This window comes from Carettochelys insculpta, chromosome 1, assembly GCF_033958435.1.
Source record: "Carettochelys insculpta isolate YL-2023 chromosome 1, ASM3395843v1, whole genome shotgun sequence".
Classification (NCBI taxonomy): Eukaryota; Metazoa; Chordata; order Testudines; family Carettochelyidae; genus Carettochelys; species Carettochelys insculpta.
Window position 1 is genome coordinate 366,501,182 of NC_134137.1, and position 118,085 is coordinate 366,619,266.

At 44.9% G+C, this 118,085-nt stretch overlaps 1 protein-coding gene and 2 pseudogenes across 1 annotated transcript; 1 reads left to right on the forward strand and 2 right to left on the reverse strand.

Annotated features, from left to right (window-relative positions):
* The first annotated feature begins 45,393 nt into the window (after positions 1-45,393).
* CCDC3 (coiled-coil domain containing 3) lies at positions 45,394-116,993 on the forward strand. Its single transcript, XM_074984181.1, has 3 exons — positions 45,394-45,798; positions 48,160-48,334; positions 114,962-116,993. Exons 1-3 carry the CDS (start codon positions 45,422-45,424, stop codon positions 115,235-115,237), a joined length of 828 nt encoding a protein of 275 aa, XP_074840282.1. The 5' UTR covers positions 45,394-45,421; the 3' UTR covers positions 115,238-116,993.
* LOC142007511 (NADH-ubiquinone oxidoreductase chain 5-like) lies at positions 103,108-104,886 on the reverse strand (annotated as a pseudogene).
* LOC142007512 (NADH-ubiquinone oxidoreductase chain 4-like) lies at positions 105,102-107,183 on the reverse strand (annotated as a pseudogene).
* Positions 116,994-118,085: the final 1,092 nt, after the last annotated feature.

A 118,085-nucleotide genomic window follows, 5' to 3' on the forward strand; every position in this document is an offset into this window, starting at 1 on the left:
CCACATCCCACCTGTTCCCACCGACTCAACCGGTATGTTTACTGCACCCAGGGGCACCCACAGCCCGCCTGTACCAGCTGACTTGGCAGGTGGGTCTGCACAGCACCTAGGAGCACCCACATCCTTCCCATTCTCGCTGACTTGACTGCAGGGCTGTCTCACTGCTGTGTGGCCAAGAGGTGAAATTGGTAAGAACCAGCTGGTGGTACGCAGTGGACACTAAAATACTGCAGACCCTACTTGCAGGGCCACCTATGGGGAGGGTGGCCAGAGGGGCCGCTGTCCCAGGGCCTGGTGACTTAAAAGGGCCCAAGTTCCCAGCTACTACAGCCGCTGCTGGGAGCCCCAGTCCTCTTATATGACCACCAGAGCATGGGGCTGGCACCCATAAAGCCCTGAGACTCCTGGCTGATGCCCTGACAGTAGCCATGAAGGGCTGGCTGGGGGATTCTGGCCCCTCCCACCACATACAAGTTTTGCTCAAGGCCCTGCCCCTTCCTGGGCCCAGAGCCACCCCATAGCCATCTTGCCAAGGACCCTGGCACACTGGTAAATCCTGGCAATTACTTTCAGCCTGAGGCTGAGTCTACATTAGCGAGTTCTTTTGAAATATTTTTCAAAAGGAGCTCTTTTGAAATACCCAGCAGAGCGTCTACACACCAAAAGCATTCTTTCGAAATTAAATAAGAACGCAGCACTCCTTTTGAAAGTGCTCTTCCACTCCCGTTTCAGGAAGAGCACCTTCTTTCAAAAGCTTTTTTTGAAAGAAAAATTGTGTAGATGCTCCCCAGGCCCTTTTTTTCGAACGAGCAGTCCTCCAGGTGCCTGAGTTTTCGATCCCTGGCCCATTCTTTCAGAAGAGCAGGGGCTGTGCGGACACTGTCTTTTGAAAGAGCAGATCACTCTTTTGATCTGCTTTTTTGTGTGTGGCCGCACTCTTTCAAAAGAAGTTCTTTCAGAAGAGATCTTCCTGAAGGACTTGGTCTGAAAGATCTCTGTAGTGTAGACATAGCCCAAGTTTAGACCTACTGGCTCTTCCTGGACTCTGTGAGGTGGGAAGGTTCCACAGATCAAGTCTGCACAGTATTCCTGGGGGAATTCTGCACCACTACGCCTATAGAATTGGACAGAACTTAATGTGTGCGCAGAATATCCTTCACCCATCCACACAACCTGAAATGGGCTGCAGAGCTTCTGGCCAGGTTACAAACAGAAGACACTGCCCAGAAGAAGGAAGGTGAGAGGAGAGTTCTCAATATACCCTGGAGGAAGGAGGCAGCATGCAGAAATTGTTCCGCCACACCAGAGTCGGCATCAGGCTGCTTCTCCCTCTGGACCCTTGAGCTCTCAGGAGTAGGGAGTGTGAGAGTCTGGGCAAGGGGTCTGCAACTGTGGTGGGAGAGGGACAGGTGCCTGGACCAAGAGCTGGGCTCTGGGGTGGGGAGAGAGTGTGGGTGTCTGGACTGAAGAGGGGTCTGTGGTTGTGTGGGCTCTGAGAAAGCAGAGGGCAGAGAAGCACCAACTGCGTGGCTGTAATACAGAGTTTTCTTTAACTCGACTTCTGGGGGAATTATTTTGTGTGTCTATTGCTATAGACATATTTGCTGACTGGTATTTTGAAATAAAATTGTAAAGATAATTGAAACTGGCTTGATCTAATAGTGTTATTTGGATAAATAAAATATGCAGAATTTTCAAATATTGTGTGCAGAGTTTTTAGTTTTTTGGCACAAAATTGCCCCAGGAGTAACACAACAATGAACCAGCCTCACAGCCTGAGTCTGCATCAGCTGCCACAGGCCAGCTACAGGTTTCTAGTTGCTACATAGAGATCCAGAGTCATTCTCACATTCCCCTCTCTCTGATGTAATGACTACTCTCTCCACGTCCAGTCCCACGTAAGGAGAAAGATTATATAAAAAGAAATCACACCATTGCCCTAACCACGCTCAGGGAAGCATCTCTGATTCCTTTCACAAGAGCCTGCAGGATTAATCTGCATTCCTCCCCCCAACAGAGGTGATTGATACATCCCCATACTAGGAGGAAAGGGCAATCTAAAAGGGAGGAAACGTAATTGCCCCTTTTCTCCCTGCACCTGCTCCCTACACATTCTGCTTCTCTCCCTGGAAGCCAGGCAGGCAGCAGGGGACAGCCACTTCTTCCTGAGAGGGCCTGAGTAGGGGACAGTGGTGGTGAGCTCTGCCCAGGCTTCGCTGCCAGGCACAAGGGCAAAGCATGCTGTGGTGAAGAGGAGAGTTCCAGCTCACTTGACCCTTATGTCTAGCAGCAAGGTCTAGGCGGAGGGACAGCCACTGCTACCCCTGCTGCTGTGGACAAGGGTGAAGTGAGCTGCAGCTTGTGACTCAGCATGTTTCCAGCTTGCTTTGCCCCTGTGCCCAGTGGCTGCACCCAGGCATAGAAGTGGCCACCAGTCTCTCAGACAAGTGATCTCTTGTGGAAGCATCTCTGCCTTGCTCCCTGCCTGGCTGCCTATTCCCTATATATATATTTGCTTTCAATTCCATAAGATATCCTGTAGCCTTGAGTAATACCCAGGTCTCGTGTCAAGATAAAATGCAAGTTTGCCATGGCTTCCTTTATATTTGCTGATTTAAATTTAATTTTCAAGTGACAGGTAATTTTAAAAGGCTAAAAGATGTGTTTCTTTCAGACTTTTGGAAGATTCATTTGGGGCACTTTTATGAAAAGCTTCCTACTATTATAGTCAGCAGTATTATGTGATGAACACCATTATAATCTGCAGTGAAGAAAGAATGAAATTCGCTCATTTCAAATAACAACTAACTGCTACCTTTGCCTGCTAGTAAAATATGGAATAAGAAGTAGTGGGTCATGATTTGGCATCACCATCTGCAGCAGAACCACTAAGTAGCACAAGTGGGAAAGTTGGATTTGTGGTCTGTGTGTTGATCTGGTGTTATGTCCACTCTCAAGATCAGCATACATTTTGATCATCAATCTAATATTCCACCTGTTTATATCAGAGGGTGGTTTGCCTTTGCTTGAGGGCCGAGGCTGTGGCAGAGCAGGGTTGGGTGACATCCACTCCCTACTCCTCAGGGGGGCTGTCCTGGCCCTGCCCTGCCATCCTGAATGTCACGTCATGTCCCCGTTCTGAGTCTGGGAACCAGTGCACTGGATAAACTCCTGTCAATATCCACCAGGTTTAAAATTTCTTTGGATTGGTGGAAAGATCCAGCCAACGTTTGCAAAGGGACATTGGCACTGTTGCATCTCCAGGACATCACACTCTGACTAGCTATCTCGTGGGCACACAAAATTCCAAAGCGAGCTGCCTGTCACAGATTCCCACACAGCCACAAGTGGGAGCTAGACCACTATTCAAGCTAGCTCTATTAAGCAGTGGGTGACACTGACCACAGAACTGTAACAGAGAGATAGCTGTGCTAGTCTATAGTAGCACTTTAAAGACTAACAAAATAATTTATTAGGTGATGAGCTTTCATGGGCCAAACCCACTTCTTCAGATCATAGCCATACCAGAACAGACTCAATATTTAAGGCACAGAGAACAAAAAGTAGTAATCAAGGTTGACAAATGAGAAAAATCATCATCAAGGTGAGCAAATCAGAGAGCAGAGGTGCAGAAGGAGGGAGGGAAGGAAGGAGGGAAGGGAAGGAAGGAGGGAGGGAAGTCAAGAATTAGGTAAATCAAAGTATGTGAAAGAGCCCCTATAATGAGCTAGAAAATTGTCATCCTGGTTCAAATCATGTGTTAATGTGTCAAATTTGAATATAAAAGAGAGTTCAGCAGCCTCTCTTTCCAAACGGCTGTGAAAATTCCTTTTCAGTAAAACATAGACTTTCAGGTCATTAAGAGATATAGGTAATTTTTGAGCTTTACGGAACATCTGATCTTTTTTCGTTCATTGATATTCTTTGGCAAATGTTCAGTTCATTAATACTTGTAAAGCACTTTGGGGTCCTCAGATAATGCTATAGAGATGCAAGCTATTAACAATCTTACTTATCTTTGTACAATTGCCACCAGTTCCCATATAAGCAACAAAGTTAAATTATATTTATTTCTTTTCAACTATGGCAAAACCATTACACTTTTAAAAGATCTACCTAGCTGGGCATTTCTTCCTGTGTCCTCAGGAAGAAGAATTAATTTAATTGTAATGGAAATGATTTCTAATTTAATTGTAATGGAAATGATTTCTTGTTTCATCACCCAGAGGCAGCTTAGCTTAGAAGGTAAAGTAACAGGATGGTGGAGCCATTCATTGTTATTAAGTTTCTGTTTCTAATATAGGCTGGCTCAATTGGGACAGTGGGCTTAATTTTCCAACACTGTCTAGTTCCTATTTGGAATTCAGATGATCACATAGGCATTCATTTATCTCTTTTAGGGACTTGTGTACCAATTTGAGTGCCCTAATGCAGAACCAACCACCTTAATTTAGGGGTGAAGTTTGAAAACTGGGCTCTGAAAGTCATTTCTGTCTGGAAGTTGTTAAAAGCTGCATGTAAAGAGCAGCATATATGAAGCCATTCATAGCGCACAACAACAAAAAATTTTATTAGGTCTACAAAACCCAGGAACTATGTTACATTTTCTCAAGCAAAAATCGCTTGGCACTTTACCTAACAATTTACATATACACAGAATGGAACACTCCTGGGCATTATATGCTTAGAGAAATTTAGCCTTCAGGGCCCTTAATCATTACATTTCATTGCATTAATTACCCAGCATTACTGTGCATTAATTTAAGACAAAAAGGTTTAACAGTTTTTAATGACTTGGGGTTTCAGTGGGTATATTAGGGACCATGACAAACATTGTAGGATCTTTTGTCCTCTTTATATAGGGCACATAATTAAATTACTTACAAGTGACCATGACTCAATCATATATATAATGAGGAAGCATGCTAAAAGCCAAACAAGTAATATGTAAACATAGTGCTCTAAAGGGGTCAGTTTCACAAAGCCAAAAACATTTATGAGTCAAATCATCTGGAAGGATAAATTTAATTTTAAAAATGTGAATAATACTTGTAAATTGTTTAAGTAGGCTTTACTAGTTACCCAAAACGCCACAATTCCACAATCAGGGAAGGAGGCTGTATTGGATTAAAAACTGATTTAGAGGGGAAGAGAAGGCAAATATAAAAATAATGTAGGTATAAAATACACACACATATATATCAGAGGAGTAACCGTGTTAGTCTGGATCTGTAACAGCAACGAAGGGTCCTGTGGCACCTTATAGACTAACAGAAAAGTTTTGAGCATGAGCTTTCATGAGCAAAGATTCACTTCATCAGATGCTGGTCATGGAAATTTTCAGGGCCAGATATAAATAAGACAGAGCAGGGCTGGGGATAACAAGGTTAGCTCAGTCAGGAAGGATGAGGCTTACTACCAGCAGTTGATCTGGAGGGGAAGCTGCTTTTGTATTTAGCCATGGCTGACTCAATACAGATGCTCCAGCATCTGATGAAGTGAGTCTGTGCTCACGAAAGCTCCTGCTCAAAACTTTTCTGTTAGTCTATAAGGTTCCACAGGACCCTTTGTTGCTGTTACAGATCCAGACTAACACGGTTACCCCTCCGATACTAGATGAAATAGTAGAACTATCAATAATAATATGGAAAAGGCAGAAGTGTTCAATAAATAGATCCATTCTGTGATTTGGAAAAGTTGATGTAATCATTCTGTGATTGATGATGATGAAACTTTTTCCATTCCAACAGTATCTTAGGAGGGTATTCAACTGTAATCACTAAAGACAGGCGTTTTTAAACAGGAGGTCCAGATAACTTGCATCTAAGAGTTTTAAAAAAGCTGTAGGAAGAACTTGCTGGACTGTTGATGTTGATTTTCAATATGCTGAAGCACTGGAGAAGTTCCAGGAAACTAGAAGAAAGGTAAAAAGCTAAAGTTATGCTAATATTTTAACAAGATAAACTGGATGACCTGGACAAATATTGTTCTGTTGTCTGACATCGATCCTGATCAGTATAATGGAGTGACTATTATGGGCCCTGTTTAATAAAGAATTAAAGGACAGTAATGCCAATCAACATGAGTTATGTCCAATAGATCCTGGCAAACTAACTTGATTTTTTTTATGAGATTACATGCTTGGTTGATAAATGTAATAGAGTTAATGTAATATACTTAGACTTCAGTAAGGCATTTAATTTGGTATCATATGAAATTTTGATTCAGGTTAGAATGATATAAAATCAATATGGCTCCCATTAAAAGCTAAAAGGTAAAAATGTGTTTTGTGACCTTTTTTGAGTGTGTACATGCTTCTCAGTTAACGTCTGCTTTTTTTTTTCTTCTCGTGTGTGTGTCCTCAGTCTCCTACCAGAGTCCCTGCAGCTCAACCATTCTACCTTGCTGGGGCCAGGAGCAGGGCCATGTCTTGCTCCTACCCCTGCAACCCTAAACACAAGCAGCCTCCCACCCCCTGAAGCAGCTGCTCCTATTTCTCTCCCCAGAGGACACCATATATTTTAAGGACTCTCCCTTCCCATCCCTTTGCCTGGCAGGGGATGGGGGGGCTCTGTCTTGGGCAGTGTCTCCCTCTCTCCCAGGCAGTGTGACTGGAGGCTTCCCGGGAAAGAGCAGCAGCATGGCAGTCCCCAAGGGGTGTGTGTGTGTGTGTGTGTGTGTGTGTGGCACGCTCTGAGAGCATATGACCCTTTGTGCCCCCCACATATGACCAGGGCTGTGCTGCTGCATGGCTTGGAAGGATCTTAGGCTGAGAGACCTCTCCCCATTTGGAAGGGTCCACCGCCCTGGGACAGAAACCTAAATACAGTGGTTCCCAACCTGGGTCCACAAGGGTATTGCAGGGGCACTATGAAAAAATAAAAGATAGATAAAAATGATCATAGAAAATAGAATGGGCTTTAATGGGGGTCTGCAAACAATATGTGGGGGGTGACTAGAGGTCCTCACTAGTGAACAGGTTGGGAACCACTGACTTAATATAAAGAGTAACCATTAGCTTTAGACACAATTTGCTAGTTCCTCCTTTTCATTTCCCCACTCCCTTGTTCTCTGCTTCTGACTCCTTTGCTTTATGCAGCTTATTGGGGGATATTATACAGGGGCCCCGATCCTGTAGTCATTCTTCCTATGAAACCCTTCTGCAGGTAGAGGAGCTGCACAGAAGTGCCCAAGAACAGCACCAGTGGATTCAATCTCTGTTTAACCTGCTTTCCCATCATTCATATTCTGCTCACAATTCTCTTTATCACCTTCTCTTTCTATCCTTTTTCCTCTCCCCCTGGGTACTTAAATCTCCCACCACAGGAAGCATGACATGTCCTTTGAAGTCCAGGAGCAGAAGATAAAAAGGGGAGGAGATAAGTGGCTTCAATGGAAGTCACTCAAACCTATCAGGGAGAGAACAGGCTTCACAGGGTGATGTAGGTATTATGTAATTATATTACATTGTGAAATACTGTCTTGCTACAGGGCTGAAAAACAAGTTGAGAAATGTTGAGTTTCTGTTTATATGAGGTATTTATTAGAACCAGAGGTGGTGAGTATAACAGGCCAGGGGAGGCTTAGCTCCCCTGCTGTAGCACCACTGCTGGATGCTGGGTTGTGGGGGTTTGCTGTTTGAGAGGGCTGGGAGTGAGCTTTGCTTCTGTAGGAGGAAGTTTTTGCTAATTATTACGCATCATGCAGGTCCCAAGGTGGCAGAGGAGGTGTTATCTGCTTCTCAGCTTCGCGGGATCACCAGCCATCTCTCTGGACCTCCTCAGCCATCTAAAAAATTGTTACTGAAGAGAAATTATCGCTCCATTTTAGAGAGAGAAGTGGACGAGCTGACTTTTATATTCAAATTCGGCACATTAACACATGGTTTAAATAGTGATGGGAACTTTCTGAGTCACTATAGGGGCTCGTCTGCATACTTGGCTCAATCTAATTCTTGATCTTCCCCCCCACGCCTCCACTCTCTGATTTGCTCACCTTGATTATCTTTTTCTGATTTGTCCTCCTTGCTTACTGTTTTTGGTTCTCTGTGTCTTAAATAGTGAGTCTGTTCTGGTCTGGCTATGGTCTGAAGAAGTGGGTCTGTCCCATGAAAGCTCACCTAATCAACTATTTTGCTAGTCTTTAAAGGGCTACTTGACTGCTTTTTGGTCTAAAAAATTCCGTGTTCTTTGGAAAAAAATCTTCTACTTTTCCCTGCCAAGCAGCTTGAGGTCTCAGATGGGGAGGCACATCACATAGCGTTTCCCATTTGGGGGCTCCTGGCTAGTTGCAGAAGTGGTTTGGGCTGAGCCAGGGCTTCTCTAGCTGTGGGAAAGGGACACCTGAAGCTCCAGGGAGGAAGCTCTGGTGGGTGGGGCCTGAGGTGGAAGAGCTAGAACTGGGCAAGGCTGGCCTCCCTGGTGTCCATGATTAGAACTTTTCATTCTAGAGACAGGGCTCAAATCAAAGTTCCAAACCAGGTATGAACTTCCCAAGCACCAGGGGAGGTTTGGGTCTGCTATTGTGATTTGACAGATTATACAAAGGGGCCTCAGTGGTGCAGTTCAAATCCACACCCAGATTGGAACTTGACCAATGGCTGGCACTGTTCAGAGCGGGGGTTTGGATTTATGGATTTCTTTTCTTTTATAAGCATGTTATAAGACTAACTGACTGATATACAAGTGCCTTTTATGACACCGTCAAAGTTATGGTACTTGTAGGGTTAAAAAAATCACTTTTGACAATGTGACTTAGGCTGCTAAGTCACACATCTGCTTTTAAAATTTTTACCCAGAGGGCTGATCAGGGGACATCTGAGTGCTGTAGCTTTATAGAATTACAGACTTTACACATAAAGCCTTCTCTTAACCCTTCAGCCATAATCACAGGGCACTGTAACCCTACATATTTACGGGACAGGAAGCAAAGAAGAATAATGTATCATTAGAGAAACACAGGAAGTTGAACTGATGTATGTAGAGTGAATACAATTTTATAGATTAATAAGGTAAAGTAATTCAGTGTCAGCTTTGACTGTAAAATGAATCACTGATACCACACATTACTTCTCCTTTGCATAGCTGTTCAGTTTTTCATTACCAGGCACAGAGAACAGAAATCAATAGACTCTTGCATTTATTATTGATAGTAGCAGCACACCAAATGAATACAGAACTCTAATTCAGAATCAGATGCATCAGTGTCACTGTTTGAGCTAACATATCAGAAAAATAAATGTAGTGAGCGGCCTAGGTTTAAGGTTTAGTAAAGCAAACTAACCTCTCCAGAAGCCCTGCAAAGCAGTCAGAGCATGCTGGGTGTTGTGTCTCTCACAAAAAAAGCTGCAGAATTCAATCAATCATCTATATAGCTCCTTTCTTTTAAAATGATCCCATGGAATTTTAAGCTGCGGGAAAAAAATTCCCACTAGATTTAAGAAAAACAGAAAAGCAGTCCAGTAGCAGTTTAAAGACTAACAAAATAATTTATTAGGTGATGAGCTTTTGTGGTAAATTATTTTGTTAAAGTGCTACTGGACTGCTTTTTTGTTTTGATAGTATATAGACTAGCATGGCTATCTTTCTGTTACTAGCTATAAGAACCACCTCAAACATCAACATGTTCTGTATCATGTGCCACGAACTCTTCTTTTGATCGCTTCTTAAGAACAAATCTAGTTAGCAGAGCTTATATATCATAAATTAAAAAAAAACCCAACCCTTGCATAATTTTTGACTGGGAGAGAAATGGGGAAAAGAAGAAAAAGTCACATTGCTTAATAAGTCACTTCTGGGGCCATGATCAGTATAGTAACAGAGAGGTAGTCGTGTTAGTCTGAATTCTAACAAAACAAACTGGCAGTCATGTAGCACTTTAAAGACTAAAAAAATAATTAGTTAAGTGATGAGCTTTTGTGGGACAGACCCACTTCTTCTGGTCTGTCCCACGAAAGCTCAACACTTAATCAGTGGAGTTTAACAACCTGAAAATATGTTGTGGGGGAGTCACTTCACACACTGAAAGGCAGCCAGCTCTAGAATGAAATGCAGCAACCCTTTAATACCTCTCTGTAAAGCTGCAAAAACAGTCTGAGAACAGGCTATCCCTCTCCAAAAGAAACCAAGGAATGGGCGTGCAGTGAGGAGGGAGTGTTAGGTAATTTTAATCATGAGAGCCTTTGCAACTTAACTCTAGATACTCTACATTTGGCTTTTGCGTGTGTGGAGATGCTAAACCTGAAAGTTTATGCCGTGCCTTTTTTGTGAAAAAAAGAGCCAGTACTCAGCCAGCTTCCATTCCACCACCAAATCCATGGCTGGGGCAGCCGAGGGGTTGGGGGTTTTGCATTAGAGAGAAAAAAATTTCATTATTTAAACTAATACTAAGTTTAAATAAATGTTGCAGACAGGGGATTCAATGAACTGCTTTTTTAATGAAGTATTTATATGAAAATATGGATTTTTCTCCATTGAGACAGCTGCCAGCAAAGCAGTTAATATTATTGAAAGCTTCCAGGAATTATATGAAAAGAAATCCAGTTGGAGTTAATGCCAAGATGGCTGCGATATGTATGAAGCAGAATCAAAGGACAAGACGTACTACAGTATATCGATTTTCTTTCTTCTGCAGGACTCCAAGGAGGATGTCTGCACAGCTTAGGTGCAGTGCTTAGAATGCTAAGTAGTGTTGTTGAAGGGGTAACAGCACCAGGGGAAGAAGTGGCTGAGAGACCCAAAAGTCCATTATGGCACCAGTTGACAGGGACAGCAGAACTAATGAACAGCAAATAGATGGTTACTGAGCTCCACAGATGGTGATTAGCGTGCAAGGCACATAGCCTCATTTGCACCACTAGGGACCAGGAAAATAGAGGTGCCCAAGAGAGATGGGATGCTCACGGAAGAATGAACAGAATCATCAGGCATGCTAGAGCAAAACTAAGGCCTTGATTGTGAGAGATGTTAGTGAAGCAAGCATTTTGGGGTAAGTTATGTGATGTACAGTTGCCCTGTTCTGTGAGTTCAACTGGAATGCAGTCAATGTAGTCTATAGAGTCACATGTCATTTAGATAAGGAAGAAAAAGGAGAAAGCTTTTTGCATTTCAGTGTGCAGATTTTCCATTGCCTGAGCGTCTAAAACTGAATGAAGTAAATGCAGTTTACAATATGTGAAGCCAATAGGTACAATTTGAGTGAGTTTCATGGGGTCTATGCAAATTATCAGTGCAGCCCTCCTGTTGGGTGAAGATCACATCCTCCTGTTTAAAACAACAGAATCAGATCTGAATCTATAAATTTTCTTTTTTATCATCTTTATTTGCTGTCTGCAAAGAGACAAGAATATCTTGAAGTACTGTGATTTTAAAGAAACAAAAATCTCGTTAGACACAACCCCGCAGCCCCTCCTGTCACAGAGCATTCTCTTAGATCTTTTTTTCCCCCCTCACACAGCAGATGGCAACACAAAAAGCAGTCAAGTAGTACTTTAAAGACTAGCAAAATAGTTTAGTAGGTGAGCTTTCGTGGGACAGACCCACTTCTTCAGACCATAGCCAGACAGCAGATGGCAGTGTGTACAAGCCCAGTTAAACTGCCTGTAACCTATTGTCCAGCAGTTCCCAACTTTTTCAGGTAACAATTCCACAAACAATTCCACGGCACACCCACTTTTTTCAGCTGAATCGATTGCTCATAAGCATCACATTTACTGCGGTCTTGCTAGAGAGGTTTGCAGCACAGCAGTCCATACAACAAGCTAGACAAGTAGCAAATGCATTAATGTTTCAAATGTGCCACAGAACACATACATTTTCAAAATCTGCTCAACTCAACCATTTCTAACTATTCATAGCCCTAAATCTGTTCCACATGCAGCATCCAGTTCAGAAGTCTGAATTTCACTTTTTCGCATTATGAATTTCATATTCGTAACAATATTTTTAAAATTGTCATTATATAATTGAACCGATAGATAATTGAAATTCAATGGATCAGAGCAAGATACAAGGTAGAGTAAATAGCAGCTTACTGGGTTAGTGGGTAATCTGGGCTCACTGGTGTACAAAAATGTGGGCAAGTCAGGGAAGAGGGGGAGTGGCTTCAGAAAGCAAGCTCCCCTCCCCTCCATTCCACTGGAGATGGGACACGGCATTTATACCACTTCCCAGCTCCAACAGGCTCCTACCCGTCCTCCTTCCTACTTTGCCCCAGCAGAGAGTGGAGGTGGGCTCCCAGCCAGCACTTTTGGGCTTGGAAGCAGTATTTTAACTGCCTCCCAGTGTGAACGAGCCCCTGCCAGGTTGGCATTTCCCTTCATGCTGGCTCTGCAAAGAGCTACCATTGGGGGAAATTGACCAACCCTGCACCAGCTGGGACTCAGGCAGCCTTGCTGTTTGAGCCCTGGCCTCGGGTCATCAATTTCCTTCTCCATCCCCCATGCAAAGAGCCTTGGTGAGGGGCAATTGACAACATCTCATGGCATACTTGGACAGTTTTCATGGCACACCAGTGGGTCATGGCACATTGGTTGAAAACCACTAGTCTACTCTTTAATAAAACACAGTTGCTGGCCCTTGTCCTCTGACTCCAGCTGGGGGGGCTTGGCCTGCAGGGCTATAAAATGACAGTGTAGCTTTTCAGCCTCAGACTGCAGCCCAGGCTCTCGTGAATGGGCAGTGTGCCACAACCTGGGCTTCAGCCTGAACAAATACACTCTGATTTTATAACCCTACAGCCTGTGCCAGCTGACATAGACCAGTCATGAGTATTTTGCAAGGTAGAGGTACCCTGCGTTATTTCTATGGCCCTCCATTATCATAGTAACTGAGCATTTCACAGGCTTTAACATATTTATCTTCACAACGCTCCTGTGAGGTAGGGAATGCTACCATTCCCATTTTACAGAAGGGTAATAAAGGCACAGAGGGACTAAGTGACTTCTCCAAGGCCATACAGCATGCTTGTGGCAGAGCTGGAAATCAGACCCATGTGCCCTAAGTCCCAGGCAAACACCTCAGCCATAATATCCAGCCCCTATATGATGAATTTCCAAACTTCTCAGGCACCTGCCAAGAAAGAGGTGCTGAAGGGAAGCAAATTTAATCATCAAGTACCTGTCAGAGAGAATGGTCAGCCAGCAGTTCCCTCCATTATTCACACAGGGTCTCTTGTACAAAGTGCCTTTTCTGACCTCATTTGTGGTTGTATGGCCCAGAGAGGTGATCCAACGCACTGTTAAGTCATGGGAGTCTTGAGGAATGAAGCTCTGGCAGATTATTCAGATTATAAACTCCATTCAAAAGACAGTACAACTTGCCAAATACTGAATACATCCTGTGTATTGCATTAGTAATCAAACAGAGGACAGACTTCTGCATTAGCTTTAACTTCTGAGTGGTAGGCCCATCTAATTCTACTACTGTAATGCATTCCTGCTATTTCTGTTGCTATAAACGAATTTCTTAGTTAGACTGCAATAACATCTCTTTAATAATGACATTTTAAATATTATAAATGAATCCCATTCCATTCTACCTGTAATATCACAAGCCAAAAAAACCAGAGAGAAGACTATCGGTAGGCAAAATTAAATTAAATGAAACTGAAGTACTGATTGTTAACTGAAGTGGGACCAGAAAAACACAATAAAAAGGGGAAAAAAAATCTCATTTTTAAAAGACTGGCATTTGGTCATATATAATCAGTTTCAACCTATGAAAAACTTGACCAAGATCCTGTTACTAATTTTGATTTAACAAAAACTGATGTGCAGTTTTTGAAAACAAACTTACAAGGTGAACAAAGCAGTCTCTAGATACTGAGAGTCAGATTATGCCACCGAATCACATAGGCAACTCATATTAACTGATTTGTCCTCCTTGCTTACTGTTTTTGGTTCTCTGTGCCTTAAATATTGAGTCTGTTCTGGTCTGGCTATGGTCTGAAGAAGTGGGTCTGTCCCACAAAAGCTCATCACCTAATCAACTATTTTGCTAGTCTTTAAAGTGCTACTTGACTGCTTTTTGTTTTCATATTAACTTGAGTTTACAGAGAAGCTGACAAAACAAAACAGCTGTAATGTAGCACTTCAAAGACTAACAAAATGATTTATTCACTGATGAGCTTTCGTGGGACAGACCCCCTTCATCAGATCAATCTCATTTCCAATACAGACTGACATTTATAAGTACAGAGGTCCAAAAAATAATTGTAATAAAAACTGACAAATCAAGTATGTAGGACTGAAGGAGAAGGGTGAAGATGGGGGATGACTGTCTTGCTGGAGATAATTACAAGCATCAAAGGGAAGGGAACCAGTCCTTGTAATGGTATGAACAAAAACAACAATTACCTCATGCAAGTGTTAATGTGTCAGATTTGATTATGAACACCAATTCACAAATTTCTCTATGTAATTGTTTTTACTAACTGACTAACGAAGCTACCTCTCTGTTACTAGACAAGAACCTGGAAAAGCTTGTCCTTTTCATCAATAAAAGTTGGTCAAATAAAATATATTACCTCACTCAGCTTGTTCCTCATAAAGCTTTGAATATATACAACTAAGATGTCACTACAAACAACAATAAAACAACCACATCTCTCTAAGAATTTAGTTTCCTTTGTTACCAAACAAATACTAGCTCATGCCTGCTTTTAGCCTGAACCTTCTAAAAATTACTTTACCTTATGTCACTTGACCCACAGGTGTGAGTCAGCATGTGTCTCAATTAGCACACAGTTATTTCAGTATCTTAAAGCCTAACAGATATAATGACATTAACAGGTGCAGGATGTTAGATATTGTAGCAGCAAAACGTAACATCTGCCTTCATGATGGAGATTTTAAAGCAAAGGGCCATCTGTTTAAAGAGCCCACTGCCTAACGGTAAAGGTTTACTCGGGCCACTCCCATCCCCTCCTGTGTAATGGGCTGAGTATGCTGGTTGATTTTCGCCCTCCACCCCAGAAGTGGCTGCGTTTAAGTTATGTGTAAATGATCTGACAAAGCAGTTCTTTACCCACCAAACCTTAAGCTCCAAAATATCTGTTAGTCTATAAGGTGCCACAGGACTTCTTGTTCTCATGCAAATGATCTTGCATTATCCCCAGCTTTTGCTGCCTTCTACTGGCATGACCCAGCTCAGCAGCATGAAGTCAGCATGGGAAGACTGTAGTGGCACCCAGAGCCTGCTGCAGTTGGAAAACCACAGTGACTAGGTGGGTGATGCTAGCTGTTATGGGGGCTTGGTATGGGTGAGCCAGGTCAGTGAATCACCACAAAGTCCCTGCCTGCTGGACTTCACTGCTGTCTGAGCCAGGCTTCGTTGTGGAGAGCAGGCCGGGCAAAACTACTGGCCTTTCTCCAAGGAGTAGATCCCACCCTGGAGGGTAGCAATCCCTGGGGTCTCAAAGGGGTGTGAATGGCCATTGGAAAGGCTGTATCGCCCAGTGTGAATGGAGCCTCTCAGCAAGATTTTCAAATGTGCTCAGCTCCCCAGCAGCCCCAGTTCCTGGGAGGTGGGCACATTTGAAAATCTGGCCCGTTGTTTCCAAAGCACTTTGAGGTGAAAGTGTCTATAGTCACAAGGAACATGCTTCAGTCAAATGTGTCTTTGTTTCATTGCAAAGGAACCAGTAGTAAAAGAGAATACAAAGCTGACCCCAAGGATCAAAGGTCCAACGAACCCCATTTTATTAGAAACCCACACTAAATTTTTGATGCCTTTTTTAAGGATACTCTTGCATATCTCTCTGACGAGGGTATGAAACATGGGAAAGGGTAAAGGGTGGCTACTATGGATCACATAGCAGGTATCAAGACTGCACAATTTATCTGTTACACTTTCCTCTCTTGTGTATAAATAAGACTTTTATCAGCACAGTGATAGTCAGAGAAAAGCTAATGAAGCTTAAAGTAGATTGAAGGAAATTGTGACTCTACAGTCATTCACAGAAACCTTTTAAAAAAGAAGTTAACACCTGTGCCTGGCTCAACATGTCATTTTTCAAGTTTGCCTTTGTTCTCCTGGGAATCAAAGTGACAGATTTATGCCAGTTGCTTAGGTTGCATCTCTTTGTGCCCTTGAGCAACACTTTTATCTGGTCTTTTTTTTTCCCACCATTAGTAAATTTTTTAAGATGATGCAGACGAAAAATATATCAGAGCCGAGAAAGGCAATGAAAAAACAATTATGCACAGCTGTTCCTAGCAACTGGCAAAAATTCAATCTGAATTGGAAATTAACACACATCACAGCCAGCAAGAGAGTCTTCTCTTTTCTCTCTGTAGTAATGTTATCACACATACAGTGAGGTGAGATTCTGTGCAGCACAAAACTTGAAGGTCTGGTGGTGGGGTTGTTTGAGGTGGCATTAAGTCACCTTTACCTCATCCAGCTATCAGGTTCTTCCAGGGACTAGAGTGGCTCCCAGTGTGACCTGGACAATGTTTCAGGGCTGTCTAAATTATGGTAGCCTCACCTGAGTGGCAGGAGGTTCAAAGCCCCTTTCATGCTCCATAGTAAGACTGTGTACTTTTGCTTCAGCTGTACCTCTGACACGCCCTCATGCCAGGTCTTACAAAGAGACCCTTGAAAGGCAGGTTCATGACAATATGCAAGATTTTTAGAGCTTCACAATGCTGTTCTGGCCCTTCTACCTAGCTTACCAAACTTTTGAGAGTTTGACTTTGCAACCATAATAATGGTCTTTTAAATAATTTGCAGCAAACAGAAAGCTGTTCTAGTCTATATACTATCAAAACAAAAAAGCAGTCCAGTAGCACTTTAAAGACTAACAAAATAATTTATTAGGTGATGAGCTTTCATGGGGCAGACCCACTTCTTCAGACCATAGCCATACCAGAACAGACTCAATATTTAAGGCACAGAGAACCAAAAATAGTAATCAAGGTTGACAAATCAGAAAAATATTATCAAGGTGAGTAAATCAGAGAGCAGAGGGGCAGAAGGGTTGAGGGGAGGGTCAAGAATTAGATAAAGCCAGGTATGCAAAAGAGCCCCAATAATAACCTAAAAAAATCCCATCTCAGTTCAAATTATAGCAGGGGAGGGGTAGCTCAGTGGTTTGAGTATTGGTCTGCTAAACCTGGGGTTGTGAGCTCAATCCTTGAGAAGACCAATTAGGGCAAATAGATGCCAGGAATGGTGCTTGGCCCTGCTAAGAGGGCAGGGGACTGAACTAGATGACCTCCCAAGGTCCCATCCAGTTCTAAGAGATATATACCTTAAAATTTATTTAAACCACATGTTAATGTGTCAAATTTGAATATAAAAGAGAGTTCAGCAGCCTCTCTTTCCAAAGTAGTGTGAAAATTCTTCCTCAGTAAGACGCAAACTCTTAAGTCATTAACAGAATGGCCCACTCCATTAAAGTTGTGACTGACCAGTTTGTGAATGAGTGTTTTTATGTCTGTTTTATGCCCATTAATTCTTTGTCTAAAGCCGCGTCTACATGTGCCGGCTACGTCAAAGTAGCCACGTCAACTTCAAAATAGCGCCCGTCGCGGCTACACGTGGCGGGCGCTATTTCGAAGTTGACATCGACGTAAGGCGGCGAGACGTTGAAGTCACTGTCCCCATCAGGAGATGGGAATAGCGCCCTACTTCGACATTGAATGTCTAAGTAGGGCATGTGTAGCTGTTGCATGTCCCGCAACATCGAAATAGCGGGGGTCCGCCATGGCAGCCATCAGCGGCGAGGTTGAGAGATGCTCTCTCCAGCCCCTGAGCTCGATGGTCGCCGCGTGCAGCAGCCCCTTAAAGGTCCCTGCCCCCTGCCTTCCTGTGCAGGAAGCTGAGAGAGAGTGCAGGTGGCAGCCCAGCCACGCGGCCAGCCTGCACGCCCCTCTGCAGCCAATCCCCCCTCCCCCGCTGCAATGGCCGCCCGCCAGCCCCCCAAGCGCCCCCAGGGCACCCCCCCCCAGGGGAGCCAGGGCTCCCAGACCAGCAGCCACGCTGGAAAGCGGCAGCGGGGCCCCTCCTGGATGGAGGCCAAGCTTCGGGACCTGCTGGGGCTCTGGAGTGAGGAGGAGGTGCTCCAGGTAAAGGGGAGCAAGAGGTGGAACGCGGATGCGTTCGCTCAGCTGGCAGAGGGCCTGACTGCCCGGGGTCACCCTGCCCGCACTCCTGACCACGTCAGGAGTAAGGTGAAGGAGCTGCAGCAGGGTTACGCCCGGGCCCGGGATGCGGCCGGCCGATCTGGGGCCGCCCCCATCACTTGCCCCTTTTACAGGGAGCTCAGGGCCATCCTGGGCCCCCGGCACACCTCCTCCCCTCCGGCCACTCTTGATACCTTGGCCAACTAGCCCCAGCAGGTCCCAGAGGTGGAGTCCGCCCCGGAGGTAAGCCCCGCACCCCAGGGGCCCCCCCAGGAGCCCACCCCTGGGGCACCAGAGGAGGAGGAGGAAGAGGGGGGATCCTCTTCCAGCGATGGGGGACTCCGGATAGACATCCCGTCCCGGAGCTCCAGCAGGGCGTCCGCCCACCGGGTGTCCCCCGACCATGAGAGCGGACCATCAGGTATGTACCCCCCTGGTGCACACCCCCTGGGTTGAGGGGCGGGGGTAACAGACATGACCAGGGCCCTCCACATGCCCAGATGACCATGGCCCCAAGGACAGCAGTGGCATGTCCCTCACAGGAGTGCATCAGCCCCTGCCCCCCCAGCACGACAGTGCCATGCCCCATCCCTGGGGATGGGGGGAGCGGAACCTAGGGTCCCCCGGGGGGAGGGGGTGGGACACCCATCATCATCAGCAGTATCTACCGGGGATGGGGATGGGGAACCAGCAGCAGAGGGGTGGGGGGACAAGGGCTACGGCTCTCTCCACTCCTTTTCCCCCCCGTGTTCCGCAGCTGCACCATCAGAAGGACCAGAGAGCGCCGGCGAGGTGTCAGTGGTCCCGGAGAGCCCACCAGGGCCATCAGTCCAGGCCAGCCCCTCAGTGGAGCACTGACCGGCCCCAGGGCGGGGACGATGGCGGAGCCAGCACTCCAGGATGGCGATGGACCCCCAGCTGCTGGCGATCCTCCGTCGGCAGCTGGAGGTCTCTGAGCAGCGCCTGCAGGTGGAGGAGCGGTGCCTCGACCTTCAGGAGCGGGCGCTGTACTGGCACCAGGAGGCATAGGGGGCCTTTATGCGCATGTTCGAGCGTGTCACGGACTACCTGGCCCCCCCATGCCGCGCTGGCTGCCGCTGTGCCCGCCCTGCCTGCTCCACCCGCTGCTCCACCCGCTGTCGCACCGCCATCCGCCACAGAGGGCCCTTCCGCCGAGGGGGACCTGGGGTCAGCTGACACCCGCCGGCCATATCTACCGGTCTGCCCGGCCCCCAGCCAGCCCCGGCCAGAAGGCGCGGGTCGCGGCCGCCCACCTCCAGCGCTGGACATTAGGGGGTGTGGGGCCCAGGACATGGCCCCCCCCTTTGTATATATCCCCTTCACTTATCTTTTGTAAATAATTTGTATTAGACCCCTGTTATGTTGTTATGATGATACCTGCCCCCCCATGTAAATAGTTCTCCCCTTCCTTGTCTTCCCCTTTTTTTTCCTGTCATCTTATCTTATGCTACTAATGCTAGGAGTCTGTCTAATAAGATGGGTGAACTGGAGTACCTCATATCAAAGGAGGAAGTTGACATAATAGGCATCTCAGAAACATGGTGGAATGAGGACAATCAGTGGGACACTATCATACCGGGATATAAATTATATCGGAAAGACAGAACAGGTCGTGCGGGTGGCGGAGTGGTACTATATGTGAAGGATAATATAGAATCAAATGAAGTAAAAATCCTAAAGGAATCAAAATGTTCCATAGAATCATTATGGATAACAATTCATTTCTCTAATATGAATATGGCATTAGGAATATATTACCGACCACCTAACCAGGACAGTGATAGTGATGCTGAAATGTTAAGGGAGATTAGAGAGGCTATCAAAATAAAAAACACAGTAATAATAGGAGATTTCAATTATCCCCATATTGATTGGGTGCATGTCACCTCAGGACGGGATTCAGAGATTAAATTTCTTGATGCCTTAAATGACTGCTTCTTGGAGCAGCTAGTACAGGAACCCACAAGGGGAGAGTCGGTTCTCGATCTAGTCTTGACTGGAACGCGGGATCTGGTCCAAGAGGTAACTGTTACTGGACCGCTTGGAAATAGTGACCACAATATAATAACTTTTAATATTCCTGTGTTGGGAAGAACACCGCAGCGGTCAAACACTCTGGCATTTAATTTCAAAAAGGGGAATTACACTAAAATGAGGAAGCTAGTTAAACAGAAACTAAAAGGTAGAGTAATTAAACTAAAATCCCTGGAAGCTGCATGGAAACTGTTTAAAGACACCATACTAGAGGCCCAACTTAAATGTATACCCCAAATAAAAAAACACAGTAAGAGACCTAACAAAGAACCACCATGGCTAAACAGCCATGTTAAAAAGGCAGTGAGAGAGAAAAGGGCAGCTTTTAAAAAGTGGAAGTCAAATCCTAGTGAGGAAAATAGAAAGGAACATAAACACTCCCAAATTAACTGTCATAATGTAGTAAGAAAAGCCAAAAAAGAGTTTGAGGAACAGCTAGCCAAAAATTCAAAAAACAATAGTAAAATGTTTTTTAAATACATTAGAAGCAGGAAGCCTGCTAAAAAAGCAGTGGGGCCCTTGGATGATAAAGATATAAAAGGAGCGATCAAGGAAGACAGTGCCATTGCGGAGCGATTAAATGATTTCTTTGCTTCAGTCTTCACGGCTGAAGATGTTACAGAGGTTCCTAAATCTGAGCCAGCCTTTTTAGGCGACAAATCTGAGGAACTCACTCAGATTGAAGTGACATTAGAGGAGGTTTTGGAATTAATTGATAAGCTGAATAGTAACAAGTCTCCAGGACCAGATGGCATTCACCCAAGGGTTCTGAAAGAACTCAAATGTGAAATTGCGGAGTTATTAACAGTGGTTTGTAACCTATCCTTTAAATCCACTTTGGTACCAAATGACTGGAAGACGGCCAATATAACACCAATATTTAAAAAAGGCTCTAGAGGAGATCCTGGCAATTATAGACCGATAAGTTTAACATCAGTACCAGGTAAATTAGTAGAAACACTAGTAAAGAGTAAAATTGCAAGGCACATAGAAGAGCACGAATTGTTGGGCAAAAGTCAGCATGGTTTCTGCAGAGGGAAGTCGTGTCTGTCTAATCTATTAGAATTCTTTGAAGGGGTTAATAAACATGCGGACAAGGGGCACCCAGTGGACATAATATACCTAGATTTCCAGAAAGCCTTTGACACGGTCCCACACCAAAGGCTTTTATGTAAATTAGGTGGTCATGGGATAGGAGGAAAGGTCCTTTCATGGATCGGAAATTGGTTAAAAGACAGAAAACAAAGGGTTGGAATAAATGGTAAATTTTCACAATGGAGGGGGGTAACTAGTGGTGTTCCCCAGGGCTCAGTCCTGGGACCGATCCTGTTCAACTTGTTCATCAATGATCTAGAAAATGAGGTAAGCAGTGAGGTGGCAAAGTTTGCAGATGACACCAAGTTGTTCAGGACAGTCAAAAGCAAAAGGGATTGTGAAGAACTACAAAAAGATCTCAGCAAACTGAGTGATTGGGCAGCAAAATGGCAAATGAAATTTAATGTGGGTAAGTGTAAGGTAATGCATGTTGGAAAAAATAACCCAAATTACACGTACTACATGATGGGGTCAAATTTAGCTACGACAGATCAGGAAAGGGATCTTGGAGTTATAGTGGATAGTTCTCTGAAGACATCCACGCAGTGTGCAGCGGCAGTTAGTAAGGCAAATAGGATGTTAGGAATTATTAAAAAAGGGATCGATAATAAGACAAAAGATATCATACTTCCCCTATATAAAACTATGGTACGCCCACATCTCGAGTACTGCGTGCAGATGTGGTCTCCTCACCTCAAAAAAGATATATTGGCATTAGAAAAGGTTCAGAAAAGGGCGACTAAGATGATTAGGGGCTTGGAAAGGGTCCCATATGGGGAGAGGCTAGAGAGACTGGGACTTTTCAGTTTGGAAAAGAGGCGATTGAGGGGCGATATGATAGAGGTATATAAAATCATGAATGGTGTGGAGAAAGTGAATATAGAAAAATTATTTACCTTTTCCCATAATACAAGAACTAGGGGACACCAAATGAAATTGATGGGTAGTAGGTTCAAAACTAATAAAAGGAAATTTTTCTTCACACAGCGCACAGTCAACCTGTGGAACTCCTTGCCCGAGGAGGCTGTGAAGGCCAGGACTCTATTAGGGTTTAAAAAAGAGCTTGATAAATTTTTGCAGGTCAGGTCCATAAATGGCTATTAGCCAGGGATAAAGTATGGTGCCCTAGCCTTCATAACAAGGGCAGGAGATGGATGGCAGGAGATAAATCACTTGTCTTCTGTTCTCCTTCTCTGGGGCACCTGGCATTGGCCACCGTCGGCAGATGGGATGCTGGGCTTGATGGACCTTTGGTCTGACCCAGTATGGCCATTCTTATGTTCTTATGTTCTTATGTTCTTATAATACATATATATATAATATTTATTTTGCCTGTAAATAGTTATGATAATAATAATAAGAGTTCAACATATATTCTGGTTTGACGAACAACATGTCTGTTTTTATTTACAAGAAAAGTGGAGGGGTGTGCTCTTGGGTGCTCTGTGGTGTGGGCGTAGGGGCAGGGAGTGTTGTGGAGGATGGGGGGTGCAGTGGGGGACCTGCCAGCATTCACCCCGCGGCCTCATCGAACTGGGCCCGCAGGGCCTCCCGGACCCAGGTCCCTTCGGGGTCCACCTGGCGACTGGGGACAGCGGGTGGCTGCACATCGGCCCTGCCGGCCTCCACAGCCCAGCCCTGAAAGAATGCCTCCCCCTTGCTCTCGACAAGGTTGTGGAGGGCGCTGCACACGCCCACAATCTGGGGCATATTGGTGGGGCCCGCATCAAGGCGGGTGAGGAGACACCTCCAGCGCCCTTTGAGGCGGCCAAATGTGCGTTCCACCACCTGGTGCGCGTGGTTCAGGCGCAGGTTGAAGCGCTCCTGGCTGGCTGACAGGTGGCCCATGTAAGGGTGCATGAGCCAGGGCCGGAGGGGGTATGCCGCGTCTGCGATGACGCAGAGGGGCATGGTGGTGTTCCCCACAGGGATCTCCTGCTGGGGGATGTAGGTCCCCGCCTCCAGCCGATGGCACAGGCCCGAATTCTGGAATACCTGGGCGTCGTGGGTGCTGCCAGGCAGCCCACATATATGTCCAGGAAGCAGCCCCGGCTGTCCACCAAGCCCTGGAGGACCACTGAGTGGTAGCCCTTCCTGTTTAAGTAGCGTCCTCCACTGTGCGCCGGGGCACGGATGGGGATGTGGGTCCCATCCAGAGCCCTGAAGCAATTGGGGAAGCCCACGGTGGCAAACCCCGCGATGGCAGCATCCGGGTCCCCAAGCCGCACGAGCCTGTGGAGGAGCAGGGCGTTGATGGTGCGGATGACCTGCAGGGGAAGCACATGGGAGACCACCAATGAGGGGTGTGCAGGGTGTGTGTGGCCTTCTCCTGCCAGGGCTCCCCTCCCCACCCCGCCAGGGCTGCCTCCCCCTCCCCCCATGGGTCCTCTTACCTCCATGAGGACAGCCCCGACGGTGGCCTTGCCAACGCCAAACTGCTGGCCCATGGATCGGTAGCTGTCTGGAGTGGCCAGCTTCCAGACAGCGATGCCGACCCATTTCTCCACGCTGAGGGCACGCCACATGGCGGTGCCCTGGTGCCTCAGTGCGGGGGTGAGCCACTGGCATAGCTCCAGAAATGTCTGCTGGCTCATGCGAAAGTTCTGGAGCCAGCGGTCATCATCCCACTCGCCGAGCACCAGCCGCTCCCACCAGTTGGTGCTCATGGGGTAGCTCCACAGCCAGCAGCATGTGCGGCGGGCGGGGGCGGGGGGCTGCAGGGTTTGGGGTTGCTTCCTCCTCCCCTGCGGGCAGCTCCTCCTCTGTGGCTAGGATGTGATCAGCTGCTTCCTGCATGGCATCGAGCAGGGCAAGCACTGCTCCTACAGGGGCAGCTGGGTGGACCTCTGGCTGCTGCTGCTGCTGCTGGGGGTCCATGCCTGCGTCGCTCGAGGTGTGCGTGCCTGTGGCTCTGCAGACCGCGTGCTGTGCAGGCTGAGTGTGTCTGGGAGGGGCCCTTTAAGGGAGCGGGTAGCTGTTACCCTGGAAGTGCTAGTCCGCCCTGTGACCCTGTCTGCAGCTGTTCCTGGCACCCTTATTTCAATGTGTGCTACTTTGGCGTGTAGACGTTCCCCTGCAGCGCCTACTTCGATGTGGTGCTGCCCAACTTCAACATTGAACATCGACGGCACCAGCCCTGGAGGACATGTAGACGCTATTCATCGAAATAGCTTATTTCGATGTAGCGACATCGAAATAAGCTATTTCGTTGTAGCGTTCACGTGTAGATGTAGCCTAAGAGAGTTTGAAGTCTGTCCAACATACAAAGCATCTGGGCATTGTTGGCACATGATGGCATATATGATGTTGGTTGAGGAACATGAGAATCTGCCCGTGATTCTGTGAATAACCTGGTTAGGTCCAGTGATGGTATCTCCAGAATAGGTATGTGGACAAAGTCGGCAACGGGCTTTCTTGCAAGGAAAAGTTCCAGGACTGGTGTTCCTGCAGTATAAACTGTGACTGTAGGTGAGAATCCTCACAAGGTTGGGCAGTTGTCTATAGGAGAGAACAGGCTTGTCACTTAGGGCCTTCCGGAGTGTGTAATCCTGATTAAGGATAGGTTGTGGATGTCAATCAGGATCTAATCAGGATTTAATCAGGATGCCACACTCCAGAAGGCCCTAGGTGACAGGCCTGTTCTCTCCTACAGACAACCTCCCAACCTTATGAGGATTCTCACCTACAGTCACAGTTAATACCGCAGGAACACCAGTCCTGGAACTTTTCCTTGCAAGAAAGCCCATTGCCAATTTGGTTCACTTGTCTATTCTGGAGATACCATCACTGGACCTAACCAGGTTATTCACAGAATCACGGGCATATTCTCATGTTCCTCAACCAGCATCATATATGCCATCATGTACCAACAATGCCCAGATGCTTTGCATATTGTACAGACTTCAAACTCTCTTAGACAAAGAATTAATGGGCATAAAACAGACATAAAAACACTCCTTATTCACAAACTGGTCAGTCACCACTTTAATGGAGTGGGCCATTCTGTTAATGACCTGAAAGTTTGTGTCTTACTGAAGAATTTTCACAACACTTTGGAAAGAGAGGCTGCTGAACTCTCTTTTATATTCAAATTTGACACATTAACACATGGTTTGAACCGAGATGGGAATTTTTTAGATCACTATCGGGGCTCTTTTGCATATTTGGCTTAATCTAATTCTTGACTCCCCCCCACTTTCTGCCCGTGTACTCTCTGATTTGCTCACCTTGATAATATTTTTTGATTTGTCAACCTTGATTACTATTTTTGGTTCTCTGTGCCTTAAATATTGAGTCTGTTCTGGTATGGCTATGGTGTGAAGAAGGGGGTCTGTCCCATGAAAGCTCATCACCTAATAAATTATTCTGTTAGTCTTTAAAGCACTACTGGACTGCATTTTTGCTAAAATAATTTGTGTGTGTGTGTGTTATTTCCATCCTTAAAAAACCCTCAAAAATCCTGAAATTCCATGAGATACCTTTATATTGGTACCCATGTGGATCAACAGTAGGGGCAGGTCTACATTAAACCTTAAAGTCAATCTTAGCTACATAATTCTCCTAGCTGGAATTGTAGGATCTATGATTGACCTATCTGGACATCCTCAGCGAGGGACGTGGACCTCCCTTACACCTTATTTGGACATCCTTAGTAAAGGAAACTCTCCTGTCGACCTCCCAGACTCCTCATGAGAAAGAGGAGTACAGGGGTTGACTGTTGACCCCTGATAGTTCAATTTTGCACATCTCCACAAGGCGCGCAAAATCAAACCTCAAAAAATCAACCTGACCAGGTTGAACTCCTGGGTAGCGTAGCTGTATCCTAGGACAGAAACCTCTAGATCTACCACCCAGACCTTTTCCACTTGAGCTAATGAAGCAATTGACAACAATAGCAGGCTGCCATCCTCTGTGTGGATGGTGTTGAGAGCGAGGGATGAGATATGCTTCACAAGTGGACATCGCAGGTATTGGCTAAAAGAGGAAAGGTGAATTTCAGGAATCTTGGGTAACAAATCCATGAGTGATGGCCAGTGAGGACACATGACCAGCAAGAGAGAAAGAATGATGGATCATCTGATTCAACCACCCAGCCACCCACTGCTTGAGCCAAAGGAGAATCTTTGTTAGGGAGCAGTAGCATGAGGGCACATACTCTTTGCCTCCAGCTTCAGCTCTGCAAATCCGTAGATATGTGATTTATATCTGTATCCATGGATATGGATGTGGATAGCCAGAGTTCATTTTTGTGGATACAGATAAAAATTTTGTATCTAGAACCATGCAAATTTGTAGATATCTACAGGTATCAGCATCCACAGATGTCAATGCAAATATCTGCAGCTCAATTTTGTATCCACACAGGCCACTAACAAAGAAATTATCATACATTTGGGGCAAGTCTACACTAGACCTTAAAGGCAATCCTAGATATGCAATTCCAGCTACAGCAATTGAGTAGCTGGAATCAGTGTATCTATGATCGACTTATCTGGCTGTCCTCACTAAGGGAGGTTAACAGGAGAGTTTCTCCCATTGCCCCTCCCTTTCTCCTTGCAAGAATGAGAAGCACAGGGGTTGACTGTCCACTCCTGAGAGTTTAATTTCATGCGTCCCCACTAGGCACACAAAATCGAGCACCAGAAGATCAACCCTGATCTCCTGTGAAGTGTAGATGTACCTTCAGAGGGTTTCAAGTATCGGAGGGGTAGCCGTGTTAGTCTGGATCTGTAACAGCAACGAAGGGTCCTGTGGCACCTTACAGACTAACAGAGAAGTTTTGAGCATGAGCTGTTGTGAGCACAGACTCACTTCATCAGATGCTGGTCATGGAAATCTGCAGGGCCAGGTATAAAGACAGGTATGTCTTTAGAGAGTTTGACATTCCATCCAGCAGAGGGCAGTGGTGCCCAGCGCATTAGCCTGGAGATTTCAAAACAAAGGACCAAGAATTCATATGAGAACAACAAGAAGTCCTGTGGCACCTTATAGACTAACAGATATTTTGAGCATAAGCTTTCGTGGGCAAAGACCCGCTTCATCAGATGCACGAATTCATATGTGGACCAGCAGTGGCCCTGGTTTGCAATGTTTGGTTCTGGTACATCGCACATAGTGTCTACCACATTCCATTTCCTCTGCTCAGATTTGTGCTGCAGCACTACAAGAGTGCCACATTTTCAGTTCTGATTCTCAACCCAGCCTGCTAGCCACAGTTCATTGACTATTCCACAGAGCAGCATAGTGACACAACTACGAGTAACCCCGCTACATGTAACGCCAAGGTGAGAGTATTGATAAAACGAGTGCATGGATATTGTATCGCCCTTTGTTTTTTAACTGTTTTCTTTGTAATGAAGCTGGTGAGCCTTTTTTAAAGGTGCTCTACAAAACAGTGGCACGTACACTTTGCACACAAAATAATAATAATACCCAGCTCTGCTACATAGAACTTTTCACCCAGTGGTTTTATATCATTTTAGAGATATTAAGGTCCTACGCCTTGCATTGTTTAGTTTGGTGCATTTCTTCATGCAAGAGATATTGACAGACTGGAGGAAGTCTTGAGAAGTGGCAATGATGCGAAGTCTGGAGGGATGTTATGAGGAATGATTAAAAGAACTAAAAATGGCTGAGTAACTGCACAGGTGGTGGAAAAGAAGGTGGTGATGCCAGGGGCGTAGTTGGGGGAGGGAGGCGAGCAGAATAAAATGAGTGCCAAGAAAAATCAAATGTTGTCAAAGCCAATAGAGAGGAGCTTTCTGACAATCAGGTCTATCAGGCTGTAAAAGTGGTGAAAGTCCCCCCATCCTGTTCGATTTTTATTAAGCATAGACTGCATAGAACAGTGGCAATAGGAGTAAATCTAAGGCTTGAGAGGCCTACGAGACAACAGAATATGGGAAGAGTGGGACCTGGCAGGGCCATGTTGAGGATTTGTGGGGGAAATGGACAGTGAGAAGTGGACCTGCCAGTCACTAACATTTCAGGAGCAGCATGACAAATGAAGGAGCTAATGCTCTTTGGGTTCTGGGGCCATATATACCTGCAGATTTTCAGAGGAGACTAATTGTGATTTTGGCTGTCAAGCTGGACACTATTCAGAGGAACCTAGTTTTCAGAAAGGGTTGTGCATCTTCCCTCTGGAAGTAGGTCCCACTAAGCTATCTCTAGTTGGGCACCCAGAATCACTGAATATCTTTTAAAATTTGTCTCAGTCCCCCCATTTCCTTCTCCCAACCTATGTATGTATTTTTGCTTTCCTTTGCTCTTTGGAGAGTCTGGTTTTTCCTCAGATTAATTGCTTCTAATTTCTAATCCTTTATTTCTCTCCAACTCTTCCTCTCTTTGACCCAAACTGTTCACTTAGTCCTTTCCTGCCTGCATTCCCACCACCCATGTCTGCTCCCCACTGCCCCATCTTTCACCTCTTGTTTTTGACTTTGCTTTCCTCTATTTGCCCCACTCGCCATTCTGCGTCATCTCCTTCCATCATGCCTGCCAGTGTCTCTTTACTATAACCTCTGCCCTCCCTCCAACAGAGATGCTCCTCATTCTGCATGGTTTTGACCCTCTTTAGCCATCTACAGCTGACAGATCTACACACCAGATGCACATGGGCCTTCTCCCTGGAACCAAGTCCAGTCAACTGTTGCAGTTCTACTCACTTCACAGGAAATGGATAGTGTCTTTTGTGTGTTGAGTGACACATGGCGCATGATGGTACATTGCTGCTGGAAGGTGGTCAGCTCATGTAGCGATGAGGTTGTCATAAGAACCTGTTAAGAACTTCATAGAACTGTCACTGCTGCTGGGTAGGAAACAGAGGCTGTCTAGGAATTTAAAAACGTTTTAATAAAAACCTTTAAGCATAATGTTTTTATTAAAATGCTTCCTAATGCCAAGGTGTTTTCAAATTCAATGTGCAACTTTATAAGTAGACTATAATATGCTGTGGGACAACTTTATTGGAAAAAACAACTGTAATGAGGGATTAAGAGTTAAGGGGATTAATTTGCACTCTAGCAGTGAGGGAATTAAAATTTTTTAAATTTAATGTAAACAAAAGAGATTTAACCCAGAATCCTGATGAAAGTGTATTTTCTGCTCAGTAATTCCATAAGCAAGATGGACGCTTAGGTTAACTGAGTCTCCTCAAAGATTAGGGCAACAATGCAAGGGACATTGAAGGAAATTAGCTCACCAACATAAGAACCTAGTTTTGAAAACTGAGCACAGTTTGAATTCACTTTCATTATGTTGTGCCAAGATCATACATTAGCAATGCCTCTTCTTGTTTTTAGTCTTATCCATCTGAGAATAAGAGACAGTACAGGTTTGCATGGGCTCAGATTGTCTTCAGGTTAGGGCACACACAAACCTATGTTGAACTCAGGGGGAAGCCTGAACATACATATTCCAATTACCAAAGGCTGTGGTAGATTCTCCATGATTGGCAATTTTAAAATCAGGATTGGATTTGCTTAAAGATACGCTCTAGTACTGTGGTGTCGAAACAGTTCTGAAACCATAGCATGGGGAACTAGCCTCGTTATTCTGAAAAGCCAACTAGCCACACTCAGCCAGCCAAACAGCCCCATGTGGCTAGTGGCTAGCCTGTTGGACACCACGGCTTTCAAAAGGAATTATTTTGGCAAGTTCTCTGGCCTGTGAATCACTCTGGTCCCTTCTTGCATTGAAATCTATGAATATCTGCAGAGGAAATTAATGTCAGTGCAGGGGCCAACACAAGGACCCCCAAGAACAGAATTTGGCTCTTGGTGAGGGAGGAAGAGGCAAGTGAGTGGTTTCTCACAGAAACACCATTAGTTAGCCTGTAAATTGATAAGCTGGCCTATGAAAGCTACCATACGTAGCCAGTTCGCCTCCCCACAGAATGACAGCAAAACATCTTTCCTTTCCAGAACCTCATTCTACTACCAGTCTTGGAGCAAAGGCAAAGATGGAAGGGGCACAGAGAATGTACTGTCTTGTTTCCTCCATCCAACTCCAATGTGGGAGACAATCTGTACTGCTCTTGCTATTCCTTTTCTGTGGAAAGATATAGAAATTAAGACCATCAATCTCGTAGAATACATAAACACTAAATTCACTTCAAAAACAAGCAGTGTCAAGCAGGTACCTCCAATCTGATTGAGATTCAGCTCTTTGAAAATGGGATAATGACATGGGATATAAATACAAAAAGCTTGAGCCATGAAGACAAGTGCAAACATGACCCAGCTATGCTTTATGAACTCCATTCATTTCAGAACAGAACTCAGGGTCATGGACTCAGTTGACAATGCTATTGATGGATTGCAAGCCAAGTACTTCAAATACTGTTTTGTCCTCCAAGACAATTATGTTCCACAGAAATGATATGGCTGGAGCGAACCAATATGAACTCTCCAATCCTGAGGCTACAGCTGTGGAGCTCTTTGCTAGAACGGGATAAAACGGCCCTAGCCTGAGTGTATTTAGGTCGAAGTGTACAACACACCTTATCAATAGAACTCAACAATCTGGCAAAACTCCTGGGTGCCTCCAAGAGGCAATACTTCCCGTCTTGGAAGCACTGAGTTTGAGTTGGGAAAGGACCCTGGTATTAATCTGCAAAATCACCACCAGCGTGATTCGAAAAAATATGACCATGAACAAAACTCCCTGAGTACAATGGGAGGTGTCCACTTCCTCAGTTGCTCACCTTGTGGTATGAAAGTCCAATAAACAAATGTCTCTTTAACACACCATTCCCCGCTCCCTCCACTGCACCCCACTCACAGCTGCTGTCCTTGGTCAGCGATGACCCCAGAGTTCAGAGGTGTCTTCTCATGAGCTCACTTCACACCCTGACTGGGGAGGTCGGGGGCTGGAACGTGCTGAGCAATACCTCAGCTCTGCTGTTCACTTCGTATCACTGCCTCTGACCTCAGCCACTCCTCTGTCAGCCGCGGGGCCAACAGCTGAGCCAGACCATTAGACAAAGCAGGACCTGGGGGGGCGGGGGAAGGGTTGCTTCATACCCTAGAGGGGGCGGGGCCTTGGACAGAGAGGTGGAACTGGAGCAGCCAGCTCTCAAGACCATCCAGTGTCCCCAACCTAGCAGCCCGCAGTGCAGCTCGGAGTGTGCCACATGGTGCTCTGGCAGTGATTTTAAGGGGCTGGGGCTCTGGCTGCCCTTGTTGCCACAGCAGCAGTGGCTAGGAGCTCTGGGCCCTTTTGAATCTCTGGGCACCGGGACAACTGCCCCCGGTGCCCCACCTTCCCCCTGTCAGTTGACTGGCTGGCAGCCACTCCACCGCTGGCCACGCCACTGTCAACCGCTCTGCTGTCAGCTGCTCCACCACTTCATAGACTTAAGGTCACCCACCCAAACCTGAAATAGAGCCCTAACCTCCGTCTGAGTTACTGAAGTCCTCAGACCATGGATTAAAGACTTCAAGTTACAGAGAACTCACCATTTACAGTAGTTTAAACCTGCAAGTGCTCTGTGGCCCACGCTGCTGAGGAAGGCGGAAAAAAAAAAACCCAGTGTCTCTGCCAGTCTGAGATGGAGGAGGCAGGAGATTCTTTCCTGAGCCCCAAATATGATGCAGGATCCTGAGCATGTTGGCAAGATCCATCAGGCAGGTACCGGGGAACAAATTCTCTGTAGTAACTCAGCATCTTCTGCCATCTCATGTCCCACCTGCAGCAGTTTTGCAACTGAATTCATCAGTGGGTCACATGCCCTTGTAGGCAATCTCTTTCCACCAGCCCCTCCTCACTCCCCTTGGAAGGCTCCTCTAGAACTTCACTCCCCAGATGGTGAGAAACCTTTGCCTAATTTTCAGCCTAACTTTGTTAATATCCAGTTTACATTCCTGTGTGCCTGCGGCCACACGAGCACTCAAATAACATCTCTCCTCCCAGGTATTTACCACTTAGCCTTCTTTTGGTCAGGCTGAGCAAGCCAGGCTCTTTGAGTTGGTAGTTTTCCATCCTTGGATTACCCTAGTGCTCTCTTCCCATAGCTCTTCCTGCTTGCTGTCATCTTTCTTAAACATCAGAGATCAGAATTGCACACAGTATTCCAGATGAGGCCTCACCAGTGCCTTATATAATGGTACTAACATTTCCCTGTCTCTATTAGAAATACCTCACTTAATGTAGACTAGACCTGCATTGTCCTTTTTCATGGCTGCATCGCCCTGACAGTTCATAGTCATCTTGTAATTAACCAATATACCCAGGTCTTTCTCCTCCACTGTCACTCCCAACTGATAAATCCACAGCTTAGAGCAAAAAAATTCCTGTTGTTAGTCCATTAATGCGTGACTTTGCAGTTTGCATTATTATATTTCATCCTATTTCTATTACTCCAGTTAAGCCATTCAGATCTTCTCATATGTTATTCCAGTCCTCCTCTGTATTAGCAGTTCCTCCCAGCTTTGTCAGCTGCAAATTTTATTAGCATACATCCACTTTTGTGCCAACATCAATAATAAAAATGCTAAATAAGACTGGTCCTAAAACCAATTCCTGAGGAATGCCTCTAGAAACCTCCCTCCAGCCTGATTTCCCACCTTCTAGTATGACCCTTTTTAGCTCCTCTTCAAGCAGTTTTTTACCTACCTTTCAGTTCTCATATTAGTCCCTTCTAAAATTTAACTAATGATTTGTCATATGGAACCATATCAAATGCATTAGATTAGATCTCCTGCATTTCCTTTGTCTCAAAAAAGTCAGTCTCAAAGAAGGTTAGTCTGGCATGATTTACTTTTTGTAAAACCGTGATGCATTTTATCCCAGTTACCATTCCCCTCTATGTCCTTAACTACTTTTGCTTCCAAAATTTGCACTGGTCTCACTCATGCTGCCGCCTGCTCCATTGTTGTTCACTCTGCCTCTGCCTACTGCAGCCTCTAGGATGTTTTGAGGTCCCACCACAAACACAGCCATGAGTGAGGGAGTCTCACTGCTTGTGCAGGCTAGGCAGCCTCTTTCACCAGAGACACTGCCCCATAAGCAGGTCTAAGGCTTAGCACTTAACCTGGTTCTCAGTGTTTTCAGCTCTGCTGATCCACAACAAGACACACTTGACTGAGTCTTAATCAGCAGTGTCCTTAAACAGTGGAGAGAAGGAAATTCAAATAAAATCTAGTACCCCAGGCAGGTGCCTAACCCACCAGGCAAAAACACCTATCCACATCCTTTCTCATCTCCATGGCGCACTGATGCTCCTATCTCTTGCTCAGCTCGAGCAGTTCAGTTGAGAGTAATTGAGAACCCCTCAATCAGGGCATGCCAACTACTGTTCTGCTGCTCTTTATTCACACGGCAAGGATGACACTTTATTACCAGTGCACCAATGTTCTCTCTAATCTGTTCCATCTATGTGCAGATTTTTGCTATCCATGTGCAGAATAAATTTTATATGCACCATGACATGTGTGAACATGCACCACCCATAGAAACAAAAAACTAGCTGGAGGTGCTCTGCTCATCATCTGGGTGGCATGGAATCTCACCCGTGCATCTTTATAAGCACACAGGTTGCTGGGAACACATCCCTGGACTCAATAACAAAGTCACCTGCAATCCGGCATCAGATGAAAGCAATCATTTGAGCAAAGCAGCTCCAGCATGCTGAACACCTAGGCAGCATGTGTATGGTGGGTCTGTTCCCTCATGGGTCTAGGAAGGGGCTCTCTAGGGGATGTGTTGCTAGCTTCCTGGCCCAAGGGCCTATTGGACATGTTCTTGCCATTACTGCTGATGTACCGGGTGCTCCTGCGGGTTTGGGAATTCAGGATGTCCCTGATTCTCATTGCACCTGCATGGCCCAGGCAGTGCTGGTTCTCACTCTTCTGAGTCTAGTGTGTGACAGGCTGATCATGCCCCCGTTAGTCCCTGACCTGATCACGCAGGACTCTGGCAGGCTTTGCCATCCAGACCTGATGTCTCTGCACCTGACAGCATAGAAGCTCTGTGGCTGACAGCAGCAGAACTCCAGTGTTCGGCCCACATGCAGGAGGCCCTGCTGAGGAGCAGGAAACCTTCCACTAGGGCTACTTATCTGGTCAAGTGAAAGCGGTTTTATACCTGTCTACCCAGAAGGGGGTGCTCCTTACAGATGCCCCCGATCCCATGCTCCTGGATTACCTTAGGCTTCAAGGGTTATCCTCCTCCTCGATTAAGGTCCACCTAGTAGCTATCTCTGCTTTCTGCCCACGGGCCGGTGTAAGGCCCTTTTGCAGATCCTACGGTGAAAAGATTTTTGAAGGGCTGACACAGGCTTTATCCACATGTCCTGTCCAAACTCATGGGACCTGCAGTTGAACCCTTGGCGATGTGCTCGTTACACCGATCCTACAAGGTGTCCCTGCTGGTGGCCCTCATGTTGGCCAGGCATATTTCTGAACTAAAGGCTCTCACTTTGGACACCCTTATACAGTTTTCTTTAAAGACAAAGTCATGTTACGCTCCCACCCTGCCTTCTTGCCTAAGGTGGTTTTGAACTTTTATGTGTCTCAGGACATTTTCCTGCCAGTGTTTTACTCCAAGCCCAATGTGTGAGGCCAAGAACAGACAACGTACCTCTGCATGTTAGGAGGGCCTTACCCTTTTCTTTGGACAGAACAAGGCCCTTCTACCAGTCTCCCCAGCTCTTTATTGCTGTGGCAGAATGGCTGAAATGTCACTCAGCTTCCACGCAGTGGATTTCATCCTGGATCGTGGTATGCATTAGGGAATGCTACAGGCTGGCAGGGATCCCAGCTCCTCCCCTCATGGTCCACTCTGCAAGAGTGCAGTCCTCCTCAGCAGTGTTTGTGGCTCAGGTACCAATCCTGGACATCTGCAGGGCCACCACACGGTCCTCTATGCACACCTTTGCCAGTCACTACGCGTTGACACATCAAGCCAGGGAGGATACTGCCCTGAGTAAAGTTGTTCTCCACTGGGTGGAAGGGTAGACCTCAGATCCTGCCTGTAGGGATTTCTGCTTTGGAGTCACCTCCATGGAATGGACATGAGCAAGCACTCAAAGAGGAAAGAAAGGTTATTTACCTCATAAATGTTGTTCTTCAAGATGTGTTGCTCATGTTCAGTCCAAATCCCGCCAGCCTCCCCTTCTTCAGAGTAATATGTTAAGAAGGACCCAAGGGGATGGAGGGCCAGCAGGGGTATATATTGGCCGATATACCAGTGCCACTCCAGCGGGCTCCCCTGTTGGCCCAATGGGTACAGCTAAGGGAAAAATTGGAAATTGTGCGCACCTACGTGGAGTGGGGACATGAGCAAGCACTGAAGAAGAATTCTTTTGGTCTTAATATTTATGAATCACAAGAGTCCAGAGCAAATGCTATTTTCTCTCTCAAGTCACTCAGATTACAGGGAGGATGTGATTTAGACAGTCTGGGATCTTCACCACTCTTCATTCCTCCACAGCTCTATGCATGGTACATTCAGATATGTTTTCCCTTGCTGAGGCTGCCAATAGTGGAAGTGGTTTTTGTTATGTAGATATCTGTCCACTAGCATCTAGGCTGAGACACCAACTTGGTTCACATTGCTAAGTGATCAGACAAACCTGATTGCAAAAGTCTTCTGTCTCTGTTGACCTGAGCTGGATTCAGTCTGGGAAAGTATAGGTGGAACTGAACATTCTGTAATTTACTGCCAATTCCCTGATCCAACCTGAGCACTTTTACATTACATTCTAAATTGTTTTAGGAGAAAGTCTTTTTATTGTAATTTATAAAATCAGTCTTAGCTTCTTGCAGTGCTGTTCATTGTAACAGTGTATTACAGATGATCCCCAAAGGCAGCTCTTATTTCACCCAGTCATAAATATTGTCCAAAAGAAACAAAAAAGTTAACAGAAAAATCAGGACTGCAGAATGTTTTGATTGATAGGCGGGGGAAAAAAACCCAGCTGTTGGTAGAAAAGTCATGAAATGGAATGGAGCACATTTTAAAATGTAAAAGGAATATGAACTAAATTATAGAAACACAGAACTACAAAGATAAGGAAAGAACAACACATCCTTTTGAGAAATAAGAGCCAAATATTCATCTTTCTAGGTTGTCAAATTTAAAGAGGGGAAAAAATCTGGGTTTGGTATTTTGTGTCCTAGACTACACAGGAATCACTGAGGAGGTATAAATAAAAGACAGCTAAGATGAGATTTCAGGTCACCTACACCCATCTGTAAAACAGCCAGAGTCTGATACTGTGCTCTTTTGTCTGGTACCTGGACTAACGCTCAGCTCAGTCAGTACTTCAGAGGCAAAGACAGCCAGAGCAGAGCTATGTTTATAGTAAAATTCTTAAATCACCTGTATTACCATAGAAACAGGAAGTCAAATGACAAAGCCCTGAGGGAGAAATCCTGGGTTTAAATGTTCATTAAAATGTGTGAAAGGGAAAGCAAGTTCCTGCCTGGGAAAACCACACATGTGTCTAAGAGAAGGAAGGGAACGAATAATCCATGGCACATACGTGAGAGGCTAAAAGCACGGACCCAGCTATAATTGCCTCTATTGATGCTATTCTGATTAGTTAGTTCTGGCTACAGTGCTCCTCAGATCCATTCTGAGCTCACAGAAAAAGAAATCATACTACATTAGGAATTACATGCAGAATATCTCAGATCAGCCTTGTGATCCAGGAGGAGAAACCGCAAATACAGATCTTCAAGTCTTTTGAGGTGGATTTCTTAATCTTTGCTTTATGTCACAAAAACTTTGTCATCTGGAGATAGAAGAGGAACCCTGCTGCGACTTTAACAGGTCTCGCTACTTTTCAATGTATCAGCTGCTTAAAAAACAAAGAACAGCTTGCGAATGGTACCTGTGACACACGATTTTCTATAATGTGAAAAAATCAGAAGCAACATTACATCTCATCCTGAGTCCAGAGAGCTAAACATCTCTGTTAAAATATTGATCTAAAAGTGGTTTATAAAATCCCTAACTGAAACAGAAAACAGCCAGTTTGCTTGTGATGGCTCTGGGATGAAGGGTCACAAATGGCCGATTAGCAGGAAAATATTCTAACAATGGGAGCTATCAAAATGTGGAATGTCTCCCAAAAGGTAGTGGCGGAAGCCTCATTGCGTCATACAGTTAGAACTAGACCGGTTAAGGCACTAGCAAATATATATGGAAGAGAAACAGGAGATATGAGTCTTTAAAATAAAAGGTATTGTTATTCATAAACCAAGGGTAAGACAACATTTGAGCTCGATGAGTGAAATCCTGGCTCCATTTATGCCCATGGGAGTTTTGCTGTTGACTTCTGTGGGGCCAGGATTTTACTCACTGTGTCTTCAGCAGTGCTGACAGCTGCACCAGGCCTGTGGACAAAGTGGGAGGGGGCGTCCAGCTCCCCCCCAGTAGGAGCAGGACCAAGGATAGCAAGGGCTTAGGGCAGTCAGTCTTGGCTCCCCTTACCACGTGTGGAGCAGTAGGACAGCACTCTGCAGCGTTACCGAGGGTCCTATAGCTACAGCTGCTACAATAGCAGAGGCAGCAGGTGGAACTCTAGGTTCCTTTGAAATGCCAGGCCTGGCGGCAACTGTTCCTTTAACCCCCTGTTGGTGGGCCTGTGTGTCTCCAATAAGTGCATGTCATCATCATGGCTAGATCTTGGAGCAACTGCTAAAGAGTAATTTCTTGCTTCTACATGCCAGTAATCAGCAGTGAAAAGGAAATCAGACAGCTCTAACCTGAGCCAAAGGATGCAGGCTACGATGTCAGCACACACGTGCTCTCTGGGATTACCTGGCATTTCAGCTATTCTGATCACACATGTTTATTCATTTTATTAATGGAACATAAAGAACCATGGCACTACAGTGAGGCTCCAAAAAGAAACGAAAAAACCCACAACCCAATGGTAATATTGTGGCTAAAGGAAAGAAAGGGTATAGCAGCTATAGACTCAGTCACAGCTCACATGAAACTATTCCCCCCAGCTGATCTGAGGATTGTTGAATCTTAGTCAATTAGCTATTTGCAACACACAGTAAACAAAACAAAGAACAATGAACCTTGCCCTGAAACTGCTCTCCTCTATCTAGCAAGCCACCAATTTCATCTTCAGATGATGAATAAATACAGGTTGAATCTCTGTAAACTGGCATTCTCTCAGCTGATAACATCAATAATCCGGCATGATTTTAATTAGCTGGATGACCTCTTATCGTGGGTGTGGCCAAGTTTCCCGTGGTCCCATCAAGTTAATTTACAGCCACCGGTCCTGGCTCTCAGTGTTCTGTGCTGCTATTTAGCTCTAATTTAGCCTTAAATGTCTTCTAAGAGCCCAGTAAGCCATGGAAGTGTTAGTAATGCGCTAGATAATATTGACCTCCCGTGGTTTGGCAAATTCCCTCTAGTCTAGGTGCTGGACTACAGAGGCTTAACCTGTCATACCTACATATATATTCAAGTATAAAAACACCGCTCTGAATATACATTTATCTATCTAGGTATAAACATTCTTCATCAGCTACTTGTGTCCTATAACAATGGTGCACACAAATATCCACATATGAACAATTGAAGAATTAGTAGTAGTAGTAGTAGGCATCCTTCAGTCTGCATAGACTATGGATCACGCTCGTTATAGTTGCAGTTGAGGACTTCATTTACAGTGTCTACTGTGACTATGAAGACCCACACGAGAGTGACAGTCCTTGCTGCATCTCTTGCAGATGTGGCGGGTGTCTGGCAAGTCCTTAGTGTGCTTTCTGTGCGCTTGCTTCTCCTCTGCTAGCTGTCTGATCCTCATCTTGCACTTCTGAAGGCCCTTGTGTAACCCCTGCCTCCATCTGCTGCGGTCGTCTGCTAGTTCTTCCCAGTTGTCCAGCTTGATGTCTGCCTCTCTGAGGTCTCTCTTGCAGACATCTTTGTAGCGCAACTGGGAGCGTCCGGGAGGTCTTTTGCCAGAGGTTAGCTCACCATACAGGATGCCTTTTGGAATCCTTCCATCATTCATCCTGTGGACGTGGCCAAGCCAGCGGAGCCGACGCTGCCTGAGGAGGGTGTGCATGGTTGGGATTCCAGCTTGCTCAAGGATGGCGGTGTTGGTCACTCTGTCCTTCCATGATATTCCAAGGATGCGCCTGAGGCAGCGCAAGTGGACGACGTTCAGCCTCTTTTCCTGGAGGGCATACAGGGTCCAAGTCTCGCTGCCATAAAGGAGGGTGCTGAGGATGCAGGCTCTGTAGACTTGCATTTTGGTGTGAGTGTACAGCTTGTTGTTATTCCACACTCTCTTGCTGAGTCTGGACAGAGTTGTGGCCGCTTTTCCGATCCTCCTATTTAGCTCAGTGTCCAACGACAGGGTGTCAGTGATGGTGGACCCGAGGTAAACGAACTCGTGGACGACCTCTAATGTATAGTTGTCAATGCTGATTGATGGGGATTCAGCAACATCCTGACCGAGTACGTTTGTCTTGTTTAGGCTGATGGTAAGCCCAAAGTCCTTGCACGCTTTGGAGAACTGATCCAGCAGTTTTTGAAGCTGGTCTTCTGTATGAGACACTACAGCAGCATCGTCTGCAAACAGCATGTCTCTGATGAGGACTTCCCACACCTTAGACTTAGCTTTCAGCCTTGCAAGATTAAACAGTTTCCCATCAGATCTTGTGTGTAGCAAGATGCCTTCTGTTGAAGATCCAAAGGCATGCTTCAGGAGGAGTGCGAAGAAGATCCCGAACAATGTCGGAGCAAGCACGCATCCTTGTTTGATGCTGCTCCTGATTCTGAAAGCATCCATTGCACCAAATATATATACATATATATATTCCTCCACAATAAATAAATAAATAAATAAAAGTTAACTTTGAGTTAAACTTGGTAGATTCCATTTCCCATGAACATAAACCATATGCAGCAAGGGAATAATTCAACAATCCACCCATCCATTCTCTTTCTCAGTGTCAAATGCCTCCCTTCCACCACTTCAGAATACATACCTCCACCCTTGTCCAGGACAGCTGACACAACAGACTTGACTCCCGCCTAGTTGTTCATGTGGTTGGATTATTAATGGAATGGGTGTGGAACTGATGAAAACATGCTGCATCATTCTGTTCATGGTTTTGCATTGGTGTGCATAAGTATGGTATGATGTCAGCTTGCAAATGGTACCTGTGACACATGGTTTTCTATAATAGTTAGGAAGCGTTACATGACTGGGTCATGAATGCTTTCTTGGGGTTGTGAATTAGTAGTTTTTATGCAGGAATTACAGAACATAAATGTGCATGCAGCATATTACACTTACATTTGAGTTAAGGGTGCACCTTGATTGGATGAAACTATATGGGCTGCAGGCACTGGGAGAAACAGAGAATCAACTGCTCATTTCCTTGCACTTCACAGTTTACATTGCTGGGACATGTACATTAACAATCTTAACATAAAGTATTTTTGTAGCAGAAATTCTCATTTGTGTATCAATGTGTTCACATAGTCAGCTACTGATGTTGATATGTACACTCCTTGGCAGACCCTCGGTGTCACCCACATTCCATCTCATAGCCTTATTTCCTCTTTGAATCTGTTGTCCACACCCTTCTATAGATCACTGTCTTTTCCATGCCTCAGTTGTTTTCAGGCTTCTTTGTTTCCTTGCTCCATAACAAACTCACCAACCTATTCTCATCCCTGCCTACATGACCCTCTTTCCATATCTGAGTCAGCTTTTAGGCTATGTCCAGAGCGCTGAGAACCGTCAGCAAAAGATATGCAAATTACGCAAAGCATGTGCATGTAACCCCTCCTGTTCATTAGCCTAGTGTGAGGTTAATCAGCATAGGGGAAGCCTTGCAATACATGCATATCTCCTGCCAACATTTCTGTTGGGAGAAGCTTTCCTGACATTTGGCCTGGCTACACGGGACCAATGTCAGCAAACTCCTGCTCTGCCAAGGCATACTTTCTTCCTCATGGAACGAGGATGACTGGGATGTCAACAGAACACTCCTAAAGCAGCAGACTTATGTCAGGAGACCTCTAGTATGTGTTCTCCAGCAGGCAGCTGCACCTCCACAGCAAATACGGGACAATTAGTCCCCTTTATAAAACAAGTTGGGACACCTTTTTGGTGTCCCAAATATGGAACTGTCCCACCGAAAATGGGACAGATGGTCACTTTACCAGTGGGGGTAAACAGGCCCACATGCACTGTGTGCGTGATGGGTGTGAACTCAGCCCCCTTCCATGCCTGATTTTGATCTCTTCCTCCCTGCTGTGCTGTGCGGGGGGGGGGAGGGAGGGGGGAAAGCCTGCAGGGCATGATGGGAGAACACAAGGCACTGTGGGAGTTTTAGTTCCTTGCCCAACTCCCTGCTAGAAAGCTACCCCTGGAGCAGGTAAAGAACCACATTTCCCAGCATGCCCTTGGCCACCAGCAATTGGAAAGGGAGGGAATTTTGGAATATTGGGTTTTTTTCTTCGCTTCCAATATTTCAGCAAAATCCCCGAAACTAGTTGCTCTACAACCTTCATTCCTGCACACTTGCTTAGCCCGTTGCAACAAAATCTCCACGCTTCCAGTGGCCTCCCTTGGGCACATGCATTGCACCGCTCTTTTAAATTGTTTCATTGTTAAAAGCGGTGCAGCCCCCGCTCACAGAAAAAGGCCACGCGCTCCCCCCGCCCCGCCCCGCGGAATCCTGCCGCGGGGCCGGGAAAGCACCCAACGATCTCTAAGGCCCCGGGCCGGGCAGATTAAGTGACTGGGCCAAGGTCACAGAGAGAGGCAGGGCCAGAGCTCCGCCTCCCAGCCACAAGGCATCGCGCCGGCCACGCGCCCTTCGCCCTGGGGGAGTCTCTCCCCATCGGCTCTGGGGTCTGGGGGGACTACCCACTGCTCCCCCCTCCCCAGCACCGGGGGGCAGGGACTGGCAGAGGGTGTCCCAGCTGTGCGAGCACCCCCAGGCTGGAGCGCCTCGGCAGTGGGGTTAAATGGGCTTCTGGCTGGGCTGGGGAGGCTGGTCTCCTGTTCGCCAAGCTGAGCGGCGCCCAAGCGACCGAAATGAGGGGGGCTTGTTGTTATGAATTTCCAGCCTCGCAAAATTGAAGAGATCAAAGACTTCTTGCTTACGGCCAGGAGGAAGGATGCCAAATGTGAGTAGCGGTGGCTGCCCAGGTGCTGGGTGGTGTTTTGTATGGCAGTTGTTTGGCTTCTGTCTGTCTTGTGAAAGATCTCGCCTTCAAGTGGCAGACAGGGTTGTCAGTAAAAGGTGGGGAGTGGGAATCTTTTTATTGTAACGCAAACAATATGTGGGCCTCGGAACATGTCTGCTTACTTAAACATTTAGGTGTTTAAGCAGGGGGGTGGGAGAGGGGGTAGGTCAGTGGTTTGGGTATTGGCCTGCTATACCTAGGGTTGTGAGCGCAATCCTTGAGGGGGCTATGTAGGGATTGGGGCAAATAGATGACCACGAGCAACTGCTCGTTGCAGATCCTATTTGCTATTGCCAAAGCTATGGTGCCACCCCAGCTCCAGGGCTCCTGGGGCACAGCTGATATCAGTTCCTGGGGCAGGTGACTGGCCCTGTAAGTCATCTTCAGCAGGTGTGGACCTGGGGCCAGTTGCAAGTCATGCTCTTTTGTCCCAATACCCATTTATTTTTAGTAAAAGACAGGGACAGGTCATGGGCTTCTATGAATCTTAATTTATTGCCTTCAGCTGATTTGATTTTTTTTAATGCTAAAAATAATGGACAAAATCTTAACTTTTATCTATGCTGTCTGCTGCAAATGGGTAAATCCTGGTCCCAGCCGGGGACATAAACCTGACTCTGGTCTAGACTCTTGCACTTCCATCTGTAACGTGGTGGGGACTGTTCTTCCCCACCAGCCCAACACAAATGAATACATTAATGACTTGGTCAATTAAGGTTAATATATAATAGTGTTAGTATGTGCATCAAGTTAAGATACACTTGTTGACCTAAAGAGTTCTGTTTCAAAGTAGTGGATTGGTACTTAACAGGGTGACTTCTGATTAATGGGTGTGAGATGTGGAACACAGAGCAAATTCTGGGATTACAAGTATTTGAGAGGTAGCCATGTTAGTCTGTATCCACAAAAACAGGAGAAGTGCTGTGGCACCTTACGGACCGGCGGATTTTTTGGAACATAAGCTTTTGTGACTAAGTGGGTCTTTTCGCGTGAAAGCTTATGCCCCAAAAGATCTTTTGGTCTGTGGACTGCCCCGGGACTTCTCGTGGCTTCTGTAATCCCAGAAACAATCTCTTGTCTTGTGTTGAATGCTATAAAAATCATCTAGGCATTAGCAATCACTAAGTACTTTAAGCAGTAGCTGAGCTTAAATTAAGCACTTTGAGGCCCTTTAAAATGCCGGTTAGAGAACCTGACTGTACAGTTCTAATCAGTTTTATTAATAAACTGTTTTTATTTTGTCATGACCTAAGTTAAGGACTACCTTTTATTTCTGCAATAATTGATGCTATTGGGGCACTTCCCTTAGCTTAAGGAATGCTGCTCCTTCCCCTGCTGGGAAGGTAGTGAATAGGAGAACGCAACTCTGAACTTATGTTTTGGCAATTAAGTGGTGGTAGAATGATCCTGTTTCTTGTCAATTTTAATCTAGCCTTTCAGCCTTAGGTTTAATATTAAATAAACTTGGTGTATTGCTTTGAAAGGGGCACCATTAAATCACTTGTCTACCTGTAATTATCTTACATGCCGTTTCAGGTGGCATCTAAGATGATTTTCACCTTAGTGAAAAAGTCTCTTGGGTTTGCTCTTTGCATTTGACTGCAGTTTGTTTGTAGTTTCCAAATGGTTCTCAAACTTCTGTAGAGGGTGACTAGTGCACACAGCAAGCCTCTGAATGCAAATCAAGCCACTTTTTTATGGATTTAATAATGTTGGAGACACGGTGGGTTTTGGGGACTAAAGGCTGATGACTCATGAGCCCCACATAATATCACAACCCAGTTTGAGCCCCATTTACTCTGTTCCATTGCTTTTATTGGTCTTACATTGCAATAAAGAGGAGGGAAAATCTGCAAATGGGCTTTAAAAAATTCCATTATGTGGGCAAGGCTGAAGGCATAGTGTATTGCTTGAAATATTGTGGGTGTTTGTATTGGTTTTTAAAAAAGTATTTTCACCAGTTCTGGGGCTTATAAATCTCCAGTAGCTTCTGTAATCGGAACTCTTGGGGGTTTTTGCATTCTCTGCTTCAAGATAGGATGCTGAGAAGGCATGCAGTACCTTGTGTGCCTGAAAGAACTGTCCAGTTAAATTGGTCCTAGAAGATAAAAATGAAAAGCATCTTCTGCAGCCTTGGATAGCTTGACCTGTATGTAAAACATGGTGTGGGTGTTTTTAAAGGTTATTTATCTGCAAAAAGATCGCAGTGGTAAATACAGTCTGCCATAATAAACTCTCCAACTTTTGTGGCACTGTAAATTTCAGTGCTAATTAGGTTTCTGTATTGCAGGAAAATAACGTGAACTATAAACCTGTTTGTGAAATACTCCTGTGGTCTAACCTCTTTGCGGGGCAGAATAAGTTAAATCCGGTGAAAACTCTTCACCTGCAGCTGTCACGAACACACTGAGGAGTTGGAGCTGCATTTTTGTGACCCCTTTTGGAAGGGAGTGCAGGGTTAAATCATTTTAAATTCTGCTCTGCACTTAAATATTTGAGTCAGGATAGGGGGCGTATAAGGCTCTTGTGCTGGGAGGACTGCTTTTTTCCCCTTGACTGTCCCATTTACTGTGCGCATAAAGCGCTAATGATGCTATGCTGATTCCAGCTTCTTTTTACTGCAGCTGTAAAGATCAAGAAGAACAAAGACAATGTCAAATTCAAGGTGCGCTGCAGCCGGTATCTCTACACTTTGGTCATCACAGACAAGGAGAAGGCTGAGAAGCCCTTTTCTCTGCCCAGCTCTCACCACCAGGGGAGAGAATCCCCTGCCCCGCTCCGCCTCCCCGGGGGCTCCGGCCGGGACGCCGCCTGCTTGATTGGTAGGGCTCTGCCCCCCCCGCCCCAGCCCCTGACCAATCAACGGGTTCAGCGCGCCGGGATCCTGTTTCACGCGGCGCAGCAGCTTTAGCCTGGGGAAGCCCAAGTGGCCGGCGTGTGTTGTGCGTGCCTCCATCCATCATGCTGCGCGCGCTGCGGCTGCTCGCCCTGCTCAACCTGGCCAGGCACCTCGGCCCGGGCCGGGGCTGTCAGCTGCCCTCCGACTGGAGACCCTTGAGTGAAAGCTGCCGGGCTGAGCTGGCGGAGATCATCGTGTACGCCAAGGTGCTGGCGCTGCACCAGGAGATGTACAGCATGTACAACTACCTGCCCTGGCAGTACGAAGCCAGTGACGGGGGGCTCTTCTACTCGGCTGAGATAGAGATGCTGTGTGACCAGGCGTGGGGCAGCATGCTGGAAGTTCCCGCAGGCTCTAGGCTTAACCTCACTGGCCTGGGCTACTTCTCCTGTCACTCCCACACCGTCCTGCAGGATTACGCTTACTTCTTCTTTCTCCGGTGAGTAGAGAGGTGAGCCAGTCCCTGCTTGCACCCGACAGAGGGAACATGTTCTCTCCCCTAAACGCTCTGCCCTTAGCTAACACTTTCACCCCCGCCTCTCAGAGCACTTGTAGTGACTCTTTTAGGGCTTTTCAGAGCCAAGCGAAAGTTACTTTGAACACTTTTCTGTGTCTGAAGCATAGAAGGAGCCGCCAGAAGTTACTTAGTGTTGTACAGTGAGTGAATCAAAGCAAATGTTCTCTCGTGGGATGAGCCTGGTAAATTTCTCACAGCCATACTATTATCCAGCTGCCCAGGGTGCCGGGGAGCAAGTTACTTTGTTTAGTGAAACAAAGCAAACAGTCTTATAGCACCTTAAAAACTAGAGAAAGATGATATCTGTCTGTATCTGTGTGAGTTTTTTATGTAGTTGATGGATTACTCATTGTTCTTCAGGCAGGTACCGATTCACCTAGCAGGGAAGATGTGAATGTGACATTTCAAAGAGAATACTTTCTATTATGGCTTTTCTTGGAAGAGGTGGTGTTTAATTAGTGCTTTCCTAGACTACAGAAAATAGAAACAAATATGTTGAGCTTATCTGAAATCTAGGATGTGTAACACAAATGATTTTATGACCTCCTCAACAGAAATAAAACTAGGCATTTTACTATTGTGTTGCTGCTGCAAAGGATTGCATGTTCATAATTGTTGGATCTGAGATTTTCAGTGTTGGATATCTTCATTTTTCTAGAAATGTTAACCAGTATCAGTTTCATTGATCTGAAGTGCTGGATAACTAGCTTGCTGAAGTCTGAAGACAGTAAGTGCACTAGGATCTATACAGGCCATTTGAAAAGTTGTCCTTTAGGATGTTTTCATGGAGGGTAGGTCCGTAAGTCGCTGTTAGCCAAGATGGTCATGGACACAACCCCATCCTCTGAGTGTGTCTAGTCCTCTGACTCCCAGAAGGTAGGACTTGTTGATAGGGTAGTTCACTCAAAAAGTTGCCCTGTTCTGGTCATTCTCTCTGAAGCATCTAGAATTGGCCATTGTTGGAAAATAGAACTCTGGGCTAAACGAAGTATTGGTCTGACCTAGTTCAGCCAATCTTGTGTTCAGGTGTACACCTGAGCATGTTGTTGTTTTTTTCCAACTTGAGATAGGGGAAGTGAAGTTCTTGAAGAATTTTGGGAAATGACTACAATGGAAATCAAGTTCTTATTTGAAAACTAAACTCAGTAAAAGTGACTTTTTTCCAATATCTGTTTTAGAAACTGGCCAATAAAGTATGAAATCATGAAGCACCACTTACTAAAGAAAAATAAACACCCCAGCAGATGGCATTTGTTCCCATCTTGTTGCTCAACTGTGCTCAGTGGTTTGTGGTTTGTAACTTCTTACAGTGATCTTGTTTATTATAAACCATGGTAATGTCTTTCGTGACCAAAATGATGCACCATGTCAAACAATAATTTGGCTGTCCTGTGCAACAGACTTATTTTGAGCTGCTATTTAATGACTGCTGTATACAGTTCAGCTTCTCTTTATTTTTAAGAGACCAAAGCAGGTACACTGGATTCTGGAGAGTTTTACAGGCTGGGTGGTTGCCAGTGTCTGTTCTCTTAGAAGTTTGGCATATGGGTTTAGCACTGATCCCTCTGTTTACTCAGAAGATTTCTCTTTGCTCTTCTGGATACCAGGCCAACCAAACCCTCATTTTAAGTAGGTCAGAAGAATAAGACACTGCAGTGTGGGAATAAAGCACAGTGACTCTTTAAATCTAGAATATTGGTGAAATTCACTCAGTAGCTTGTTTAAAAACACTTAAATGATTCTCACACCAGGGGAATGTTGACAGAGAAGCATAACAAAACATGTCTTCATGGTGTCTGCTAATATCTCTAAAAGCTACTTTTATATGAGCTATTAATGGGTTATTTTAAGTTGTGCTCGTTCAGATCTGTGGGTGCTTAGAAAGAAGCAAAGGACTAAAGCATAGAAAAATCAAACACCCAAAATGTGGGACCATCCCAGTTATGCTCCCAGACCTACTATGAGTCCTTGGTGGATGGACGCCTGTGCCTATGTAAAGCCACAATAACATCTGTGTGGTTGCAGGGGCCTGACTGTGTGCAACTCATTACAGGACTGGAGGCTATTGGGCTATAGTACAGCTAGGGTGCATTGCTGTCATGCTAGCTGGTGTCGTGCACCACTGGCTATTTACACCTCTATGAATATATGCCGAGATGTGTCCCATCACCCAGTGCAGCCCACTCAGGCAACAATCTTGCTATGGATGAGAAATACAACATAGATGGGGGAAAATACCACCTGGACTGACATTACGTAAGTATGATCTGATTTTTGTTTCAGAATGGATGAGAATTATAACCTCCTTCCTCATGGAGTTAATTTCCAGGATGCGATATTTCCGGACACACAGGAGAACAGAAGGATGTTTTCCAGTCTCTTCCAGTTTTCCAACTGTTCTCAGGCGCAACATGTCATAACTTTCTCCAGTGACTGGGATATTCAAGAGGACAACAGGGTAAGCCCCTGTGGGTAGGTCTATCCCCACATTGTTTACAAACACAAGTGTATGTCGGAACGTACAGAAGTTGCAATTTTCTTTCTTCTGGATGGTCGTGTAACGTTTTAACATAATATGGTATTGTCACAAGCCAGCTCTGCTCCGGCTGTATCTGAAATGCTTAGGAGCATGAGCTTGAATTTTCTAAGCTGGATATCATTTGAGCCAATGTTTTCTGTGTTAGGAAGCTTCCTTGATCACTCTTCGTGGCACCAAAGTATGACTTTAATAGGTCCATCTTGCACTCTAAAAGCACATGTTTTTAGTAAGCAGAATCTCACGTGGAGATACCACTGGTGGCTTTGTCTACAATGGAGCTTTTGTTTTGGCTTCTGTGCAGAGTGGAGGATGTGTAATACTTTCAGATTTAAAAATAAACAGGTGAAATAATTTTGTCCGCTGTTTTGGTGGGAATGATTCATGCTTATTTACAGAGTTCTGGATTATCTTTTTAATGCCAGTGCTGATAGTTTTATGAAGTTGGTGGTTTTCTCCAAGGAGCTATGAGAATTTTAAGTGTCTCTCTAGCTTAGGAATGACTGGACATTTGTCATTGATTGCAACTTCTGTCAAGTTGATCCATGCCGGATCTACAAAACAACATTTACGTGGAGGAGAAGGCGCTCTATTGTCACGTTCCGGAGAGTGACGGTAGAAGGCCAATTTACAAGCTGGGTCACAGCTAGCATAGGTCATTTTAGCTCCTGGTTTTCCAGCTAGTGGTGCAAAATAATCAGAATACAGCTCAGGTAAGAGAGCAGTCACCATCAGGTAGGACTTCTATAGACCAGTTGAAGAGGTTTATGGGGTATCCCTAATTTTTCAGTTGTTTGAAGTGGGCCATGGAAAAAAGATGGTTTTTACTAGGGTGTGGAAGGTTTTTCCTACAAACAGATCTCATAGTTATAGGGAATAGGATAGCAGATAGGAGAGGCTTATAGTCAAGGCAGAGGGCTGAGAAACAGTCTCAGTTTTCCCATCTGTAGGAGGCGAGAATATGTACAGGTCATAAAACACGTTGGGAGGTGCTATGTAATGAGAGGTGCTATGTAAGAGTGTAAATCCACCCACACCGGGAAAGCCTGGCTGGTTCTCTGTTCCAGATCAGGGATCTGAATTTGAGCAGGTAGGGCATAGTTTCTGTTTTCCGACTGAAGCTAGAATCTCCTCAGAGTCTGAGATTTTTGTAGACATGGTCGTGGTTTGGCCAACGAATGAGGAGGGAGGTCTGACAGAATTTCCAGTCCTCCAGAGGCTGCTTGGGGTGAATGTTTGAGCACAAGGAAGGAGGTGAAGGGTTATTTGTTCAAATAGTGTCAACCCTCCCTATTAATGCATAGAATAAGTGCCACTGGGGAGAGACGTCGGGGTGGGGGGAGAGACACTGAGAGTTATGTTCTCCAGCCCTTGTTGGCATGCAGGAGAACACTGCTGGCATAAATCTTGTTCCTGTTCTAGTCACCCCAGTGTTGCTCCAGGGAGGCAGGTGGCATACCAAGACAGTGTACGGAATGAAGTGTAACAGAGAAGAGGTCAGTTCTATCATGTCCTCCTCTGGCCGCTGTGCAGTCACTGCCTCAGCTATAGTGGGCCCAAATCAATGTGGTCAGAAAAACTTCTTGGCTGCACAGCATGGCTTTAGAATCCTTCTTTTCACATGATCCTCTCGTGCCCCACAATTTTCCACATGCCGCAGAAGAATGGCTCCAAAACGACTTAATTTTTGGCGAGGTAGCACCTGGCAATGCCAGCAGAGAATCTGGCCCGTTCACTTTCAGGGACTTCACAAGGCAAAAATCCCCAAGGGCCACTTGGGGCAATGTAGGAACAAGTGTATCAAAAGGAGCTTTCAGCTGTTGTGCTCTTTGACCCTTTGCAGCTGTGAGCAGCTACCAGGGTGGCATGATAACTGCTCGCGCCACAAGATTGGACTAAGATTTTTATTCACACTGCGTGGCTAAATTCTGTCCAGTTAACAGGCACTTTCTTCTCTCCACCTCCCTTTGCAATAAAAAAGTAAAATCTTCCTCTGCACAGTGTAAGCATCATCCAGGCTAGCCTCTAATATCTCAGTTCTCTGTACTTGTTTCCCTTTGATCTGTCCATTCAGGCTGGCGTTTCCCAACCTTGAAAAGGGCAAATCCTGTTGGGGCAGCAGTGATGTGGAGATGTCAGGGACTCACCTTCGCTCCTTCATGAAAAAGATTCAACAGCAGCATCTCCTTCCAAACCCTGTGCCTCATCTCCTCTGACTGTATCTTTAGGCCTTGTTTACGCTACTGCTTAAGACAGTAACAGGCAACCTGGGCTAGAGAGTGGGCCACATGAGCGGCCCCCTCCTTCTCCTCAGTGGGTCACGCAACTGTTGTAGCCAAGACGGTCTCCCAGGTTAGGGTAGTTTAGCTTGTGTACTGGAGTGTGAAGATTGAACCATAGCAGTGCTCGGACTGGATGCAGAGGGAGCATATGGCTCGCACAGTCAGTGTTGTGTGCAATCAGATGCCCTTGCTTTCCATGCTTGTCACTCGAAGTATACCGGTAGGAGAAGATCAACAAGGATAGAATCCATTGGTATTTGGCAACCTTGCACGTGAGCAATGGGAAACAAAATGTCTGGCAGGCCACACATAGAACCCTGATGGGCTGCAGATTGCCCACCACTGGCTGAAGATGATGCTGTGATGGGGTGGATCAGAGAGGTTGCCTTGAAATTGCCACCTGGTGTGCTGATCTTACCACTTAGCCTACTGGCCTGCCCTCAGGGGCACCCCACCACCCTGTTCCGGTGAGCCAGATGCTCGTGTCTCCCCAGCAAAGGCACAGAGTTGGGATAACAGCCTCCGAGCAGAGTAACACACATGCTGATAACAGCTGTGGGAGAACTCAGCTACAGGAACTTGACCGCGCCCAGGAGCACAGCCATCAAAAAGGACTAAAGCACAAATAAATCCGTCTTATTCTTTGTTAACAGTTTACACAGAGAAAGCTTACAGAGTTTGCTCTTTATCAGTAAAAGAGAGAGATGCGCTGCTCTTGATTCCACCCCCCAACAATTATTTACACAGGGGTTGATAATAAACAGAAGTGGCGTTTTTTTAGTATAAAAAGGTAGGATTTAAATGATTACAAGTGAAAACAGACAGATCAAAATAAGTTACTAAGTGAAACTAAAACAAAACATGCCAGCTAAGTCTAATACACTAAGGGATATTGTTATTAAACATAACTCCTTACCCTAGTCCTTATTTAAGGTAAAATCCTCTATGTTGGAGCTGATCTTTTCTCTGTCCTGGTCTAACAGCTTCTTGCTTCATTAGTGTTCTTTGCTTTCAGATCTCTTCATGTGTTTTCTTTTATACGGTTACAAAGCCTTGATCAAGAACCCTAATTCTTTGCTTCCCATCCCTTAAATGGAATTTCCCCCATGCAGGAGACATTTGTTCAAGTCTCCTTGGTCTCTGGAAGAATACAGAATTCAAGATGGATTTCAGCAACAGGTGGCATGGTCACATGTCTGCATATGACCAGTCACTGATTGGGCGTACAGGAAAAATAAAATCATTTACAGACGATTTCCTTGAGCACTGGGCCATTAAGTTCCTTAAATACCATAATGGTTTTCACTAGAATACCGACAATTAAAGAACAATTTTACACTTCATATTTCTCCCTTTTTGTACAAGAATGATACCTGCACACAAATATAATATACGCATTCAGGGGACTATAGGCTCTTGAATTCTATATTACTTTCCATGCTTTGCATAAAACATATTCGAATGATGCATATCCATATTCCATAACTTGTGAGGGTGAAGCATCCATGATGCAAGTTATGTTACTCTGGGGTGAGAGCAAACCCACCTCCTGAGTCATGTAACTTGCATTGACTTAATGCAGTGTCCACACTGCACTGTCCGTGGGTGACATACTTCTTCCTCCTGTTGAAGAGGATTCATTACGTTGATGGGAGAGCACACTCCCACTGACATAGTGTCTTCAGCAGACAAGCTGAATCAATACCCCCTGCATCAATTGCAGCAGCACCAAAAGCCCTTAGTGTCTTTCTTCCCCGTATGATACAAGTGCAGTACCTGCAATGTCCTCATTATTCTCTCCCACTTCTCTCAGTTGTACTCGTCCCCACAAAATCTATTTCAATTTCCAAATCCAGCTGACCAGCTCCTTGCTCTCTTTTAAATTGAAAGGTAATATATGTAGAGGTTGAACCTCTCTAATCTGGCACTCTCTCATCTGGCAGCCTCTGTAATCCAACATGATTATTGACCTCCCATATTCTGTCACATTCTCTCATTCAGCATTGGTCAGGTCCTGAGGGTGTCAGACTACAAAGGTTCAACCTATACTAAGTTTCCATCACCGTAAATAGTGAGTTTTCACTGGCTATTCCTCCAAGCTGTTAAAAAGGTAATTAATAAGTAAGTAAATAAATAAACTATTAAAGGAGACATGGGCAAAACTGAATGCTTAGTGATTCTGTGGTTTCCCACTGGAAATTTATGCCGCACTGCTTTTCTCAGTGCTTATATTCCAACCATGAACAGTGCCGAAGAAATAAAAGAACAATCCTATTCTGAGTTGATTATATCATTCCACATCAAAGCCAGACAAACGCCTACCACTGGGAGACTTTAATGCCAGAGTCAGAAAAGAGAGTGAGGCTTGAAGTGGTTTAATAAAGAACAGTTGAGTCCGAAAAATGAACATCAGTGGTGCTCTGCTACTCAGCAATTGTGCTGAGCATGAGGTCATTATTATTAGCACTAGGTTTAGGAAAGCAGGCAAATGCAAACCTACCATTTGGGAAATGCCAAAAGCTATCAAACAAACAAAGTCAAATAAATCACCAGGCAAAGATGACACACCAGCTGAAATCTTTAAACTTGCAGGCCGCAAAACTGTCATCTATGCAAAATTATTAAAGATATTTGGGAAACTGAGAAAATTCATCAAAATTTCAAAAATCAATCAAATGATTTTATAATTATGCTGTACAAAAATCTGACTGTGGCAACTACCTGGGTATTTCCCTGCAGCCTGTAAGTGGCAGAATCCTCAGTTATACTTTGTGCAGCTGGCTGGTTGAGACAGTATCAGAAAAGTTTCTATGAGAGACCTATGTGGATTTAGATCAGTTTGAAGCACCACAAACGTGATCTTCCTTGCACGAGAGATTCAGGAGCAATGCATTGAACAAAACACAGCATGCTATGCTGTCTGCATTGATGTAAAGAATTTGTAGGCTTTAAAATGGATGAAAATGCATGAACATTTTGGCTGCCCCTCAAAATTTGTTATCATGTATCAATTCAAAGCCAGGATTTTGGAACTTTTCACCATAGGATGCTCAACTGGCATGCCATCCTACTGTCAAAACACAATGTCCATTGCCGCAAAGATGGCATCGTTTTTCACATGGATGTGTAATACTGACCATTTCCCACAGACGCATTAAGCAACTTAAAACATGTCACATACACTGTCTTCACTCTGTTCTGAAGGTGTGCCAGCAAGATCAAGTGTCAAACATTAACATCTTGGAAAAAGCCAAAACAACCAGCATTGAGCCAATTCATATCAAAAGCCAGCTGACGTGGAGAGGTCGTGTTGTCAGAATGGACAATGATGCTTTCCTGAAAATAGTTCTCTGTGGTCACCTGAAAGTTCTAGAGCATCGCTCAATGTAAACGTTTCCGAGACACCCATGAGCAGAATCCCCATTTATGCTGCATACATATTGATAGCTTTGAAGACATGGACATAGCCAAGGGCAGTGCTGAATGGAGAGCAACCCTCAATAAATGTTGTAAACATTTAGGCTAAGTCTACGCTACAGCAATCTCTTGACAGAAATTACTGTGGGAAGAGATCTTCCAGCAAAACTTCTGTTGACAGATCACATCCACACACAAAAGCAGATCAAAAGAGCAATCTGCTCTGTCGACAGAGAGTGGTCAGACTGCCCAGCCACTCTCTCAACAGAACGGCCAACTGGAAGCTCAGCAAACAGGGCTGCCTGGTGAACTGGAAGCCCTGTCTCTCGACAGATGGGCCCCCGGAGTGTCCACACGGCTTTTTTGTGTTGACAGAAACTGTTGACCAAGGCATTATTCCTCATCAGGGAGAGGCAGAGTGCTGTCGGCAGAAGTACTGAGTTTTGTTGACAGACTGTCGCCAAAACACATTGTGTGTGTGTAGACACTCCTGGTTTTGTCAACAAAACTCTCCAGTGTAGATGCAGCCTTTGAAAAAGGCAGAGATGAAAAAACAGTGAACAAAGAAAGTCCAATCATCGTGCCAAAACTTCAGGGGCACCCTGCCCATTCTAGGCGTAGGCTTGGCAGAAGCTGATTTGCATTTATTTGTTTGCAATTTAAATGATTATTATAACTTTGTATTTTTATTTTTTCTATTTAATTATTTTTATTTTTACAGTTGTCGGAAATTAAAACGGTAGAGTTGGGGTTGGATTAGTGAAGGGCTGGCAGTGAGGCTGCAAGCAGCTCTCTGTGTGATGAAGGGTACAAAGCATGGGAGAAGTTGCATTCCTGGCCCCCTGGAGCAGAACCACCCCTGCCATCCAGGGCTGTAAGGAGGAAGACAAGCCCAAAGTTTCATGGGAGGCCACCTCGCTGATGAACAGCTCCTGCGTGAGGTCAGCCCATCAACTCCAGGCTGGTGAGAGTAGAAGCAGGCTGTGATAGCAGGTCTGCGGTCATTGGACTGCTGACACCTGATCCCTGCAGGCTCAAGGAGTGGGGTTGGGTAAGTGACACTTGCACCAGCTGTAACAGACGGACTTTTTTCTCATCAGTTTTGCTGTATCACCTGAAGTAGGCATGTCCTGACACACAGATTTAAATTGCCTTTGTGACATCTGTTCACAATCCTGCTCCTAGCAGAGTGGGCTGTTCAGCCACAAGCGAACGCCCAAGATGTTGAGGAGTCATTGTCCGATAGTATAGATGGTCTGAACATCCTGCCCTGGGGCACTGCTTCTCAAGTCTCTGAGATGAAATGTCACACGTAGGGTGAGTCTGGACAAGAACTGTGTGTGTGTGTGTGTGTGTGATGGGAATGGGGCATGTGAGGGAACTGTTACTAGTCTCAGATTCATTCCTTCTAGGTGGCCTTCTGAAATCCTAAATTTGCCTTTGTCCCTTAGTCCTCCTCTTGGTAGGTCTCGGGAGCGAACACTGAGGCTGACTTCAAAAGTTGTGGCAACACATGTGTAACCCACACACCTATGTGTGGTTAACTCTCCCATGTAGTGGTACCTAGACCACTTCCCAGAGACGGAATAAGTGTCTTCTACAGCCTAAGCTGCGAGCCAGTTACAAGTGGGGGTGTGTTCAGGATTTCAGCTGGGTCATAGAATCATAGGACACTAGAACTGGAAGGGACCTCAAGAGGTCATCAAGTCCAGTTCCCTGCCTTCTTGGCAGGAACAAATACCATATAGACCATCCCCAATAGGGTCTCTGAAGCTCGGGATGTACTTCCTCAGCTAGGGGAAGTATGTAACCCGCACACCAATGTGTGGTTAACTGTCCCATGTAGTGGTACCTAGACCACTTCACAGAGAAAGAACAGGTGTCCTCTGCAGCCTAAGCTGAGGGCCAGCTAGCCTTTAGCTCAAGTTGTAAGAGACACCTGCACTGCACTCTAGAGATCCCAGGTTCAAGGCTGCCGGTGTGTAGTTGCACAGCATATTTATGTGACTATTTAACCAATTTGCTAGTGTTTGCAAGTACCCAGTTGCTAGATGGCAAATATGCATGCACATCTTTGGAAAATCTGACCCTTTTTGAGTGTCACATAATGTAAGATCACTCTTAATGACTCAAGGGATGCCTTCACCTGAGTATATTCCAGTGGGGCACTTGATTGAGGATCTGAGCTTGCATTGTGCATTATTGTTGCTATATGTCTTCTGTGTCACTGTGTAGTTGTGAAGGGGGTGGTACACTGCATCCTTGCACAGAAAACCTTCATAACCCTACGTACTCAGTACAGACTGCTAATTAAACTTTTAGGAAGACATTGCTGGTTTTCCCTTTCTTGTGCAGAATTTTAAACCAAAAATGGGTTTCTGTAACTGGAAGTTACTCACCTGCACCATGCAAGTTATTCTGTGAAACTGACCAACTGAACTTTGCAATTTGCCTGATCACACACTGGTAGGTTAACATATTAATATTATGGAAGTCAGTGCCAGGCTTGCGCTGCAGGCCACAACTGGAACTCAGGGGACAGTGTCACATATGGGGTTGTAGAGGGACATGGGAGGCAAAATGCGTGGGGGAGGGGACCTCTGAAAAGAGGCGAAGAAAACGGAAGCATAGCCTGCCATAGGCATTATGTGAAAATGTTTTTCTTAGAGACCTCTTGAGCATGTACTAGAGAAAACTCACTGTAGAGAGTCCACATTTGGGTGTATCTGGTTGGATGAGGCACAGACCTCCCTCCCTCCCATTGTTGGAAGCAGTGTGGTTTGGGACGACTGAAGGTTGTATGTTATCCAGGGGCTTCAAACAGTACTTGTACTTTCAGAACTTCACTCGCGTGCCTATGCTCAGCATTCGGAAGAGCTGCAGTCAGGCAGGATGTATTTTCTATAGCAAGTTGTCTTGTGTTTCCAGGTTTCTTTGGTGAGTAAATTGGGCTTTGTTTCCCAACCCCCACAAAGGCCACACCCCTTAGTGATGTTTGTAGAGTTTCTGCAAAGGCTATGTCTACACTAGACTAAGAAAAATCAACTGCAGATAAGCAATTCTATGCCCATTGTGTAGCTAAAAAATTGATGCTCGGCTAACTTGTCTGTCCATATAGGGGAAGGTCGATGGGAGAGTTCTTCCCATCGACCTCCCTTACTCCCCGCATCTCACGAGGAGTATAGTGGTTGATTGGACCGCTGAGAAGTCAATTTTGCACACCCGTACTAGACGCACAAAGTCACGCCCCAGAAGATCGACCCTTAGTGGGTTGATCTTCCAGGGTAGTGTAGACATAGCCAAAGTATGCTTCTGCTTGCTGTCCTGCCAAATTTCCTCAAAGTTGCTCCTCAGGCTCCTAACTCCAGTAAGGGCTTGTGGCCAGAACTTCAGCTTCTCAGGCTGAGTTTGTAAGAAGTTTTTCTAGTTTCCTCCACTTTGCCCTGCGATCATATTTCCCTATTGTAACTCCAGAAGTGATATAGGTGGCGGTAATATATGTAGAAGAACAGCTGCCTTTCCTTTTAGTTACCATTTTAAGAAGAGATCATTAGACTCCGTCTTTTTGCCTTCCCCCTACAAGTTTGGAATATTGGCTTAGGAAATGGAATCTAGCAGGCTCAGCAGTTTCTTTCTATTTTAACAGGACACTAGCCTGCAAAAAATTGAGAAGTAATAAAACTCACAATGAATTCTTTAAAGATGCACATTTTTACTGTGCTCTCCTGTGAGTCCCCTCGGGAGAGCCACAGATGTGTCAAACAGTTGGTGAAACATGACAACCCAATGTGTAGACCAGTGGATGACTTCTGGCTCTAAAACTGTCTCAGAGGGCACTTTTCATTTAACAAAAGCCCACAAAAAGCTCCTGTAACTTTGTATGTCACCCAGATGACTGTCAGAAAAATCCAGACATATCAATAACGGCTCCGTAAAATCTTCTGCGTCCATTGGCCATACACCATCAACAACCAGAATCTATGGGAACTGACTCACCAACTTCCTGCTGAAGAAGAAATCAAGAAGAGAAGATGGCGATGGATTGGACATACCCTTACAAAACCAACCAGCAACATCACAAGATAAGCCTTAAGTTAGAGCCAACAAGGAAAAAGGAAAAGAAGGCGCCCAAGAAACACCCGGCGTAGAGATCTGAAGGCAGACACTAAAAAGATGGGACACACCTGGTCAGAACTGGAATTGATCACCCAGGACAAGGGATGTTGGCGAATGGTCGTCAATGGCCTGTGCTTCAAGATGTAGGAATAGAAGAGGCTTATTACCACTACTACAGTCATGTATTCCCGGAGATCTGTGCAGCCCAGGCCCGTGCTGTCAGTAGCAGTCACTATTACTGCTACTATGTGCCGCTAGTTAGACTCAACACAGTAAACCCAGTGACTTCAGTGGGACTCCCCACATATGAGTCAGGGTTTGCAGTCTTTGACCCTTACTCTATTCTCAGGATTTTTATTCAGACTCCCCTCTTCTTAACAGAGAATATGACTCCTAGAAAATTCTGTAAGTTTCCCCACCCTGTAGAGGAGCAACTCCTGGTGTGATCATAGTAACTGCACACCATTATGTCGCAATAGAAATTTTCTACCCATACAAATGCTTGTGTCTCACTACTGAAGTTCTGATATCTATTGCTACCCTGCAGTTGGAGGTGGGACTGCTGCACATGTAGCCATACCAGACCTAGCTTTGATCTACTTAGCCTGAGTGCCCACAGTCATTGACTTTAATTTGAGTTGTGCATGCAAACGGTAGCTAGAATTTGTCCCTGGATTTTCACTCTCTGGCAGTGCACACAGCCAAACCTGTGGAGAGGACCCTGGGATGGATGTTGGGAGCCGTGAGGTGAAATCTTGGCTCTGCTGAAGCCAACGAGAGGTGTGCTGTTGATTTCTAGAGAACTCAGGATTTCACTCCTGTTTTTATGTTCCCAGCTGTGCCACTTTCTTGTGCAGCCTTGGGTGAGTCACTTAACCTTTGTGTGCTGCACAGTGCATAGCAGCTCTAAGCCAAGCTTGTAAAGTGATTTGAGAACTAGGGATTAAAAGAATGCTGTGTGTGTTTAATAGGTCTTTGAATTATTATTATGCAAAGATTTTACCTCCCTGAGTTATTAACAAGAGGGCAAGAAGAGCTGCGGCTTTCAGCTGTCCTGCTTTGCTTGGGAGCCTGCTGAACAGGGCCTGAGGGAAGATGGTGCTTTCTTTCCAAGCCAGGTTTTCCCAGTTTTTAACCTGGGAGATCAGAGAAATGACCCAACATGTATCCTTAATGGGGGTCAATACTGATACGTTAACTTCTTGAACGAGCTATTCCAGTAGCAGGAGCCTGGTCCAGAACCCACTGACGTCAATGGGCATCTGTCCAGTGGCTTCACTGAGCTTCCCAACAAGGCCTAGGAGTGAGAGAGGATTACCTTCAAAGCAGCCTTCCAAGATTTAATTGGGTGATAAGTTAATCCTGTATTTATGTGATCAGTGCCCCAAATAAAGAAAGCCTGTAAGTTAGTCTCAATATGTCTCCACTTGTATTTCTTCTTAGAGACCTCAGTGTCACAGTGCCTGATTCAAGTTCTCTAGTGGTACCCAAGACTGTTGTAATATTGTGATGATCTGAGCAGGATGTCCTATCAGGGAGTCACATAAGACAAAAATCTTATTTCATGATGAAGATTTTAATTGTTTAGAGACATATTCATTCAGTACTTATTGATGAACAAATGAATAGTCTGAGAATTATTTCATATTATGAAACAAGGCAGCATGCCTACACACCCACCCACCCACACTTCTGTCTGAATCATTGAGCCAAATTCATCCCTGGAATAAGCCTTTAACGTCCAAGGGTGTTGTACCACAGACGGATTTGACCCTGGTTTCTGTGTTTCTAGTGGGCTGTTTGCAGACTCCATAGATAGCAGGGCAGCAGTTCAGGGCTGGAAGGGTTTCTTCACAACCATAAGGACCAGACGTTTACTATTTATAAAACAGAAAGCTTAAAAAGAAGCTGATTGTGACACCAGAGGAGTCCTTGCAGATTACACGCCAGAGAACCACTCAATGCAACTTCTGGCCAAGAATAGAGACTACAGAATCTCTTTTACTACTTCTCTTAATTGGTATCCACTGGGTCACTAATGAGGGCAAACGAAGTCTAAGAGCGAGATGTGATCATTTAGGAGTTGTCTGTGTGAGGGTCTTGGGGGTTCCACTTTCTTTCCCCCCCCGCCCCGACGAAATCCTTCTTCAACTTGTGGCAGAACCGTGGCTGAATATTGCAGCACCCATCTGTGTAACCTGGAGCTCTGGCTTTCTGAAGGGTTGTGACGCTCCAAACTTGCGGCTATGGGAATTTATTTCCCCCCTGAGAGGATGAAAGCATGAAGCGATTGGAGCGAGCCGACTGAGCACTGGTTTGGCTTGTAGCGTTATAGTGTGGCTCACATTTCTGCAATGGCTTCCTGTGGCAGCAGGGGCAGCAGGCTAGGGCTACGTGGCAATGTACAATCATTTGCCAGGCCTTTTGATAACACGTATAGGCCAAACATTTTACATGGGGAGAGGACTGAACGAAGGCAGGGTGGTGTCTTCAGTCCTCAGTCTTGTCTGTAGAAGCTGTGGAAGGGGGTCAGCTCTCTTGTAGTTCTGGCTTACAGCTCAGATGACAGGATGGGCCCTGCTATCGCCAATTCCACAAATCAGCCTCAAGTTGGACCTGACCTTTCCACGTGCCTGGGCAATGTGCTGTCAGCCAAGCACATTAACCCTGCCTCTGTCACATTCAAAGGTCAGTCTTGGGGAAGTCAGTTTTGGGGGCTTTTAGTAACAGGCCTTTTGAGAGCCACACCCACGTCATTGCATGCAATAGGCTGCCCTCTGTTCCTTTGTCTCCTTGGTAAAGCAAACCCAAAAGGTACAGCACCAAAGGCCACGGCAGCGCAACCTCTCCCACCCCCGCCCCATGAGGAGCACGATTGCAGCTTGGCAGAGGAAGATGAGCCTGTGCGGCACTCCAACAGCTGGGCTGTTCCTGGGGAGACCGGGCATAGCGCCATGACACGGGCACAACAGGCACTTGGTACGGCTGCTGGGTCACCCTCTTCATTCACAAGGCAGGCAGGGGGGCCGTATAGGTTGAACCTCTCATGTCCGGCACCCTCGGGACCTGACTGGTGCTGGACAAGAGCATTTGCCAAACCCCAGGAGGTCAATATTTGTCTAGCACGTTCTGTAAGCCCTCGATTTACGTGGAGGTTGTGTCCTGGGCAACCTCCGCATAAATGAAATTTCACGTAAACTGGGAGGGGAGATAGATCCGTGGAATTCCTCTGGCTGGGGGGAGCAGGTGGCTGGAGCCTCTGCTACAGCTGGCAGCTCTGGCTCCCCCTGTGGGTGGGCAGGGGCTAGGTTAGGGGTATGGCAGGGTGGGGTGGGACACCTCCTGCTCCAGCCGCCATCCATGCGGAGCAGCCATGGCAACCGTGCCACCCCCTCAGCCATGGCGTGGCTCAGCCATGTGGCTGCTCGGGTGGTAGCAGCTCCAGCCATGGTGCTGGAGCCCTGGGCAGCTGCAGCCACGTCTGGGCTTGGCCCTGGGCAGCTCCAGCTGTTCTTGCCCCCAGAGCCCCTGGCATTGCAATGCTGGGCAGCTGCAAGGCAGGAGCTGCCTCCTAAGGAGTCCCTGAGCCAGCCAGCAGCATGGGGGTAAGCAGCGAGGTGGGGTACAAGAAAGTAGGGTCCCGCTGGACTCAACTCGTGTTAATATAAAAACACATAAGGCGAATCCGCAGGAAGTGAAGGTCAACTGTATCGACACATCTACTGCCGACTGGGCTCTTAGAAGATATGTAGGGTAAATAAGAGTTAAATAACAGCACAGAACACTGAGAGTCAAGACTCGTGGCTGGAAACAAACTTAATGGGACCAGGAGAAACTTGGCTGCACCCGTGATAAATGGTCATCCAGCTAATTAAACTCATGCTGGATTACAGATGTTGCCAGATGAGAGTTCCCCAATGACAGAGGTTCAGCCTGTACTTACATTACCGTATATAGCATCTAGAGCAGTTTGAACAAGTTGCCGGTATGACTTTTTTTTTTTGTTTGTGCTGACTTTGCTAGTGCTGTCGCTGTAGCCTCTTGTACCAGTAGGTAAATAGCTAGATGAGTTGATGTAACCCCCACCAGCGACCTTCATGTATCCCAAAGGTACAGGTAGCCCTACCTGAGAACCACTGTTGTACTGCCTGGGAAAGAAGCAACATTTCCATTTGTAATGGGCAGTTTAACTGAGCCACATTAAATATCCTTCTGAAATATGTGTGTGGTCACTTCATGCACCACCGCATATGCAGGGGAGCCAACAGACTGACCTCTAGGTGCTGGAACTCAGGGTGCAAGGGCGGGGGTGGTGCCGCAGCACACCCTGGCATGAAGTGATTTCCATTATATACAGGATTTACAGTTTGATTCAATGGCTGTCAGCACCCCCCACTATCAGCATTGTTCCAGCATCCCTGGGCTCCTGGGTGTGGCTGCATGCTCCCAGAAGGGGCAGGGCCTCTGACAGAAGGGGCGGAGCCAAGGCAGGTGGTCTTCCCTGTCATGCAGAACACACCACGCTGTCCAGAACATGCTGCCCAGCCCCCACCCTACTCCCTCCAGCTCACATCTGATGGCTGCTGCAGTTTAGGACATGAATGAAGAATACCCATGCAAACTGAAACTGCAGGGGAAAGTTCGATAGGCAGGACAGGATTGCGAACTGCTAATGGGAAGGCGAATGGGAGCTGACCTCACACAATGGTGTAATTTTAAAACTCTCAACAAGGCAAAAACAATGGGGTCTTTTATTACCACAAGGTTTTTACATTTCATCTGATGGCACTTTCAACAGCGCCATTGTCCCCTACCTCTCTGTTGGTGGATGGGAGCAATGTTGGCTCACAGGAATGGTTGTTCTGTGAAGGGCTCCTCATTTGCCTCTAAACTGGCTTGTTCTGCTTGGTCTGAGACTTAACTGTAGTTGAACAAACTGGCTGACCTTGAACATTTAAACTGTTGAAAACAGAATTGTTCTGCTGTGTCTTCTGCATGGGAAACCACTTCGTCATGGCTGCCAAAACAAAGACCGTCATTAGGCTCATTGAACAAAATGGCTGAGGTAACATCTGCTATTGGACGAAGTTCTGTTGGTGAAAAAGACAAGCTTTCAAGCTACATAGAGCTTGTCTTTAGGCTAGTTCATCTTCACATTAGATCAGGGGTTCTCAAACTGGGGGGTCAGTCAGGACCTCAAAGTAGGTCACATAGTGGTGTTGCCAGGGTGGGTGTTAGACTTGCTGTGGCCAGAGGCTGAAGCCCAGACAGAGCCCCACCACTGGGGGTCAAAGCCAAAGCCTCTTGCCCAGGGCTGAAGCTCTTAGCTTTGTCCAATCCACCCTCCTCCCCAGTGGGAGTGATGGAGCTTAGATGGGTTCAGGCTTCAGCCCCATCTCCTGGGGTCGTGGGGTAATTTTTGTTTTCAGACGGGGTCACGGTGTGATGCAGTTTGAGAATTGCTGCATTATATCATCAAGGAATATATCTACATTAATCACTGGCAGTCCTGTGCACTAGAAAAATTGGCTTTGTAATGGCAGTAGCTTTCCATTTAAAGATTCAAAATATCCAGTGGGATGCAATCAAGAGAGAAGGAAATTCAGTTTACATAAGGAGCTTGTTTTATAGCTGTATTTACAATCCTCACCCTGATGCTTAAAAAACTGCCTTGCCTGGCAGCGTTTGGAATGGAAGGAATGCTGCGTGAAACAGGGTGAAGACTGTCTCTTCCCATGCATCTGTACACACTCAAGAGGCAAATTGAAGCTGGCCTTCCACTGATGTCCAGTTTGCTGGCTAAAGGTCAATTGGCCTGATTCTCAAGTATGTTAAAGCCCCTTTGCATTTCCCTGGTTGTAAAAAGGAGCCCCCAAAAGTGGGAGTAAATAAATATAACTTCCTCTCTCTTTAAAGTGCACAGCAGTGCAGAGCAGACTTGGGATACGTCTACAAGGCAGTCTTATTTCAAAACAAGCTATTCTGGAAGAGCTATTCTGGAATAGCTTATTTCAAAATAATGCTGCTACACATAAAATGCATTTCACCTTAGCACTGAGCTACACGTGTAGAGCCTATTTCAAAATCAAGTCCTTGGATGCGCTATGGCTTATTTCAAAATAGGCGCTATTTCCTGTCTTAACAGCACCTACTTCAATCCCTCCTTAAACAAGTTTTTCATTTACGAGTACTCACTTAAATGAGAGACACATTTACTTACCTTTGTTCACTCTACGAGTGAACTTGCCCCGCTAATATGAGGCTAATCCCCTCCCCTGGCTCCAACCTGCCCTAGTCTGACCTCCCCTCTCTTGGCCCCGCAGCCCATACCCGCGGCAGCCTGACCCCCACCCTCCTCCATCCCCGTGGCAGCCTGACCCCTACCCCAGCTGCTGGCCCCGCAGACCGGCCCCGCGGCCGTCTGACCCCTGTGCTGGCCCCATGACCATGGCAGTCTGAACTCCCCCCCTCTCCCCGGCCGGCCCTGCAGACTGGCCCCACGGCAGTCTGACCCCCGCCTCCCCTCCCCGCCAGCCCGGTAGACCTAACCTGCTGCAGCCAGACCACACACCCAACCTTCAGCAGCGTGAACCCCCCACCCACCCCCCTCGACCCAACCAGCCACCAGGTTTTAACCCTCCTTCCCCCTCATGGCCCTAAACTGCCCCAGCCTTTAACCTTTGCCAGCTCCCCAAACCCAGGGTTCACTTACCTTCCAAAAGCAGTGCCACCTGCTGACTGCCACTCCTTCCCTGAGCTCTGGGAACCAGAGACTTTTACGTGTATTTCAATGAGAATTCAGTGTCCCTCTTACGAGTTTTCGCCTACGAGCACAAAGTTGGGAACCAGTTGTGCTCGTAGAGCAACGGATGAGCATATTTCGAAATAGGCGCTGTTCCTCTGAAAGGCTATGTCTGCACTAGCTCCCCCCCTTTGAAAGGGGGATACTAATGAGACATTTCAGCAGACGCTAATGAGGCACTGCCATGAATATGAGTGCCTCATTAGCATAATACCATCTGTGGCTATTTGAAAGTGCTGCTTTCAGTCACGCTGCCTATGTAGAAGGGGGCCTTTCAAAAGGACCCCCCAGTGTTTGAAAGCCCTTTATTCCTATTTGGCTTTAGGAATAAGGGCCTTTCACAGACTGGAGGGCCCTTTCGAAAGGCCCCATCTACACAGGTGCCATGCGGTGCGAAAGCAGCACTTATGAATCACTGCGGCCGGTATTATGCTAATGAGGCACTGCATATTCATAGCAGCACCTCGTGAAAATCTGCTGAGGTGTCTTATTAGCATCCCCCTTTCAAAAGGCGGGGGCTAGTGTAGACACAGCCAGAATGAGGCTTGCCAATTTTGAAATAAGCCAACTGCAATTTCAAAATTATTTTGAAATAGCAGTTGCATTGTGCAGAGGCTAGGATAGTTATTTCAAAATAATTTTGCTGTATAGATCTACCTTTGGTTGTAAATTAGAATCAGGCCCAGTAACTCAAAAGCATCTTTTTTTTTTTTAAAAGGGCAAGTGGGAACAGGCCCCACCCTGCTTCCATTTGATAAAGCAGTCATCACAACATTAACCGAGCAGCATGAAATGCAACTGTGCACAGAACTTTTGTAGTTTGAATAGCCGCGTGAATAAATTGCTCAGCTTGTTTTTTCTTGCTAATAATCTGTCACAAAGACATTCTACCCATTCCTACAATCTGTGCTGAATTTAAATACAAGCAGGCGAGATTACGACAAATGGGCCACTGCTGTCAAGCATCTGGGATGAGCTGAGATGAGAGGCAGTTAACCTATTTGGGTGACATCACAGGAAGTGACGTGATTAATGTCTCACTCTTCTTCTACAGCTTGAGGTAATCCACTTGTTCAGGGTTGTTTGGTAGCTGATTAGGGTCTTATTCTCCTCACACAGGCGCACACACTGTGGACAGAGAAACCTTGTAAAAGGAAAACAGCATATTAAGGGCACAAAAATAATCTCTCCATGGAAAAATGGCCATTCCTTACAGTTTTTAATTGTGTTTACAGTTCTGGGCACTTACAATACTAATAGACAATGGGGTTCACTTTCCTTTGAGAAGTTAGGCCTGCGTGACTTAGCAGCACAAGTCCCATTAACTTTAGACATATATGGAAACTTTACCTAGGATCTTGGCAACTCATGAGCATCCCCTTACAGTTTGAATATTGTGGACACGCGAGGGTTAGAAATAGTAGGGAGAGAACTAGGAAAGGAGTAAGGTTTACGGACATAAGAGCATGTGAGTTGCTCATCTCAGGCATGTGCAACGTCTGGCTCATCTGTTACAAGTGCTTTTTTTTTTTTTTTTTTTCCAAACTAAAAATATTTTTATGGTCAACCTACTTCTGGGGGCATCTCGGAAGACATGAATCTTCAGTGATGATTTTACTGAAAAGATGGAAGGGGCTTAGCCCAGCATGGTTGGGTGGGGGTGGGATATTTCATGCACATAGGCGGCCAGGGACGAGGCACTCAGGTGACTCCAAGAGGCACACACAGCAGACCTCACTGGTGGAGAGGAGAGGAAGCAATAAGCAGCTAGGATGGATGGGCAGGTCAAGGTGCAGTAATGCAGTATGCAGACACTCAGAGGAGAAGGACATGGAGATTAAACTTGATGTTGTGTAGACAGGCTAGGATTTAGAGAACAGGAGATGGGCACAGATCAACTGAGAATCCTTTTAGCAGCCACCTTTTGAATAGGTGGTAGGGGAATGTAGCTGGTTGTCAAGGAGGACCCAGGGTAGGTAGTGGGTATGTATATAACTATGTAAGCAAGCAGGTGCAGAATGTATTGGGAGCCATCAGTGGATCTTGGGGGACTAAAACCTCAGGCTCTCTCACATTATGCCTAATCTGCCTATAATCCTTAGAAGGCTGGCAATTTCCAGCCTGCCAGCCCAACAGATGGAACAAGAGGTGTCTGTATGTACTGTTGCCAGTCTCCAAAGGGTTAAATGGAAATCCTTTCCCAAGCCAGTGATGCAGGAAGACAGTCATTGCTTAGGGCTGCTTTTAATTATTCAGAGCCACATGCTAAACAAGTTCTGCCAACTTCACAGAATCACTTTGTGGTTTGTGGCATGGTAATAGCTGCTGTCTCAGATCCTCGCAGGAGGCAGGCAGGCTGGGGAACCTAGCACAGCTGGAATACAGCACTCAGGCGTACAGATTGTGTCCTTTCACCACCACAGTGGGTGGGAAATTGCAGATGGCAGTGGGGACCTTGATTGCTACGGGGCTCAGTTCCATGTGTTTAGAGAGTCAGAGACAGGCTGGGACTCAACAGGGCCTTAAGGGACCTCTCTCCCTCCGGAATATGTCCAAGTTGCGTTCTGTGCTGATGCTGCACAGGTCCCAGGAAGGATGAAGCCAGCTGGAGTAGGGGTGTAAGTAGCATTTGAAGAGTTGACAGAGGTGGAAAAATACCCCAAAAGTTACTTGAGTAAAAGTACACCTGGGGGGGGGTGTACTTAAGTCACTAGTGATTTTCTGGAAAACTACTTGAGTAAAAATGCACACATACACCCACCCCTCACCACATCTTTATTGTACTCAAGTATCTAGGAGTGAAAGCAGCTTGCCTGTTACTCAAGTAGCTTTTGGGGTATCTTTTCCACCTCTGAAAGTTAACCATTTAAATAATTCAAAATACTTCATTTAAATGGTGAACTGATTAAAAGTGGACGGGCTGGGACCACTCCAGCTGGCCAGTGTGGCCACGGCTGATGTGGCTGGGACTGATCTGTCCAAGGCTGCACTGTTCTAGCGAGCGGGCCGGCCTGGGGCGGCTGGGGCTGGTCCAGGTCTTAGCCATTATGGCAGGTTAACCAGTAAAACTAATGCTCACCAGTTAACTAGTTCACATCCCTAAGCTGGAGCACAGTGGTCACAACAGCAGTGCTACAGCAGCATTGCCTCAGGTGGCCTAGGCAGGATTGATCTCACATCTTTCTGACCACTGCCTGATCTACTGCTCTCAGCCAAGGGTGTGTGATGCTGCAGTGATCAGTTTCCTTCCATTGGCAGGAAGATGAACTGGATGAACCCTCTGTCCTCCTACCCCCAGTATTCCCCAGACTAACCTGTAGGGTCTGATTCAGCAACACCTCCTTCCACCTTCGGAGCACGAAGGCTAGAACAGCTAATGTCTTTGTTCCAAGTGGGTGGGGTGTAGGTCCCTCATGTTTGTATCACACCTGGCCGGAGGGGCAATGTCGGGAGGAAAACAGCCTCTCTCTAGCCCTCGCAGAAACTGGGAAGTGAAGCATTCTACAGAGAGGAAAAGTGAGATCAGCAAGCCTGTGTGTGTGTCTGCTCTTCAGGTCTATAGAGCTGTGCACCATGAGCCTTCCATTCTGCGCCCATAGCTGACGTCGTGTCGGAGGTTGCACGGCCAAAGTGAATCCTGGGCACGGTTGCTGGGATAGGGCCAGTGAATTCAATGATTTTTCAACGGCTCCCAGGTTCTTCTGTACCTAAACCTGGCAACTGAAGCCACTCAGATTCTACATGGTCCTGCTAGGTCCTAAAACTCTGCAACCAAAGGAAGTATTCTAGCATGAAGAAGAATGGGGAAGGATGACTCACACGGCACAAAACAGACTTATCTAAGCCAATTCCTTCTCTGCAGTACATGCCCACAGCCTCTATCCCAGTGATCAGGACCACCACCCTTTTCAGGGGGAATGCAGCTTTTTTGGTGAGTAATTTGCTATTTGTAGCAGAGAGCCTAGTGAAGAGAGTCTTCTGCTGCCTGTTCTCGCTCTTTCTCCCTTTCCCCTTCTCCATCTCATGTCAGTACAGAAACTATGGAACAGGCTATTTATTACAAACAACCCCCTCCAACATCCAGGATGGCAGCTGTCCATGGGGACACCTGTACCAGCGCCTGTAACCTAATCAGCCATTGTGGCTGAAGGGAGATGAGCTCTTTCAGCCCGAGACATAAATGTATCCTGTTCTCAGTATTTTGGCATTTATTTTCACAAATCACAAGCCAGCTTGGCTGAGGCGGAACAATATCCCTAATAGAAGCGACAGACTGAGCCTTTTAATGCCTGGCCCCTCTCCACAAGTGAGCAATTTTTCCAAATTCACTCTATGTAATTTCCTTACTGGGCTTTGGAGAAGCAGCAACAATATCAGAGGTTTGGCTTCTTTAAAGGCATTGGGATATGCAGAGTGCATTGCAAGGATGCAGTGAATAATGAGAAATGACAAGCAAAAGCAGCAGATTTTTGGGAGTTGTGAGTATAAGTTTGTGTGTTTTGTTCCTGTTGTTCCAGGTGCTTTTCACATCTGAGGAGATTACTAGCTCTGTTCCCCTCCCTTGTGCTGATTTTGTTTTTGTGGAGATTATGACTAGTACAACAGTCCGATCATCTGTAAAATGAATGAGAGAAGGAATGTGCATACCAAAATAGATTCAAGTCTCCGAGATTCAGCTATTTAAAATCAAGAGGAAACAATACCTATAAAATAAAAATCCAGGTCAGAATCTAGGCTCATAAAACTCAGCCCAAATTAAATGTGACTGTTTTCCTTTGAGGACTGAAACAATTCAGTTGATATCTGTTTTTGGAATGCTTCCTTTTCCTTGATTTGTCTTAATGATAGCAAGAAGAATTGTTATTACAGTATTTCCATCCCAGCTAAAATTAGGAAGAAAGAATAAACTTGCACTTACATAGATTCATCTTCAAAGCACATTCCAAGTACTAAACTAAGAAATTCTCATAGTACTCTGCTTTAGCAGGGAGGTATAATTGTGCCCATTTTACAGATGGAGAAACTGCAGAAGGAAAATTATGACCCATATCCCGGTTCCCCTATGAACAATGCTAATTTCCATTTGATTTCATGGGGACCAGAATTTGCCTCTGTTTGACTTATCCAGGGCCATAAAGGATGTCAAAAATTGAGTTACAACTGAAGAGTTCCTGGCTGGCTATACATCATGTGCTGTAACTACTATACCATGTCTCTAGCAGGCTCAGAAGCCAACCCTGTTCACATGAGAATTCCAGCTCTGCTTCCTGATGTAAGGAAACTTCCTACAGGCAGCCAGATTTTTGGTTGTTTATTCAAACTGAAGGTTTTGAAGCTCAGCCAACAGTTGCATGAATTTCAGCTCACTTCAAGGAGGGGAGTGTGATGGACAGCCGCTGTACCGAGCCATAGATTTTAATTAAGATGTGGCTTTTGTTTCTCTTTTCTGTGACCCCCTCTTTCCAATCATGTTAGTTTGCTGGGTTTCTTTTAAACTTCATAGGACCTGAGCACAACTACTTTTGCCAGGATTTTTTTTAATTATATGTTTATTGTGGTGGTGGGGAGGAGTTTAATAGCATAACTGGACAACATCTCACAAGAGGTTTAAAAGGGAACCATTGAGATGATGGCACAGGCGCTATCCTGATGGACTGAGAAGATGAATAGAAGTTCTTGTACTGCAAGACCAAAAAGATTCCTATCCAGTTGGAAGAGGAACCCCATTTTATTCTCTTCAAAATGTGAATATAAAGTTTTTCTCCACTGAACTCCTCTATTTATCCATAGATCAGGCGAGCTGACACCAGCTCACCACAAATTTTAACTGGATCCTTGAACACAAACAGGGAGATGACATGTGGAAAGCTAATATTACTTCTATACGTGGCACTGGTGAAATATTACTTAAACCCTGCATCTGACTATGGTGCCCACACTTCAAAATAACAATAATTTCCAGCTTTTATATAATACCTTTCGTCAGTAGTTCTCCATATGCTCAGAATTAAGTACCTGAATATGTGCTCAGAGAAGTTAAGGCTAGCTTCCAGAATGCAAAGATCTGGTGTGCCTCTGACAGCTGATTTTTGCCCGTCATACATAATTTTACAGAAAATAAGCAAAGATGGATGACCAAATACAGGGTTGGGGTAGGAGAGAGGAAGGGAAGAAAGGAGAAGACCCAAAAAACCTTTAGTGTTTATCCTTCTTGTGGTACTTCCTTTCCAACGTATAGGAAATACCATGACAAGTGTAATTACCCAGGTGTAGGAAATGTTGCTTTTTAGAGGTGCCCACTGAAAGTTTTTTCCATCTCTAACTTTTATGAGGTTGAGTAGAAATAAAAGCTGAGGTTGATTTTGAAGGGTGCAAAGCGATGAAAATTACCATGGCCATAATGATCTTGCATTTGACAGTGGCGGGGGGGAGGGGAGTGTTGGTTATGCCCTTGATTACCTCAACACTGTGGAGGATGGAGCTTGTGCCGTAACATCTGTAAAATGTTTTTGGAGCCGAGATCATTTATAATGGGTGGGACGCATTCCAGTGGCTACCGAACAACGCTAAATTGGAAGCATTGGGCCTTTTCATGTCAGTATTTAAGCAGCTTTTTGAGACTAGTGCAATAAAGTGTGGCTGTTACTGAATTATGTTTGGATGATCTACAGTGAAGCAGGAAAGGCTCAAGGGTACAATATTGCTTCTTAAATACCTTTATGCTACAGTCATGCACCCCTCAAAGTGAAACCTGGAATGGCACTCATGTGCCGGTGCTTTGTAGCAATTATACTGAAAGGTAGAACCAGAGAAGCATTTTACAGAACTGATTGCGCAGTCTTCACTTAAGCAAAACGCCTCGTGAGAAGAAACTGAGCGCTAAACCTGTGACATGGCAATCCCCCAAAGCATCAATGTTAGTAACCAACCGTCTCTTGAGACTCCTTTAGGGACTTGATTTAGCAGCCTCTTCTTAGCACTTTTGTTCATGCCTACTACAGCTGCAGCTGTCTGTGTGGCTCTTGGAGCAGTCTGTTGCATATACCTTAACTCTCCAGCAACAGCAGACCATCATCTTCTTTTTCAGCTGAGCTGAAGAGGCCCCCCGCCCCTCCTTCCCAAAGCCTCCTGGGAGTGGTAGTCTGTAGGGCCAGATTGCCACACACAGCAGCAGATAGAGGCTCCCGCGTGCAGAGGGGCTTACAGTAAATTTTAGTTACATTTTCCATAAGCACAGTATAGTGAAAGTAAATGCAAATAAATACAGCAAATACAGTATAAGTTTGCTGTGTACAATACCACTGTTCTTGGTAAATAAATTACTCTGCATACATTTTTGTTTGTTTCTTCATATCTAATCTGTTTTTCTTTAGCGTTATGCATTGCTAGGTACACCTCTCCATTATCCAGAATACTTGAATACCCACCAACTGTCCAGTCTCGGGGCTGCCAGATACGAAAGAGTTTACTGTACTATTTTATATATAATTTCCATGTAGCTGTATCACTTTGGCATATGATCTTATAAAATCTCCCAAGCAAGGCAGCTTCTGGCATGGACAGTATTTGGACAGGACGGAAAACCCATGTACCAAACTAGGCGCACTTACAGAATCATGCTTTTAGCTGTGCAGAGCCCCTGTTCAGACATGATCGTGTATTAGTCAAGATGGTGACAATCACAGGGGCTTGTCCATGGTTTGGCTGCTATGGAATGAGCTCCTTTTGTCCAGATGAACTGTGCAATCAATTGGTCAATGTTATGTGTGCCCCAACCATTGACCATGTCAGTCTCGTACAGCACAAGCTACAAAGCCCAACCATCTAGCTCAAACCAGAGAGACTTATATCAACTCTGCCTATTCCTCATTCAGTCCCCAGCTTTGACCAAGAGTGGGGAAAGAAGAAATACAGTACTTCTTTTCTTCCTTGGCTATCTCAATAATGTTTCTGTGGGATTTTCCTTGACCATTCTATTAAAACAGAAAAGTGCATTTGGTTAGAGACCAAACCAGAGAATCGATGACCTAAAATTGTCTGAAAAACAAGTTAGTTTTGAGCGAGTTTAAATGGGTTCCTGATGAAAGTGAATTTGCAACTTGGACTCTTAACGAGCTGTGCTGAAAGCAGATTGTCAGCTTAAATAATATAATTTCCCATCAAGAAATGACTTTAATCTTCAAAAATGTCACTAAGTAAAACTATGAAGTGACTGACTTTAAAGTGGTTGGTAAAGGAACTCATCATCGTTCTGAGAAGCTGCCAAGCCACTGCCAAGTGTTGATGAGGTGCTATACTATAGTCTGTCCCACAACTGTTCAAAGGCCCCGTTAAGAAAACAGTCTTCAAAATCCAGGACTACTCTAAAGTCCTTTTCAGAGGCTCACTCCCAGCACTTCTGTTACCAGGGAAACTGTAATGGGAGTCCATGAAAATTTTGGAGTTCTTTTATGTTGTGTATTAGAGGGGTAGCCGTGTTAGTCTGGATCTGTAACAGCAACGAAGGGTCCTGTGGCACCTTATAGACTAACAGAAAAGTTTTGAGCATGAGCTTTCGTGAGCACAGACTCACTTCATCAGATGCTTTCCAAGGGATTTCCAAGACCAGCATCTGATGAAGTGAGTCTGTGCTCACGAAAGCTCATGCTCAGAACTTTTCTGTTAGTCTATAAGGTGCCACAGGACCCTTTGTTGCCTTTATGTTGAGTTACACTTAAAATTGTTCCCAACATCCATGGTTTTGTTTGTTCGGTTATTTAAACTAAATATGCCCTCAGCCAGACCCACAGAAAACAAATTCACTTAACAGAAAGCAATTCTTTTTGCATCCCTTTTGTGGGCACAAGCCATCATTTGCCTGCAGAAAAATGAGGGCAAGAGGCCCTCAACAGTAATTTCCTGAAGCATTTCCAATTAATAGACGTTTGTCTCTCTCTGTTGCCTGTTTTATCCAAATTATTCTACCCACCTTGCCATTCTATCCACCAGTTCATAGCTCCTCATTTTTCATTTCTTTATATGGTGCATAGCTGTTTAGCCATCTACTCACCTGCTTGCCTCTCCACCAATAACATGCATCATTGCTCTTGCCCAATCTGGCAGGAAGCCACAAGGTTTGGATAGCTCAGGACCTCCTAAGTGCAAGTGCTGGTGTTCTTCATCTCCAGGTGAAGTCACTCCCATCATTGTTACTGGATAGTGCTTAGTGCTTTTAATTAAGCACTAGACAATACTCACTGTACTGTTATCCCCATTTTACAAACCAGTAAACTGGGTGAATCACAGCACTCGCCTCCCTTACTGAGGCCACAGAAGACGACAGTGTTGGAGCAGAGATTTGGACAGAGCAGTTCCCAGTAATCAAGCCACAATTCTTTCTCTAGCCAGTCTGCCAAATCTGGTTGCTTCACATATTCAATCAGATCCAGTTTCCAGGCAGAAACTGGCCCAATGTGCTAGGCTATGGTTATACTATCACGTTTTGCCAGCAGAACCTTGGTTTTGTCAACAAAACTGATGGAGCGTGCACACACAAAAACGCATTGTGTCAACAGTATCTCAACAACACACAGAACTTTTGCTGGCAGCGTTCTGCCTCAAAGCTTTGAGTCATAACACTGTTGTTGACAGATTCTGTCGGCCAAAAAGCTGTGTGGCCGCTCGAGCATGGGCTTCTCTCGACAGACAGGGCATCCAGAACAGTGAGCAGCCCCGTCTGCTGTGCTTCCTGGTGTCTGTTTTGTCAAGAGAGCAGCCGGGCAGTCCAGCTGCTTTGTCGACAGACCTGAGTGCTCTCCTGATTGGCTTTTGTGTGTGGCTGCACTCTGTCTACAGAAGTTTTGTTGGGAAATCTCTTCCAACAATGACTTCTGTCGACAGAGTGCTGTAGTGTAACCATAGCCCTAAATGATTAAGCAGAAAACTCTGCTCTTGCTGCCATCTACGGGTTTGCTGGGTCACCAGATGACAAGGTCAGCTGTACAAAGCTAATAAGCTGCCTTTATGTTAATGAACCCATACAACACGTTGGTTGTAGCAGTTGGTCACTGCTGAAAACCCAGAGCCAAAGCCTGAGTTTGACTGGCCCATGGCACACGAGATGAGTAACAAAGTGGGTGGCAATTTTAGTAAGGGCAAAGGGGCATGTTTCTCCTTCACCCATTGAAAATGGAAGATGACTGCACTGAAGTGAATGGAGTTACAAAATTGCAAAACTGATGTAAGAAGAGAGTACATCGCTAGAGCATTTCCCTTAGTTTTCTTGCGTGTGCTGAATGAGGTTCTCTAAGGCGGTGTCCACACTGAGCCCTAGTTCGAGGCAAATAAGCAGTCTGAGAAATGCAAAATTGTGTCACATTTGCATATTCATATACTAATGAGCATATTCATGTGGTTCATTAGCATATTACAGTAGAACTCAAGCATTGTGGATGGGTTCTGGTGACAAAAACAAAAAACAAAACAACAGAAAACAAAAAAAACCCTTTGTTGACCGCCCTTTAAGCCTGATTTTTTCCAGACATAAGGGGCTTCCAACAAAGGGGATGTTTGCTGGCAGAATCCCCATCTACATTTTTGGATTTCTGTTGTGGTATGCAATTAGCCTCATCAACACTCATGTTAGCAGCACATGCATGTAAATGAGCCACCATTTTGCATTTTCAAGATTGATTCTTTGCCTCAAACTGTCGGTAATAGGGCTCCGTGTAGACACAGCCTTAGCCACCTGCTGGACCTACAGATTCCAGCAGGTAATAGAAGGAACATGGTTGTTTCCCTTCTCAGCTTCCAACAGCTGACGGACACTTTGTTTTCGCTTCAGTACAACACCAACAAGATCTTTATTAAGATTTTTTTCCTCACTCTAGCTGAAGGCTAAAGAGAAAAATTGAAAACAAATCTGTCTTAGCAGCTGGGGAGGCAGCTGAAGAGTGAGGGAGGTACTCCTGCAGGGGAAGGAGGGTCAATAAAGAATCTGAACTAGCACAGTCCATACATCTGTTGTATTCAAACTTCAGGCAAAACCCTACCATAGCTGGGGGGGATGGTGAAGTTCAAAGATATGATTGGTGTGTATAGTGAGCGCTTTGTCAATGGGGTATTAAAGCTACTTCAGGTCATCAGGGTGCAGAAACAGGACTCTTCAAGTATTGCGTGGCACAGCCGCTCACCTTGTCCATGCGGATTTTGTATTGTGCTATGTGGCACTTACAGATTTGTTTTAAAAATAGTTCTCTACACAGGATAGAAACTATCCTGAAATTTTCCTTCTCATGCCACTGTCAAAGGGAAACAGGCACAGGCTTCCCAGCAAATGGATTTAGTTGCATCCCCAAACTCTTGAAGAGCTGGATGGTCGGCATCTCCCAACAGTGTTGCTTTGTGCACCTTAGTGCCAGAGACCTGTTTTGGGGAGCAACTTCAGGACACAGGCCCCAACCCTGCATCTGATCCACTCAAGTGGATGCCTGCACCCGTGCAGAGCCCCACTGAGTTCATGGGACCCCAGTGGGGTGTCAGGATCTGCCTACATGGATCAGATTGAAGGACCAGGGTGATAGATAGGATGAAAACCTCAGGGGAGGATGACTCTGACCCTTTCTATGGGAGCTGAACTACCACAAGGGTGTTAAATGTCATCCCAGGAGGAACATGGCACCTTCCTCTGTCATCTGAGAGCTCCCACCCTTAATGCTCCAGGGAAGTTTCAGATTTTTACTTAGATGGACGAAAATGGCAATCAAATACATGTGTGTAGGTTTAACCTGGGAAGATTAACTAGAGATGGCAGTGGGCAGTGCCAGCAACCTCCAAGAGCAAACGAAGAGCAGAGCAGGATATCAAAACAGCGCATGAAGCGAGCAGAGGGTGACATTCAAAGCAGTTTAGATACCATGGAAAGGTTAAACTCAGCATGCTGCTTTCCAGAAGGAGGATGGACAACGAGAGGGACATGACAGCTGACACACCCAAGCCTTATTCATCTCAGAGCAAGAATTTCCAGGACTCCAAAGGCCTTGCCAGTTTGCCTCAGTCTCCCATTGCCTTCGTGTTGATACGAAGATACAAAGATACAGAAAACAAGCCCTGGCATGGGATATCCCATCTTGATCTGCCTTAGCTAAGATGGAGTACTGCATGCTGGGGCCACAGGCAAAGACTTAGGGTACATCTACACTTGCTTGGCCCGGATTGATCTCCTGGGGTTCGATTTCATGCTCCTAGTGGGGATGCATGAAATCAAACGGTCAGGGCTTGACAGTTGACCCCAGTACTCCTCATTATTGTGAGGAGTAAGGGAGGTGGACAGGAAAGTTTCTCCCATTGACCTCCCTCTGTGAGGATGGCCGCAAAAGTCAATCGTAGATATGCCAGTTACTGTTACACTATTGCTATAGCTGGAATCACGTCTCTAGGATTGACTTTCAGGTCTAGTGTAGACTGCCCTTCGTGCACTGCAATTACTTGGTAGGCCATGCTTTGACCAATAGTCCTTTACTGCTTCGGGGAGAACTCACACAAAATATATGCCATCATGTGCCAGCAATGCCCCACTGCAATTTACATTGGCCAAACTGAATAGTCTCCCTGGACACTGAGTAACAGATTTAAAAATAGCAGTCTTGCAACAAAAATACTTCAAAGAGACACTACAGAGCTGCAATTCATTTGCAAATTTGACACCATCAACCCAAGGATTGAACAGAGACTGGGAGTGGTTGGCCAATTACAAAAACAGTTTCTCTGCTTTTGATGTTCACACCTCCACATTAGCTACTGATAATGGGCCACATGCTCCCTGACTGAACTGACCTGATTTCTCCTTTCTTGACGTTCACAACTCCACATTAACTGCTGACAATCGGTCACATCCTCTGCGACTGAACAGACCTTGTCAACTCTGCTCCCTCCCTTGACTGAAACTCCCTGTTTAAACCCTCCTTTGGAACACTCCCACTCATACATCAGACTAAGCGGGTCTTTGCCCACAACAGCTTATGCTCCAAAATATCTGTTAGTCTGTAAGGTGCCACAGGACTTCTTGTGGTTTTACAAAATACTTTGAACAGCAAGAATATCACAGGAGCCAATGCCATTGATTAAAAGTGAACAAGAATTCTGCAAAACAATGTCCCAAGAACTTGTTCAGGGCATTGAAAAACGTGCCAAGAGCTGTAAACCAGGGCAGGAAAAAGCCCTGAGCTGTGAAAAATGCATTATTAAAGCAGAAGCCTTTTATATTCTTTGCCAAAACCCTTTAAAGAACCGCTTTAAAAATAGGAAAAACAGTGGGCCAGGATATATTCCTTCACAACAATAACATCCAAGAAAGGTTAGTTGGACCTCAGTCCATTTAAAACCATGTATGGTGCGGTTTTGTATGCTTTGGGCTGTTTGCTGAAGTTCAGCTTGGCAAACATCGTGAAGCTAAAAACAGAAACCCTAGCTAGGGAGAGTGAGGAATACAGAATACAATGACTTTCCCATGGAAGTAAGACAGTACTGATCAGCATTCTGATCTGCACCATGAGCTGGAAGACGCTTTGTGTTCTCCTCCAGCAGCTGCTCAAAGTGAGGGTTTAAATAAAACACACTCTGGTACTAGATTTTTCAGCTTGCTGATGGAACAACGACAAGGGCTTTTATGAGAGGAGCTTCAGGGAACCACTGATGGGGACGACGCAGATGACAGAGGATGTGCTTGAATGCTACAAGGTTGGCTTCTGAGACGTGAAGAGCCTCTGAGCCACTTTTGGGTTCTCAGGCTGTGGTACTTCTCTCCTTTCTCCTGACCCTTCATAGTTCAAGCCTTGCAAGCCCAAGCCCGACCCACCTTACTTTCAGCTCTTGGGCAGTGTTCCCTCTAATATTTTCTATCCACTGGCAGAATAAATTTTCCTATGTGCACCTAGACACGTGCAGATGTGTTTCTATAGTGGTGCACATGCTGCCAGCTGTGGGCACTCTGGTATCCTGCTGGGCAGCACGTGACTCTCTCTCCTGAGCAGCCACCCTCATGTTCAGCTTACAAGAAACACTGTATAGGGCCCCAATCCTGGAAAGACTCATCTCTCAGACTTTGTTCAAGAGTTTGCATCTTATTGAAGAAGAATTTTCATTCTGCTTTAGAAAGAGAAGCTGCTGAACGCTCTTTCATATTCAAATTCAACACATTAACACGTGGTTTGAACCAGGATGCAAATTTTCTGGGACATTATAGGGGCTCTTTGGCATACTTGGCTTAATCTAATTCTTGATTTCCCCCTGCCCCCGCCTCTCTGATTTGCTCACCTTGTTAATTTTTTTCTGATTCACCAACTTTGATTACTGTTTTTGGTTCTCTGTGTCTTAAATATTGTGGCTGTTCTGGTATGGCTATGGTCTGAAGAGTGGGTCTGTCCCACGAAAGCTCATCACCTAATAAATTATTTTGCTAGTCTTTAAAGTGCTACTTGACTGCTTTTTTGTTTTGATACTATATAGACTAGCACAGCTCCCTCTCTGTTACCATTGGCATCATAGTGTGTAAAGTCAAGTCCATGCATAAATTTTTGGAAGATCAAGGCACACTTCCTCATGTCCTAAGATCCCACAGCCTTTACATTTGTAAACTTCATTTTTTTTCCCTTGAAATGGATCATTTAAAGACCAGGACACTAAACTGCATTCAGCTGTGTCACTATTTGGAGTCTCAATGTGACTGGATCAGATTAATGGCAGGAACACTGACGCCTGGTATTCCAGATGCCGTTTTACATTTGTGGTGCTTTTGCTGTAGTGATAGGTGAAGTATTTACAGTGAAAGTCTGGGGAAAGTAAGCTGTCCACATTCGTTAAACATGTGAGGAACCTTTTAGGTGAAAGTTGCTATATACATACGGTATCTCATGGTATTGTTAGGAATGGGCCGGAGATAGAAGTGTTGGACCTGGGTCTGACCATCAGCCAAACTGCGTGAGTGCTCAGAGCTGGGGCATAGCTTTGGGGTCCATTAGATGTAATGTTCAGACCCAAGCATGCCCCAAAGGAGGCGTCTGGACATGGGAATTCAGATCTGATGTTGAATTTGTTTGGGCACATCTCTGACTGTGTCTGTAATCCTAATTCCTAATCATCTTTATAAAGGACTCTAGTCTTATGAGGCGCTCGATGGATCTCCGAGCATTCTACAAGCAGCTCATTCTGTTTTGACCCAATCTAGGGAAGACTGGTAGAATCATCCTCATTTTACTGATCAGTGAAGAAGGTACAGATGGGGTAAAGCCTAAATTTCTCAACCTTCACTCAACGCGGGTGCGCAGTGTAAGCTACTTAGGGCGCTGTTACTTTGAGGAATCTTTTATACCAGTGCAATTTGCCATTATGGGTACAGGTTGAACCTCTCTAAACCAGCACCCTCTTGTTTGGAGTCATCCGTAGTCTGGCATGATTTGAGTTAGCCGGACAACCACTTATAATGGGTGTGGCCAAGTTTCCTATGGTCCCATAAAGTTTGTTTATAGCCACCGGTCCTGGCTCTCACCTCTGAATGAAGGCTTTGCCTGGGCCTGCTTATACCCTGCCGTTTTCCTGTGTTCACATAAAACTGTCTGAATTTGTACAATAAAGTCACCCAGGGCTAGCTTCTCCTCTGCCTCTTGCATAAGTCAGGAGTGACTCTGTACAAGAGGAGAGGCAATTCAGGTCCGTTATCTTATGGAGTCACAGCTTGGCTGTAAAAACCAACTCCCAGATTAAACGTGACAAATAAATCTCAGTCAGGAAGTAATTTAACTGCCCCCTCTTCACACAGATTGAGACAAAAACACGTGCTGTTTTGTCCAGTTAAATGTGTGCAAAAATGTGGTATTTGTGAAGGGCCTGGTTGGTAATGTACAATAAAAATTGAGCACAACATTGTCAATGCCCCTTGTAAACCAAACAAAAATAGCATGAAAATATCAGAGCCCACCCAGTGGCTGGATGCCAAGTTTATGTCTTATAAAATCCCCACATATTTCTTTCTATAAACATTTGTTCTTTTGGATGTTGGAATAACCTTGATGGCCTCCATGAATGAGGAATGTTTGAGGAGGGATTTAAAGCAGTAAATAAAGAACTGGAGGTGAAGGGCAAGAAACATAAAATGCTGTAATATCACATGCTTTCTTTGTGTGCCTTGAACTGAAGATAGTCTATGAAATGTTTTGAGCAGCTGTGTTGCCTTGTAGATAAGAGTGTAGATTGGTTTGGGTTTTCTGGTCAGGCCATGAGTAGCTGAACAAAAAAAACAGACATTATCAGTGAATACACTAATGCAGTTATTAAAGGAGTTAAGCAGATCAGCGCAGATCTGAGAGGTTCATTTGGACTGGAATCAGTCCTTGACGAAATTTGTCACCGAGGCCTTTCACCCGCAATCATTCCATTCCATCTGATGAAGTTGGTTTTACCAACAAAAGCTTATATGCTAATAAATCAGTTAGCCTCTAATGTGCTACAGGACTCCTCATTGTTTTTACTTGTACAAACTAACACAGCTACTCATTGGAGACTTTTCAATTGTGGCATGATTGCATTTTAACCCTAAACCATCCCTGATAGATTGAAAGGCAGGTCTAGCTTCTGGCATCAGCCATTCACTACCACCTGTGGCACCATGTTGCTTTGCCCAAGGTTTTGAAGTGTTTCTGCCAAGTTCCCACCCCCATTAGCTCTCATGTAGATGGGTAAATGAGAATAAATGGCTCCGTCTGCCCTTCAATAGCCTTTTATGTATTTGTAGATAGTTGTTAATACAAGGAGAAAATAAAATGTTTCATTTGCAGCAGTGCCGACAGCCGCCGTGGGCCCCAGGACAAGGTGGAAGGGGGGCTTGGCTCTGCACCCAGAAGGGGTAGGGCCAAGAGCAGAAGGGGCAGGGCCAAGGGCATTGGGCCCTCATTGCTGCCCAGACTTGCAGCACTGGCCTCCTCTCTCTGCTTCCTCACAGCCACGAGGAGCCCAGAGCTCCAGCCACCACTGCTGCCCAAGTAGCAGCTGTAGCACTGGAGCTCTGAGAGTCGTTTTGAAACACCAGGCCTTGCCCTCCCCTGTCGGTGGGCGTGTTCATTTGTGTTCCTTGCAAAGCCAGTACTGTTTTAAAAAGAGGCAAGCAAGCAAGCCCAACCCTTTTCTAAAATGACCACCCTGGACTCATCAAGGACAGCCACCTTCTCACCACCCATGAACTCCTTCAGGTGGTTCTGAGCACCTCGAGCACAGACAGTGTTAGGCACCCTTATCACCCAGTGAAGAGGGGTTGAAAGTACCCAGCACTGTTCAGGACTGGGCATTAGAGTAAGTCACTTTATAGTTAACTACAGCTCAGCCAATGGTGTGAACTCATGGAGGCAAATCCAGGCCCCATTGAAATCAATGGCCAAATTCCCCTTGAGCCAGTGAGGCCAACATTTCACCCCAATTTTTAGCACCCAGCCCAATTCAGTGCCCACAGAAGCCAGTAGAAAAGACTCCCTCTATGGGCCTGGGACAAGGTGTGTAGTGCAGAGAAAATGCCCTTTCCTCTTAGTGACTGACGGCAGAATTCTAATGTGGTTTGTCTCAGTAGCATCTATTTACGGACCTTAAAAATATATGTAGAAAAAAATAAAAGGGGGTGGTCACTAATAAAATATCACCGCCACTTTCCCCACAAGCCCCTTGCCTACCAGTGACAGGTTCTTCTGACAGTGTCATGCCTCTCAGCTTTGCCAGTATTCAGGCTGCACAATATAGCTCTTAATGCTACTTCAGCATCATGTTTCAGGGGTCATAACACAGCCATATTTCATCCTTGGACAGGTAGGTCGGAAGGCAAATAGTTCTTTTCACTGGCTGGTTGAAATTGCTCATATACTCTCAAATGCCTGGTCCTGGGGTCAATGACCACATACTCAGCAGAGGACAGGGAGGTCATGGGTTGGTCACAGAACAATGGTCAGATTGTGTTTAACCTATTAATAAATGGCACATTGCTCAGCTGTTGAGACAGCTGGTAAAGGAAAGAATCTTATTGCAGGTGGCAAAATGACTGTCCCCTATTTCCTATCCCTTTTGTCTCAGCAAGATGAAGACAGGTGGAGAAAATTCATTGTCACCCTCTCATTTGCCCTCACGAGAAAAGGAATGGGTGTCTGGTCTTTTAGGAAATCCATTTTACAACCGGAAATTCAGCAAATAGAAGATAATTATTTGATCCTTCTGTTTTCAGGCGTCTTAAGCTTTTGAAGTAGAATACGTGGACACTTTTCTACATAAGTTATTGTTCATCTCCCCCTTACTTCTGTGTCACCTGGCAGCACAAAGATTAAGATAGGATTTAACCACATAACCACTGGCTTCCAAGAGAACTGGGAGGCAAAATACCATGCCATTCTGACGATTCTCAAGGCTGTCTGGGGATTTAGACCTAGACACACCTAAAAAATCCCCTCTAAATCATTCAAGAGCGCAGGGCCCAGTGACTTTCAATGGAATCTCTGTTCCTAACGCCCATAGCTGCTTTGGAAAATCCTGCCTACCTGTCATTAAATTAATGAAGCACGTGTAAACACCCTGGACAGCTTTGAAACCTTTCAGTCCACGTGTCCAAAGAGCAGGAACCTGTTTCTCTCTCATGGTGCACTTAGATGCCTTAAACCGAAGAGTGGGAAAGTCAAAGACGCAGCTTTCAGGTTATGGAGATTTGTAGCTTAAATGCCTCAGTGCTGGAACGTGACTCTGCAACCACAACTAAAGAGACTCTGGAGCAGCAAGACTTCATTGAACATCTTAGATACAGCAGACTACTGAGGGACGCGCTCTAAGTGTCTGTGATTAATCTGCGCTAATGGCACCAAATCATATTACAGTTGTCCCTAACTAAACTCCGAACCCAGAGCTGCCTCTGCATTTACTTCCTACTACTTACACCACCAGCTGCGTGCACATAGATAGAGGGACGCTGCAGCATGTACTTGTCTTGAAGAAATTGAACAGCAGGAGTATTCTAGAAGAGAAGGAAGTGACAGAGCATCTAACAGCCAATGAGCTGTGCCGTGATTTATGGTATTTATTCCATAAAAGCTCTATCACAGAATCACAGGGCTGGAAGGGACCTCAGGAGGTCATCTAGTCCAGCGCCCTGCTTCAGGCAGGATCAACGCCCACTCGAGCCAAACTTTGAAATAGCCCCAGCAGCATATGTTCCAAATATTTTAGGTTGCTTTAATAATGGATATTACTATGGAGGGGGACAATTTCTAGGGCAGCAAACCGGAGAAAATAAAAATGAGTGTGTGTTTATGTTTATGTAGGGGTTGTAGTGGATCACAAATGGAGTATGAGACAACAATGTGATGCAGATGCAAAAACTCCTAATTATGTGTATTTCAATAGCATCAGTAACTAAAGCAGCATAAAACATAAATACACGTTAACCCTTTTTGCACATGCACCATATTGTTGGCTCCTATCCCATTTGTGATCCAGTGTCCTCAAATCTTTTTCAGCAGTACTACCACTTAGCTAGTCATTACTGATTTTATAGTTGAGCAGATAGTATATCTATGAGAGATTAGGGAGTGAGGGAATGACACTCAGGCCTCTTACGCAGTCAATAAAGTCAACAAAACTGTGTGTGGGTGCCAGAGTCCTTCTAAAATAGGGGTGGGGAACCTTATTAGGGTTGTGGGCCACTGACCCATAGACAAATGAGCCAGGGGGCCACACAAGTGAGAGAAAAAAAAATATCTCACTGATGTGGTCCCTAACTATATGGGAGCCAGGGTTCTGGTGTCGGGGTAGGAGAGAGGGTGCAGGAGTGGGCTGTCGGTGGGGAATCTGGACTGGAGGGCGCGTATGGGGGTTGGGGGTCTGGGCAGGAGAGGGTGCAGGAGCAGGATGGGGGTGTACATCCAAGTGAGAGGAAGGGTGCAGGAGGGTTTAGGGTGTGGGATCTGGAAGGGAGGGGTCAGGGTGGAGGTGAGGGGTCTGGGTGGGAGGATGAAGGAAGCGGGTGGGACTGGGTGGTCTGGATGGGAAGGGGCACAGGAAGTGTCTGGGGGTGTGGGGTCTGGGTGATGGGTGCACTTTTGCAGCACCCCCAGACACACGTGGCTCTGCCTCTGTTCCCCTCTACTCCCAGGTACAGCTCTTTGCTATGTCCCCTGGCTGGAAGAGCAGAAGCAGCTGGCAGTGGAGCCTGGAGTCACTTCCTGCCCTATGGCCCCTCCAGTCCCAGCAGAGCTCGTAGTCTGCATCTGGACCATGGCTTGCCTGATCCAGCCCACAAGGCTTGGGGGTGTGCACCTTCCACCCTGCCATGGGTCAGATACCATGGAGGGGTGCCCCAAATCTCAGGGTATGGATCCAGACAAGCCACGGTCCAGATCCAGACTGCAGGTGGGGGATTCCCCACACCTGCTCTAAAACAAGAAAGACGTCTGAGACCAAGGCTGGGAACAAAGAATACCCAAGTTCTAAAACTGGACATGATGTCCTCTTGGGGACCTTTCCCACATCCTTTATTATTTGTGCCTCAGTTTCTCCACCTGTCAAAAGGAAACCACACCCTGGATACTTGCATGATTTTAAACCAGAAATTTTAATTAGCTAAAGGGCTAAAATTACTGAGTTTTGACATTTCAGAATTTGGAAGAAAGTTTTATTTATTTGTTTTTAAATTGTGAAATGTTGTCTGTACCACTCTCACTATCTCTAATATGTGTAGTTCTACAGCCAGATAGAATGTATGTAATTTATTGAACTGGCAAAAGTAAATTACACTGTGCAAGACAGGGAACAGGTATTGCTGGAACAAGAGTCACTTCAGAATCTCATCTCAGCCAGCAGCATTGCATGAAAATTATTGTTCAGACTTTTCTGTAGAGTCCTCCCCTGAGGAAATGTAGGACTGTTACACTGTGGAGAAAGAGAACTAATGGAATCTTGTTTGGGGAGTAAGGCAATGTACCACGTTTATTGTGAATGCCAAATTTTAAAGGACATGTCCATGGTCCAATTTAAAAGGTGCAAAAAGGGCAACACCAAATGACATGGGACAAAGATTCTCAGACTTCTCTCTAATTACCTGGTCACTGTCTGTAGCTACTAAAATTATCCACCACACATACACACATTCAGATACACAGTTCTACAGGTGGGATATAATTACCAACCTCAGTTGCTCATCCTAGTCCACTGGCCAGGTGGGCTAGGGATGAAGAGGGGAGCTAGGTCATGTTGGTGTACACTAAATCCTGGAGGATGAGCGTAGAACCAAAAGACTCAACCCATGTGGTTCTGTGTCCATCTTTTTATGTTTTAGTCCATAGATCCTGTCCTGTCCCACTGCCCCAGAATACTGTATGATTAGGAGTCATCAGTTAACAGCAGATACAACTTAGATTTTTTTGCCTCTTTCTTTCATGGGTGGTGTTTGTTTTTGCAGGGCCCCCTGTCATTGTTCTTTGGCCATCCAAGTCGTAATGGCAGCTGGTCACCCAGATGGGCTGGCATGGGGGACTGATTCCATTACGCACACATATATTCACACATTTACATGAGATTGCACATACCCCTACTTTTAAACAGAATTAAGGCAGTATAAAGTTTAAAATGGGGTTCTAATTACAATATGGAGTCACTTTAGTTACCGTGTATTAAAAAGGAGTTACAATAATCAATTCTTCAAAGGTAGTTCTTACCAGGCTGCTAACAGGTTCATCCCAAAGGGCTTAACACTTTCATCTATAAAATCCCATTAATAAAAATTGATCTGCCACTTATGCGGTTACATAATATCACATTGGTAAGTAGAATTCATTGAAAGCCCTATAGGACCAGCATCATGAGAAGGCCAAATTCAGAAGCAATGTAAATGGAATCAGATGTTTCTGTTAGCAGATGCGTAGTTCACTTCAACATTCAGTTTCTCATCAACTTACCTGTTCTGCTGCCTCCCTGAACCTGAAACGGCCCTCTTTGCCTTTTGTGCCAAATAGCTTTCCCTCCCCTTTCAGATCTCTCCTCAGAACACACCTTCTACCACAAACCCGTTAATCAACTGAAGACACAGGAGATTATAAAAAACAAAACTGGCACACCAGTCCCATAGGCTCAAAAGCATGACTCCAAGTGTCTCAAAAGCATGAGGTTTAAAAGCAAAGAAATTAATCTTGGTCTCTTTTGATCCTTTGGGGTGTATTTTTTCATGTTTCTAAGCTTTCCTCTGTAACTGCGAGGGCTAGAAATTTGTTTTCTTTTAAAATGAAAGTGGAGATTCTCATGCTATGCTGAGCCCAGCAGCTGGGGCCTTAACAGAACCACTGATTATCACAAGACTTCTGATGAATATCTTGCCAGTGTTTGCATCCATGTGGTCAACAATGAAAAGGCAAATTCTATAGTAATGCTCTCTTACAATGACTCCCTCATATACTCTTTGTAAGGTTCAAATAGTACAGTAACCATGAAATGCAAGGAAGAGCAAAATATACCTGTATACAATAATCTGTACTAGAAGGAGAAACATGACTATAGTCCAATTTACAAGACACAAAAAGGGGTAAGACCAAGTGACATGGGTCAGATATTCTCAAACTTCTCTCAAATTACCAGGTCACTAGCAACATTAGATTTTCCTAGTACATGTACCACAACAACAGTATTTACAAGTTCCTACAGATTACTATGTAATCTTACTTAAAAGAACCCATGAGTAATTACCATGTGACCTGTGCACTGCGGTTCCAAAGACATCAATAACCATGTATTTATCTTGTAATGAGCCGGCATTTGCTCTACAATTATCTTGTCATGACACTTATCCTGCAATTAAATGGTCAAGAGTTACCGCAGTAATATTAAAGAGCAGTTATGGGATATTATGAGTCTCACAATTTACACAGTTGCCTAGATAAGTTCACCCAAGGGTACATTTCTGCTAATTGAGCATGAAGTCAGATATGGCCCACTGATCAGTTCTATGAAGCAACACAGCAGAGTTGCTCTAACTTTTGACTCAAACTTGTCCTCCAAATTTAGGATAGAAAAATAACAATATATTTTCTGGCTTGGGAAACGAAGGATAAATCTTGCTTTTTCAAGAGTTGTTTACTAATCAGCATCATACGTATTATTATTTCAAGCATATAAACATATTCCTTCTTGCAGGGAGGCAGAAACTGTCCCCTAGGGAGTAAGAATAAATTAAATCTGTCGTCATGTGGTATGTTTTGTGTTTGGTAGTGTTGGAAGTTGTTTCTTGTGCACACTGGACACTTTGTCTTCTACTTAAACCAGAAACATAGTAGAACCTAGGAAGAGAGAGAGAGACGAGACCAACCTCCATCATGAGCCTTCAACCTGACACCATAAATCAGGCCTATGTCCTTCTGCTACGCTTAAATAATCGTAAGTGCTTTCCAAACCAAAAAAGGATGGTGATCCAGGAACCCATATCCCTACCACCATTCCTGAGCCCCGGAGACTAAACTATTTCAGCATTCTCCCCATTCCCAAGCGCGGCGTGTTCTCTCATTATCACACATAGGATCATCTGATTCAAGATTTACGGCCCACTCACCAGGATGCTTGTGCCACAGGCATTGTGCTAACTGCAGTCCTGTAATTTTCTATATCTTTGTATACTTTTGCTACCTCACTGAAACTTTCCTCATTATTGGATTGTGTATCACATCTAACAGGATACTACTTTCTCTAGTTTTGGCACCACCAGGTTACGAATTAAAGCCTTCAGTGCCTGACACTGTGATTCTGAAAATCTGTAGGCTGTGGCTCAGATTGCCTGATTGCTGATAGTTTATTGAGCCTCCTAGTAACCAAAATACAAGGGTTTCTGTGCTTTTCCTTACTCCTCTATGAGTAGGGGAGCAAAACCACTCAGAAACACCTGTACAAGCCATAAGTAGGTAGGGTGCTATGCAAAATGTGGCCTCTCTCTCTCTGCAAGAAAATCCACATATTCACTGAACCACATTTAGATCGTCCAGTCTTGTATTAGTGGGGTTTCGGTATTTTCTCTGGGGGTTTCGTACATCCCTAGATGTATACAATGAAAAGGCCTATTGGTAGAACTCTGCAAATCCATAGGTATCCCCTTAATATCCATGGCTATATGCATCCATGGATGTTACCAATTTTGTATCCATGCAGGAGGCTATTTATTGGATCATCTCGTGCATCCATTTTCAGATTGCTCCCTAAAGTAGTAAATGATTGTCCTGTCTATTTTCATATTGCTCAAACGTTGCTACTACCACCCTCTCTCTGCAGCAGCTATTCTACAGTTTAATAGATCTCAGGCAGTTTCTTCCTATTGTAACACCGACAAACCCAGACCACAAGCATACAGGATGGAAGCTGCGACTGGAGGGGCTAAAACCGTCTGCCCTACCACATGAGTTAAAGGCCACTTGGTTTCAGGGATTCTGGGGTTACACCATTATTAAAACAACTATTGTCCAATTCCCAGTTACACCCCTTGCATCACCCTAAATAGTCTTCTCCTTCGTGCAGCCCAGCGCACGATTGCTCTCTCCATCTTTGTACTCATTTACACTAGTGCAAAGTATAAAATGGCCAAATTGCTCCGATATACAGATCTCTATATAATATGCAAGGCAACCTGTGTATTTTCACCATTTATCTGTATATTGTTGCCACAGGCAGCTCTAGGCATTCAGCCCTTGCTCTCCTTAAAACGGTATTGCTGCTGACCACGCTACTTAGCCATTTTTTTTAAGAGAGCCCTACGCGTTTAATCTTTTCCTTTTATATCAGTCCCTTCAGCCCCTTTGTCCTTTTGAGCTCTTCCTTCTGTTCTCCTTTAATTGACAGTGCCCTTTGACAGAGTTACAGCCCTGGGTGTTGTGGATGAGAAGCTGGGTCACCACAGGATAAATTCAGTGATTTGACCATGGTTGCAAACAAGATCTGGGACTAAGCGTGAATGGGGTCTTTTGCATCCCAGTCCCATGCCCTGTGCATCAGACCCCCCACCCCTTTCTAGCCTAAATCTGATTTCACGAATAGAGCAAAATGGAGACAGCAAATTCAACATTACACCTGACTCAAGTAAGTGACACAAGTATTCTGCATTTCCTAATTACAGCCAACAAGCAGGAGCGTGTTTGGAGCATAGATGCATTTCTCTTTCAAAATCTGAATGTGAACAGCAGCAGCACATGTACAGTGTTCTGAGCTGAGAATACAACTAAGGAAATATTTTCTTTAAAGGCACCTGAGCTACATAGGCTTATATGAGGTGCAAAGTCAAGAGGTTAAGTCATGGAGCATTTAGAAAGAAATAAGATATTTATTAACCATGTTTTAACTTTAAACTGATGCCCACCTTGACTTCAGCCCTTGCCTAATTAAGTCTCCCTGTCAGTAAACAGGCAGCTTGTGGAGCAGCTATTGTTCTTAACTTCATTATCTTGCAAAAAACTATCCCCCAAAACTTATTGGCTGGATGCCTACTGAAATTCTACCATGGTTAAGGAAGGCTCAAAACTCACTGCTGCGTTCTCCTCTTACCCGGGCCTTTCTTTTGAAAGGGTTTTAGCAACTCCATTGTATTGTCCAACTAAGGATCTCAAAGCATTTAGCACTAACTAAGCTCATGAGTTAGGAGAGTGCTAGTCTTTCTGTTCGTCTTAGTAAGTGTTCCTTCCAGGGCTGTAAGGGGACATGCCTCCCAGGGTAAAGCGTACGCTGCCACTGGCCTACCAGGGACCCTTGCCATGCTCAGGCCTCTCCTGGAATCTGGAACCACAGGCAGCTCTAGACACGCAGCCCTTGCACTCCCTCATGGTGTTGCTGCTGACCTATGTCCAGGGAAATAAAGGGGTGGAGAAGAGGCTCCTTGGTGCATGCCTCACCTCCAAGGTCAGAGAGGATCCCTCCCTAAGGTGGGAGTCATTGTGCTATCCATGCTTTGTATTTGTAAGCAGTAAGGCAGGAGATGAGGTGTTTATAGAGGACAAGGTGGTTTAACGGGAAGTTAAATAGAAGAAAGTGTACCCTAAATATTAGAGGAGCCTTCCTACCACTGAGACACGACTCATTCTCCCTACTGGTGAAAGCCCCATTGCTTGAGTCACTTACAGCTAGACTGGGGAAAGCTCTGGAGAACATTATGGAAGGGGGCAGAGTCCTGAACTGTCATGGAGATGGCCTACCACTGGTGACCTAATGGTTCCCGTCCGTATCTGAGGGCTATGACTCTCCAAAGATGGATTGCCTGTCTTGGGGAATGGAGGGATGCAATTTTTACCAAGCAGTTTGGAAAAGAAATATCTCGCTGTGACACTTCCTGACATGTATGGTGGGGAGAAAATATCAGATTCCACTTACAGTAGAATAACACCAATATGGATTCTTGGAAGAGACAGTCAGCAGTTCATTCTGTTGCGCACACTCTTCCACCTTCTGGCCAAAAGAACCTATGGTAATTTGCTGTGCTTCATCCTCCCTGGTTTAAGTGTACAGGCGACAGAAAATTCCATGTGTTCTCATGTTGCTCTCCACAAGTAATAAGTCCCAAGGCTGATAGAAAGGGGCTGAGGTGGGAAGGGAGCACTTTTGCTTTGTCAAAGCAAACATCATGCATTTAGCTTAACTCAGCAGTGACGGCGGGGCGAGGAGGGGGATGTTGCTTTGTCTTGCACCAGTTGGAAGTAGAAATTCACAAAAATTAAGAGCTTTTTGTCTGACTTTGGGGTTGCAGGAGATTCTTAGGATGTAGAAGTTACCTGAGTGGCTCAGACCCAAAGTACATCTCGCCCAGTACTCAGTCTCTGACCATACCCTACACCTGAAGTCGGGGTGGGGTAATCTGTGCAAAACTGCCCAGCTTTTAATTTAATGCCCCCTGGCTCTTGTGTTGTGACACAAACCCCACCCTCCACCTTCCCTATGCCATGCATTATTTTATGTGCTATTATGATGTCCCCACTTAGTCATCAGCTTTCTAACATAGTCTCAGTCTTTCCCCTCTAGCTCTTCAAAGAATGCTTTCCCATGCTCTTGATCGTGTGCATTGTGCTTCTGTGACTTCCCCACCCCTACTGCAGACTCAAGCGGGTCTCTGCGCATGAGGGGCTAGGGGTCACTCAGGGGCTGAAGGGGGCTAAGGGTGTGTCACTCAGGGGCTAGGGGAGTCACACTCAGGAGTTGCGGGCTAGAGGAGTCACACTTAGGGGCTAAGAGTTGCACTGGCTAGGGGGAGCTGGGGAGGCACAGGGACCCCCATGGCTGGAAGTTGGTTGGGCATGGAACTCCAGCCGGCAGCACCAGCCACCTGGGTGCAGGGGGAACTCTGACCCCCATGGCTGGGATGCAGAGCCTTGGCTGGTACGGGGGCTGGGAGGACCCCATCCCAGCAGCTGGAAGCTGGCTGGGGCCAGGGTAGACCTCCCAAACTGCATGGCTGGAAGCCAGCTGAGGCAGAGCCCTGGCTGGCTGTACCATCTGCAGGAACCCTGGCCAGGGATGCGGAGGAACACCGCTGATCCCCAAGCTTGGAAGCTGGCTGGGGCAGAGCTCTGGCCAGCAGTACCAGCTGTGGGAGCCCAGCTGGTGTTGGGGGTGGACCCCATCTCTTGCAGAGGCTGGAAGCCAGGGAGTTGATCAGCTCTGCCTTCCCTCCCAGTCTCGGACTCAGGCCTCCACCTTACCTGAGCGGGGCACTGCTCCTCAGGTATGCAGTTCTCTGCTCTGTAGCTGAAATGGTTCTCTGTTTAATTGATTGTCTGAACTGCCTGACAGCTGTTAATCCAATTAAGAAGTTGAGAACCACTTCAGAAGTGTGAATGGCTTCTTAATAACCACCTGTAGAGCTGGGCTGCCCAGCCCAGCTGGTGACCCTTTTGAAATGTTATGATGACCCATGTTTGGGTCCCAGCCTATAGATTGGGAAACCCTGGACTAAAGGAACTGCATAAGATTTTTATAATACCTCCAGAATCATGCCTGCCAGCAATAGCTAGGCAGGTAACAAATAGAGATGTGTTAGCAACGAAGGGTCCTGTGGCACCTTATGTTTTACTTATCTACTTAATAGCCTCCACTAACAAAACAACTCAACAGTTTCAAATTGTGCAGTCTGTGCAAAAACTTCCTAATATTTACCATCCCGCCCTCCTCAGAGCTTGTTTGCTTGCTTTGTCCATGTCTACATCTCCCCTTCATCTAAGAGAGCAAACTGTGGGGCATGCTTCCTGCCCATAAGCAGAGGTTATGCAAAGGATGTGAACACCCCTGCCCCACCACCCCATGTGCGCTCTCTCCCCCCCTTCCTCCCTGCTGTGGTGTGCAGAGGGAGCATACAGGGCATGATGGGGAAACCCAAGGCATCCTGGAAGCTGTAGTCCTTTGGCCAACACCCTGCCCCGAGAGCTGGTCCTGGAGCAGGGAAGGGACTACATCTTCCAGAATGCCGTTTGTTGCTAGAAACAGGAAAGGCGGAGGGAACAAGGGGAAAGCTGTGAGACCCCTGCAAAGCATTTATTGTGCATGGAGAGGGCTGCTGCTGCGGGTGGCATTGTGAATGGAGAACGTGGGTGCACAGGAGGTAGGCAGCTTTGGTTCAGAACTCATCCTCAGCAGCTTTCCCCACACTGGATTTAGGGGTGCTGGTGGCCTCAATTCACTGCCCCCTGAGATCCCAGAAGGTAATTTCTATAAAACCCTTACTACTGTATACATTTTTAGTATTTTATAACAAAATCATCTTACCAATCACTGTTTTCACTCAAATTTTTCATTAGCCTCTTTTATGCACACTCATTGCATGACTATTTTGAATTCTTTATATTTAAAAATATCGTGTTCCACATTTTACAAAAAAGCATCCGCACACACATCGATATTCCTACATATAGACCTGTGCTTTCTTACTAAGTGTACACAACCCTGTCCTGGTTGAGGCATTTAAATGCTATAAGAAGACAACAATGAATGAAAAAAATTATGTGAGCTAAGTCCAACAGTGGTGTAATCTGGTACAGTTCCACTGATACTATGCCAATGGAGATAAGTATTTCACTGATGCTGATGGAGATGAGGTTTTTTTTTTACCCGAGTTGAATTCAACCCTCAGTCTTTTCTGTATTTAATGTTGGTGACATTAAAAGAACTAAGAGATAACTTAGCTTCTAGGAGCTGTTTTAAACTTGCAGTAAGATAGTAACAGAGAGGTAGCCTTGTTAGTCCACACTGCAACAAAACAAAGCAGCAGAAATGTAGCACTTTAAAGACTAGCAAAATGTTTTATTCAGTAATGAGCTTTTGTGGGACAGACCCACTTCTTCAGATCAATTTCATTTCCAATAGAGACGGACATTTACAAGTACAGAAGATCAGACAGAAAAAAAACTGCAGTGAAAACTGACAAATCACATAGGATTGAAGGAAGGAGATGGGGGGATGTTAATTGTCCTGTCTGAGGTAATTATGAGCATCAAAGGAAGGGAAGCAGTCCTTATTATGCGTGAGGTAGTTGACGTCTCTGTTCATGCAGTAAGATAGTCATGAGTTCATCAGACAAGGATGCAAGTTTCTTGTCTTTTAGTTGCAAGATGATTGGCTTTCTATACCAGCACTTTTTAATTTCCATGCAGCCAGCACTTTCAGGCCTTGTCTACACTACACAGGCTTTGCCAATCCCGTGACAGCAGTATAGCTTTGCAGCAAGAAGGAGTTTTCCTGGTATAGCAACCACATGTCCCCAAATAACATTAGTTCTGCTGTCAGAAAAACTCTTCTGCTGGTATAGTCACATCTATGTTGGGACAGGGGGTTGCTGGCTATATCAACTATGGGATGTGATTTTTTCATACCAGCACCAACAGAGCTAAGATGGCAAAACTTCTTGTAGACTTGGCCTCAGTTTCAGTCAGTGATGAAGAACAAAAAACACTTCCATTTCTTGGGCATTCTGGGTTTATTCCTTCCTTGAAATTTTGCTAATTATGGCAGTGACAAGCAGGGAGGCTGGGGCGAGGGGGAGTATCTCTAAGATTCATATAAAAATGGAAACTAGGCCAAACTACAAAAGATGAATATAGGCAAACACAGGAATGCAGGGGCAAGATAAGAAAGGCAAAAAACACAAAATGAGCTCAAATTAGCTACAGGCTTAGAGAGAAACAAGAAGACTTTTTTTATAAATACATTAGAAGCAAGAGGAAGACCAAGGACAGGATTGGCCCTTTGCTCAGTGAGGAGGGAGAAACAGCAACAGGAAACTTGGAAATGACAGAGATACTTAATGACTTCTTTGTTTCGGTCTTCACCGAAGAAGGAGAGAAGAAGGAATGCCTAACATAGGGAATGCTAGTGGGAAAGGGGTAGGTTTACAAGATAAAAGAACAAGATAAAAATCACTTAGAAAAATTAGATGTCCGCAAGTCACCAGGGCCTGATGAATTGCATCATAGAATACTCAAGGAGCTGATAGAGGAGATATCTGAGGCTTTAGCTATCATCTTTGGAAAATCATGGGAGACAGGAGAGATTCCAGAAGACTGGAAAAAAGCAAATATAGTGCCCATCTATAAAAAGGGGAATAAGAACAATGCAGGAAACTACAGACCAGTCAAAACAAAAAAGCAGTCCAATAGCACCTTAAAGACTAACAAAATAATTTATTAGGTGGTGAGCTTTCCTGGGATAGACCCATTTCTTCAGACTATCCAACGAAAGCTCACCACCTAATAAATTATTTTGTTCGTCTTTAAAGTGCTAATGGACTGCTTTTTTGTTTTGATAGAATATAGACTAACATGGCTCTCTCTCTGTTACTACAGACCAGTCAGTTTAACTTCTGTGCCAGGTGAGATAATGGAGCAAGTAATTAAGGAAATCATCTGCAAACACTGAGAAGGTGGTAAGGTGATAGGGAACAGCCAGCATGGATTTGTAAAGAACAAATCATGTCAAACCAATCTGATAGCTTTCTTTGATAGGATAACGAGCCTTGTGGATCAGGGAGAAGCGGTGGATGTGGTATACCTAGACTTTAGTAAGGCATTTGATACTGTCTCACGTGATATTCTTATCAATAAACTAGGCAAATAAAACTTAGATGGGTCTACTGTAAGGTGGGCACAAAACTGGCTGGATAACTGTAATCAGAGAGTAGTTATTAATGGTTCTCAACCCTGGTGGAAAGGTATAACAAGTGGGGTTCCACAGGGGTCTGTATTGGGACCGGTTCTGTTCAGTATCTTCATCAATGATTTAGATATTGGCATAGAAAGTACGCTTATTAAGTTTGCAGATGATACCAAGCTAGGAGCGGTTGCAACTGCTTTGGAGGATAGGGTCATAATTCAAAATGTTCTGGACAAATTGGAGAAATGGTCTGAGGTAAACAGGATGAAGTTTAATAAAGACAAATGCAAAGTGCCCCACTTAGGAAGGGACAATCAATTTCTCACATACAGAATGGGAAGTGACTGTCTAGGAAGGAGTATGGCAGAAAGGGATCTAGGGGTTATAGTGGACCACAAGCTAAACATGAGTCAACAGTGTGATGCTGTTGCAAAAAAGCAAACATGATTCTGGGATGCGTTAACAGATGTGTTGTGAGCAAGACAGGAGAAGTCATTCTTCTGCTCTACTCTGCTGGTTAGGCCTCAGTTGGAGTATTGTGTCCAGTTCTGGGCACCGCATTTCAAGAAAGATGTGGAAAAATTGAGAGAGGGTCCAGAAAAGAACAACAAGAATGATCAAAGGTGTAGAGAACATGACCTATGAAGGAAGGCTTGAAGAATTGGGCTTGTTTAGCTTGGAAAAGAGAAGATTGAGGGGGGAACATGATAGCAGTTTTCAGGTATCTAAAAGGGTGTCATAAGGAGGAGGGAGAAAACTTGTTCTTCTTGTCCTCTGAGGATAGAACAAGAAGTAATGGGGTTAAACTGCAGCAAGGGAGGTTTAGGTTGGACATTAGGAAAAAGTTCCTAACTGTCAGGGTGGTCAAACACTGGAATAAATTGCCCAGGGAGGTTGTGGAATCTCCATCTCTGGAGATATGTAAGAGCAGGATTAATAAATATCTATCAGGGATGGTCTAGACAGTATTGGTCTTGCCATGAGGACAGAGGGCTGGTCTCAATGACCTCTTGAGGTCCCTTCCAGTCCTAGTATTCTATGATTCTGTGATTAGCCAAGTAAAACAAACTTCAGTGGTGTAAAGTTCATACAGCATCTCTTTCAGTCTCAGGTCCTGTCTGCACTACAATTAGGTTAACCTAACTTATATCAGCATAGAGCCACCACAGTTATATTGCTTGTGTGCACATTTGGCTCCTTCTGTCAGTGGTGTGCATCTTCACCAGGAGCACTTGTATTGATAATATTGCCAGTGTGGGGCATTGCGGGATAGCTCCTGAAAGCCAGTAGCAGTCAACATAAGCAACAGTGTCTACACTGACACTGCGTTGAGCAATTTACATTGACCTGCACCACGTTGCGAGGTGGTGTTACCAAATCAGTGCCAAGAGGCACTTACATCAGCAGGAACCAGATTTAAGTGGAGATACTTCGACGGCTAGGTAAATACAAGGCAGCTTATGTCAACCTAACCTTGGCCCGTCTCAGAAGATACACGTAGACCAAAGGACACTGGCAAGTACAGGTTGATCCTTTCTAATACAGAACACTCTCATCCAGAAAACACCATAATCTGGCATGATTTTAGTTAGCTGGACAACTACTTATCATAGGTGTGTCCAAGTTTCCCAGAGTCCCATAAAGTTTGTTTACAAGCGCCAGTTCTAACTCTCAGTGTTCTTTGCTGTTATTTAGTTGTCATTTACCCCAAATGTCTTTTAAGAGCCCAGTAAGCCATGGAAGTGTTGGTAATGTGCTAGACAATATTGACCTCCCATCATCTGGAAAATTCTCTTGTTTGGCACCAGTCAGGTCCCAAGGGCGACAGATGAGAGAGGTTTAACCTGTAGTTTTAGGTACAATAGGGCCTAACTGGGCATTGCAATACAAGAAATATTAATAATAGTACCAATAACAACAGAGTATAAGGACAAATAAGTTAGAAAGGTTTATATGAATTAAGAATAAAATGAATGAAGAGGTTTTATTATGTATTTTATGTAGAGTACATATTATATGGAGCCTCGAGTCAGAGTTATAATTGTGCTAGTGCATAAGTCTGAAATCAGAATAACTATTTAAAAGAAGGAAATATTTGCAGTCTAATTTCTGTATCCATACCGAGTGAAGTGCTAATAGTCAAGAAACAGCATGTAGCCTAACCTAGATTGTAAAAATCCTTTTCTGCATCATTAAAGCTGTTTTCAGTAACAGAGGGAAAGTTTTTATGCTTACTCAAAATATAATTTTTATCTCAACAACACCCCTTTAAGTGTAGTTCAGACAGACACAGTCAGCTTAACACATGCACCACTGCGCTGTGCTACACCTTCTTTCATTGCCCTGGGGACTGGGAGGTTCCTGGTACACCATTCCTGCCATACCTCTGATGGGAATCCATGCAAAAGGCTGTATTGCCCCATTCAGGCCAGGACCCCGACTTTACATGGGTAACCAGCAACACTGGAAGAGAACCCAGAAATGCAGCCCCAAAGTGGGCCTTATACGGAGGCAAGAGAGACAGGAATTTGGCACTTATATGGCACTTGTACTGTAGTACAGCTGCGTGAAAAACTGCTGACTGGGTGCTAAATATCATCATTACCTGAGCTCAGAGGTTAATAAAAACATCACAGAAAGTGTTATTTTACTGTCAATTACTAGTGAAGACAACATTGGAAATGCAGGTCTCAACAAAGAGGTATGCAAGACCTCACCTATGCTCAGGGCTAAACCTTTGGGAGTGTTCATGCTAGTTCCCCACCCAACCCCATATATTAAAATCCTTCATGCAAATGGTTCTCAAGCTACAGCTGCTAAAGAACTGGAAGGCTATTTTAAATCTAAGGCTACAGTGACACTCAAGAGTTTTGTCGACAAAACTGGTGGAGCGTCCACACACAAAATGCATGTCACCGACAACCTTCTGCCTCTCCCAGATGAGGAACAGCACCTTTGACAAAAAAGCTGTGTGGACACTTGGCGGGGGGGGTGTCAACGAGAAAGTGATCGGCAGTTGATTTAGTGTGTCTTTAGTAGACCTGCTAAATTGATCCCTGGGGGATCAAATGCCACAACACTGATTTCCTGGTAAGTGTAGACCTGCCCCTAATCTGACCTGGTGCATAACACAGACCAAAACTTCTGGCTGAAGAGAAGTGTATCTTCTAGAAAGACATCCAGTCTAAAATTACAGACAAAGTGATGCAGAATCCACCACATTTGAAACTCCTATAAATAAATTCATTGTGCGAGTCTATCTGAAGCTTAAGGTATCTCCCTCAAGTAGATGAATGGCTGAGTTGGCACTGCTGAGGTTTGACCTTGCTGCTAACCTACTTGATCTGTTCAATGCCAACTTAATCATTTGTATACCATTCATAATATATAAATGCTACCATTATGTCCTTGTGCCTTTGACGGCAGAGCAATTGCTGTTCATTATGCTGTTACTACAAAGCTTCTTTGAAACAGCTATAGAAGAGAGGCCAGTGCTCCAGCCAGTCTGAAATCATCTTATGTATGAAATACAGATTTTATACAACATATAGGCTGTGTCTACACGTGCCCCAAACTTCGAAATGGCCATGCAAATGGCCATTTCGAAGTTTACTAATGAAGCGCTGACATGCATATTCAGCGCTTCATTAGCATGCGGGCGGCAGCGGCGCTTCGAAATTGACGAGCCTTGCCGCCGTGCGGTGCGTCCAGACGGGGCTCCTTTTCGAAAGGACGCCACCTTCTTCGAAGTCCCCTTATTCCCATGAGCTCACGGGAATAAGGGGACTTCGAAGTAGGTGGCGTCCTTTCGAAAAGGAGCCCCGTCTAGACGCGCCGCGCGGCAGCAAGGCTCGTCAATTTCGAAGCGCCGCTGCCGCCCGCATGCTAATGAAGCGCTGAATATGCATGTCAGCGCTTCATTAGTAAACTTCGAAATGGCCATTTGCATGGCCATTTCGAAGTTTGGGGCACGTGTAGACGTAGCCATAAAGTGTGTGCACATGCCATAACAGTACTGATTGCTGCAATTTAATTAGCAAAACAAGTATTTGACCTAATGCCAATTTTTATGGGTTTGAATACATGTTTTTTTAAGTCTGTGGATGGAGTGAGGCTTAAGGCATAGGACACATTTTGAAGACCAAATATGTCAAACTTGGACAAATGAATTTATTATTCTAGAAAAATAGACACCCTGGCTGAATCCTGAGAGATGCTAGAAACCTACCACTCCAAGGAATTTCCCATGTCCATGGCACCTGTTCTTAACTGGGTCCTGCAGTTGATTTGACCTCAGGCCACCCTCCAAGTTTGCAAGCTAAAGCTGCTATAGAGCAGAGAGACAGTCCTAGCAGAAGTCACCTCAGGAAGAACAAATGGTTAGAGAAGGTAAGCACAATACCACCAGAGCCCAGAAGGGCAATTCAGAAGCTGTTCTAAGCCACGTGTAGTGTTAGAGTATCTCTCAGGGGTCCTGTGGCTGCATCGCTCAATTCAACTAGAATGCCTTGTAAGTACTTGTTCCAAGAGCGGTCCCTTAGAGCTCGGTGGGATCGGTAAGCTATCCATTGTTTGCTAGCACTGTCCTCTCACTAAGTGACACTACACTCACCATTCATTAATAGCATGCAGTACAGGAATTTTTTTTCCTTTGTAGTCCCTTCCTCACTCTTCCTTTGATCCACTGTCCTTCCATCAGCCACTTATGATGCTTTCAGTGTACAAAGGTGGTCGGCCTCTGAGCCGGCATACTTCAGGACGGGTTGAGCGGCTGGCTGGCAGTCGTTCCTACAGCCACCCTTCTCACTCTTAGGGAGCAGTGGAGGGGACAATGCCAGCTCATACAGAGACACTGGAGTGTGTCTGCCAGTGCTTGAAGAGAACAAAGCAGTGCCAAAGCTGCAGACGCCTCCACTTTGGCCCATCCACCACTTTCCCGGTAGCCCTCCTCAGAACTCATCCTCCTGTGCTGGAAGCATGACAGTGGTGCTCTTTAGTGCTGAGGCAGGGAGAAGTCGGCTAAAAATTTGGTAATATAGGTTTAGGGTTATAAACTACCCTAAGTCAAAGGATAGTTTAGTTAAAATTTCGGCTTTGGGGGCCGGGGATGAAGGTTTGAGGCCTTCTCTTTTGAGTTACTCTAGGGAGAGGGTTCCTTCTCTGTTCTCTGGTTTACAAGACCAGTGCTTTAAAAAAAGGGGGGGGGAAACTAAACTACTAGGGTAGTTTCATCCTAGTATTTTGTTTTCGATAATGCTTATGGTTGGGAGTAGGATGAGTAGAATCGTGAAGTAGATGATTGATGCTAGTTGTACGATTGTGATGAATGGGTTTTCGACTGGCTGAGCTCCGATTCATGTAAGAATGAGTAGGTCGGCTACTAGGGATCAGAATAGTGTTTGGGAGATTGGTCGGAATATTATTGTGCGTTGTTTTGATGTGTGTAGAATTGGGAGTAGGAATGAGATTAGAATGGAAAAAAGAGTAGAGCAAGCACTCCGCCAAGTTTGTTTGGGATTGATCGTAGGATGGCGTAAGCGAACACAAAGTATCATTCTGGTTTGATGTGGGGAGGGTGTTGAGAGTGGGTTGGCTGGTGTAAAGTTTTCTGGGTCTCCTAAGAGGTATGGGAAGAATAGGGTTAGGGTGAGGAGGATGGCTAGTATTAGGATCAATCCAAAGGCGTCTTTATAGGAAAAGTAGGGGTGGAATGGGATTTTGTCGATGTTTGAGTTTAGGCCTGTTGGGTTGTTTGATCCTGTTTCGTGTAGAAACAGGAGATGGACGATTGTTAGGCCTACGATGGAGAAGGGCAGGAGAAAATGAAAGGTGAAGAATCGGGTTAGGGTTGCGTTGTCTGCTGAGAAACCTCCTCATACTCATTGTATGAGGGTATTTCCTACATACGGGATTGCTGAAAGTAGGTTTGTGATTACGGTTGCCCCTCAGAATGATATTTGTCCTCAGGGCAGGACGTATCCTACGAATGCGGTTGCTATTACTGTGAAGAGTAGTATAACTCCAATGTTTCATGTTTCTTTGAATAGGTATGAGCCGTAGTAGATTCCTCGTCCGACGTGTAGGTAGATGCAGATGAAGAATAATGAGGCTCCGTTGGCGTGTATGTTGCGAATCAGTCATCTGTATTGTACGTCTTGAGTGATGTGGGCTACTGAGGAAAAGGCTAATGAAATGTCTGATGATTAATGTATTGCGAGGAAGAGGCCTGTGGTGATTTGAAGGATTAGGCAGGCTCCTAGGAGTGAGCTGAAGTTTCATCAGGCAGAAATGTTGGATGGTGTTGGGAGGTCAATAAATGAGTTGTTGATTGTTTTTAGTAGGGGGTGGGTTTTTCGCAGGTTGGTGGTCATTAGGTTTCTGTAGTTGATTACAACGGTGGTTTTTCAAGCCATAGGTCTTGGTTAAAGTCCAAGTGGGAATGCATAATGTATTGTGTTTATTTTTTGGGGGCATGTTATATTTTGTGAATTGTTGGTTTGGCATGTGGACCTTCTCCTTATTATGGGGTTGTTGGTTTAATTTTTGGGGCTGTTTTTGGGTGTTCGATGTTGGTTGGGGTTGGTGGTAGTTTTATAGGTTTGGTGTTGTTCTTGATTTATTTGGGGGGAATGTTAGTGGTGTTTGCTTACTCTGCTGCTTTGGCGGCAGATGTATATCCGTTGGCTTGGTCTGGTCGTGATGAGGTTATGTGGTGTCTTGGGTATGTTGTTTTTTTGTTGTTGGCAGTTGTTGTTTTATGTGGAGAATGGAGTGTTAGTGGGCTAGGTCTGGTTGTTACTGAGGTTAGTGAAATGTTTGTTGTTTGAATAGATTTTAGTGGAGTTTCATGGTTCTATTGATGGGGGGCGTTGTTATTGTTAGTGGTTGGTTGGGGCTTGTTTTTGACATTTGTTGTGTTGGATTTAGTTTGCGGACTATCAGGTTAGGTAGAGTAGAATGGCGAGGGATAGGATGAATGAGGTTGTGTAGATTTTGATGAGGCCTTTTTGTGAGGATATGAGTGTGATTATGGTTGTCTGTGATTTTGTTAGTCCTTTTGATCCGATGTTTTCGTATCAGGAGAGGTCGGTTAGGTGCGTTGCTATGGTTTGGCTGAGTTTTAGTGTGGTTTTTGGTATTGAGCGGTGAGTTAAAGTATTAAAGTAGGCTAGTGAGTTTGAAAAGTTGTGTGGTGCAGTAGGGTGTGTTATTTTGTTAGTGAAAGTTGTTAGTTTGATGGCTATGAGGAGGCCTAATAGGGAGATGGTTAGTGCCGATGTTTTGATGTATATGGGTATGGTTATTGGTGGGATTTTTGTTGGGAGGAAGCTTGATGAGATTAATAGCCCGGCGATAATGCTTCCTATAGCCAGTCGGGCGATTGGGTTTGTAATAAGGGTGCTGTTTTCATTAAGTAGGAGGGAAGGGTGGTGTCATGGGTGTCTTGTTTGTACTAGGATTACTATTCGTACGCTGTAGATTGCGGTGAATGAGGTTGCGGTAGGTGTTAGTAGTAGGGCTCAGGCGTTTAGGTATGAGGTATTTATTGTTTCAATGTTTGTGTCTTTTGAGAAGAATCCGGTTAGGAATGGGGTTCCTGTTAATGCTGTGTTTCGGATGGTTAGGCATGATGATGTAAATGGTAGAGATTTGTGTAGTCCGCCTATTTTTCAAATATCTTGTTCATTATTTAGGTTGTGAATGATGGATCCGGAGCATAAGAATAGCATTGCTTTGAAGAATGCGTGCAGTGAAATGGGTAGGAAACCAAGTTGTGGTTGATTTAGGCCAATTGTTACTATTATTAGGCTGAGTTGGCTTGATGTGGAGAAAGCGATGATTTTTTTTATGTCGTTTTAGGTGAGTGCACACAGGGCGGTAAATAGTGTGGTGATTGCCCTAAGACATAGGCATGTTGATAGTGCAGTGTTGTTTGTGGCTAAAAGTGGGTGGATTCGGATTAGTAAGAAGATGCCGGCAACCACTATTGTGCTTGAATGAAGTAGGGCAGAGACGGGGGTTGGGCCTTCTATTGCGGCTGGCAGTCATGGGTGTAATCCGAATTGGGCCGATTTTCCTGTTGCTGCTAGGATTAGGCCAAGGAGGGGAAGTAATGGGGTTTGGTGGGTTGCTGAGAAGATATGTTGAAGTTCTCATGAGTTTAGGTTTGTTACTAATCATGATATGCTGATGATTAGTCCAATGTCTCCGATTCGGTTGTAGATGATGGCGTGTAGTGCGGATAGGTTTGCTTCGGCTCATCCATATCATCAACTGATTAGGAGGAATGATATGATTCCGACTCCTTCTCATCCGATGAAGAGTTGAAATATGTTGTTGGCAGTAACTAATATTATTATAGCAATTAGGAAGATTAGGAGGTACTTGAAGAATTTTTTGATGTGCGGGTCTGTGGCTATGTATCATTTGGTAAATTCTAGGATGGATCATGTAACATAGAGGGCGATAGGTAGGAATGTGATGGAATATTGATCTAGTTTGAAACTAATGTTGAGGGTAAATGAAGATGTGTGAAGTCAGTATCAGTTGGTGATGATAGATTCAATGTTTATGTGGGTGAATATGATTAGTGGGATTGTTGATATGAGGAAGGCAGTTTTTACTGCTGTTTTTGGGGATATTAATGGTATTGGTAGTAGGGGGAGGGTTAGTAGTAGTAAAGTGAGTAGAATAGTTGAGTTGAGAATGGTTGACATTACTTTTACTTGGAGTTGCACCAAGAGTTATATGGTGCCTAAAACCAACAGATGGCTGTTATCCTTTAAAAGTGAGAAGGCTAAGATGTTACTCTTAGTTGGTAGAGTTAGCAGCTCAACCGTCGTCATTCTTGGTTTATAAGGAGGTTTGAACTCCTATTTTTAGAGCCACAGTCTAATGTTTGTTTTAAACTATATTAACAGAATGAAGTGCCTCAGATTAGTTCTGGCTTTAAAATTAGTAGTATTGGGGGTGTGATGTGAAGGATGGTGAGGAGGTGTTCTCGTGTTTGGGTTGGGGCGAGATTTTTGATGTGTGAGGGTAGTTGACCTCATTGTGTTGTGATGAATATGTAAAGGGTGTATGTTGCTGTGATTAGAGTGCTCAGTCCTGTTAAGATGATTGTTGTGTTTGATCAGTTGAAGAGAGAGATTATGGAAGTGAGTTCTGATAGAGGGTTAATAGTGGGGGGTAGGGCTATGTTGTTCATGCAGGTGATAAGTCATCATAAACTGAGAAGGGGGGCTAGTAGTTGTATGCTTTGGGCTATTAGTAGGGTTCGGCTGTGGATTCGTTCTTAGTTTATGTTGGCTAGGGAGAATAGTATAGAACATGTGAATCCATGAGCAATTATTAGGGCGATTGCTCCATTGTATCCCCATTCTGTTTGGGTGAGTGCTGCGGCAATGACGAGTCCTATGTGGCTTACTGATGAATAGGCGATTAGAGATTTTAGGTTGGTTTGTCATAGGCAAATTGAGCCCGTTATGATTATTCCTCATAGGGCCTGGATAATAAATGGGTAGTAGAGGTTGTTTGTTGATAGGTTAGTGGCTATCAAGATGCGAATAGTTCCGTAACCTCCAAGTTTTAGAAGGATGGCTGCCAGGATTATTGATTCTGCGATTGGGGCTTTGATGTGTGCTTTTGGGAGCCGCAGGTGTAGGCCGTATAATGGGGCTTTAACTATGAAGGCAATAAGTAGGGCTGAAGCTCATATTGTGTTAGCTCATGTGTTTGATGTCGTCTGGGGGGTTAATTGTATGTTTAGGGTGTATAGGGTGCCTGAGTATGTGTATAGGTATATTAGGGCGATTAGTAGTGGGATGGAGCCAATGGGAGTATAGAATAGGAAGTAAGTTCCAGCATTTAAGCGTTCTATTTGATTACCTCATCGTGTAATAATAAATAACTGTTGGGATTAATGTGGTTTCAAATGCAATGAAGAATAGGATTAGGTCTGTAGCCGAGAAGGCTAGGATAAGTGAAATTTGTAGAAAGGCTAGGGTGGAGATAAATATTCATTTTCATTGAATTGGTTCTGTGATTAGGTGGTTTTGGCTAGCTATGATTATTAATGGGGTTAGCCAGCATGATAGGACGAGTAGGGGGGCTGAGATTTGGTCTACAGCTATGTAAAGATTTGAGAAGGTTATGGTTTGTCATGGAGATGGTTTGAGTCATTGTAGGCTTAGGCTACGTCTACACGTGCACCCAACTTCGAAATAGCTTATTTCGATGTTGCGACATCGAAATAGGCTATTTCGATGAATAACGTCTACACGTCCTCCAGGGCTGGCAACGTCGATGTTCAACTTCGACATTGCTCAGCCCAACATCGGAATAGGCACAGCGAGGGAACGTCTACACGCCAAAGTAGCACACATCGAAATAAGGGAGCCAGGCACAGCTGCAGACAGGGTCACGGGGCGGACTCAACAGCAAGTCGCTCCCTTAAAGGGCCCCTCCCAGACACACTTTCATTAAACAGTGCAAGATACACAGAGCCAACAACTAGTTGCAGACCCTGTATATGCAGCACGGACCCCCAGCTGCAGCAGCAGCAGCCAGAAGCCCTGGGCTAAGGGCTGCTGCCCACGGTGACCACAGAGCCCCGCAAGGGCTGGAGAGAGAGTATCTCTCAACCCCCCAGCTGATGGCCGCCATGGAGGACCCCGCTATTTCGATGTTGCGGGACGCGGATCGTCTACACGTCCCTACTTCGATGTTGAACGTCGAAGTAGGGCGCTATTCCCATCCCCTCATGGGGTTAGCGACTTCGACGTCTCGCCGCCTAACGTCGATTTCAACTTCGAAATAGCGCCCAACACGTGTAGACGTGACGGGCGCTATTTCGAAGTTACTGCCGCTACTTCGAAGTAGCGTGCACGTGTAGACGCAGCTTTAGTGTCGCAATTCAGAGGCTGTGGGCTGTTGTGGCTGTTCACAGTTGATTTGGTTTGCATAGGATAGTCGTGGGGATTAATATGATTGTAGGTGTTAGGATTGTTAGCATTGTAGTAGGTTGAGGTTTTTTAGCTGGTTTGAGCCATGAGTTCGTGAGGATGCAACTAGAAGTGATAATCCTATTTCTGCTTCGCAAGCTGAGAAGGCTAGTAGAAGTATAGGGGCAAGTGTGAATGATGAAATTTGTAATTGGGTAAATCATATCGATATTATGATAAATAGAGATAGTATTATGCTTTCCAGGCAGAGTAGAGTTGAAATTATATGGGCCCGGTTGAATGAAAGTCCCATAATGCTAATGATGAAGGTGGAGGAGTAGATGAAATGCAGTGGGGTCATGAAGATAACCATGGGTTTATTCATGATTAAGTAAGTCGAAATTAGTTGTCTTATGGATTAGACTAGTTATCCTTTATGTTTATTCTGCTCATTCTAGGCCCCCTTGAATTCATTCATAAATTAGGCCTAGAGTTAGGAGGAGTAAGAGGGTCAGTGTTCATGATAGTGTGTATAGTGGGCATGGTAGTTGGATTGCTCATGGTAAGGGTAATAGTAGTGCGATTTCCAGGGGCACTATGGAGGAGACTTCAGTGGCCTGCTATCTGAATCTGATGGGCACGCCAGAGCAATTTACTCAGCTGGCTTTCACTGACACTACATGGTCACAGGTGTTTCGTGTTTTACACCAACAGTCATTTTGTGTGCAGCAGGAAATGGAGCCTGCTGGCAGAAGATGTAGACTGACAGCACAGAATCTACACACAAGCAAAATCCAGTTCCTTGTGGCCTTCTGAGGTGTGAGTGATAACAAGTGATCCCATTTACACTAGTCCTGTGGCACCTTATAGAGTAACTGATACTTTGGTGCATAAGCTTTGATGCATCAGATGCATCTGATGAAACGGGTCTTTGCCCATCAAAGCTTATGCTCCAAAATATCTGTTAGTCTATAAGGTACCACAGGACTTCCTGTTGTTCTCGAAGATACGGACTAACTCAGCTACCTCTCTGATAATTTACACTGGTGTAACTCTAGAGCACTGCTTCTGAAACTATATTCTGTGGAACGCTGGTGTTCTGCGGACAACGAACATTTGAAAAAATACACAGGGTATATAATTCCTGTTATTAAAAGCAAATACAATATTACTCCATTGTTATGATGCCTGATTAAATTACTTCATTTTGGTTTTGCTCTATATGTTGCAATTTGGGATTTTTGGTCAGACGACAATTTTTTGGAAGAAAATTTTCATAGGTGTTCCGCATAAAAATTATTATTGTTTGGTGTTCTGTAGCCTCAAGAAGTTTAAGAAACACTGTTCTGTAGGACCTAAGTGGAGTCACTGTACATTTATACAAGACTGAAAGTGGGCAAAATGTGGCTCTAATCTTGTCTATAAAAGCGGAACCCTCAGCACCTCATTAGCATGGCACCAGCCATGGTGCTTCAAAATTGCCACTTTTCGCTGCCCCTTGGCTCATCCAGGCAGGGCTCCTTTTCAAAAGGACCTCGCCAACTTTGAAATGCCCTTATTCCTATCAGCTGTAGTTAGTAGTTCACAATTTTACACTTAAGTTCTTTCAAACTTTTGGGTAAACGCCCATCTGATCCTAGTGATTTATTACTGTTCAGTTTATCAATTTATTCCAAAACCTTTTGTAATGACACCTGAATCTAGGCCATTCCTCAGATTTGTCACCTAAAAAGAATGGCTCAGGATTGGTAATCTCCCTCACATCCACATCCTCAGACGTGAATACCACTGCAAAACATTCACTTAGTTGCCCTGCAATGACATCATCCTGGAGTGCTTCTTTTAATCTTGATTGTCCAGTGACCTGCTTCTGATGTACTTAATGATTCCAGTTTTTTTGCTCTTGCTTTTCACTAGCCCTTCTTTAAATTATATTTGACCTTCCTAATTATATTTTTTACACTTCATTTGATAGAGTTTGTGCTTCTTTCTATTTTCCCCACTAGGATTTACCTCCCCCTTTTTCATTGATGTATTTTTTTATCTCTCACTTTTATTTAGTTGGTAAGCCATGGGTGGCACTTTTTTGGGACTCCTACAGTGTTTTTCAAATGTGGGGTATCCATTTAACTTGGGCCTCTGTTGTGGAGTCTTTGAGACATTTCCATGCCACTTGCAGGGATCTTATTTTTGCACTCTACCTTTTAATTTCTGTTTAACTAGTTTCATTTTTGGGTAGTTCCCCTTTCTGACATTATGGCATTTAATGTTGGGCTGCTAGCTTTTTTCCCCACTAGAGGGATGTTAACTTTAATTATATTATGGTCACTCTTTCCAAGTGGTCCAGCTATATTTGCCACATTGACTAGATCCTGCACTCCACTTAGAAGTAAACCAAGAATGTTCTCTCCTTTTGTGGGATCTAGAACTAGATGCCTCAAGAAACGATCATTTATGGTGTCAAGAAACTTTATCTCTGCATCCCATCCTGAGGTCACATGTATCCAGTCAATATGGGGATAGCTGAAATTCCCACTTGTTACAGAGTTTTTTATTTTTAATCACCTCTGTAGTCTCCCTTAGCATTTTACAGGGACAGTCACCATCCTGGTCAGGTGGTCAGTAATATATTCTTACTGCTACATTCATATTATTAGAGCATGGAATTACTATCCATAAGGATTCTATGGAACAGTTTGATTCATTTAACATTTATTATATTCATTTGAATCTATGCTGTCTTTCACATATAGTGCCACTCCCTGCACCAGCATGACCTGTTCTGTCCTTCTGATAAATTTTGTGCCTTGGTATTACTGTGTCCCATTGATGATCCTAGTTTCTGTGATGCGTATTATATCCATATCCTCATTCAATACAAAGCATTCTAATTCTCCATCTTTTTATTTAGACTTCTAGTGTTCGTATAGAAGCACTTTAAAAACTCGTCATGATTTACTTGTCTGCCATTACGTTATGTGATTGATTAGGACTCCATCATTTGACTGTTGCACAATTAAAAGGATGTGGGGGGAGGTTTCCTAGTCCTGTAAAACACAACAGGGAAGCAGAATGTCAGGAGGGCTTCTGGCTGTCTATTACATAGGTTATCAGCTGAAATAAAAGTTCTTTGGGACCAATGCTACCCTAGCATACAGGGCAACCGTGTTGTCATTAGTAGACTTGCACTGGGTTAGCTGGAATTTAGTAGACAATCCTGACGATGAGGCACAATGAGGAATAAAATGCAGATCATACAAAATAGGTATTTTGGCCCTGGACAGCTCAATAATAGTTAAGAGATGCTCTGATATGAGTCACGCCCCACAAAAAGATAGCCTAGATGGAGAGATCAACAGTAGTCAAAGCTGATTTTTGTCACTAACGTCAGCAGCTAGGGATTCTGATACATCCAAGAGTTGTGCACTATGTAACAAGATGTTATTCTTACATAGCTATTTCTCAGATTGGAGTCATATCTCTGCATAGGAACTGCCAGCCTGAGTCAGACCCAAAGTTGATCTAGTGCAGTACCTTTTCTCTGGCAGAGGCCACCAAAAGATGCTTCCAAGAAAGATGCAGGAAATCTCACAATAGCTAGATATTGAATGATATTGATGACCCATGAAAATTATGTTTTCATCCCCAGTAGAGACAGATTTAAGAAACTGCAAGTGACAGCTGTAAGCTTGATTTAAGATTAAATGTTTGCATTGAAGCCTTGCCTGTGTAACCATTCTGCCGGAAGGAGTCAGCAGCAACCATGGCCGGGTTCAACATTTAGGGGTTCCTTTTCATCCCTCTAAGACAGAACTGGCTCAAGCCCCCACCCAGTAGCCTGGGAAATTCACACACCCCCAGGCACCTTGGAGACGCAACGCTTCCCCACTCGCAAGCAGAGAGTCTGAGTCTAGAAAAGAACTTCAATGAAAGAGGCAGAAAGGTCAGTTAGCATAAACTTGGGAAAATACCACACCCAGAGGTCATAACCAGTCCTCAAGTAACTGTCCCAGCTGAAATAGATTGAGCAGTGTCCTGGGCTTCTCAGGCTCACCAGTCCAATACTGTAAACAGCTAATCCACACACCCAACTTTCTCCATACCCCCACTTCAAATGCCAACTTACAACTCGGCCCAGTCTGTGCGGGCACTGACACCTCACACTGAGGCATTCCCTCATGGAACCTGAGGCAATGCCACTTTTGCACTGGTCCGGTGGTCTGCTTGCTCCTTGCCAGCTGCCACACTGGCCATCTGCTGGTCGCATCGGCTGCCCACTGCCGCTCCTACCAGCCAGCCGCCATCTGCTCCGTCCATTGGCTGCTGCTCCTACCAGCCATCCGCCGGTTGCACTGTCTGCTGTGGGTTTAGCCTCAGGCAAAACCCTGCGATTTCAGCTCTTAGTGGCCTTGGCTGCCACCCAGTGATTTCAGCTCACAGCATCTACCAAAGTAGAGTTTCATGCAAGATACAAACACTAGTATCCAGCTCTATCTTTTAGCAGGTTGGGAGCACTAGTCAAACCAGGCTTATAGCTGTAGGGCCAAGGCACTCAGTTAGCTGGTTCAACCGCATCCCTCTCCTTTTGCTTTACAATGCTTTAAACCAGGGGAGCCCCATGTAATCCATGTCCCATGCAGTCACGATGACCGCCCTGTCCCCCACAATGACTTGGAGCATTGGTGAGATTTCACAGTTCTAATACTGAGTGTTAGCATAAACTGTGATTTTACAACCATGTGTTTACAATAGACAAAATTTCATTGCTTCCTTGCTATCCATCAGGCTTTGTTTGCAAGGTATCACATATACACACCTTTGCATTCTCATGCAAATGATCTCTGGGAGACACAATCCTCCCAGCCTTCAGCTGCATTGAGTTGCTGCTGGCACATTCCTTACACGTGGGACAGGGGAACATGGAAGCGAAGAATTCCTGGCTGATTTCAAATAGCTCATGGATTTCACTTGCAATATGCGTTAAAAAAATTCCTTCTCTGAAAAGCATTTGCTCCTTTGTTTTAGGCATTCTGCTTGGTATGCATTTATAAAGCTTCCCAGGGTGGGGGTGGGGGTGGAAGGGACTGTGGTGCCTGCAGATGGCTCTGTCTCCAGCAAAGTTTTGGGTCTTGTATGTAAAATGTACTGAAGCAAAGTAGCTGGCTGCAACAGGAAGCTGCTGCAATGTTATCCCACGGAGGTTTTTTACGTCTGGAAGGTTTCCAAAGCAAATGAAACATTACCCATCTACCTACCACCTGCCGTTTGCTAAAAAACATTACAAAACAAGATGGAAAACATAATGAATAAGTACATGCAGTTATATACACTATCTCTTCAAGGATTCGCTTATTTATTAGATTTCAGTTTTATGTGTACTCTATCCCAAAGGAAGCCTATCCAAAGCCCTCAATGCCTATTTAAAAAAACACAAGAAGATAGGAAATACAAAGGAAAATGTAATCAAAGAAACAGCACTCCTTCCTCTTAAGCCCCCCTGCCCCAACATTTGATGGCCTGTTGTGACAAATGCAGCTTAAAATTCCAATCACACTATTAAAATTTGAGGAATATTTTCCTAGATAGAATAGGAGGAAACAAAGGCTCTAGAAATGACTTCACTTCCTCCAGTTGCTACTGTACTTCCATGTTTATTGGCACGATGCACAGATTTACTAACATGATGCATTAGGAATTTAAAACCTTTGGTTCCCTAAAATTTTGTCCCAAGCAGTGCCTCACTTCAATTTTTTATTAGCACAAGTTTTCATTTTTTAAAATAGATTTTATAACACTCTTCAGACAGCCACATAGCTGGGAAGTGAAACATAAAACAAAGGCTGGAAAAAGAGAAAAACCACGTGATGAGCCATAAACCATGGGTGACACTTTTTTGGTTCTCCTACTGTGGTTTTTAAATTTGGGGCATCCATTTAACTTGATCCTCTTTAGTCTTTTGTAGGCTTACGTTGGGTTAGCTGGAGGTGATAAGTAACTTGTTTGTAATGTAACAAGCCTAAATATTTGATACCATTGTTGAGAAATTATTTATCAGGCTACTCCTTAGCTTTCCATTTCTACTTGGGCTCATTCATCTGGGAGAATTCCAAAATGCTTTGCAAACTCTGAGGGCATTCCTGTAGTTGTCATGCAGGCATGACTCTTGCTGAAGTCAGGGGAATTTTTCCTGAGTAATTAGAGGGCAGAAGAGTGAGGAGAAGATGGATGTATTTAGGAACACTAAAATGCAGCAATCCGCTGGTGCATTGTACACTGTGCAACAGAGGGGTTGGATTGGGGCAGAGGATTTTTGAACAAGGACAGACTTCTACTCTCAAGAATAAGGCCATGGGTGCTTTAATGTCCACCCCAAGATGACCTGATTTTGCTTTTTAAGGTCTTATCTAAGAGACTTATACGGATGGAACCGCATAACATCTGGGGTTGTTTTAGAATTTCGAAGGGCAGACTCCACACTTGCCAGGAGCTGACCTTGTGGTTCCAGGCAATGGGGGCACATCAAGTGTGAGATTTAGATCATTGTGCCAGCCCCTTCCTCTCTAGCCTGGAACTCCAGAATGGTTAAAAAATAAATCTGTGTCCAATTATGTATTTTGCAAAAGGTCAAACCCAATGGGCTCAATTTAAATCCCAAATATGAAACAGTCGAAACAAGCCAGGTCGCCCTCTTAGGTTCAACTGAATGCCACATTGATCTAAACCAGTTGTTTTTGGCATATGGCCCAATAGCCCAGGGTAGGCCTATTGAGGGAGGGGTGGCAGGGCAAAGGGGCAGTTCACAGAATCACAAGGCTGGAAGGGACCTCAGGAGGTCATCTAGTCCAGCCCCCTGCTTCAAGCAGGATCAACCCCCACTAAGTCATCCCAGCCAGGACCTTGTCCAGCCGGGACTTAAAAACCTCAAGGGATGGAGAATCCACCACCTCTCTAGGCAACGCATTCCAGTGCTTCACCACCCACCTGGTGAAGTAGTTTTTTCTCATATCTAACCTGCACCTCTCCCTCTTTAACTTCAGACCACTACTCCTTGTTGTGCCATCTGGCACCACTGAGAACAGTTTCTCACCCTCCTCTTTAGAGCTCCCCTTCAGGAAGTTGAAGGCTGCTAATAAATCACCTCTAAGTCTTCTCTTCTGTAAACTAAACAAGCCCAAATCCCTCAGCCTGTCCTCATGCCCCAAGGTCCGGCATTTCAAAGGAGCCAGGAGCTCCAGCTGCCGTCGCAGTAGCAGCGGCAGTGGCAGGAGCTCCAGCCCCTTTAAGAGGATACAGAGCACTGTGGCACTGCTCCAGGCATGGTGGGGAGCAGGGCTCACTGCCCTAAGCCCCGCCCCTCTGGTCATGGCCACACTCCCTCCAGGGGCAGGGAGCCTGGCCGCTCTTCCACCTTGACCCCGGGCCCACGGCAGCTCTTGGTGCCATTGCCCTGGAGCTCTGTAGATTATACCTAAGATTTCCAAAGGGATCTGCTCCTCTGTTCAAACATTTTTGATCTGCAAGTGAAAAGAGATTGGAGACCACTGATCTAAACTAGCCTCTTATGGAGCTCATTAAAGTGATGTTGACAGCTCATGTTCTTTAGAGCTGAACTAATTGGTTCTTATATTCAGATAAGCACAGAGAGAGAGAGAGGACTTTAGAAGAAAGCTGCAAAACGGAAAGGACCTTTTGAGAGCAATTGTCCAGTTGTGGGGAATAGGAGCTACTACTGTGGAGCGTTCCATCAATAAAATATTTAGGGAATTTACATGTGTCTTAATAGTATAAGTTGCTTCCTGGCTTTGCTTTCGAACTCATGTGTCCTCTATCCTTTCTTCTGTTCCCTCAGCTCATGTGCTCTTCGGTCCAGAAAGCCCTATTTGAGGAAGAAGATCAAGTGAAGAAACTGCAGCAGAAGGTGGCAACCTTGGAGAAACGCAACAAAGAGCTGCGAGACCGGGTGAAGAAAGTCAAGAGGTCCCTCCGGCAAGCCAGAAAGAACAACAAACACATGGAGCAGATAAACCGGAAGCTCAACGAGAAGCTCTCCTCCACAGGAGGCCAAATCCCACATATTAACTCTTTGAAGCAAGACAGCTCCCACGCTAACTACCTTAAAGTATAATGCAACGGTTAAGACACAAGTCAATGACACTAGTGACTTAGGACCTGATCCCTCATTCGTTACACAGCCAAATACTCCAGGGGGAGTGTTGCCTGCATTAGAGTGCAGGATCTGGCCCATTCACGTTGTCTACACCAGCATTTGAACCCTGTATGAAAAACCAACTGGAACTCTTTAGATACAGTTCTAGATAAGCAACATTCACACCAGATTTGGCTGGATGATGTAGACTGGACCAAATTGCCCGAAGAGTGTTTCCAAAGGAGCATTCAAGTTAAAGCAGCACTAATCCACTTGAGCTCCATCTTCACTGCCCAGCCTGGCAGTGCTTGAAACCATTGTTATCTGGGATGGTGTCTGGGATCTGATCCAGCATTTGTCGTCAGCGGGAGTCTTTGTACTAACTTCCAATGGAGCTGAATGAGGACCGGGGGCGGGGGGGGAAGAAAGAAAGAAAAATAGATTTCAGATCCAGTTTTCAAGAAGACTTCAATTTTCAAAGTAGACAAGGTCACCAATCTTGTGATCGCTGTTTTGAGACATGATGGAGATTGCCGTGCAACCTCATTTACCTAAATTTAGATACCACAGAATTCACGTCAATACCAGCAGGGCATTACAACTAAGGTCGTTTATATGTGTATATATTTTTAAAAAAAAACCCTTGTAAAAATATTTTTATTACACAGTTGATAGCTAATTTGTTAAAGTATGAAGTAAGTCCTGTTTCTTGGCGCTTGTCGTCCCTTAAAATATATTTCCCAACATTCTTCATTAGGCACCGCAAAAAAAAAAATTAGAAACTTAATTATTAAGATGTCTTAGGTTAAGGCAGCAACCCCATTGGTTGACAAGGCTGACAACCTTGTGTATGTATTTCAGTTCATGAGTTGGAACTGATCAGCCAAATCACCGTCTATCAATACACTATGGAAGGACAGTGAAAAGAGGGTAAAGGAACACAGTCTGTACATATCCACTGTTGGAGGATTTTTCAAATATTTATTTTATAATCAATTTACATGACCTGAATAAAAATACACTTAATATTTTCAACTATAGGACACGGGCAGCTAGACTTTGCCCAACCAAGGGCACCACTGACAATTTGCTAGGGATACACCTGACTTGCATAAAAATAGACCAGGTAGCTGCTTATTTTTGTGCCAGAAATGTGGGCCATGGAAGTACAGGTGCCTGCATGCAATGCTTGATCAGAACCCTCAAACTGTACCAGACCACCCAGATTATGGCAGAACATTGCGTGCAGAACATGTTGTCTCTACAGGCTTCTCCTGTGTACGGAAGAGGAGAGCAACCACCGGCCACATTGGGCTCAGGGACCATGCTTGCATTAGGACCTAGAGGAGCCTATACTAGCTTTTATACAACTCTCTGAGCTGAACTTGAGACAACTGTTGCTTTGACTTCTAGGAAGCTGATGAAACTTTAAATTATCTTTCAATTCTGCTCCACTTGGAAACAGATGCACGTATTTTTCTCCTGAAATACTAGCAGGTCTTAAAAGTGCGACTCCTCTATAAGCTGCAGCACCTTCAAAGTGTCTGCCTGTGGCAGCAGCATAATTCAGGTTGAAATAGTACAATTCCTGGAGAACTACTATGGACAAGAAGTTCGCTTAGCATCTGAAAAACCATCCGTGGATTTTTACTCAGTCAAACATAAAATCCAGAGAAAATTATCTAGGTTGTATGCTTCTCCTTTTAAGCTGTTGGAATAAAATTAACTGGTTTCCCAGTATTGGTATTAGAGAGCTGTGCTAATTTTTTTAAATAAAACCATTCTGCATTAATCACTTATGTTAGTAAGGCCAATAAGACATTACTGCTAGAACTCTCACTTTGAAGCTTTGTTCATACCAGTTCCAGAGGTGAAAAAGTACAAAAAAGCACAACAGTTTATTTCCATCTAGGGATTTCAAACGTTCATTGCATATCAGTTCACTGAAGTTGACAAAAAGAGCAAATGTTGTTTCTTTTGAAACTTTTTTTTTTTTTGGACCAGCTGTAATAAGAGGTCTAGCAGCCCAAACATGACGCTAGGACCACATCTGCACTAACCCCCTCCTTTCAGAAGGGGCATGGTAAAGAGCAAGTTGGGAAGATGCTAATGAGGTGCTGTCATGAATATGCAGCACCTCATTAGCCTAATGGCAGCCACACGTGATTCAAAAGTGCCGCTTTTGAATCGTGCGCAGCCCGTGTAGCCGGGGGCCTTTCAAAAGGACCCCCTCTGATTTTGAAAGCTCCTTCTTCCCAAAACCAGAGGAGAAGAAGGGGCTTTCAAAATCAGGGGACTGTTTAGAAAGGCCCCTGGCTAGATGGGCAGTGTGCATTTCAAAACTGGCAGTTTTGAAGTGTGCATAGCTGCCATTATGTTAATGAAGCACTGCATATCCATCCACTAACATGGACATGCAGTGCCTCATTAGCATATTCTAAAGTGCGACATTATCATAGCCCCTCTGTTCAGAAGGGCTAGTGCAGCCACGGCCTAGGAGACAAACTTTTCAGTTCGGATCTTGGCTCTGCTCTAGACTCCCTTCAGAATCTTATAACTTAGACAACAGTTTTCAGAAAACTGGCGTGTGTATTGCATGTGCAGACACACACATACAATTCATGCCTTCTTGTTGCATGGTTACTGCAGTTAATATACCAGTTTAGATGTGTAACTGGAGTACATGTGATTCATAGGGTTTAAGATCAGAAGGGATCATTAGATTGTCTTGTCTTATCTGGCCAAATAGTAAGAATTACAGTGTTAGCTAACTCTATCAAAGCGATAGGCATTACTAGCAGACCATGCTTCATGAATACCCACTAGT

Coding starts and splice junctions, on each gene's coding strand:
- CCDC3 (XM_074984181.1), top strand. CDS start 45,422: ATGCTGCGCGCGCTGCGGCTGCTCGCCCTGCTCAACCTGGCCAGGCAC. Junction 45,799..48,159: donor GCTTACTTCTTCTTTCTCCG/GTGAGTAGAGAG, acceptor TTTTTGTTTCAG/AATGGATGAGAATTATAACC. Junction 48,335..114,961: donor ATATTCAAGAGGACAACAGG/GTAAGCCCCTGT, acceptor CTGTTCCCTCAG/CTCATGTGCTCTTCGGTCCA.